The following is a 144,179-nucleotide window of genomic DNA, read 5'->3' as shown; positions in this document are numbered from 1 at the left end:
ATTCTCACTGATGGAGGAACCTCTTTTAGAAATGAACTAATTGAAGATGTGGTGCATAATCTAAAGATAAATCATAGCACATCCATGCCATACTCTCCCCAATGTAATGGCTTAGTTGAGAAAACAATGGATTGTTGTGTGATTCAAAGGGAAATATTGTAATAAATAATAACTAGTTATAAATCATGGCATGTCCATGCCATACTAGGGCCATACTATCCCCAATGTAATGGCCTGGCTGAGAAAACAAATGTATTGTTGTGTGATTTAATTGGAAAGCTTGTAGACACCAAGAAAAGATATTGGGATAGGCACTTGACAAAAGTTTTATGGGCTTCCAAAACCACATACAAGCTAGCTATCGGGTTCACATCATTCCAACTAGTATATGGGAGAGAAGCCATTTTGCCCATTGAAGTGGAGATACACGGTCTTCGCACTGTTGTTGCAAGAATAGAAGAACAAGAAGATGCCTATGCTTAATTCTTGGTACAATCAAAAGCCTTGGATGAATGCAGATTATAGGCATTACAAAACTTGGAAGCTTCTCAAAGATGGTGCAACGTCAGTTTTGACACCAAAATATGCAAGAAGAAGGATATTGCAGAAGGAGATTTGATAGCTCTTTGGATAAGTGACTAGACAAAAAAATTATAAGCCAATGGGAGGGACCATATCAAGTCAAGAAGAAGTTCGCCAATGGAACCTATCAGCTTGAGGATGTTGTTTGATATGCTCAATGCCCCACCCTCCCGGTAACCACAATAGTGGTCCAAGGTGCTCAAGATGTAAGGCCCCCATATGAGGAGAAGCCATGTGTGAGCCCGGGACACTCGATGGATCCTGACTTGCATGTTAGATGAGGTATATGAATGAGACCATTGATGGTAGAAAGGTGATTGTGTGGGAGCCCCCTATTCTTTCTAGGGCTTGGGGGGTCCCAAGGGGGCTAGCGGCCCCCCTGGTGGGGGTTCGAGGGCGAGAGCTCCCGAGGCGATGGTATAGGGAATATTCCTTGAATATTCCATGGACGACTAGTCAGTTCCACTGACTAGGTTGATTGGTCGACTTCACCGACTAGGTTGACTAGTCGGTTCCACCGACTACGTTGATCCAACTACTGCCCTCATAGCTATAAAGAGGCGACCTCCCCAGTCCATTGTACCAGATCAAATCTTCCAATAGAGATCTTCCAGCTAGTAGCACTTCACCTAGTATCTGTCTAGATCGCCATCTAAGCTCCATTGTGGGAGCGCACGGGTGGACGGAGCCATCATCTGTACTACATCAATATTGAAGGAAAATTTTGTTCCTCTCCAGTTTGCTATTTTTTGTTCCGCTGCGCCATGTAATTTAACATGGTATTAGAGCCTAGGCAACTCTAAGGATCAGAGAATAGAAGAGAGGCGAGGGCTTCAACAACATATGGAGTGATGGCAATAAGAAGCGGCTCGAGTTCAACAACTATTGCTACACCAACAATCCAGGCGTTGAGGATTCGCCCACCAGCCTTCACTGAAGGCAAGCTAGATGGTACGAACTACACTCTGTGGAAGTTTAAAATTACTGCTATTCTGGATTCATATGAGCTTCTGGAGACAATATTGGGGACACCTAGAACACAAGGAACCCCCAACCTAGCAAATCCGAGGAGTATGATACCTCTGAAAGGTCGGCGAGGTCAGAGCCGAAGATGGGGGGCTTAGTTTACACAGCGGGACTACCACCGTTTGGCCACCATCGGTAAGCAAAGCAGTTCGGGTGCGCCAGTCGATTTGACCGTTGATGACGTAGCACCAGGTTCTTCCTAGAATGATCTGTTCTTCAGTGGCTTCTGTAGGGAGAACATAAAAGCGTATATCCATAGCTTGGCAAAAAACCATTAGACTTAGATTTACATAACCCAAAGTTTGTAGAAGTTGGCCGTTTATCGCTCTTATTGAGGCAACAGTGAGGGTTTGGGTTACCTGCAGCTTTTCCCATACCTCTAGGGAGATGAAGTTGTGGCTCACTCCTAGGTCCACGAGTGCTTTGATGCGCATGCGCGGTACCTATAGCTGAACAAGAAACCTAGCTGGCTCTACTATTACCTCATCCGTTAGTTGCATCTATTCAATCGTTGCCTTAAGTAGGGTCATTTGTCTACACTGTCAGATCTTAGCATTACGGATTCAAGCTTCCTCGATGGCCTAGCGCTTCATCCTGGCCACCTCTACCTTGAGCTCTTTTTCCTTATGCACGGCTTGAAGGGTGGAGAGAGTGAGTGGTCCGTAGTATCTTTTTAGTTTGCTCCTGTTTAGGTAGCCATCCGTTTCTTTTTTTGGGGCAGAAAAAGGTTTGTGTTATATTAGAACATCATCATCATCATAAATATTTACATGTTCTTTGGCAAAGAACAGCCAACCCCCAAGGGTCTGTTCCATCAAGGGTGGCTATTCTGCACGACCCTTGAGGAGTGATCTCAATAACGTGGTAAGGACCCATACCTCGGTACTTAAGCTTACATTTGGTATTGTGCCAAATCTCCTTCCGCCAGGTCCTTGTTCTTGAGGTTGCGATCAAACCACTTTTCTCGTTGGGCCTTTTCTACTCGGAAAGAGTAGGCTGCATGCAACCTGATCTCTTCTAACTTTTTGAGGTCAACTAGCCGTTCAGCTAGTGCATTTTCTGTGAGTCTTTCTTTTACGACAAGGCGGAGGCTAGGCACTACATACTCCATTGGCATTACTGTAAGAAAACAATACAACGTCTGTGCTCAACAGATAATAAGATCTCGTATGCAAGAGAGAAAAGCAGATAGTAAGGAGAATCAAAAGCTTGATTACTGTAAAACTGATACAATAGATGGCGCTGCCTCCCAACCGTACGCTCCTGTGTGAGAAGCTTTGATGGCGTGCTGAAAACAGTAGAGGATGAATTGATACAATAGATGGTGCTGTCTCCCAACCGTGCGCTCCTGTGTGAGAAGCTTCGATGGCGTGCTGAAAACAGTAGAGGACGGAGACTAGATGCTAAGGAATCAGGGTTGCTATAGCTAGTGATGATTATGGGCTTCACGAGCTTGCTCTTATACAGCCACCAGTCATAGTCGGTTAGATCCAATTGGGAGACCGACCCAGTCGGCCCAAAATGACCGACTGGAGGTCGGTCCCGAAATAGGCCACCGACCACACGTTAGAACCGTGGCACAAAATAGAGCAACTGGCCTACGGTCGCCATTCGGCCCAGAGCCATCCGGGATCATTTGGGGCTCCAAACGGGCCTCGTAGCCCGAGAGTGGGTTGCCCTAAAAAATGCTCTGTCTACCCTCACTGCCAGTCATGGGATGCCTTTCCGCACTTGCATGTAGCCTAGTTGGCAATGTGCCAACTCTATCTGAAGCCGTCCAGCCATCAGGCTACACATGGCCCCCATCTGGTGTCCAAACCAGGACCTACCGGATAACCTAGCTACTCAAATGTCTTCTCCTCATATGGAGGGATTACAAGTAGAGTTAGCTGGTTCCCGCATAGTTACACGAGAGTGGAGCATTGATATCTAACACCCCTTCTCAATGTCCACCCGTAAGTGGACTACTTTTTCAGCCCAATGCCAAGTCGATGAAGATGCCTCTCCAACAAGTCTCTTCCAAGAGCCTTCGTGAAGATGTCCGTAGCATTCTCTATAGTCGGACAGTACACCAAGCAACCTCTCCATCCATGATGAGCTCACGTACAAAGTGATATTGAATCTCAATGTGTTTTGTGCGAGCGTGGAACAGGGGTTCTTTGCAATTGCCATGCAACTCTGATTGTCATAGGATAACTGTGTAGGCTTATTCTACACTGCACCCATGTCCCCTAAAATCCTCCTCAACCACACTGCCACACAAGAAGCAAAACATGCTGATTTGTACTCAACCTCGGTAGAGGAAAGAGAAACTGTAGGTTTCTTCTTGCTGACCCATGACACAGCTCCAGATCCAAACAGTAACCTGTCACTGATCTCCTGCTGTCCATGTCTCCTGCCCAATCCAAGTCACAGAATCTGGTCAAGATGTTGCCCTTGGTATAGGTGATGCCATAATCAAGTGTGCCTTTGATGTATTTCAGCACCCGCATCCCTGCCCTCCAATGGTTCTCCCGGGGCTTATTAGAAAACCTGCTTAGTACACCAGTCGCAAAGCTGATTGTGTTGCACAAGTAAATCAAACTGCCCACAAGCCTTCTGTACTTTGCTTCGTCCACCAGTGGTGATGAATCCTCATTTGAGAGCTTCACGTCAACCTCCATAGGAGTGTTGTTATGGATAAAATTGTCTAAGAAAAAAGGCATTAATATGTATGTGTGTTTGTATATGTGGCAATAGTATAATAAACTATGGTGTGCATAGGGCCCAACGTTGAGATGGTAGGGCATGACCATGTGCCACCCTTCCATGTAAGAGGACCCATAAGGTGTGTTGTACATAATCCATGATAGTAATATTATAAAATGCAAGGTGGCATGGCTCCTCCATGTGCCACCCCTCCACCTAGGCTGCATTTAGTGAGATATGGCTCAAAGTCCATGGGAGAAGCAATATAAAATAGGTGGAGATGGCTATTATATTGAGTTATTCCCTCCATATGGGATAGGCCCATGTGGGGGAGGTATAGAAGGTCCAAGAGAGCAAGTTAAATAATGGGGAAAGTAGGATGAGGTGGCAAGATTCCTTGTGCCAACCCTCCACTTGTCCTCCTAGAGGTTTGAACATATTATAAAATTGGAAAGAGACCAAGGGAGTATCATAGACTTGAGATATGGGGCTTGATTTATGTGGAAAATTGAGGCAAAGGGTTGTCGCACGCAATTGAGAGTGCGTAACCGCCTAGCCCACATGGGAGACTTTTCCACACACACCATGCATGTGGGAGGATACATTAATGGGGAGAGACCCCCTCTTTTGGCTATAAAAGGAAGGGGCTATTCCTTGATGAGACACGCTCATTCTTGTAAAGCCACCTAGCTAGTATTTTGATATTTCCCTCTCATCCCTTCTTTCAAATAAAGTATGGTTCTCTTCCCTTGATGTCTCCATCTCTACATTCCTCCTCCTATCATGTACATGCTTCCCTTCCCCCTCTCCTTTTCCCCTTGTGTCACAGTCTCCCTCTTTCTTCCCTCCACTTCTAATTTCTTTTTCCCTCCTATGACAACCGTTCGCCCCCATGATCTCCTTTTCTCTATGGCCCTTGAGCGTCACCATGCTTAGCCTCTAGCCTCTGGTCTCGCTTTCTTTTCCGGCTAATAGATTTGGTGTGGCTGCTGGGATACGAATCTCCACGGCTAGTGGCGAATCTTCTACTCGTACGGGTCACATCTACAAAACTATACCATCTGTGCTCTTTCTAAGCTACTGTGCGTGCATTCGATTCGCGCGTCTCCTGTGCGACAGTTTTTTTGGGCTGCTGCAACTTCTGGTTGCGGATAGTTTCCTGCGTTCACCCGCGCGATAGTTCTTTGGGTTGCTGCAACTTCTGGTTGCGGACAGTTTTCTGTGTTCACCCGCGCGATAGTTCTCTGGGCTGCTGCAGCTTCTGGTTGCGGACAGTTTTCTGCGTTCACCTGCGCGACAGTTCCGACAGTTCTCTAGACTGTTGCGGCTTCTAGTCGCGGACAGTTTTCTGAGCCCCTGCAAAACTGTAACAGCAGATCCCGCGCCCCCCTCTCTCTTCTCTCCTCCTTCTCTTTCTCTTTCTCTTCTCCTTCTCCTCTCCTCTCCTCTCTTTTTATTAAAGAGTAGGATTTGAACCCAAGACCTCCCCCTTCACAAAAGAAAGTCTTATCATTGGGCCAACAAGTTGGAAGTGGTAAAAATGTAATGATTTTTGTTCATATATTGAAATCGCGAGAACTGTAACTCTCTAACCGTAGGGAGTTTGCTCTTGCTGTAAAAAGCAAAAAATACTTCATTTTATGTGCTCTATCCACATCTCTTGCTAGATCGCCGATTCAGAACTTCTCCAAGCTCACTTCACGGATGCACGCCACACGAGGAGGGTAGACATTTATGTCACTTCTCGACGCGTTTAAGGAATTGGTGCATGTTCCTCCGCACCTTACGGCTACCAATGCACGAGATGTCTTCCTTGATCTTCATGTCGACCTTCAACGGCTAATTGTCCAGTGCATTGTTGAAGGAGATGACGGGTGGAATGATACACCGTGGATGATTCATGGTGAAGAACTACTGATACGCTGGGAGGATTTTGATTTTACTTCTACTCATTGTGCGGTGATCGAACTACTTGCTACTTTAGAGGTAATTAAAACGGTGTCCTTCATCGAAGGGTGGGATGCTCCCCAAGCTTGGGGGGAGATTTGGCGCATCTGCTTGTTGATTCCTGTGGATAAGCTCGTCCTGAATGGTTTATTCACAATCTCATTACAAAGGTTTCTAGGCCTTGGGTATGGTTGGTAATGTTTCGACCAAGGAATCCATTTGTACCTAATCAACCTTTTGTGCCTCATTTCGAGCTTCAAATTGTAATTCTTTTTGGGCTTAAGATAAACTATCAACAAAGGATTGCAAGTTTATTTGGTGCTGAACGTTTGGCTCAAGTGTTGAATTCTCCCCACCCTCTCCTCCTACCTATCTTAGACTATCGAGAAACTTGGGATGTCCGAATTTTAGTCTTGGTGTGATGACATCTTGGATTCTTCAATTTGATGGAGCTTACAAACCTTCAACCAAGGCGGCTGGTGTGGGTGTGAAGCTCACTTCACCGGGTGGTGAGGAGTATTGTTACAGCAAGTCTTCACCTGCAAGTACTTGCAATCAAGCTGAGTACTCGGCGCTCATTTTTGGGCTACAAAAGGCACAAGAACATCATGCCAAGCAACTGGAGGTGCAAGGAGATTCTCAACTAGTGTGTGAACAAGTTAGTGGAAGGTGGAAGGTGCGGAGCAAAGGCTTGGTTCCACGACATCAATAAGCATTGGAACTTTGCAACCAATTTGAAGAGGTAAAAATTCAGCATATCCCTCGAGCTCGAAATCTAGTTGCTGATTCCTTGACACGTGAAGCTTGTACTACTATCACGCATGACGCAAGTGGAACCGCCACCCCAACAAAGCCGCAAGCCACGAAGGAGGGTGATCATTTGTAAGGAATGCAAAGGTTGTGGTCATCATGAAACTAAGTATTGGGCACACTTGATACGAGTTCACCGACTTCGGAAGATCATCAGGAGGGTTCTTAAGGACATTGCTCAAAAGAAGGATGCCAGACCGCACACCCCTTGAAGAAATAGCATGGCGACTACAAGAACTGGAAGAAGCTGAAGGTGATGTGCAAGCTCTCCAACTGTTGACATTTGTCATGGCATTCTTGTTTGCCTTGATGAACAACCTCATGCAACGCCGTGCCTCTAACCCTCGCTTGTAAAGATCGATGTGATATCATGAGGGTTGGTCCTTTTAAGATTTTCTATGTGCTATTCTATGCTGAAGATTCTTCTCGTGTAGTATTTCACACTACACCAGTCACACCCTACCCTGCCTATGTGTGCTTTCTGGATGTATCTTCACCCGATTTTCAATTCAAGCTTCCTCTTACTATTGTTCGTCCATAGATAAGCCTATCTTTTCCATCTTCCAAGCATGGCTCATATTCCCGTGTTTTGTGGACGGGTGGAAGAAAATCCAAATGAGTATCTTGTGGCCTTCAAGCGCTGTTGTGTTTCTCTCAACTTTCTTACTGAAGACAGATGGCTATTGGTTCTTCCCACATTTCTAGAGGGTTTGGCTCAAGTGTGGTATGAGAAGCAAGTTGAAGACGTTCGCCAAAGCTGGCGAAGGTTGACAGCAGCGATGATTGAGTATTTCGGCAAAGAAGAGGAGCCGGAGAATGTGTACCTGCAGGTGGCAAACTTGAAGCAGTCAGAAGGGGAGACGGCACGTCGATATGTGGATCGAGCGGCCGTGCTCCTGGACCGTTTGATTGCCACATAGGAGGACAATGCCGGATTTCAAGCTGGAATGACTCAGCATGTGCTGGGCTACCTTGTAGCAGGAGCGAGTAATGAATTCTGCCTCAAGCTTAAATGGGAGAATCCAGAAACTATGGTGCTAGCACATGAGATTGCTCAAAAGTTTAATAAAGTTCAGTCTGACCCCGCTTCAAAGAAGACGATTGTCCCTCCGCAACCCCCTCAATTCCTGCAACATCAACCTGGGGCGGTCTAACTCAGGGGCATACCCCCACCCCTCATCAGGGATGTATCCACCGCCTCCACCTCAAATGTATGGTCCTCCCTTAGATGCTTACCCTCAACAAGGTGGATATCCTCACCCTCCACCTCGAAGATTTCCCCAGCCTCGCCCACGAGCCCCCCTCCTCTCTACTCCCATGGCCCCTCCAACTAAAGAAGCCCCCCCTGCAACAGAACCTGGAGTCAATGACCTAGCCAAGGCCCTGAACGATCTTCGGCTTGAGATGGTGGGCATCAAAAATCAAGCCAACTGCCCTCCAAGAGACCGTGCTAATGTTGTATGCTACGAGTGCCACCAGAAGGGTCATTATCGCACAGAATGCCCCAATATTCCAAGGGTGAATCTTCTAAGTGAGTCGGGCACTGAGGATTCTGATGTAGAGATCCTTGACCTCGGGAAAAGAAGTCGTGCCACCTCGGACCCCTCTCCAAACCGTGGACCGGGCCGCCCCAGGAAGAAGGTGTCCTTCTCAGAGCCCTCAGATGCTGAGATGGCAGACCCACCAACAGAGAAGACTAAAAGATCTCGCAGGAGTAAGTGGTCGCCCTCGGATTTTCCCATCGGCTCAAAGCAAGAGGACTATTCGGTCGTTCAGGACCTTGCTCATCGGTCTTTGAGCATCACACTCCCTCAACTAATAGCATTAAGCCCTAAGGTGAGACGTGAGCTGCAGCAAGGTCTCTCAACAAGGAAGAGCAAGAAAAAGGGAAAGGTACGAGAGGTATCTTCTATCTCTGAAGAAATTGATCGGCACCCACATACAGTAGATGTCATCATAGATAATTGCCGTGTCAAAAATGTGTGTGTTGATGGGGGAGCTGCATGTAATATCATGGTGTCCCGAATCATGAAGAAATTGAATTTGAAATGTACAAGGCGTTCCTCCACTCGAATCAAGGTAGCAAATGGTCGACGACTCGCCACCATGGGAGTCATTGAGGATTTGCCCATCGCTGTCAATGGGTTGACCACCACTGTCAATTTCTATGTAGTGGACATTGAAGATACAGGCAGAAGTTACCCAGCCATACTCGGGAGACCATGGTTGAGAAAGAGTGATGCAGTCAGCTATTGGAAGACAGGACACATGTCTTTTGGTGCTTCGAAGGAGAAGATCCCAGTGCAACCTGGTGCCATGGAACCGGAAGAAGAAGAGGAGCATGACAGTGATACTCTCTCATCCTCAGTGTCTGAGTCCATGGAAGAATCAGACGGGGGGGAGGAATTCTCAGAGGAGGAAGTTTACATAATTGGGGTGTCTCCGACCCTGCCACCTGCAGAAAAGATAACAGCTAGTCCTCAACAGCTCGAATCAATGCTTTCTCCAGACCTCACTCCAAGTGAGAAAGATAAGTTTCTCGAAATGTTCAAAGATTTCCCTGACCTCTTTGCAACTAGCTACCACCACCTTCGCCATGTGACTACCATAGAGCACAAGATAGAGCTGAAGCCTGATGCGAAGCCTGTGGCTCAGAAGTATCGGAGATTAGGGCCCCTGTAGACCGATGCTTTGCGCTCAGAGTTGCAAGTGCTTGTAGAGGCTGGGTTTATTGTTCCGGTTCACAATACTGAATGGGTTTCACCAGTGGTAGTCATCCCAAAGAAAAACAACAAGTGGCGGGTCTGCATCGACTATAAGAAGCTCAATGCTACCACCAAGAGGGATCATCATCCTCTGCCCTTTCAAGACGTCATTCTTGAGAAGGTCAGTGGTCATGACATGTATACTTTCTGTGATGGTTACTCTGGGTTTTATCAAATCAGAATTGCCGAGGAAGATGTGCTTAAAACCACATTTGCCATGCCCTGGGGGACATTTGCATTCAAAGTAATGCCATTTGGCCTCACCAATGCTCCTGCTACCTTTCAAAGATTTATGCAGATGGTGTTTGCTCCTTATTTGGGGGATTTCTTGGAGGTGTTTTTAGATGATTTCTGTATATTCTCGTCACGTAAGGAGCACATCATGAAGGTTAGATTGGCCTTCCAAAGGGTCAATGATGCAAATGGCAGTCTCAACCCTGAGAAATGCACCATTGGAGCCACTCAAGGGAGGTTATTGGGACATGTTGTCTCATCCGAGGGCATCAAGCCTGACCCCGAGAAGGTAGAAGCCATCCTCAAGCTCTCCCCACCTACAACCAAACATCAGGTACGCTCATTTGTCAATCTAGCAGGATACTATCGCCGCTTCATTGATCAATATGCTGCTTTGACACGGCCCATGACTATGCTATTAAAAGATGGGGTTGATTTCTCTTGGGATGAGGATTGTGATCATGGGTTTGCACAAATCAAGAATGCTCTGGCTTCAGAACCCATTCTACGCAATCCAGACTGGTCAAAGACCTTCTATATCAATCCTGGGTTTGGTGAGCGATTGATTTAGAGGAGTGCCTTGATGTAACCCTTGTAGCAGCCATAGAAGTTGGGGATCCTTGGTATGGTGGTATCTACAAGTTTTTGACTGCTTTCTCCTTTCCTTCAGAAAGTACTAGCTATGAGAGAAAGAAGATGCGCAGAGATAGTAGGCGCTACACCCTCCTTGATGGGGTGTTGTACCGTCAAGGCATGGATGGGGTACTCAGACGGGCCATTGATGCAGATGAAGTGCCTAAGGTATTGAAGCATTATCATGATGGATTTTGTGGAGGCCACTATGCCAGTGACTATACAGCTAAGAAGATTTTACATGCTGGATACTATTGGCCGACCTTGTTCAAGGATGTCACTTTGTATTGCAAAACCTGTGAACCATGTCAATTCTTTGGTAGGAAGGATTTGCGTCCTGGGCAACATCACCCAGTGATGTCCATCCATCCGTTTCAGAAGTGGGGAATAGATTTTGTCGGGCCCTTGCCCATGACTGCCCGCAAAAAGAAGTATCTTTTGGTAGCCACTCACTATGTCACTAAGTGGGCTGAAGCTATCGCCCTCTCTGCTGCAAATGGCAAGGCAGTTTCAAATTTCATACTTGAACGTATCTGCACAAGGTTTGGGACACCCATGGAGATAGTATCTGACCATGGGAGTCCATTCTTAAATGAAGCAGTGGAGTTACTCATGGATCGCATGGGTATTGATCATCACACTTCTAGCATCTATTATCCAGCATCCATGGGTCAAACAGAGCGGACCAATGGCCTCCTTTGTAAAACCATGGGAAAAATGGCCGCAGGGAACAGGAGCCAATGGGATCAGAAGGTCACTGAGCCGTGTGGGCTTACAACATCACTCATAAAACATCTACAGGTCACACTCCTTTTGAGTTGGTGTATGGTACTGAGGCAGTTTTACCACTAGAGATAGAGATTCCGGCCTTGAGATTGGCACAGGAACAGAGGATGACGGAAGATAAACATGTAGAGGCCAGATTGGTACAACTTGAGAAGTTAGATGAAACCCGACGCCTTGCACTACACCAAACAGATATCCAAAAGAATCGACAAAAGGCCCGGTTGGATGCTAAGATTCGCAAGGGATGGGAAAGACACTTTGCTGAGGGGGATGTTGTGCTATGCTTTGATAACAGATTGGACCACCAAATGGATAAGAAGTTTCTACCACTGTGGACTGGTCCATACAAAGTCATCAAGGAACGTAGCAATGGGTCTGTACAAGTTCAGGAGCTGCATGAACCATATGGCAAGAAGGTGATCAACAAGCGTTACCTCAAGCCTTTCTTTGTGCCAGATGGACCCAGGCATGGAAATGCTGTGCATTCCCTGCCTGGGGGGGGGAAACTGTTATGGATAAAATTGTCTAAGGAAAAAGGCATTAATATGTATGTGTGTTTGTATATGTGGCAATAGTATAATAAACTATGGTGTGCATAGGGCCCAAGGTTGAGGTGGCAGGGCATGACCATGTGCCACCCTTCCATGTAAGAGGACCCATAAGGTGTGTTGTACATAATCCATGATAGTAATATTATAAAATGCAAGGTGGCATGGCTTCTCCATGTGCCACCCCTCCACCTAGGCTGCATTTAGTGAGATATGGCTTAAAGTCCATGGGAGAAGCAATATAAAATAGGTAGAGATGGCTATTATATTGAGTTATTCCCTCCATATGGGATAGGCCCATGTGGGGGAGGTATAGAAGGTCCAAGAGAGCAAGTTAAATAATGGGGAAAGTAGGATGAGGTGGCAAGATTCCTTGTGCCAACCCTCCACTTGTCCTCCTAGAGGTTTGAACATATTATAAAATTGGAAAGAGACCAAGGGAGTATCATAGACTTGAGATATGGGGCTTGATTTATGTGGAAAATTGAGGCAAAGGGTTGTCGCACACAATTGAGAGTGCGTAACCGCCTAGCCCACATGGGAGACTTTTCCACACACACCATGCATGTGGGAGGATACTTTAATGGGGAGAGACCCCCTCTTTTGGCTATAAAAGGAAGGGGCTATTCCTTGATGAGACACGCTCATTCTTGTAAAGCCACCTAGCTAGTATTTTGATATTTCCCTCTCATCCCTTCTTTCAAATAAAGTATGGTTCTCTTCCCTTGATGTCTCCATCTCTACATTCCTCCTCCTATCATGTACATGCTTCCCTTCCCCCTCTCCTTTTCCCCTTGTGTCATAGTCTCCCTCTTCCTTCCCTCCACTTCTAATTCCTTTTTCCCTCCTATGACAACCGTTCGCCCCCATGATCTCCTTTTCTCTATGGCCCTTGAGCGTCGCCATGCTTAGCCTCTAGCCTCTGGTCTCGCTTTCTTTTCCGGCTAATAGTGCCAACTGTCTTGCACTCAGCCATGCCAAATGCCTTCAGTATCTCTCTAGCATACTTCAGCTGTGAGATGAAGATCTATTTTGGCTTTTGCCAAACTTCAATCCCCAAACAAAAATGCATCAATCCGAGGTCTGTCATTTCAAACTCTCTTCCTAGCAACTGCTTTGTCTGCGAGATCTTTTCTTCATGGTTCCCTGTTACGACAAGGTCCTCCACATAAAGAACCACGATTATACACCTGCCTCCTTCTCTGTAGATATACAAATTTGCATCAGAGGGGCTCCTCCTGAACTCATTTTGCAGAAAGTAGGCATCAATCCGCTGGTACCATGTTCGTGGGGCATGTTTCAGCCCGTAAAGTGCCTTCTTTAGTTTACAGACTTTATCTTCTGAACCGAGGATCAGATAACCTGGTGGTTGTTCCACGTATACCTCCTCCTTGAGATCTCCATTCAGAAAGGCAGATTTTACATCCATCTGAAACACGGGCCAACTTTCCTGTGCTGCTAAAGCTAAAACACTACGAATTGTGGTTAGTCGAGCTATGGGAGAAAAAGTATCCTGATAATTAAAACCATGTATCTTTGTGAATCCTTTTGCCACGAGACGAGCCTTGTACTTATCCAACGTTCTGTCGAACTTGTACTTGGTCTTGTACACCCACTTGGTGCCGATTACCTTGCGTTTTGGTGGTCGATCCACAAGGTCCCAAGTGTTGTTCTTCATTATGGAGCCATACTCCGACTACATAGCCTCCATCCACCTATCATCACCATGTGCCTCTTCAAGACACTTGGGTTCTTCAGCATGGATCACCTCTGTCATCAAAACCTAGTTGACCAAGTGTTCCTGCGCGCTTCTTTGCTCCTCTAATCTCTTGGACCGGCGGTGTTCGGATGGTTCCTCCTTAATGGCTGGAGGTTCTCTGCCGTCCAAAAGCTGCTTTACCCACTTCGAGAATGGCCGTTGCCGTTATGGTTCTGCAGGCTCTTCTTCCTCTTCTTTATCTTGAATCCTCCCAAGCACCGTTGGGGGAGTTCGGTCTGCTATTGGTGGTTGTACTGGATGGATATCCTGGTCCTTGTTGTCTGGGAAGGAAGCATCCTCCTCCAATTAATGCGGTTATTCTGAGAAGACCACATCGTGACTTACTATTACCTTCTTGGTAACAGGATTATAGAGACGGTAACCCTTCGCCTCTTCACTATAGCCCAGGAAAATACACTTTTGGCTCTTCGATTCCCATTTGGTCATGTTAGCATCAGGGATTGTTGGGGTAAAGGGCAGTGTGCCCACCCACTTGTACTGTGCCCATATATACTCATATATATATGATAGAGGAGTAAGCTGGAGTAGCTTTTGCTCCACCACTTTTGGTGTCTCCTTATCCCTTTGTGTGTGCTCTCCTCTCCCACAACTGGTATCAGAGCAAAGGAGAGCTTGGTGAGTGCTTCATCGATCGAATTGGAACTGCAGTGAAGGCAAAGAAGCGTACGATCTGATAGAGAGCTCCTGCAGGTCTGATAGAGAGCTCCTGCAAGAACCTTGAGCTACCTCTGCGATGGTAGATCAAAGCAACAAAGCTTAGCCTTCCCCTCGCATACAGCAACATCCTCTAGTCCCCGAGTGGCTCTGCATGAAATGGCCATTTGAGCTTCTTGGCAACAAACACTTGCGAGCTATGCCCACTCCCCCCTTGCAGCACAGGGAGCTTGCAGGCTTGAGACCCCCTTGCCCTTTCGGGTCCTCCGTAACTTGGGCCTTTCCTTACTTTCCCACCTTCAACAAGGACTCCACACCCTCCAGAAAGAAGCATCTCCATCCTCCAACCTGCATGTTCAATCCTCCCAACAGCCCATTAGTAGCGACATCTCCAATTCTACGTCTAGCCACAGCTCCTGGCTTTCGCCCTTGCAACAGCTCTTCCCTCAATGGCACGGTCATGGGAAGGATAAACCCGTCCTCACACCAAAGGAACAAGGCGAGGCAGAGCAGCAAGCGCTTGCGTTGGCCCTGGCGAGCAGAAAGCCTGTGACTGTTCTAGAATTTTGTTCTCCTAGGTGCACTCTGTGCTGTTCACTACTCAAAATGGTGATGGAGGTAGTGGCCCAAAATGACAAGTGGTTGAATATTGTGATGGCAGACGTGGAGAAGACGGGGCAGCCATAACTATGCTGATCTGAGCTCGAGAGCTCAAGGAGAAGAGCTTGAGGAGAGAGTTCAGTGGAGCTTCAAGGATTTTGGGCATGGAGTATCTGGATTTGGAGCTGATGTAGAAGATGCAGGATTGGAATTCATGATGTGGCATTTTTTGGATGCAATTTGATGTCGTTTTGGGCCGGTTTGGATGCTGTATGCATTGATCATGCAGTGTAGTGGATTGCAAGGCTAATGCATTTGTTTTCAGATGCTTTTGGCACTGGTTATACTACGGAATTGAGTGGTTTTGGCTAGCAAGTGGTCTTCATCGACACTCTTCTTTACGAGCACCCTGCATTCATACCATACAATCATCTCCCAGGCCTCTTTCACTCCCTCGTCATAGAGCTCGGCTCTCTCTTTCTAGTTAGTGGGTTGCATATCTTTCTTGCAGGTACATCACTTTGGCAGTGGCAGTGACACATGCTTTGATAGTGGTACATGCCTGGTTGAGATGCATTGATAGTTCGTTGGATGCATGGTTATTTGCCTATGTTGGATACATACGGTAGTATGGTGATGTATTGAGATCTTGTCAGATTAGCATTGTTTGGAGCTGTTTCAGGGCTGGTTTGTCAGCATTTTGGGGCTGATTTGTTGCCGTATTCGGGGCTGATTTTATGGCATTGTGTTTGCCATTGGTCAGGACATTACAATTGCTGCTATTGCTGTTTTTTATGACAAAACAGTCATTTTCAGGACTGAATATCTCTTTCCTGGTGCGGAATTGCACTTTGTGCCGAACTGGAAAGTTGTAGTTCAGAGAACATACTACAACTTTGCTTTTAGAAGCAAGTTGATCCAGTATAAGCTGCAGGAGTTACAGCCTCTGCAAAACCACAAAAAAAAAAAGTTGCAGTCTACTGTCTATTTGTGACCAATGTGCAGGAAGCTGTTTTTCAGGTGAGAATATCTGAGAATCCACAAGGATTTGGCTCTTGAGGTCAACTGACAAGTCGTAGGTCTTTTTACCAGCTACAACTTTGCTGTTTATAGCTTTGGCATCCGGTCTTTCGGTGAAAAGATATCACTGTTCAGAAACAAGGACAGCATGTTATCTTGCCCAAAGTGGATGTGATTTCTCTTGCACAACAGTAAATTACAAAAAGTGATTGGGATCTCACTCCAGTCCAAGGGCATTATTGGCATTTTGGCAAGTCACTTTGGCACATTTGGCAAGTGGTGAATGCTTGATTTTGTTGCCAAAGGATTGCACACTTGAGGTGATGCATTGGTGATGCAATAAATGCCATTTTGATGCATTATGGATTTGCATTGGTGGATGCCGCACTGATATTTATGGATAGTTGAGCTGGGCTCCTATTGCCATTGGTTGAGCAGGCATTGCTCATTTGGTTAAGAGCATTTCTTACTTGGATTGCCAGGTATTGGCAGGTTACTGGACTGCATATATTTTTGTTTATGCCTCTTTATGGCTGAGTGCTTTTGAGCATTGGATCAACCAGTTTATTTGGAGACCTAATTGTTCTGGACACCACTATATTTTTTGGTCATTTGGGTTGCCTATTGCACTATACTGCTCTTTGGTTGTGAGCTATTGTGCCACAGATATGGCATCTACAACTGGTAGTGCCCTCTTTGATATTGAGAGGTTGGATGGATCAAACTTTCAGTATTGGAAAGAGCAGATTTATGATATGTTAGTGCAGAAGAGGCAGCATAATCCCATTCAATGCAAAGGTGTCAAGCCTAATAGCATTAAATAGAGTGATTGGATGACATGGATGAGCAAGCATGCTCTATCATTCAGTCATCACTCTTGAAGTTAGTCTACTTGCAGGTACAAGATGGTGTACAGGGTGTAGACTGCCATGCATATGAGTTCTATACTCGTATATGCCGAATGTATGACCATGATAGTGTTATGTTACAGCATGATCGGTTGAAATGCCCTGATGTGCTAAAATATAGCCTTGATATGCACTCCAGAGGTAGATCAATTGGTAGAAACAGGTCATGTTCAAGGAGGGATTCCAAGAGCAAGTCTAGCTCTCGGACTTGTGTTAGATGTTTCTATTGTGGAAAGTATGGCCACATGAAAAAGTATTGCTGGAAATGGCTGAGAAAATACAAGAAGAAGAGCAAGGTTAAGAATGAAAGGAAGAAGGAGAAGAAGCATGTTGAGCTTCAAGGCGTGGATGCTAGGGTTTCCACTGACAGTAGCAGTGATGAAGGCATTCTTTTATCTATGTCTGACACCTCCTTCTTGGCCACTGATGTACCCATTCTCGGTGATTAGATGTTAGATCCATGTGCTTCATGTCATATGACCCCTCATAGGTCATGGTTCAGTGCATATCAGGAATGCATTGTGGAGAGTGGTTTGATGGGCATTGATCATTCTATGGATGTCTATGGTTATGGGGATATCCACCTTGTTATGCCTAGTGGCTCTATTCTTGTTCTACAGAGGGTTAGACATATACCAGGACTTGCTACGAGCAAGATCAGTACTGGACAATTGGTTGAGGCAAGTTATCATGTCTCTTTGGGTGATCATGCATGGAAGATTGCTAGAGGCAATCTGGTTATGGCTAGGGGATCACGGGTTGGATTCTCTTATGCATTGCATGTATCAGGTGTCCATGATAAGATGCTTATGATTAGTAAGCAGCCATCAGTTAGTTTATGGTATGCCAGTCTTGGACATATGTCTACTGCAGGTATGGAAGCCCTTACAACATTGAGATACATTCCTGTTATGGATGTCTCTCAAATTTTATGTCATGATTGTGATGATGGTCAGCAGTCAGGAACCTCTTTTGTGAGGAAGACAGTCAGTGAGAGGTATGTTGAGCCATTGCAGTTGGTTCATAGTGCAGTTTGTGGGCCTATGCCTACCGTTTCACTGGGTGGTTTCACTGGGTGGCGCCTCTTACTTTGTGACATTTATTGATGCTGCTACAAAGTACATATGGGTATATCCGATTCGTCAAAAGCATGATGTATATGATACATTTCAGTGTTTCTTGGGTAATGCTGAAAATCAATCAGGAAAGAAGCTATTGAGCTTGATGACTGATGGTGATGCAGAGTTTACCTCTCCTAGATTTCAGCATCTATGTGATACATTTGGTATCAGGAGGGTGTTGACCACTCCTCATCTTTCTGCTCACGATGCCTTGGAAGAAGGCATAAATCGGATTCAATTGGACAGGATTGGTAGCATGCTACGATATGCAGGTCTTACCGAATGCTATTGGGCTGAGGCATGTAAGACAGCTACATACTTGCTTAACAGGTCACCCAGGAGATCTCTGAATGGTAGAGTGCCATTTGACTTCTTGACAAGCAGGGCACCATGTTATGAGCATTTACGTGTGTTTGGTTGCGAGGCTTATGCTCATGGCTCCCGATCGAGGAGGTGTATCTTCCTTGGATACAGTGAGTCTAGTAGGGACTATGTCTATTTCAGAGAGGATGCTATGTTTAGACAGCCCAGGACTGTGGATAGCAAGAGAGTGGTGTTCCAGGAGGGTGTAAGTGCACTGATACCTCCGAATTCTTTGAAGGGGCAGCCCATATCCCTTAGAGTGGGAGGTTTTTCCCATGGTGAGCAGGTTATAAAGTTGGGACAGCCACGATTACTTCCTGATTTTGGCCAAAGACGGTCAGATGTCTCGAGTATTCCACAGGTTTATACTCCTATGGAGATTGTTGATGCATCTTCTATGGACAGTTACAGTTTACTCCCAGGATGCAGAGTGCCTCTTACAGATGAGGATGAGGCTATGCATGGTGAGGAGGATACCTTGGCTAATGATGCCCGGTATGATCCATTGGCTGGTTACGCCAGGACAGATGTGGTTTCTGCAGTTATTGACTCGGGTCATATTACGCATGGGCAGGAATCATTGATATGTTTGCTTTGTAAGTGCCTCCATGGCCAGAAGCAATCCCCTCGAGCTTGGCTTCATAGGTTTGATACCGTTATGAGAGCTCAGGATGTGATGCGCAGTGAGACAGGTTATGGTCTCAGTATTCAGGAGGTTGCTATCCTTCTGATGTTACTTGCCATATGGTTCCTTATGGACAAGGATGCTTTGTAGTGGGAGCTACATGGTCTTGATGATGTTTGTCAGATACTTGGTTGTTTCAGTATGGAGAGGGGGAAGTTACTGAGTACTCCATTGCCTGTATTGGCTCCATACTTGAAAGACAGCAGGTTTGACGATCACAGATCAGTTGAGCAGCAAGTTATGGTTGATATGGCAGCCATAGTACTTCATGCATCCATGACTGTGTTGAGACTTGGTTCTCACATGTTTGCCATTGGGGCTACACTTCCGGTTCTTGCTTCCGTTGCAGTGGGAGTTGGTAGCATGATTATGGCAGATTTTGGCAGTAGGGAAGCGGTTGTGGACATCAGGTCCTTATGCTTCCAGGAGCAGCATGCAGGTGATGCAGGTTGGGTAGACCAGCAGAGGTCTATTGTAGGGCATGTGCTTATGGTCACAGGTGGTACAGAGACATTTTCTTTGCACAGTGACAGTTCGTGGTGAGAGTTCACTCTCCCAGTGAGATCTGGCATGAGATCTTGATTGACAGGCATCTACGGCTTGTCATTTTCTATCCTGCAAACCTAATGTCTGCTAGCAGCTTATCCTCTATGCACTTTGCACATTGTATAAGTGCCGATGGGCATAGGATGACGGTCTGGTCATCTTGTTTTTCAGCCTATGGCTGATTGTACTATATGTATACTATACTCCCTTAAAGGCACACTGCCTTTAAGTGGGAGGTTGTTGGGGTAAAGGGCAGTGTGCCCACCCACTTGTACTGTGCCATGTATACTCATATATATATGATAGAGGAATAAGCTGGAGTAGCTTTTGCTCCACCACTTTTGGTATCTCCTTATCCCTTTGTGTGTGCTCTCCTCTCCCACAGGGACATGCACAAAACAGTCACATCCAAAAACTCTGAAATGTGTAGCTGAAGGTTTGTTACCAGAAAAGGCCTGCAGTGGAGTCATCCCATTCACAGCCTTCGTGTAACTACGATTCAGAATGTAAACTGCCGTGTTACATGCTTTAGCCCAGAAAGTCTTTGGCAAATCTTTCCCTTTCATCATACTCCTACCCATTTCGCAGATGACGCGCATCTTGCGCTCTGCTACTCCATTTCACTGTGGTGTATGTGGTGGGGGTTTCTGCCTCTTGATCCCATGACTTTTGCAGTAACTTTCGAATTCACTTGATGTGAACTCTCCACCTCTGTCTGATCTCAACTTCTTCACCTTCCTCCCCGTTTCTTTCTCGACCATTACATGCCATTCTTTAAACTTACTAAAAGCCTCATCTTTAGTCTTCAGGAAGTATATCCATATCCTTCTACTGTAGTCGTCGATGAGCGTCATGAAGTAGTAGGAACCACCCAAAGCTTCCGTCTCCATCTTTCTGCAGAGGTCCATGTGAACAAGCTCTAGAGGAGCCTTTGCCCTGCTGGCCTCTTTAGGAAAGGGCTGCCGATGCTGCTTGCCCTTCATGCAAGCTTCACATACATCGGACAGATTTGTAATTTCTCGTAGGTCTGCAATCATTCCACTTTTATGCATCTCCTTTAAAGAACTAAGGTTTAGATGACCAAACCTCTCATGCCACAGCTTAGTGTTGCTCACATCAGCTCGAGCACTGAAAGCTGAGAGTTCGTAGATGTTGTTGCGCCGTGTACCTTTACCAATGACCTTCCCTTGAAGATCCAAAATCTGTGCGCCATTCTTATCGAAGTTAACTTTGAGGTCCCGATCCGTGATCGCAAAAACGGACAATAAGTTCCTCTTGATATCTGGCACATAAAGAACATCGAACAACTCTTTTACAACTCCATCTGACTTGAGAGCAATCGTACCTTTTCCTTTTGCTAGGCATTTTACATCATTGCCGACTGCTACCAGGATGTCATTCCCTACCGGATGTAGAGAGGTATACCAATCCTCCCGACCGGTCATGTGGCGCGATGCACCACTGTTAATAATCCAAGGTTCATCCGCGAGTACATGAACTGCCTCCGTGCAAGTCTCCTCAATTGCTACGAATAGCTCTACCGGTACTGCTTGCGCGCTGTTGTTGGACTTTACTCCGTTCTTCTCATCTGCAATCTTCTTCTGGCACTCATTATGCTTGTGCCCTGCCTTGTTGCAATAGAAGCACTTGATCTTCTTCTTTCTCTTTTTATCATCAGAAGAAGATGGGTTACCAGAGTCCTTACCCTTACCTTTCTTTAATCCAGCCGAGAAAGCCGAATCTTCTCCAGTCCTCATCTTTTGACGCATCTCCTCCTCTAGAAGCATTGCACTGAAATCCTCAAAGTTGAGGGGTGGATTTTTGTTCTGCGTATTCAGCGCCGTAACAAGACCATCGTACTTTGGTGGGAGAATCCGTATGCACCTTCGTGCTAGATTCTCGCTGGTGATGGTGATGCCAATCGCAGTCATCTAATCGCGCAGATTCTTCACCCTGGTGATGAACTTCTCTGCCGTTTCAGACTCAGACAGTTTCTCATTCATGAGTTGAGTCTCCAAATTCTGAATCCGCGTCTGATTCGTGGTCTCGTATTGATTTTTCAAGACCGTCCATGCCTCCTCCACTGTGGTGACATGTTGAATTAACGCCATGACAGAATCACTTACACTGCAAACAATAGAACACAGCGCATCTACATTTCTTCTTGTCCACACGAGAATCTGATCCGCAGTTGGTACTATCTGTTGTCCTGCATTTAGCTAGATTCGGTCTCGCAACCGGCTTCACGGCCACCCCAGTAGCAATATCCCAAAGCTCGTATGCACTTAGGATGGTCTTCATCTTGAACTTCCAGAGTGGATAGTTAGTGCCATCCAACTTTTCGCTTTCGCCGAATGTTGGGATTCGCAGTCTTGCGGGCTGGGCCATCTCTCACAATCTGCTCGCAAACAGAAACACACTACCAAATCTTCTTGCTAGAGCCCAAGCTCTGATACCATGTAAGAAAACAATACGTCTGTGCTCAACAGATAACAGGATCTCGTATGCAAGAGAGAAAAGCAGGTAGTATGGAGAATCAAAAATTTGATTACTATAAAACTGATACAATAGATGGCGCTGCCTCCCAGCCGTGCGCTCCTATGTGAGAAGCTTCGATGGCATGCTGGAAATAGTAGAGGACAAAGGCTGGATGCTAAGGAATCAGGGTTGCTATAGCTAGCGATGATTATGGGCTTCATGGGCTTGCTCTTATATAGCCACTAGGCGCACAGTTAGGTGCCCACAAGCACAGTTAGGTGGTGGAAAAGCCACATAGGATGATTGAGTGAATCTAGGAGCAGATTGAGGAGATGATTGTGGAGCTTTGAGGTCATCAGTGATGTCAGTGACCTTGTATGAGGTGCCTACTTAAGGACCTCTTTCTTCTTCATTCTATAAGCAAGTATTCTGATTTTGTGTCAACTCTACTCTTTCCTTTCAGTGTTCCAACATGGTATCAAAGCCATTTGATCCTCCTTGAACCCATTTTTGCCACATCATCATCTTCTTCCTCTTCTTCTTCTTCACCATCTCTCCCTCTTCTTCCAAAAACTTGCTTAAGCTTGTTCTCCTCCAGTTCTCACTCATTTCCCACGCCCTTCCAGCTGAAGATCCATCTAGTTGGGGTGCACTCCTGGCTGCAAGGAATCGACGAAATATGCGCGCTGCTCGTCGCCATTGCAGGAAAATCGTCGAAGTTCTCTGCTGCAAGTTCTCTGCGCCTGCTCTGTCTTTTCCTAATTCCTTCCAGGGCAAGCTTCTCCATACCTAGAGCTACCTTGTGCTGAAATCTGAGCAGCAATGGCTGCATATTGAAGGAGAAAACAGAGAAAAACCAGTCGACTTTGTTCAAGAAGGTGAAGGCGACCTGACGCATATTTTCGCCTCTTCTTCCTAGAGGATCTACTGTGGTATAACAGCTTTCTTTTGCCTCAGAAAGCCCCCTTTCTTTTGCTTTGAAGAGTGTGATATGAGCCCTCCAAGTTCAGCTCTCTAGTTTTGACAGTTTTGACATACTTTTGAAAATGATGCTACAAAAAATGCTACTCTAGCATTTCTGGTCTTTTGAAGTTTTCAATAACTTCACTACAAGTGTTGCTTCAGTTTTGTTTTGACTTGCTAGACCTGGTTGTGATTGGAAAGTGTTTATTTCATCCACTCCTATGAAGCATGCAAAAGTAGCATCATTGTTTGAAAACTAGTCACTACTATTTGCTACATCAAGTGCCTATACTTTGGAAGTATTTCAGTTCTTTTTGCCTTGTAAGAGAGATAGACACTGCCCAATATCTGGGTTAGACCCTCTCATGGCTACCTTATATAATGTTGAGAAGTTCAATGGAAAGGGCTTCCATACATGGCAAATGAAGGTAAAATTTGCATTGATGCGGGAGAACTTATGGGGACTTGTCAAACCTACTCCTACCGCTTCTTCTACGGCCTCCAATGCTGGACAATCTTCAGCTCCGACACGACCGGCAAGGGATCCAGCAAGAGAAGAAAAAGCATATGGTATAATTGCTTTAGCTTTGGGTGATGATTACATACATCATATATCTGACTTGGAGTCTCCATCGGAAGCATGGCAGAAGCTAGATTTGATTTTTGGTGCAAGCTCTCACATATCTAAACTATCACTTAAAATCTCTTTCTTTGAATTAAAGATGGCAAGTGATACTACTTTAGCTGCTCATGTCAACTATATGCGGAGTCTTATGACTCAGTTAGCTTGACTCAGTTAGCTTCTATCAACTCTCCTATCACCCCTGATGATGCTATGGCAGTACTACTTAAGAGTATGCCTGAAAGCTTTGATCACATTGTTAGCACTTTGAAGAATCTTCCCAATCCAAACCTTGAAGGCATTATCTCAGCTCTCCAAGAAGAAGAAAGACATATGGAGTTAAGGAAAGGCAATGACACTACTTATGTTATGAAATTCCAGAAGGGCAAGTATTCTCCTTGCAATCACTGTGGAAAGACAAATCACCTTTCAAAGGACTACTTCAAAGTTAATCCATGCAAGCACTGTGGCAAAAACAACCATAGTGAGAAGTTTTGCAGAGACAAAGCAAAGACAGAAAATGCAAATCTACTGACAGTGAATTTGCCTCCACAAGATGAGGCATCCCATGAAGATTATGCATTTTAAATCATCTCTATGTATGCTCCAGATCTCTCTTTTTTATGTCAAGGTACTCAGCCTGGATAGTCCTCCAAAATGAATGAAAATAAACTATTGTGTTTTTGTGTTTTTTGTAAACACCTCTGGTCACCTTATGATGTAGGCCATGTGTATGTTTTGCTCCATGGTACCTCCTGCAGACATTGTGTGCATGTACATGCAGGGGAGATAACCATTGGAAGGTCTGTTTGTATCCCTTTCTGTTTACCTTACACCCATGGGAACCCTTGCTAGCATGAGAACCTAGCCATAGATTTATCCTTGACCACCATGAGATGGCATGAGAAACTATGAGACTAGATGTATCCTTGACATAGCCTGAGGCATTTCCTTGAGGGGGGGTTTGTTGGGATATCTCAAGGTGTATGCCTCAGGCACACCTTATGTTTCTATGTGTGAGTGCTAGATGCACAGTTAGGTGCCCACAAGCACAGTTAGGCGGTGGAAAAGCCACATAGGATGATTGAGTGAATCTAGGAGCAGATTGAGGAGATGATTGTGGAGCTTTGAGGTCATCAGTGATGTCAGTGACCTTGTATGAGGTGCCTACTTAAGGACCTCTTTCTTCTTCATTCTATAAGCAAGTATTCTGATTTTGTGTCAACTCTACTCTTTCCTTTCAATGTTCCAACATAATGTTGCTATGAGCTTATGCTGCCAGTCGGTACAACTGGCTTCTACCATTTATGTGATGATCTTACAGCATGTCTTGTTGGAGCTCTCAGCCAAGCCATTTGCCCTAGGGTAATATGGCGTTGACTTTCTATGAATAATCATAAACTCGCTGGTCAAGATTGCTATGGTTTCGTTGAGGAAGTGAGTTCCTTGGTCGCTGACTAACTCCAACGGGCATCCAAACCGCGTAATGACTTGTTCATATAAGAATTTGGCGGTGGATCTTGCATCAGCCTTTATCGTGGCTCTTCCTTCTACCCACTTAGTGAAGTAGTCGGTCGCCAGGATGATGTATCGTGCTCCGATCCCCTTGGCTGCTCGATGCCCCATTTTTTGAAGGGTTGGTCGCCAGGATTCCAGTCAGGGGCATCATGTCTGCCTTGTGCGGGATTTGGATATGCTGGCAGGGGTCACATCATTTGATGAATTCAACCACATCTCCATGGCCAGCAGAGACCAGCTTGCAGCACTTTATGTACTATAACATCAGCGGCGGCAAAATGACCTCCTGCGATTCCTAAGTAGGGTTCTTCAAGCACCTTGATGTATTCGTGTTCGCACACACATCTTCGCAGTATGTCATCCTTGCCCATGTGGTATAGTTGGCCTACAATCAACTGATAGGGTGCGGCGTCCGTAATGAATTTATGGGCCCTATCTTTCTTGAGGTCCTGGCCTAGGGGTAGTCCGTTGGCCAAGTAGTGGCCGATTTCGGTGGCCCATTTAGGAATGACATCGAGGAAGAAGAGGGAATTGGCCTGTTGGTATAAGATCTTACGATCCTGAATAGTATAGGCCTTGTAGTGAGCTGGTACCTGCCATAGGTCTTCTTTATCCTCAATCTCCTTCCCTTTTTCTACCAGAGCAGTGGACTTTTTGGCCTTAGCCTTGCCTTTGGATACAGGGGATTTGGGACCTAAAGGGGGCTCTTCCATTGTACTTATAGAGCCAACGGGGTGGTTACCCTTCTTACCCTGTTTCCCTAGTTAGAGGAGAACTCCTGGTGAGTAGTCATGGCACCTACATAGGACAACCAGTGAAGATCTGATTTTCCCCTTAGAGTTCCCTTACTTACCTCTTGGGGTTTGAGCATGTTAAACATCCCTAGGGGAACCAGCGGGGTCAAACCCTCGAGCTCTAGGGTGGTGAATCTGAAACCCTAATCTTTCTGGGACATCTATGTTGGCTAAGATGTGCATGGAGTTCTGCAAGAATTCAGGCTCGGGGAGAGGTGCATACCAGAAGTTGTCAGACTCCTTCTCATCCTCTTCCTTGTCACAGGGCTGGAATAGTTTTATGGAGGTGGTTCAAGCGGTGGTGTCGGACTCAACGGCAAAGAGGTGTCCTGACAATGGGTGGGCATTATAGGTGTGTAGGTCCACTCTCATGGTCTGCTCCTCATGCCGTAAGTAGATATTATCATTGTGCCAGTCATGCATGAGTCCGGACATTCACAAGAAGGGTCTTCCTAAGATAGCTTCATATCCTGGCTGTCAAGTGAAGTCCATGACCACGAGCCTAACGGGGTACGTGAATCCAAACACCTTAATGTTTATGCCAGTCAGCACTCCCAGGGTTTAGCGATTCCTCCATCGGCTAGCTTTACTACCAGATGGGTCTGCTCAAGTGCAGGTTTTTCCCATTTCTCCCAGCATTCCTTGGTGCAAACACTCACTCCTACTCCCCACCTTCTGGTTTTGGTAGACTATGGAGATAGAGGCGTTTGTGTCATCACCCTTAAAAAGCTAGCCTAGCTTGTTGATGGGAATCTTAGGTAGGTTTTGCCCCTGTTCTAGCGTTTATTGGTTGGGCTTAGGGCTGGTGAGGGTTGGAGGTAGGAACGACCTGTTCATCCAATTGGACAGAGCATGCCATAGGATGGGATTTTCTCTTAGCAGAGACGTGATCGGTATTTTCACCTCTGTCGATAGGAAAGCAACCAGCCCGGCACTATCGCAGGGTTCTAGTGAAGCTTCTTCCTCCATGGACAACATGTCATCGAAGCCGTATAGGTCTCCTTCGTCTTGGAGGCTATGCAACACTGGGTCTTCTTCGAACATCTTCATCAAATCCAGAGCTTCTGACCACTGCAAGCTGAGATGTTCCTCTTCCTCCACCCTTTCGGTCACCTAGAGCGATTTTGCCCCCCAGTGGCGCATCAGGTGAGCTCGATGAATAGTATCTGACCTCCTATTGGCCTTTAGTCGATGCTCGAACTTATCTTGGCAATCCCGTACCAAGTTCTTGGCATCCTTTATGTATTTCTTTTATAAGACGGGGTTAGGGTAGGTCTCCTTATAGGTGGGTGCGGGTGCCAGGCCTTGGGCGTGCACTGGTTTGTTCAGTTCTGGGATCAAGGGTACCTCGGGGTCACCCTAGGTGGAAGACTATTCGGAAGCAGAGGAGGTTGCAAGGGTAGCTATCTCCTCATCGGAACTGTCCTGGATGAGCACCTAGTCAGAACCGTCACCTACTCGAATGGCCTTCTTAGATCGAGTTAGAGGCTGTGGAGAAATCTCCGGACCGGGCAACGCGGATACCTTACTCTTCTTTTTGAGCTTCCTCATTGCCTTGCCTAGTGCCTTGGCTTGCATCCTTGTAATGACTTGCAATGGCACTGCGGCCACAAGGCCTTGTTCGATGCTGAGTAGATTTTAGGCTAGTGCTCTTTAGCCGGGTGAGTGGAGTGGTTGGTCTCCTCGTGGGACAGCAGTCTTGGAATAGATGCTCCGTTCCACATCCCGCACACAAGGGGGTGGGATTGGTTGTGGTTGGGGCGCTGGGCGTACGATCCCTGTAAGGACAATCCTTTAAGAAGTGTGGGCCCTCGCATTTGAAATAGGACACCGGAGGGTTTGAAGTGCCTCGGTAGGGGCATTCACTTGCTCTATGGGGACCCTGGCAGGTGTAACATTGGAGCGGTGGTCTCCGATCAATCGAGTTTATATCTCTTGCTCTTGCGTTTATGGGGGCAGTCTGGAATACGGGGACTTGTTGATCCTTTGGCAGGAGGTAGTGGATCAAGGTACCACTTCCCTCCTCGTAAGGGTAATAATCATGAGGTCCATGATCACAATCCTTTTCCTCCCAGTCGTTGGGCAATTCTTCAACCAACACTTGATTGACTAGGGCGATGCGAGGTAACGGGGGTTGTGGACCTAGTATGGGTGGTGGTAGCGAAGCTGGCTGAGCTCGGTACTAACTAGAGCTAGCCATAGGACCACCTTGAGAGATCTAGGTATTAGGTGGGGCTGTTAGGGCTAAGGGGGGTCGCATTTGATACACGGGTTGGGGGAGGGACCTCAGAAATCGACATTGGGAGGTATCATGATTTCCCCACCTATGGCAGTGTGCACAGTAGAGTGCCGGCCTTGCCCTCAGGCACGGGCACTCATTGGAGGGGTGGTTACCATTGCATACCCCACACCAGACATTGTCTCTTCGTGGAAATAAGTGGGGGTTGCTTGGCGCCTCCTTGGAGGTTCCTGTCCTCCATTGCTAGCCTAGCTGATCCAACAGATTGGAGGCCAGCTCACTCACATCCAAGCTTTTAGGCTCGTTAGCCTCCTTCTTGCTTGACTCCACACTCGAGGACCTAACTGATGGATCTATTTCAGAGGGAGGCGAGGCCTTGTCTGAAACCACTTTGTCCATCATGTTGTCACATATATGGATGGCCACTTTGCTGCATAGATAAAAGGAAGTGGGGTTCATCACCATGAGGTGGTTGTGCATCTTTGGGTCTGCTAATCCGATAAGGAAGTGAGGCAACAATTGTTTGTCACTCATCCGCTCATATGGCTCACACTGGGCATTGAGGTGCTTAATCCTCACTATGTAATCCCTCAGGGATTCCTTGTCGTTCTATTTTACCCCATGCAATTGTTTGATCGGGCTCCATTTATGGCCGCTGGGGGCGAATCCCACAATAGAAGCCTTTCTCAATGTCTCCCAATTGATCTTTTCTTCTGGGGTGAGAGCCCTATACCACTGGCCTGCCTTGCCATCCAGGCTAAGGCCGAATGCATTGGCCATCTCAAGGTCACCTGGCGCACCAAAGGCTTCACAAATCAGCTCGACCCGTTTCACATGGGAGATCTCCTTCCCCTAGGAACTTGGTCATTAGCTTGGAAATGGATATGGGATGGCTTCTTAAGGGATTTGCCTTCCCTGCAAGGAACACTAGGGTGGGTGGAGGTGGCGTTGCCCCCCTTCCTAGGGCATTCACCAAATTACGCATTGCCTCATCGATCAACATCGTTTGAGCGGCTGGCGGAGGTTGTGGCTGTGGGCCTCACGAGTCGCAGGGCTAGCCTTAGACCTGGCCCAGGTAGTGGTGTCAATGTAGTTCCTAATGTTGGCATTGGGACGGAAGTGGCATTGGGACAAAAGTACCCATACCTGCATTCATTAGTGCAACCGGTGTAGACGGGAAGGGACAGACTCCCGGAGGCGGTGGGTCCTGGGACATGGTAACACGAGTTCCATGTAGCGGGCGGTAGGGTGGGAACTGAGGTGCCCCATAGTTGACGAAGGCTGGTGGGGCCGGGGCTGTTAGGGGATCATAAGGCATTCCACCATGGAAGTTCCTAGTATCCCCTCAACTCGGGTCTTGTCTACGGAATTCCCTCATCCATGGATCTTCATCATCCATGTTCTCCCACTGAGGGGGTCTGGCATAGGTGAAGGGATCTGGATCAGCAAAGGTAGTTTCTGTCCCAGTCTGGGGCTCGAGAACTGTCTGCTGCTGGCCTTCCCTCCCTACAAACATGCCGGCAAAGGGGTTCTCCATGTCCGCCGACTCAATTCGTCCTAAGCGACCGAACATGTTAGAGAATGTACCTCTAAGCTTGGATGCAACCAAAGGTGCACGAGAGTTGGGAGAGGCTACACTTGTGAAGAGAGCTTCCGAGGCCCTTGGACCCGAGGGGTCTTGCATCGCTCCTTCAAGACTCTATGTTTCGTCTAAACTAGATGCAGTTTCTAGACGGGGACCTACGAACGAGTGGAGGCTCGAGATGGAGCTCCCGGACTCCCAGCTAGGATGGAAGGTGGGCTGAGCGTAGCTTGAAGTGCTTTCTTCTGGCACGGGACCCTTTGGCAAAATCCTTCCGGACTTCAAGTGCATGTGGGATGTCTGTAGCTGGGGACACCCAAGCTAAACTGAGGTTTTGGAATTTTCTTATAATTCCTTAGCTAGCCCAAAGGTATTGCACCGGTCGGCGGGATAGCTCTATAGCACCGGTCGGAGGTCTACGGGCGGTGTAATACGGTTTTGGCGGCGGGCGGCGGCGTAACCTTTAAGCGATGATGATCAACAGAATAAGAATATAGCACCGGTCGGCGGGATAGGTTTATCATGACGATCGGCGGACAATGGTTGCCACGTGGTCGACACGATAGGCGGAAGGGATATCCCCAGGGCGTAGGGATTCAGGATAACGGCGGGTGATCAGATAGGGAATCGGCGGGATCTTAATAACACATCGGTCGGCGGGATAGTATAGCGACGAGCATGGGAATCAAAATAGTGATGATTGGTGGGATACGTGTATAGTGACGACGGCGGGCTAAGTGTAAAACATCAGTCGACGGGATCAAACAGCGACGGGCGGTGTGATGGAAGTAACACGACGGGCGGAGTTGAACAATTATGACCACGGTCATGGGGGTGGATTCATTGCATCGGCGGCGGGGTAGCAAGATAGCAACAGTCGGTGGGGAACCAATACAATGCCGGTCAACGACTGTCAAATCGGTGCGGAAGTAACTCTGACACGCATTAACTCCAAGCGATGGGGTAAACCGTAGCCAAAGGTTAGGTCGATGGGAAAGCACTACGTGTTGGGGTAAAGGGCAGTGTGCCCACCCACTTGTACAGTGCCCATGTATACTCATATATATATGAAAGAGGAATAAGCTGGAGTAGCTTTTGCTCCACCACTTTTGGTGTCTCCTATCCCGTTGTGTGCTCTCCTCTCCCACAACTGGTATCAGAGCCCATGGCGTTCGATCTACGAGGAGCTCGGTGAGAGGAGAACGGGCACTGCTTCGAGAGATCTACCGGGAGCTTTGGAGAGCTTGATTCTCTCATTCACGAAGAGATTTTGGGTAGACATCATCCAAATCTATTTGCTCTGCCGGGGAGTCTTGCGTTAGGTGCTCGTTGTAGTTCCATCAATGGAGCTACTGTTGCATAGAGGCCGGCTTAGGAACCGTCATGGCGGTTGCTTTCTTGCAGCTCGTTGGAGAAGCTGAAGCCTTGGTTGCTACTCTAGGCATGTTTGCTACTACAAACTCCTTTGAGATCGACTGAGTCGCATGGGCGCTTGTTTGAAGTTTGAGGCGCTGAAGTGTCTCGGTGGCTGGGAGCCTGGCTATTGTGTTGTGACTTAGAGAGGCACTCTTATTGCTTGTTTTGTTTGGATCATCATTCGCTAGCCTGCAACTGTAGGAAGGCCGTTGAAGGAGTCATCGGATGGAGGAGGCTTGTGCTCAATGAGCTACTTGGATCATGGGACTTCGCTTGGCTTGTGAGCCCATTCGTGGCGATTGTGAGTCATGGTTGCTTTCAGGGTGCCAAAAATGAGATGGCGTTGGACGATGCAAGCTGCATGAAGAGAAGAGTTGACGATGCCGAGGAGCCATTGTAGAGCTGTTTGCTCTATTGAGTCACCGTCTTGAATGTGGCTGGGCCGAGAGGGTGCTTGGAGCATGTATTCCTGTGGAGGCTTCACATTGATGAAGCTAGAGTTGCCTCAGTCTTTGGAGATGTATGAGGCATCGAGTAGTTTCTCTCTCTCAAAGATACAAAGGACCTAGTCTTTCTCTCGCGAACTATTTTAGAATTGTTAGAATTATAGATATAATTCAGCAGTGACCAATGTAATATAATAAGCTACTTAGGGGCACTTTTCCCTTTTTTAGAGGTTTTTCCCCCTAACTGCAGTTAGTTCACTAACTATGGTTAGTGACTACTAAGGTTTTGTCACTAGGACAAAACCTTATCCTTTGTACTCTTTTCATCCTATTCAATTGCAACTACGTCTTCAGCTTCCAAGCTTCCTACTCTCTCACTCTCTCTTGCTCTCACTCACTCCCTTTCCTTCATTTGGTATCAGAGCGGGTTCAAGTCCCTCGGGCTCCCTGCTCCCTATGTGGCACCCCTAAGCCTCACGTTGTCAGCTTGCTCCAACCTGTCCGTACAGTCCGTACGGCTGTACGGAATCCTGACGTACGTCGTCCGTACAGATCTGCTCGCCGTACAGTTTCGCCTGCCGTACAGCCGGTACAGCCTACGTACTGCTTCCGTACAAGTCGACGTACCACGTCCGTACGTTTCGGAAAAGGCGTCCGTACATCTCCGTACAGGCGTCCGTGCATCTCCGTACAGGCGTCCGTGCATCTCCGTACAGGCGTCCGTACATCTCCGTACACTGACCGTACAGTGCCGTACAGGGTGTCGTGTCTGTCGCAGGAGCATCGGTACACTCCACCGTACTGCCGTACACACTGACCGTACAGTTCGTACAATCTGTCCTTGCAGATCTGCACCAGTCGCTGTCAGCCTCGGGTGTTCTTTGACAGGCTCATTCTTCAGAAAACTACAGTGTGGTGCAGTTGTTTTGGAGTAAATTTGGGGCATTTTGTAGATTGCAGACATTGCAATCATTGTGCAAGTTTGGAGCTATATCAAGAGCAAAATTGCAGATCTAGTCTGAAATTTGAGGCTTTTGTTCAGAAATTGCAGATTTGGGGTTTTTTTGTAATTTTGCCCTTCTGGCTGCAATTTCTAGCCACAAATTGGGGCTTTTGTGTTGGGAGAGCATTTTTTGGAGTATTCAGTACATACTGCCTTTCTTGGAGTGTTTGGAACACTTTTGGCAGATTTTGGAGAGTGTTTGATGCTTGGACAGATTTCTGACAGCTCAAGTACAAAAATCTAAGTTGCATATACAGCCCGTGCTTGGCTGTGTTTTTGGGAGTTGTGCATTTTATTCCCAGTAAGGGAATTAAGCTTAGTATCTGCTTCAATCTCTTTCTCAGATATGGCCCATCAAAATTAGAATGAGTTCCAGTTCGGTGGTCTTTCACAAGAAGACAAGTTGGATGGTACCAACTACTCCCTCTGGAGTTTCATGGTACGTAATATTCTGATTTCTCGCAATTTATGGGATTATGTCAATGGGGATGAAATCCGACCAGCAGATATTGCACCTGCTACCCCTCCTCAGCAAGGAGGTGGAAGAGGTCGTGCACAGGGTGCAGCTGCAGGACAAGTTGTTGGTGCAGCTACAGTCAATACTCCAGAACAGAAGAGATGGGATTCACGAGATGCCTTAGCCTTGTCATGCATCTCTCTTTCAGTGAAAAGATCAATCATTCCGCATATCCGGTCGTGTAAGACCTCCAGGGCAGCGTGGGATATTTTGGAAAGCATGTATGCAGCACGGAATGATGCCAGAGTATCTTTCTTAAAAAAAGAGTTGAGCAATACACATATGGAGGAGGGTGACTCCATGTCAGTCCACCTCACAAAGCTACAGGATCTCAGAGAGCAGTTGTTAAACATAGATGAAATTATTCCTGATTCAGAGATGATTACAACCACTCTGAATTCTCTTCCTGAGTCTTATCTCAGCTTTCACACTTCGCTGAATTTATCATTGAGGGGGGGTGCAAATCCTCTCTCTTTTCATGAGTTGATAGGACTTCTGCTTCAGGAAGAGCAGACCAGGAAAAATTTGGCTTCACGTGCAGGTGAACAAGCCATGCTCTCAAAATTTAAATAAAAAACAAAGGGACAGGCAAAGACAACAGCAAATCAGCCTTCCAGTGGGTCAGGACAGCCTTCACAAAAGGCTAAAAGTGATGCAAGTAAGCCCAAAAAGAAGGGTTTTTGTCACTACTGCAAAAAGCCAGGTCATCACATAGCAGAATGCAGGAAAAGGATTGCAAAAGAAAAGAAAAACAGCTCAGGAATGGCTGTTTCAGATTCAGCCCCTTGTGCATCTGACAGTGGGGATGCTGCAGCCAACTTTGTTGGTCAAGATTATGCCTTTTTATCTTGCATTTCTGATTCTAGGTTGGCTGTTCCAGATGCTCGGGATAGTACAGCCTCTTGCAGTGATGATACATATGCATTTTTGACTTGCAGCTTTGACTCTTCTACAGATGCATCTGCTTTCAGTGTTAATGAAACACTGAACACATGGTATTTTGACAGCGGTGCATCCAAGCACATCACTTCGAGGAAGTGTCTTTTTACTTCCTTGCATCCACCTCCTGTTGGTAAGAAAGTCACTTGTGCCAACAACTCCTCATATTCAGTACGTGGCACAGGAGAAGTTGAGCTCACTGCAATTGATGGCTCAATTTTCAGACTTTTTGATGTCTTATATGTGCCTGGCATAACCAAAAATCTCCTTTCAGTGTCCACTCTTAACAAAGGGGGATTTTAGGTCATCTTTGAGGATGACAAATGTGCTGTCCGAGACAGGGAAGCTAACTATGCCTTAATGTTATCTGGTACTCTGCTGCGTGGCCTTTTTCAGCTTGATATTTTTGAGAAAAGAGCAGCTCATGCTTTGGCAATTTCTACCCCTACAGTTGCCATGCAAAATGCAGAATTATGGCATGCCAGATATGGCCACATGCATTACAACAGCTTAATGACACTTCAGAAATTTTCAATGGTTGATGCATTGCCACCTCTTGAGATACCTCCTCCACATGCCTGTGAAGGGTGCATTTTAGGTAAAATGCATAGATTTCCCTTCAAGAAGGATGGTTCAGTTAAAGCTGTTCGCAAATTGCAGCTTATACACAGTGATGTCTGTGGTCCCATGAGGACTCCGTCATTGGGTGGTCATCTCTACTTTGTCACATTTATTGATGACTACTCCAATTTTACTTGGGTTTATGGGCTGAAAAAGAAATCTGAAGTGTTCACAGTGTTTAAACACTTTTCAGCCATGGTTGAAAATGAAACCGGGTTCAAGATACAGACATTACGCACGGATAGAGGTGGGGAATACCTATCTGCAGAATTTGATGCTTTCCTCAAACAAAAGGGTATTGTGCATCAGCTCACAGTCAGGCTGACCCCTCAGCAAAATGGCAAAGCTGAGAGGAAAAATAGAACCCTCATGGAGATGGACAAATGTATGCTGAAAAGCAAAAACATGCCTCATAAATTCTGGTTAGAGGGTTTGATGTGTGCCAATTACATTTTGAACAGGGCTCCCACTAAGGCTTTAAAAACAAAAACTCCTTTTGAGGTCTGGAATGACAGGAAGCCTTCAGTGGATCACTTCCGAGTCTTTGGATGCCTTGCCTATGCACATGTGCCAGTTGAATTTAGGCACAAATTGTCAGATAAAGCCATCAAATGCATATTTGTTGGATACAGTGCAGAAAGCAAGGGGTATCGTCTCTACAATCCTGCTACACGCAAAATCATTGTAAGTAGAGATGTGATATTTTCTGAAAATTCAGCTCACACTCAGGCTGATTTTCAAATGCCTTCATCTTCAGAGGATGTCTTTGAAGGGTTGCTACCCATTGCTTTGGGTTCCCCTGCTGATTTTTTTGATCCAAATCAGAATTTACAGCAACCTTCAAATGCTTCACTTCCGCCACAGGATGTCTTGCCTCCTCCACAGGCAGTGGAACAAGTGGTACAGCAAGAAATTGCAGACATACATGCAGCAAAAACAGTCCCAAACTGGCTGTTACAAACTCTCAGGGAGAGTAAACTTGATGCTCCGTTACCTGGCAGGACTCGCAGTGCAGCAAGGCACATGGAAGGTGCTAATTCAGTGGAATCAGCATATGCAGGTACTCTCCTTGATGAGGAGGAGCCTGCCACATTTGAAGAAGCAAAAGGTAATGTGCATTGGATGAATGCCATGCACGATGAGTTGCAGTCCATTGCAAAAAATCAGACTTGGGATGTTGTGGACTTGCCACAGGGTAAACATGCTATTGGCACACGATGGGTATTTAAAGTCAAACGGAAGCCAGATGGCTCCATTGACAGATATAAAGCCAGGCTGGTTGCCAAAGGCTATGCTCAGAAAAAGGGCATAGATTATGAGGAAACTTTTGCTCCTACATCCCGGATGACCACCATCCGATCAGTAATTGCAATGGCTGCACATTTTGAGTGGAATGTTCATCAGTTGGACATAAAAACAGCCTTCTTGAATGGGGACTTGCTGGAAGAGGTGTATGTCAAACCACCTCCGGGCTTTGAAATTACAGCAAATGCACTTCAAGTATGCAAGCTTAATAAAGCTCTATATGGGCTGAAACAGGCCCCTCGTGCATGGTATGCCAAAATACATGCCTTTTTGACCAGCAAGGGGCTGCACAATAGTCCTACTGAGAGCACCCTCTACATCAAGATGGATGGGGGGGAAATCTTAGTCATCCTTCTTTATGTTGATGACTTACTGCTCACAGGGTCCAATGAAGAAAAAATTGCAGATTTCAAAGCTGATTTGCAGACTAACTTTGACATGTCAGATTTGGGGCTGCTTCACTTTTATTTGGGGATCCAGTTCTCTCATGAGAGACGTGGCACTGTTATGTCTCAGTCCAAGTATGTTCAGAAACTCTTGGACAGATTTAACATGCAAGAGTGTAAGCCCATATCTACTCCTATGGAACCGGGGCTGAAACTCACAATGCATGATACAGGAGAATCAGTTGATGCCACACTTTACAGTCAAGTTGTTGGATGCCTCATATATCTCTGCAATACTAGGCCTGATATTCAGTTTGCAGTATCTCAGGTGAGCAGATACATGCACAGCCCCAAAACTATGCATTGGCAGGCAGTTAAGCGCATCTTCTGTTATTTGCAGGGCACCAAGTCTTTTGGCTTACTATTTCCCAGGGGGGGTGACTTGCAGATGCATGCCTACAGTGATTCAGATTGGGCTGGTGATTATGACACTAGGCAATCCACTAGTGGCAATTGTTTCTTTTTGGGAAAATCTTGCATTTCATGGCTGAGCAAGAAACAATCTACAGTGGCTACCTCATCATGTGAAGCTGAGTATAGGGCAGCTTTCACAGCAACAGTTGAATGTGTCTGGCTGAGACGTTTATTTGCTGATCTTCATCTGTCTTTGGAGGGTCCTTCTCCAATTCTCACTGATAGTCAGAGTGCCATTGCAGTGGCAAAGAATCCAGTGTTTCATGCTCGCACGAAGCACATTGAGGTTCACTATCACTACGTCAGAGAGAAGTTGCATGCAGGAGAGATCAGTATGATCTTTGTGTCCACACATGACAACGTTGCAGATATTTTCACCAAAGCGCTACCACGTGAGAAGTTTGAGGCATTTCGCAGTGCCCTGAACTTATATCCGTTTGGTGATTGATCAGCCTTGTACATGACATTGGCACTGCAGGGGGGTGTTAGAATTATAGATATAATTCAGCAGTGACCAATGTAATATAATAAGCTACTTAGGGGCACTTTTCCCTTTTTTAGAGGTTTTTTCCCCTAACTGCAGTTAGTTCACTAACTATGGTTAGTGACTACTAAGGTTTTGTCACTAGGACAAAACCTTATCCTTTGTACTCTTTTCATCCTATTCAATTGCAACTACGTCTTCAGCTTCCAAGCTTCCTACTCTCTCACTCTCTCTTGCTCTCACTCACTCCCTTTCCTTCAAGAATGAGAAACACTCAGCCTTTCTCCTATTTTAGAATGAGAAACACTCAGCCATAGCCATTCTTGGCACTTGCAGGTTCCAGTCTTGGCATAGTTCTTTGCCATTGTCTCTAGCTCATCTGGGAGCTGTTGGGGAGCCTCTGGATTGCATGTTTGATGCAGTTGTATGCTTGGGAGATAGCCGGTGTTGCATTTGAGGTTTTGGAGTTAAGCATTGGCTGATTTTGGTCTCTTTGCGGGACATTTTGTAGAAGTACGCCTTGTGAACATTAGTTGTGGATAGGCTGATTTGAGGCTGTTGCTTGGGCACTTTGCGGGACTGGTCATATGCCATTTTGCAGTCTTGCACAAGGAGCTTTCGATCTATACATCACTTTGGCAGTGGCATTGACACATGCTTTGACAGTGGTACATGCCTGGTTGAGATGCATTGACAGTTCGTTGGATGCATGGTTATTTGCCTATGTTGGATACATACGGTGGTACGGTGATGTATTGAGATCCTGTCAGATTAGCATCATTTGAAGCACATTTCGGGGCCGTTTTGCCAATGCTTTTGGGCTATTTTATTGCTGATCTGTGAGCATTCTTGGGGCTGATTTGGTTGGGCATTGTACTTGCCATTTTGCTGGTGTTGCAGTTGACATACGGGGTGATCTGCTGGATGTATTTTGACCATTTTTGGGGCTGTTTTTTGCTAGAGCAGATGAGTGCTGTAAAGGGCAACAAACATTCAAGGAAGCTGCTGTTGCTGTTTTTATGACAAAACAGTCATTTTCAGGACTGAATATCTCTTTCCTGATGTGGAATTGCACTTTGTGCCGAACTGGAAAGTTGTAGCTCACAGAACATACTACAACTTTGCTTTTGGAAGCAAGTTGATCCGGTATAAGCTGCAGGAGTTACAGCCTCTGCAAAACCACAAAAAGTTGCAGTCTACTGTCTATTTGTGACCAATGTGCAGGAAGCTGTTTTTCAGGTGAGAATATCTAAGAATCCAGAAGGCTTTGGCTCTTGAGGTCAACTGACAAGTTGTAGATCTTTCTACCAGCTACAACTTTGATGTTTACAGCTTTGGCATCCGGTCTTTCAGTGAAAAGATATCGCTGTTCAAAAACAGGGACAGCGTGTTATTTTGCCCAAAGTGGCTGTGAGGTATTGTTGTAGGAATTTCTCTTGCACAACAGTGAATTGGGAACTCACAGTAAATTACAGAAAGTGATTGGGATCTCACTTCAGTCCAAGGGCATTATTGGCATTTTGGCAAGTCACTTTGGCTTATTTGGCAAGTGGTGAATGCTTGATTTTGTTGCCAAAGGATTGCGCGCTTGAGGTGATGCATTGGTGATGCAGTAAATGCCATTTCGATGCATTATGGATTTGCATTGGTGGATGCCGCACTGATGTTTATGGACAGTTGAGCTGGGCTCCTTATTGCCATTGGTTGAGCAGGCATTGCTTATTTGGTTCAGTGCATTTCTTACTTGGATTGCCAGGTATTGGCAGGTTACTGAGCTGCATATATTCTTGTTTATTCCTCTTTATGGCTAAGTGCTTTTGAGCATTGGATCAGCCAGTTTATTTGGAGACCTGATTGGTCTGGACAACACTATATATTTGGTCATTTGGGTTGCCTATTGCACTATACTGCTCTTTGGTTGTGAGCTATTGTGGCACAAATATGGCATCTACAGCTGGTAGTGCCCTCTTTGATATTGAGAGGTTGGATGGATCAAACTTTCAGTATTGGAAAGAGCAGATTTATGATGTGTTAGTGCAGAAGAGGCAGAATAAGCCCATTCAATGCAAAGGTATCAAGCCTAATAGCATTAAACAGAGTGATTGGGATGACATGGATGAGCAAGCATGCTCTATCATTCAGGCATCACTCTCGAAGTCAGTCTACTTGCAGGTACAGGATGGTGTACAAGGTGTACTCTACCATGCATATGAGTTTTATACTCGTATATGCCGGATGTATGACCATGATAGTGTTATGTTACAGCATGATGGGCTGAAATGTATTGATGGGCTGAATTACAGCCTTGATATGCACTCCAAAGGTCGATCAATTGGTAGAAACAAGTCATGTTCAAGGGGGAATTCCAGGAGCAAGTCTAGCTCTCGGACTTGTGTTAGATGTTTCTATTGTGGAAAGTATGGCCACATGAAAAAGTATTGCTGGAAATGGCTGAGAAAATACAAGAAGAAGAGCAAGGTTAAGAATGACATGAAGAAGGAGAAGAAGCATGTTGAGCTTCAAGGCGTGGATGCCAGGGTTTCCACTGACAGTAGCAGTGATGAAGGCATTCTTTTGTCTATGTCTGACACCTCCTTCTTGGCCACTGATGTACCCATTCTCGGCGATTGGATGTTAGATCCATGTGCTTCATGTCATATGACCCCTCATAGGTCATGGTTCAGTGCATATCAGGAATGCATTGTGGAGAGTGGTTTAATGGGCATTGATCATTCTATGGATGTCTATGGTTATGGGGATATCCACCTTGTTATGCCTAGTGGCTCTATTCTTGTTCTACAGAGGGTTAGACATATACCAGGACTTGCTACGAGCAAGATCAGTACTGGACAGTTGGTTGAGGTAGGTTATCATGTCTCTTTGGGTGATCATGCATGGAAGATTGCTAAAGGCAATCTGGTTATGGCTAGGGGATCACGGGTTGGATTCTCTTATGCATTGCATGTATCAGGTGTCCAGGATAAGATGCTTATGATTAGTAAGCAGCCATCAGCTAGTTTATGGTATGCCAGACTTGGACATATGTCTAATGCAGGTATGGAAGCCCTTACAACATTGAGATACATTCCTGTTATGGATGTCTCTCAAATTTTATGTCATGATTGTGATGATGGTCAGCAGTCAGGATCCTCCTTTTGTGAGGAAGACAGTCGGTGAGAGGTATCTTGAGCCATTGCAGTTGGTTCATAGTGCAGTTTGTGGGCCTATGCCTACCGTTTCACTGGGTGGCGCCTCTTACTTTGTGACATTTATTGATGCTGCTACAAAGTACATATGGGTATATCCGATTCGGCAGAAGCATGATGTATATGATACATTTCAGCGCTTCTTGGGTAATGCTGAAAATCAGTCAGGAAAGAAGCTATTGAGCTTGATGACTGATGGTGATGCAGAGTTTACCTCTCCTAGATTTCAGCATCTATGTGATACACTTGGTATCAGGAGGGTGTTGACCACTCCTCATCTTTCTACTCATGATGCCTTGGCAGAAGGCATAAATCGGATTCTATTGGACAGGATTGGTAGCATGCTACGGTATGCAGGTCTTACCGAATGCTATTGGGCTGAGGCATGTAAGACAGCTGCATACTTGCTTAACAGGTCACCCAGGAGATCTCTGAATGGTAGAGTGCCATTTGACTTCTTGACAGGCACGGCACCATGTTATGAGCATTTACGTGTGTTTGGCTGTGAGGCTTATGCTCATGGTTCCTGATCAAGGAGGTGTATCTTCCTTGGATACAGTGAGTCCAGTAGGGACTACAAGTTATCGGATTCTTCAACTAGAGAGTTGATACGTAGCCATAATGTCTATTTCAGAGAGGATGCTATGTTTAGACAGCCCAGGACTGCGGATAGCAGGAAAGTGGTGTTCCAGGAGGGTGTAAGTGCACTGATACCTCCGAATTCTATGCAGGGACAGCCCATATCCCTTGGAGTGGGAGGTTTTTCCACGGTGAGCAGGTTATAAAGTTGGGACAGCCACGATTACTTCCTGATTTTGGTCAGAGACAATCAGATGTCTCGAGTATTCCACAGGTTTATACTCCTATGGAGATTGTTAATGCATCTTCTATGAAAAGTTACAATTTACTCCTAGGATGCAGAGTGCCTCTTGCAGATGAGGATGAGGCTATGCATGGTGAGGAGGATACCTTGGCTAATGATGCCCATTGGCTGGTTATGCCAGGACAGATGTGGTTTCTGCAGTTATTGACTCGGGTCATATTGCGCATGGGCAGAAATCATTGATGTGTTTGCTTCGTAAGTGCCTCCATGGCCAGAAGCAATCCCCTCGAGCTTGGCTTCATAGGTTTGATACCGTTATGAGAGCTCAGGATGTGATGCGCAGTGAGACAGGTTATGGTCTCAGTATTCAGGAGGTTGCTATCCTTCTGAGGTTACTTGCCATATGGTTCCTTATGGACAGGGATGCTTTGCAGTGGAAGCTGCATGGTCTTGATGATGTTTGTCAGATACTTGGTTGTTTCAGTATGGAGAGGGGGAAGTTACTGAGTACTCCATTGCCTGTATTGGCTCCATACTTGAAACACTGCAGGTTTGACGATCACAGATCAGTTGAGCAACAAGTTATGGTTGATATGGCAGCCATAGTACTCCATGCATCCATGACTGTGTTGAGACTTGGTTCTCACATGTTTGCCATTGGGGCTACACTTCCGGTTCTTGCTTCCGTTGCAGTGGGAGTTGGTAGCATGATTATGGCAGATTTTGACAGTAGGGAAGCGGTTGTGGACATCAGGTCCTTATGCTTCCAGGAGCAGCATGCAGGTGATGCAGGTTAGGTAGACCAGCAGAGGTCTATTGTAGGTTATGTGCTTATGGTCACAGGTGGTACAGAGACATTTTCTCTGCACAGTGATAGTTCGAGTGCTATGGACTTAGCACAGGAGCACGTGGTGGTGAGAGTTCACTCTCCCAGTGAGATCTGGCATGAGATCTTGGTTGACAGGCATCTACAGCTTGTCATTTTCTATCCTGCAAACCTGATGTCTGCTAGCAGCTTATTCTCTATGCACTTTGCACATTGTAAAGTGCCGATGGGCATAGGATGACGGTCTGGTCATCTTGTTTTTCAGCCTATGGCTGATTGTATTATATGTGTACTATACTCCCTTAAAGGCACACTGCCTTTAAGTGGGAGGTTGTTGGGGTAAAGGGCAGTGTGCCCACCCACTTGTACAGTGCCCATGTATACTCATATATATATGAAAGAGGAATAAGCTGGAGTAGCTTTTGCTCCACCACTTTTGGTGTCTCCTATCCCGTTGTGTGCTCTCCTCTCCCACACTACGGCACCGAGTCAACGCAAGTTGATCGGCGGGATCCGGCTAATGCATCGGTCGGTAGGGAAATTGATCGGTGCGATATAGCTACAGTGCCGACTCGGCGAGATAGTCATACACAGTTTCACCAATTGAGATTTGATGATTTTTGAGAATTTTGCAAATTCTGTTCATGATTTTTTGTGATGGGGGGATGCTACATTGCCTAAACTACCTATTCTATGAAAACAAACTTGAAAACAAACACATTTTGGAAGCCAAAATGCAAAAACTCAAAAAAGGAGAGTTATAAAACATAAAGCTACTTCAAAACTTGACAAAAATACTTACTTTGTTGTTTTTTGAGGTGATTAGACCTCACACACACCTTAGCAATCAAGCCTACTAAGTTCCTATCAATTTGAAACACCAAAAAGCATCAAAGACAAGCTTCCCTTGCTCACAAATGGCATTCCCACAAGAAAAAACAGATTCCGTCCTCTCTCTCACTCTCCACCTCTCTTCTCTCCTACAATTCCACTAACAAGGTCCAAGGTAAGGCTCAAAACCTGGAGTGGCGAGGCTTAACTTCCGTAAGACACCCCACGACAACCCTGCACCTTGCTTGAAAGCCTTTGCTTCGGAATATTTGGGGAACAAACTCCCTGAGTTTGAGTTGTACTGCTTTCATGGTTATTTTTGTGGCATGGCTATTTTTGTGGATGTGGAGCTGAAAAGTGCAAGGCACTTGCATTCCTCATGCTTCTTGGACATGGCCCAGAAGTGTGCATTTCCTTGTTCCGAGCAGTGGTAGCTGGAACATAAAACCTGTGCCTTGAATCCTTGAATCCTTGGACTTTGGAGCGGACTTTAGGTATTTGGGGATCAAACTCCCTGAGTTTGAGCTATACTCCTTCCGTGTGCACATTGCTTGTAATCACTCATCTTGGTGTATTTAGGTATCAAACTCCCTTGGGCTTGTCTATTGAAGTAGATCATTTGGCTTGGTCACCTTTACTCACTGATTACCCTGCATTTGGTGGCTGTATTTTGTGGATGTTAACATCAATAAAGAATTCTTTCTATTATGGTGTGTTTTAGAGGAGGTTAGAAAGTTGTTGCTCAAAAGGCCATTCATATATTGTGGAGATTCAGTCTTGCTTTTTTTTTGGGCATCGTTTGTTCTCGATTGATATATTTCTCTATCATGAGTTCCTTGTTTGGGTGGTTTTCTCGATCTTGTTACGATGGCTGCATGGTGCATTGGAACTCCTGGCTCTGTCGCGTCTTGGTAAAGTCTTACTAGTTCCACAATTTCATAAAACACTAGAGAGGTCTAAACAATTGTCGATCCTATTGGACAAAGTGAATGAGACACCAAGGAGAATTCTATTTAGTGATCTTTTTACAGTGAGCATGTGAGTTTTTTCCCCTTGCACCCATCGAGTGACTTCTAGTCTAGTGTGTCTTATGGATGCCACGTGTCACATTGGGAGTTATCCTATATGCATTGGTGTTCATATGTGTGTGTGTGCTCTATATAAGAGCTGTACTTGTCCAGTGTCAAATCAATCAAGTATCAAGCTAGAAGCTCTTTGGTCTACGTGTGAGTACTTTCATTTGTTCATTGCTTAGTCATTTGATTTCCATTTCATTATGTCTTTCTTTGAGTATCATTATCTCTCTCCCTAGCCCCCCCCTCCCCATTGCTCAGCCCCCCTCCCCATCGCTCAGCCCCCCTCCCCATCGCTCAGCCCCCCCCTCCCCGTCGCTTAGCCCCCCCCCTCCCCGTCGCTCAGCCCTCCCCCTCCCCGTCGCTCAGGCCCCCCCCCTCCCCGTCGTTCAGCCCTCCCCCTCCCCATCACTCAGCCCCCCCCCTCCCCGTCGCTCAGCCCTCCCCCTCCCCGTCATCCGTCGCTCAGCCCCCCCCCTCCCCCTCCCGTAGCTCCTCTCCCTCCCCCTCCCGTAGCTCTGCTCTACCCTTTGCCCTCCCGTAGCTCCGCTCTGCCCCCCCCTCCTGTAGCTCCACTCTCCCTCCCCCTCCTGTAGCTCCGCTTTGCCCTCCCGTAGCTCCGCTCTCCCCCCCCTCCTGTAGCCTTTGCGCCACCCCCCCTCTCGTAGCCTCTCCGCCCCGCTCCCCCTCTCGCAGCCGCTCCCCGCTCTCCCTCCCCCTCTCGCAGCCTCTCCCTGCTCGTGAGGCCCCCCCCTCCCGTAGCTCCGCTCTGCCCCCCCTCCCGTAGCTCCGCTCTGCCCCCCCCTTCCAGTAGTCCCGCTCTGCCCCACCCCCTCTCGCAGCCTCTCCGCCTCGCTCCCCGCTCCCCGCTCTCCCCCCCCCTCTCGCAGCCTCTCCCCACTCCCCCTCTCTCCGCTCTGCCCCCCCCCCTCCCGTAGCCTCTATGCCACCCCCCCCTCTCGTAGCCTCTCCGCCCCGCTCCCCCTCTCGCAGCCTCGGTAGGGACCTGCTGCAAGCCTTGGCTTGCCACTGGCCCTGCGCAGGCCTGCGCACCCCTACAGCAATGCTGAACAAGATCTGCCTCTGCAAGAAATCGTGCACCTGAACAAGTCCTACAATGGCCCACAAACCCAAACAGTCTCCGAAGCCAATTGTGGGAGAGATCACAAAGCGCATCTCCAGGAGTGGATTAGCAATTGACAGCCAACCAGTCCCGAAAACATCGGGTGCAATGGGCACCAATGCAGTTCTTTCTCCCGCAGCCATCATCTCTACTCCGACCACTGCCTCCCTCACCAGTGTACCACTCAGCCTGCCCCCCACAAGAGAGGGTCACAGTTCCTCACCCCCCACACAGCTCCCTTCTGTCTCCACCACTCTTATGTCCCCCCTTCCCCTCACCCAATAGCCTTTCTCCACTCCCCTGCCATATACAGCCAGCCTATCTCCCACGCCCCCTCAGCCATACGCCTTGTCCCAGTTCGCACCTCCCCGGATCCCACCTGAGACGATAGATTACATCTTCACAGAGCTACATCGACTACGGGATCATACCGTAGCACAAGATCAGCTTATTCAGAGCATGCGCCAGGAGATCACTCACCTCCGTCAGGAGGTTGTCTCTCTCACTACTACAGTCACAGCGGCCCCGCGCACTACACCAGAGGTGGAGGAGCGGATTGCTACCATCCAGACTGCTATTGCGGAGACTACCAGATGGGTGGACGTTGCGAGATGGGCACCCAAAGCAGCAGTATCAGCCACCATCGCCGAGCAGGAACAAAGGGCCAGTAAGGCTCTCAACATCCGAGTACGAGGTATCCCCCGCGCAGATTCACTCACACCCTTAGCAGACGCGACTGCTTTCGTGACCTCTACCCTTGGCCTCACCGAGCATGGGATCGAGCATGCATGGTGCACAGGACGGGACCCCACACGCCCACAGCCACTCATCATCTCACACCTATGTAGGTGGAAGAGCGGCGCACCCTGCTTCAGCAACGAGATGTAGCCCATCAGGAGGGGAAGTGGGCTGTCATCTGAGATGGCCGCCTATTAGTTGGCCCCCGCCGCCGAACCCCACTAGGTACTCCAAACACGGTAGCAGACTCCCCCCCCAAATAGGGAGACATGGTCTATGAGATTCAGACTCAGCACACAGTACCCTTGGCATGCACCATATGGAACTGTAATGGTACCCTATGGTCTGACCCTGGGAACTTCTCAGAGTCATACACTGGACGCGACATCGTTTTCTATACAGAGACACATCAGAGTCCCGAGCGCCCTCTCCCCTCGGTCAGTGGCTATACCTGGGAGTCAGTATTCCGTGAGGAGACCAGATATACTGGGGGGGTCCGAGGATCAGGCGGAGTTGCAGTACTCCTTTGTTCAGCGCTCACGAGCTTGATATCCGTGGTTAGACGGGATGTCCATGCCCATTACCTATGGCTCCGATTTCGACGCCCCTCCACACGCGACCTCTTCATTGCAGTCTGCTACTTTCCTCCTGAGACGTCAAATTTCGCACGGATGCTACGTGAGGATACGGGGGTATCCCCCTATCTAGATCTCTACTCAGACATTGTGGAGTTCTCCAGACGCAGAGAGGTCCTCCTAGTTGGGGATTTCAACGCAAGGACAAGTGCACATCAGACATCACTCCTCGACTTCCACTCAGATCCAGTCCTATTACCTGAGATGGACATAGAGGACTCGGGCTTCCCCCACTCCTCGGCTGATAGTCGCGCTCCCGTTACTGCGTATAGGCAGGCTCTTTTGGACCTTGGACGTATACATGATTTGGTCATCTACAATGGACTAGATCAGTGGCCTGCCTCCTCTGGTTTCACATGTTTCCCACATGGCAGAGGAGCCAGTGTCGTCGACTACATTCTGGGATCTCCTGCTTTAGCCCCACAGATCAGTGACTTCCGCACTGCACCCTTACCCCCAGGAGCCGACCACACTTGTTCTTTCATATCCTTGCACCCCGAGCCCCTCCCAGCCACACCCCGCACTACACTACCTATCATGATATACACTTTGATCATAACCTCTCACCTGATTACTCAGCCCACCTAGCCTCCCTCCTCAGACACATAGACACCATACCCTCTCTAGATCACCGAGCCACCCTTATCACCCACTCCCTTCACAATGCAGCCCGCCACATTTTTCCTTCCACTACTCGGTCCACCCACCCTCCACCCGCTCGCTCCACCCCTTGCAATAGCTGGTATGATGATGAGTGTAAAGCATTACGCCGCACACTCCAACTCACGACCCAGCGAAACGCTAGGGCCAACCCACATCTCACCAGGGATTATCGTCGACTAGTCCGTCGCAGGAAGCTAGCCTTCCTGCGCCAGAATGAGGATACGCTACTGAACATTCTGTTTAGTAGCAACTCCAAGGATTTCTGGAGGAAATTCCTAGAACGCTGATCCCCCTCCCCCCTCACAGACACTTCCCTCTGGCACTCCTACGCACGTACACTCTATGATATCCCTGATCAGCCTCCTCCTGACCTCTCAGCCACCCGCCGCCCCACTTCTTGCACCCTCTTCACAACCCAGGGAGTCACCCACGCAGCGCTTAAGCTTCACAACGGCCGAGCTAAGGATCATGAGGGCCTATGCACAGAGTTTGTTGCCTATGGCATCAAAACTCTAGCCCCCATCCTAGCAACGCTGTTCAATGAAGCTGTCTGCCACAGGTTCCCCAGAGCCTGGATCCTGAATACTATCACACCCATCCACAAAGCAAGAGATCCCATGGATCCAGGGAATTACAGGACCATCATGATTGGACATGTTATGTCCAAGATCTATGCATCAGTGTTAGATGGCGAGGTCAGTGCTCGCGCAGAGCTACAAGGGCTCAGGGCATCCGGACAGGCCGGCTTCAGGGCGGATCACTCGACTTACGATCACATTTTTATACTTAGAGGGATCATTGAGGAGGCCAGACACAGGAGACAAAGAGTATATTGTTGCTTTGTAAATTTCCGCAAGGCATTCGACACTGTTCCCCGCGACCGACTCGTCAGACGCCTGCAGGAGTTAGGCTACGACTCGGAGGTTATCTGGGCAGTAGTAGCTCTCTATGAGCGGGTGACGGGCCAGGTCAGGATTGGCACCAGCTAGACCCCAGAGATCACAAGCACTATCGGAGTCAAACAAGGATGTCCCTTGTCACCGACTCTATTTGGCCTCTACATCGACGAGCTCGAGACCACCATCAGGACACTCGGAGGTGCAGGCTGCTCTCTTGCGGAGGCTGTCATCCAGATTCTCCTATATATACACAGACGATGTAGTACTACTATCCTCTTCTACTACTAGTCTACTACTAGTCTTCAGCGACACCTGGATGGACTTCAGGTCTTCTGTGATACACATGACTTAAAGGTCAACCTTGGGAAAACCAAGGTGATGATCTTCAACACTTCCAGACCCGCTATGCACCGAGAGCAGTTCCTCTTCGTCGGCAACCCTGTTGAGATAGTTGACTCTTACACATACTTGGGCGTTGTCTTCTCAGGCCCGATCTTCACGATGCCATGCAGGCCAGGATCAGTCGGGGCTACGCCCCTCTTGCCAGGCTGGAGCGACAGTGCTACCACTCCCACTTCCAGGACCCGCGGACCAAGTCTCTCCTTTTTGATTCTTTGGTCTGCCCAGTAGGCATGTACAGTAGCCTGTGGTGGGGAGTCGACCTTTCAGACACAGAGTGGGCTCAAGTCGAGCGCCTATAGATACTGATGTTTGCTCGGATGATCCGCAGCAAACCATCGGTACCACACCAGATCATTCTAGCAAAGTTCGGCGCCTCACCCCTACAGCTTGATGCGGCTTTCCACGCTATCACTAATCTCCACAGAGTCAGGGATTTCAACTCCTCCGCCGACGGTCGCCTCCGCCTACCTTGGCTAGCCCTATCCTCCTCTATGGCCTTATCCGTTGATGGGGACCAGCGATGCTGGTATAGTCATCTTTCCAGTTGGTTCACCCGACTGGGCCTCGACTTAGACCGGTTGCCTCCTTTTCAGTACAGCCTCGACGCTCCACCATCTCCCCTCTCCCCCGCTGACCAGGAGGTCAACCGGCTCATTCGAGCGGATCTGCTCCAGCTCCACACCTGGCGGACATGGTTTCTTCACTCCGAGCTTCCTGTGAAGCTCGACTTCTACCGCCGACACTGCCTCCAGATCTCACAGGAGGGCTTCATCACACCTCCGGGTTACACACAGCTTCATCTACCACATGCGCTCCGGATCTCCCTCGGTCAGTTTAGGGTTTCGTCACACCGATTACGGATCGACAGCGGACGCGCAGAGGGTATCCCACGAGAGGGCCGCCTTTGCCCACTTTGCGACTTGCAGGAGATCGAGTCGGAGGAGCACTTTGCTTTCAGATGTCCTATCTATTATGCCATTCGAGGCCGGTACCACTGCCTCTTCCGCGACGGATTCGGACCCCCCCCACACATGCTGTAGTTCTCGGATTAGCGATGCCTAGCCGCTTTCTTACATGAGATGACTCGCCACCGAGATACCTCTCTCCGAGCACGACAACACGTGCAGCACCCATAGCGTGAGGACACCCAACGGCCCATCACTGATTTCTTCCAGTCACAGGATACCTCTCCTCAGTCTAGCCGACGACGCGGACGTGAGCGGGAGCCAGAGCCACGACAACTGCGCTAGTGGATAGACTCACACATCCGGGTCCATGACATCTCGTCTCTGCTCTCTGCCCGCCCCACCGGGGTTACCGTTGCCCTCATCCACAGGTCCACCCGCCGCCCCCGACGATCGAGCTCGACTAGGCCGCGTGACGTTAGAGGCCAATCATCTATCGCAGGGTTTTTTCCGGCCTCCCATTTGACGGCCCCTCTATGATTGGTCTCTGACGATCACCACCTGCACATATATATTGTATCTCCCCCCTCTGCCCCATTTTTGGTGCCCCCCCCTTCTTTTTTGTATCATCTGGAGGTTAACACATATTTTTTGCATCAGGACTAGACACACCGTCCTTCATAACCTCTTTTTTTGTAGAAACGGTTGGCTGGCCCGTTTTGAGACCGCCACCGTTATGCTCATTGTATCAGTTATCTTTAGTCTCATAGACCTTCACGGTCTCCCGAAGACTTTAATAAACTTTCTCTTTCTTTCTTTCTCCCCCTCCACCATATGCCTTCATGTGGTATCAAAGCATCCCTTCCTATTTTTCCCTTCTCCTTGCTCTACCTAGAGGATGAGAGAAGCCCACAAATGGAAGCTCCCCTCTCCTCCAAGATAGAGTTCCCTTCCACTCCTTTCTTCCCATCTTGCTTTCCTTAGCCTTCAGAGCTAATTTGGAGCTGATCTGCCACTTGATTTGCAGTTAATCTACCTTGCAACTACCCCTTCTTTAGCCCGAAATGCCTCCGAGCCAAAAGCAATGACATTAGCCTGTACAACAAGCCGTATTGCTTTCGGATTACTGCTTGCTCCTACTGCATCGTACCAGACCGTCATACAGACCATACAGTCTGTACAAGCTGTACGGACTATTCCGTACAGTACGAACAGTACCAACCTGCCCGTACCAATGTGACACATCTACAATTACTGCTCAATTTCCTCGAAATGCGTGCCATGACTACTCATTGCCAGTTATGATGTGTGCCATTGCTGCTCATTGCCTCTTCTCCTCCACATGAGCTAGTGAGCTAAGCTATCATCATTTTGCCCACCAATTGCCACTCCATCTCCCTCATGATGACATCTCTATCCTTTGCCTCTTATGCCTTCAATTCTAGCCCTCAGTTTCATCTCTTTTCCTGCCCCTAAAGTGTTGAAGACTGAAGTTGCCATTTCCCGAGGTACACAATGAGTTCTCTCTCTTCAACCTCATTGCTCGTGGACAAGTTCAAGTTGGGAAGGATTCCCTACTTGACAAACTAAGGTGTAGCTATACTGCTCATGGGAGAAAATGTATGGGATGCTATTAAGGATGACGCTCCCACAATGGATCCTCAACAACTCAAGACATGGAAGCAACACAACTCAAAATCTATTGCTATCGTCGGACTTTGCCTCGATGATACTTTGATTCATCACATCGACTTCAAATCAACGACCAAGGCGATAGGCGCACGTCCGAGAATCTTTTTGGTAACAAAATCACAAACTCCAAGGTTTTCTTGAAGTTGCAATTTTATAAATTGAAAATGGAGGATAATGATACCTTGAGCGCACATTTAGCAAAAATGCAATCTCTTGTTCAACAACTTTTCATCCTGAAGTGTTCCTTGGACGACGAGGACAAAATGGTTGTCCTCATGAAGAGTATGGAAGGAGTCCCTTGTTTTGAGCACACTGTTGAAATACTTGGGCTTGCCACAACTACCTTTGATGATATGGTGACTCGTCATCTCAAAAAAGATCACCAAAACAAAGAATCTCTCAATCTCTTCTTCAGATCCAAAGGAAGGTATCAAACTCGCAACATGCTCTATCTTAGCTTAGAATTCTAACAGCTAGCCTATTCGACCATTCATTGCAATGATCCCATTTTCATTACACTTTATTCCAAAAGCTGAGATGGACATCGTTTCTAAGTGGTTATTATGATGGAACTTCGGCCAAAATCTTACAATCCATTGACTTCTTTTTAAAATTACAAGTGAAAAATCACAAAGGAGAATCTAATTCTCCACTAGAACACTACATGTGAGGAGGCTGTGCTAGCGAACCATCGGCCTAGATTAGTGAAAAAATCCGAAACTTTCCACAAGCCCTTAGCAGAGTGATTGGATTCTATCAACACTTTATTTGACAAATGGGACACGTGGCGTTTACATAGACCCTTAGCAGAGCCTCGTGACCAAGTGATGACAAAGGGGAGATTGTTGATCAATGGTGGAGGAGGGCCACAGCAAGTAGCTTGTTTGCATTGTTATTTCTAAAGTACTTAGTACTCTATTCGTTGCCAATTTATGAGTTTGCTCATTTGAAGACATGTATATAGTACTTTTGTGTCGAAAGAATATTTTGAAACATTTTGTAGTATCACGACTATTTTGTGCTATTCGAATACGGTGAGTAGTATGAATGTTTACAATGTGAATATTGTAGAGTATTAGTACTATGACTATTATCTATTGTGTTTGTTTACACTATTATTATTACAACACTCTATTCTCATTCTACCTTTTATGAAGATCGCTTTTACTAAAATTGCCGTTTAATAGCCTAATACACTAAAAAATCATGTGATTTCTCCTTTGCATCCAAAAGTGCCCAATTTATCAAGACAATGTACCCACGCGCACTCTGGACTCTTGTTTTTCTTTTGCTTCTAGTCAAGCTAGAAAGTAGGTTAGTGTTTAATGTTTAATTGTTAGGTTAGTGTTAAGTATTAGGTTGCCTTTCTTCAGTACTACCTCAACTACTCTTTCTTTCATTAAAGGCCATTTTAGTAATTGTTGTCAATGGACTTTAATGGAATGCCTCTCTTTAGTACTACCTCAACTATTCTTTCTTTCGTAAAAAAAGGGCCATAGTTGTTTTTCCACCTTGTTGTTTTGGCAGTGCCTGCTATAGTGAGAGTTGAAATTTCCTTTTGTGAATTTCCAAGTGTAACTATTATTATTTACATAAGGTTGCTCAAGTGAAAGTATATGTCAAGATAAATGAAACCATAAGCTCTAAATTGAAGGCACAATGGAAATGAAATGACTAAGCAACGAACAAATGAAAGTACGCACATGTAGACGAAAGAGCTTGTACACTAGACAAGTACAACTCTTATATAGAGCACGCACACACACATATGAGCACCAATGCATATGCTATAACTCCCAATGTGACACGTGGCATCCATAGGACACACTAGACTAGAACTCACTAGAACACACCAAACTGACTCAACTTGGCTTCATGTTCTAACACCCCCCCATGAAGACAAGGTGAGAGACTACTGGAATCAAACCAAGGACAGAACATGACAATGACGGTATCAACTACTCTATGCAATGTTTGCTTCCATGCTAACTCAGAGGCTGAAGTCTGAGTATGGTTCAGAGGTCGGACTGAGGGTTTACGTCCCAAACATGAATCAGAGGCTCATGTCTCAGCATGGATGCATGACCAAGTCAGAGGTCTAGAAAACCAATGCACCAACATCCTAGAACTCATATGCCAAGCCTGATAACTAGACCCTATCAATGTCAATACATGGCTCCCACAGTACATTCCCCTCTTGACTCTAGGGACTAACTAGGAACGTGGAGCCACACACAAGAAAATAAACAAATGAATACATCATTTTAGGAGGACTATCCAAGACAGAGGACCTTTATTGATCCAACACACATCATTTATTTCATTCATTTTTGGGAAAAAACCCAGGGCAAAGTACCCAAATAGAACATGCTTAGAAAATGTATGGATCATCATGTCGGATTTTAGCAGTAGTAAGAGCATGAACTTGTGTTGGAGGGTCATCATCTTCATCGTCACTAGTGGCGGATGTAACCCAACTAGCATGGTCCTTAGTTTGTTGTTTGACAAGGTTCTGGTAGCATCTGTCCTCCGTATGACCAAGCTTGTTACAAAAGGTGTTGAGAGATGAGCCCTTCCTTATGGACTTTTGCCATCATGATTGCGATAAACACCTTTGCCATCACTTGGTCTTGAGGCCAGCTGGTTACACATTGACTGCCCATACTTGGGCAGATAAGGGCGTGGACTTGTGTGGTTGTCACATGTTGGCAAATGATAAGGTGTGCGAAAAAAGGGGTGCCCATGGGGCAACCACCATTCTTGCCCAAGGTCTGGCATTTCGCAAACATAGGTAAGTGCCATCCAATATATAAGCATCTACCATGAACCACGTAGGTATCTCTAGCAAATGCAATAAATGCAATCCCTTTTAGTAGCACTGCCTCCTGCCTCTGTACGGAGGCAATGCTATAGTGTGAATTTCCAGGTGTAATATTTAAAAAAATTTTGACTAAGTTGTGTGTTTTAAATTCCCATACAAAAATTGCCTTTTAATAACCCAAAATTGTATACTTTTCAAAATTCTATGCTTTTCATAAGCATTTGCTTTACCACTATATTAAGGGCCTTATGTCATGGATCGGGCCTTATGTCGAGGAAGGGAAATACGTAAGAAATAGCTATTTCTGTTATGCTATGCATATGCACCATGGGAAATAGAAGGGAAATAGTGGAAAAATAGGATGGGACCATGGGAAATAGCACTCCATGCTCTAGACCTCAATGTGCAAATGCACCATGGGAACTAGGTGGGAAATAGGGTGGGACCATGTGAAATAGCACTCCATGCTCTAGACCTCAAGGTGCTATTTCCCCCACTTTAAAGAACCATTGATGTGACATTTCCTTTATAGCATGTCTCATTTTCCCTTGGATCATTAAGTCATGCATCATAGCAAAAACATCCGAATTAGGCTCTTCCAAAGGGAAGGCATCCAAAATAGCAATCATTATTTCCCCCCTTTTTCCCCTCCATGACATAAGCCATTAAGAGGCAATGCCTATGTAGACTAGGTACACACCGCGCATCCCTTTTCTAGGCAGTAGACGGTGTGTAAGCGTGATGACTAGAGTGACTAGTAGACAAAAGTGGCACGTGGCGTTCTTAACGGTATGACTACGAATACCGTTAGGATTCCCGCCATCCATGTTTTCCTGATTCTAGTTCTAGTTATCCTATGTTTTGCTTCGATGAAGCTCCTCGACATCATCCCTTGACCAACTGATCGCGCCATCGATTGTAGCTCTCATTGCAAACTGTAATGGAAGCTCGATTCATTGATGCTGCCACCGTTCTTTTGCAGTCGTAGAGAACGCTTGCATCCAATGTCCTCACTCCCTTCATCCCTGCATCTTTTCTGTACAGCTCCTACGGCCTGTATCGCTTCACAGATTGGCTTTCTGACTCCGCCTTGTAGGGTTTCCTGCTCCTGCGTTGGGACCGAGGTGGCCAGGATCACGCGTGACGTTCAAGCTTAGATGAGCAGCGGTGCAACTTTATGTTCGTCTCGGCCTCTTACAAAGTAACCACGGAGCACACTGTCCTTGTTATCCGAGTCTACAGGGCAATGCCCAGAGAGAGCCACGTTTGGCTAAATCATATCAGAAGTTGGAACATTGGCATCACGGGACTGACTATCCGCAGAAGACGACAAAGAAGACTTTGGCTTCTGGACATCTGGAACTCGACAGGCTCAATACCATGGATAATTTGCTATCCCCGCGCTGCAAACCAAAAACCCTGGCGAAGAAAGCCACAAAAGCCCCTATACCTGTACCAGGCAATTCGTTGGTAAAGGCGGCCAGTCGAGATCTTGAAGATGCAATCGTGGAGGGTCCTTTCAATTCTACACTGACCGACTTTACTGAAACAAATGAAAGCTTGGATGTTTTAGAAAAAGCAAATGGTAACCACATCTTCCATGATGGATTTCGGAACAAATTGAGCCCGAAGGTCCTGGATATGAATACAATACAGACTGAGAAACAAGGAGTCGACAAACTGAAGGAGTCTCGTAGGAGGCTGCACAAATATCCTTCTAAAGCATCATTTCAGCACGTGTTGCAAACTGACAGAGGACATCGCCATTTGCAAAGGCCTCTTTATGACACAAGAAAGCACACTGGTACTCATGGAAACTCACGATGTTCATTGCGAGAAGAATGTTTTACTGACCCTGGAGTTTATGCCTCTAAACAGAGAAAAGTGTGCTCAAGAATGGGAAATCCCGCAGAGATTATGACAAGAAAATTGAGGATGATAGAAAGCGTGAAAGGGACACTCGGCATGCAAACCCTCCGAGATAGTACTGACAGTTCCAGCAGTTCAGATTTCTTACAAAATGAAGATAAAACCAGCTCTCAAAGAAAGGACACATCAGAAGAAGACAGTACGCTTGGAAGCATTAACGAATCCCATCTTGGGAAAGAGGAACGGTACCTCAATGAAGAGTCGGGACAACACAGGGCACCAAACCACTCAAAACAATTTTATGAAACTTACGGAAAGAGGATTGGTACCAGGGCGAATATACCCACACATGACATCAACCACCACCTTCAGGAGGATGAAGCCATGGGCATCCCTTGGACAGAGATTCCGCTGCAAGCAATCTCTGGCAAACTGCAGGGTAACAGTGCAGAAATTCAGGGCTATGTAGGAGATAAAAACTCAATAAAAGATAAGAGAATACCTTCTACGGAGGCTCATAAGTGGCTCAGGCTAAAATTGATGGAATCAAGAGCAGAGGGAACCACAAAAAAGACAAGACGGAGGAATGAACATGAGGGGGCACAGAAAGACGGAGCAGTATTGGAATCAGACAAAGATGGGTCACAAAAGGAGAGAAAATATTCTGAAAATAATCAAGCAGAGAGGAAAAGCATCTATGATTGTCAGGCAAGGACACTGGAAACACAGAATAGGCTCAATCATGAAGCAGAAAAGAAATGTGCCAGGAAAACTGAGAAACAAAAGCCCCTGAAACGAGGCAACTTTGAGAGATGGGCACAGGATGGACGTTGTGAAATGCAAGGAAGGAGCAAAATGCCAAGCAGAAATCCTTGTATGAAATTTCGAGATAGAGACAGATTTGACATAATTGAAACCATCCAAGCAGTCAATCGTAAAGAGATTCAAGTCAACCCTTGCGTTCAGAAGGAGAAACGAGATGCGATGCTATTATCTGATTCTTCACCAGCATTCACTCCTAATTGCTCCTCTGCTTCCTTTCCACTTTCTCATTACATAGAAAAACTGAGAAGACTGACCCAAGAAACCAAATTGTATCCAGTTGGACTGCCTGATTCTTCTCTTGGGCATAGCATAGAAATGCAGGCTGATGAATCACATTCCATGTTTCCGCCATTAAAGTGTCTATCAAGTCCTAGGCAAACAACTTTCTCTAATCCTGTGTTTGAATTTGAACCATCTCAGAGCAATCACTTGTCCTCTGAAAGTAAAACGACACAGCAGCTTCATGCCAACAACACAGGTAATAGACTCTGTCTATTTGCCTATGTTCTATGTTCATGTAAGAAACCCCCAGTTATCCTTATTTCCTTTAATTCTCCAGAGCTGAGTTTCTTTCAAGTAACTAATATCTGTTGGCTTGACTGAACAGATCAAGAGCTTGAAACTATGTCTGAAGTTTTTGCTGCTGTTGACACTCGACTGCCTGACTACAACCAGGGAGAGCTCCCTAGATCAAGTTCCGGCTGTCCAAGCTCAGCAAGAAGGCACTGTCATAATTCGGAAAAAATAGATGGAGGTAATTATATTACTTCTTTTCCAGCCAAAGACAACACGGGAGGTTCTACTCAACAGGTATCTGGGCTGGGAGATAACCTGCTACTCAGAAGCAGCAGAGAATCTTCCTCTCACCTTGTATCTTTACTATCAAAGAGCTCTCAGGCTTTTGACAAGCTTCGGGGCCAGGGTGAGGAGGTTGAAGAAGAGCCTTCAAGTATGATTATGCAGAAAATAGAGCAATTTGATGCTATTGAGGCTGACAGACCAAAGAACAAGCATCCGATATCCATCAAATTTAAGATGGGAAATGGGGTCCCAGAGTTTGATGCATGTTCATGTGGCAGAGAAAAGCATTTGGGGGATACCCAGGAGCACTCACAACTTGGCCAAGAGCAGCCATGTGTGATATCCAAGAAAAGTGGCAGCCAATCCATGCAGAATCTAGGCAGGTCAAGTACGCATAACCTGAATAAAAATTCAGGCACTGTAGACAAGGTGATGAACAAATCTGAAGGATCCACAGATATCATTTACTCCCGGATTAGACAAGGCAATCAAGTGTCGCAGAGTCAGACGTATGGTGGAATGGAAACCTTGAAATGGCTGAAAATGGCATTTCATGATGAGTTTCTGGGGTTCAAAAGGATTGTCAAAGAAGAATTGGATACACGATTGGGGAGTATGATTGAGGAGCTTGACAGGAAATGTGCTTGGAGTAATATGAAGCTTGAAGAGCATACATTGCAGATCAATTCTTTGAAAAGGCATGTGGATTCTTGGCTGCAAGCAGTACCGTTGGAGTCAAGCAAAAAGATTGAACACAAACCACTAGAACATCTAAGCAACCGCTATAATGCATTCCAAGATGAGTTGAACCTAGTGGACACTGATAACCGACTGTTAATCAAAGCTGAAAACCAGTTGGATTTCATTTTGGAGGAAGAGCACCAGAAACAGACTTTACACGTCCCAGATGTCTTTTCAGATAGACAAGAGAAGGCAATAATAGAGCTAAAGAAAGAAATTTACTTTCTTAAAGAAGAAGTTGAAATTCTTTTCAAAAGTAAAGATCAAGTTCAAGCTCTTCTTGAACTAGTGTCACAACTTGCAGAAGAGATGAGAAACGACCTCAATAGAGAAGAGAGTCATAATAATTTACTGCCAGACAATGAGAAAGTGGTGTCACAAGCAATACCACAATTCGATGAGTTTAGAAGTAAAATAAATTCTGAATTGAAGCACATTAAGCAAGCAATAGACATGCTGAAAAAGGGGGATGCATGTGCTGAAACAACTGTGGGTCTGGTAAGAAACACAGAGTGGAGACTAAGTTCAGAAAGTGAAAATCTGGAAATGCACGTTGCAAAAATCACAAACGATGTACTTGACAGACTTACAGAATTAGAAGCATTCAAACAAAGTAAGGATCATTTAGAAGATGAAAAAACCAGATGGAAGGTTGAAAGAGAGAGAGAAAGGGCTCAACTGATGGAAAGGGTGGAGAGCATTTCCCAAATGTACTTAGGCGGCCTTGAGGAGGTGAAACTGGATCTTGTGAATCTGAAAATCATCCATCAGAAAAAAACCAAGGAGATCGAAAAAACCCTGGAGATATTTTGGACAGATCCTGGGAGAAAAGTTTCATTTGAAGAGTCAAGCATAGAAATAAAACTAGATAGTTTGAACACTAGATTATCTCAGCTGGAAAATACTGTGGTTAGTAGGGACTCCCTGGACCATGGAAAGATAGAGGTAGATCACGTTCTCACTAATGTAGAAAGGGATAGAAAGTTGGCTGCTGTAACCCCAGATGCTTATGTGTCAGCACAATTGTTTGCAGACAGGCTGTTCAGCTCTGAGATATGTGCGAGAAGAAAAATCAGTGAACTCAAGGATGGTCTGGTTTTTAGATCCAATCCAATTTCTAATGTAAAGTTAATGAAGACAGATTTGGATAGGGAGGAAGATAAACTTATGGCAGATGTTTCAGAATTCAGGCGAAACATCCAGCACTTACGAGTGCAGCTTGAGCAAGAGATGCTTGAGTCAACATCGATTGCCATAAAGGAGCTAGATATTGTCGAGGAAGTTATGCTCGAGGTTATGGGATCAGCTGCAAAGGCCAAAGAGATACTTAGTCAGATCAAAAAGGCCGGAAAAGAAAGTGCAGACCTGGGTGAACAGATGGTATCAGAGCTCACAGACATGAAAAGAAAGAGTGCTAAGCTAGGTCAAGAACTGGTAGCAGAGATGGAAAGTGCCAAGCAGAAAAGTGTGGAACTGACAGAAGAATTGTTGATAGAAAGTGGCATCATTCAAAGGAAAAGCCTGGAGCTTCAGCAGTCCAAGGCTGCTGATGCAGTAGCTTTTTCAGTGGAGGCAGAAAAAGTTTTGGAAGACTTGGCACAAACAAATATAAAGAATCTGCATCTTCAGGATACAGCAGCCTCAGAAGCTTCTTTATGGTCAGAGAAAGCAGGAAAGGTTTTAACACGTTTGTTGGATGTAAAGAATAAGACATCATACTTTCAAGAAGCAGCAGCAACAGAAGCAACAGCTCTAGTTGAAAAGGCTGAGGATATGTTGGCAGAAATGACAAAGACTAGGAACACAGGAGTACTTGGAGAGCTCAAAGGGCTACTTAGAACATTAAATGAGGGAACGCACAGAGATGAAATCCGAAAAGCATTGGAAAGCTGGGAAAAAGCCATGGATGCTGAGGCCTTTAAAGCAAGAGCTGTCAATGAAGAAATCAAAGAAGCAAAAAGTAAAGTGTCCAGATTTCTTACTGCTGGAAGGGCTCTCAGACAAGACCTCGATCAACAGATAAAGAATACTGAGCTACAAATTGCCCAGTTCGCCCCAAATCTGAAGGAATCAGTAAATTTAAAACATCCTTCAGCTGACTGTATTGAACGCACATGCCTTTCCATAACTGAAATGCAGCAAGATACGTTGAAGGCAGATTTCAATCACTTGAACCAGAAGGTGGAAAAGATGGCTACCACGCTGGAAGCACTAAGACATGAAAGCTCAAGTTCACAGGATGAACCACCACTACCGCGTTTGGAGTGTAGTCATAAAATGGATGAACTATCTAAGAAGTTGATTACAGTGGAGAATGTATGGTTGGATATAATCCACAGGGTTGAAGAACTTTGTTTTAAAGTTAAGAGTGTCGAGGGATCTGCAGCAGCATGGGGACCAAAGTTTGAAGCAGCTGTAAAATTTCTGACCAAAGTTGAAACCAGATTGGGAGTTTTGGAGAGTTCTTTCTGGTGTATGGATAGAACAATACAGAGGAAGGAAAAGGAAAAAACCTTTGAGGAGCAGTCCATGTGTTTGTACAAAGATAAACCAGGCATACCTCAGGATGCTGGAAGACGACGATCACTAGAAAGGGGGAAATTTGCGCATGGTGTAAACTTACAGGATCTGAAGGAAGTTGGCAAGGCTCCAGAGACCAGGATAATTACACTAGAGAGCCGGATTGAGCATGTGGCATCAGCAGCATACACAAACCTACGGTATGGGAAACACACTAAATTATTTAGATGCTAACTTTAAGTCTTTAGGGATTTTGTTACTTTTTTAGGACAATAGTACTTAAAGAAAATTCGCAACAGAAGTTGCCTATGTGAGTTGGCCCACTGTTTACCTCCCAGATCCCCCTACCATTACGTTTCCTGAAAATCTGTTCCCCTGCAGGCTGCTATCCACTCCCCTGGCCCTCGACTGCTCCTCCCAGCCCCTTCCACTGCTCTCTTGGCCCCCAACTGGCATCGCCTCTCTGCTTTATGCTATTCCCCATCTACTGTAAATACTTTCACATCATTAGCACATCTAGGACAAGATGGACTTGACCTTCAGCCACCCTAATAGCAATTCATCGTCATTATCTGGACTTTGTGCTATATCTAGGAGCAAGCTCGAGAGTTCTCACAAGAAGCCTGAGTGTAAAGACAACTGAGCATCATGAATACTTGTGTAAGACTTGGCCTCCAAACATATTCTATTTTATCATAGATAGAGTCATGCATTGGTTTTATAGTCCTCCAAATTGGTGCCTTCATGGCTGCTTATGGTTCTTATAGGTAGTGAGCTGAGGAATTTGTGAAACAGCCTGCAAGGGGCTTGTCTGCATAGTACCCTAGTGGATAGCTCTCTTGTAAATCTTTTCAAATATTAATCAAGGATTCCAATTTATTTTTAATTTTATTTGAACAGAGATCCTATTTTACAAAAAGGGGAAAAAAACAGATCCATCTACAATGATTGGGGAGGGACCACAATGCAATCATAGAAATCCAAGAAAATAGATTAAACATGGTTCAAATAGAAAGAAAGACAAGATTCCATGTAAGAAGATTCCATAATGTCTAGAATAAGATCACGAAGATCATACTTATCTGTATGCCTCACTTCACAACTTCAATATCTTCTATTACTCCTTGATCCCACCAAGGAGTTTTGACGTGGCATCTCCTTCTCACGCAGGGGAGTTTATCCCCTCCTCCAGCATTAAGCAAACCTTCTACATTGGTCAGGTGGATTGCCTCCTCCTCTTTTTTCCAACTCAAGTTCATCCACCTTTTGCCTCGAATGCTCACCCTCAGCCCACCAACATGGATGATCCATTGGGTCATAGACCAATTGACTCCACCATGTAGCAAAGCTGCCTCTGAAATGTGACCCCTTGTGGCTCTTAAGGCTTCTTGTGGTAGTGCAATTATAACTCGCCCTTCCACTCATGCAATTGGGTTTCCCTTGTGAGGCCATCCCACAAGCTATGATATGTTACAAGGTTAATTTTCAATTTTAGATAGATGGGCTCTCCATCTTTGTATGCCACTTGTGCTTCAATTAGTGGACATTTTTCAATGAGATGGCACACCAGTAACACATTCACAAATGTAAGTTCCTTCATCATCTCGAATACTGCATTTCCACTAACTTTCTTATGGTTCCTACATATTTGGAGGATCACATCCCTAGGAGTATAAGGGGCACCTTGAAGAGACTTGAGCTTAACAAATTTTCTAAATCCCTTTTGGTTTTCTTACAAATAGTGTGTGCATTGGACCTCTTAGCTTTCCTACATGGCCTTGGGTGCTTTATATAGGATTATATGCCTACCTTGTTTGATAGCTTCACCTCACCTAGTCCCCAAACCCTGCAATCAACCTACTTACGTAGGTCAACCTAGACTGATCCAAGGTCAGTCTAACCCAACCAACAGGGTTGGGTCTGGTCAAGTTAATCCAACGAGGCTGGTCAATTAATCTGACCAGGTTGGGGACCTAGTTGCCTTGCAACCCAAGTGGTAACTCGGCAGGTGTATGAGCCTCCTAGGCAGGTCAAATCAGACCCTAACACCGCCGAAATCAAGCCCATACCAACCCATCTCTAACTGAACCTCTTGTTGTACTGCGGTGAAGCCTTTGGCACCCCAAACCAGCCTTGAACATGGCTGTATCCAGCATGGTATCCTCGTTGTACAAGTGGCCCCGGTATGGATCCATCCCCCTCCTGATCTAACCTCACATTCACAAAGAAGCCCTGTCTCATATTGTACACTCATAATGTACATCAGGAGATGTCAAACTCTAACACCCCCTCTCAGCTCCTAGATGTTGGATCAACCCGAATGAGCTGAGATGTTCACCAAGCAGCTACTGTGATAGAGGCTTAGTAAATAGGTATGTTGTGTTGCCCTTTGTCGGGCAAAAGGCCAACAAGATCTCCCCATCAAGTATCTTCTCATGATAATGGATCTTAATATGATTATTTTGAGTGTGGAACACTAGATCTCATGCAATTGCTATGCGTCTTTGTTGTTGCACTTGCTGACTATTGGATCCTGTGAAAACCCTACTTTCCGCCAAGAAATCGCCGAAGCCACACCACCTCACAGGTACCTAAACATGTGACCCTGGATTCCGCATCTATCGATGACAAGGCCACAGTGGGTTCCTTCTTATTGCTCCACGTGATCGCTGCTGATCGGAGGGTGAAACAATATCCTATCGTCAATCTCTGTGTATTTGGATCCCCTCCTCGATCGGAGTCACTGTATCCGAGGGAGAAACAATATCCTATCGTCGATCTCTCTGTATTTGGATCCCCTCCTCAATCGGAGTCACTGCATCCCTATAACTGGATCCTAGGCTTGACTCCGTTACCTACCACATAGAAGAGTCCTCGATCCCATGTATCCTAGATACTTGAGGATTCTCATCCCTGCTCCTAGGGGTCTTCAATGGTACCAATATTGAGAAGCGAGATCAACAACCAAATCAATTTCCGATACAATGTTGCATCCACCCAGGATCATGCTAAGACAACTTGGTGTTCGGATCCATTGGAGAGGCAATTCTACATGTAGAAGGCCTTCAATAGCTCAAGGATGTACCACTTCTGGGAATCCCTCTTTGTTTCCCAGATCTCCAACCTGAGGAAGAAATGCAGCAATCCTAAATCCGTCATCTCAAACTCCCAACCTTTGTCTCGGCTATGTGGGCCACATGGCTCCCTATCAAGATCAAATCATTGACATAGAGGATAATGAGGGTCACAAGATTCTTCTCATGGAAGATATAGAGGTTTGGATCCGCTATGGACCTCCGAAATCCCTTCCATAAGAAGAATGCATCGATCATCTCGTTCCATGCCTACGGTGCATGTTTAAAACCATACAACACCTTGTGCAACCTTTAGACCATCCCTGCTAAGTTGGAACTTCAAAGCCGGGTGGTTGCTCTACATAAACCTCATCCTTCAGGTCTCCATTGAAAAGGATGATTTCACATCCATTTGAAAGATGGGCCCCAGCTGGTGAGAAGCAACCGCCAACACTGTCTTGATTATGGCCATCCTTGAGGTGGGAGCAAAGGTATCTTCATAGTCAATCCCGAGGCATTGTGTGTATCCTTCAGCCACAAGTCTAGCTTTATGCTTATCCACAACTCCGTTCGATCTTCATGAATGTGCAAAGACCTGTAGAGAGAAACAAGGACAGCGTCTAAGCGATATTTTAAAGAAGCTTCCTGACTCTCAAAGAAGATTTGAGGTAGAGTCAAGGATAGCTACGCAGCTTACCACCCATGTAGTAAACGAATGAAAAGAGGAGAACTACCCATAAGTCCTCCCATTCTTGCCCAAATAATCCTAGTGCGTATTCACTGCCAAGGGCAATCATGGATAGACTCAATAGCATGTGAGCACCATGGGCAAGAAAGATCAGCTCCAAACATTCCCCCCATTTGTTTACAACAGTCTCTCCATGAATAGAAAGGTAAAAGAAGAAGAATGATCTTTCTATCCCTAAGGGATCTCCAAAGCCTCCTCCAGAAGCATCTTTGCAAATCTAGGGTGATATGAAACTACTTCCAATGAGTAGCTATGGCTGGAAGTATACAGTTCTTCGCTCAATTCTGATATTTCCTAGCATTACTAACAGTAATTTGAAACAAATCACATTTCTTCTCTTCCTTCATAGTCTATTTTTGTGAATGAGAGAAGCTGTGAAGCTGTAAAGCTTTGGCTATGCTTTCAATTCAGCTTTAAAATCTGCAATTTTTTCTTCATGTGACCCTGTGAGCAGCATGTGATCTACATAAAGAATGATGACTAAAATATCCCCCCCATCCTTCTTGATGTAGAGGATACTTTCAGTTGGACTGCCCCTTGTTGGTCAAAAAGGCATCAATTTCGGAGTACCATGCACGTGGGGCTTGTTTCAGCCCGTACAAAGCTTTATTCAGCTTGCAAACTTTATGTGCATTACCCAAAATTTCAAAGCCAGGAGGTTGCTTGACATAAACCTCTTCCAACAAGTCTCCATTGAGAAAGGCTATTTTTATGTCCAACTGATGAACATTCCAATCAAAATGTGCAGCCATAGCAATAACTAATCTGATCATGGTCATCTTGGAAGTAGGAGCAAATGTCTCCTCATAATTGATGCCCTTCTTCTGTGCATAGCCTTTTGCAACCAGACGTGCCTTGTACCTGTCAATGGACCCAAATGACTTTCTTTTTACTTTGAAAACCCATCTGGTGTTAGAAATTACCCAACAGAGGGTACGCACAGCGCAAGACTGATAGTAATGCCCAGGAGCTCACACAGTGTGGTGTGGGTGTGGAATCACAAACTTCTTAACTTATGTGCATAAAATAGATGTGCAGATTCATCAATAGACAATGAACCAGCCAGATAGAGAAACCACCAAAATAATATATTTCCGTCCAAAGCTATGGACACAATACAAAAGAGATAGATCCAGAGTCCCACCAATGGTGTGGTCCTCTGATCTTACCACAAGGTCCTCCTATCTGCTAGTTATCTCTAGACTCGAGCCCGCATGCTCCACCTCAAGCGTCTATAGACTTTCCGTCCAGAACGATCCTCTCCACCTTGCTGTCTGGAAACCAGCCTAGGTGGGCTGCCACTCAAGCTCAGTCTGCAGCTCCTTCAGGATCACCTTCACCTCTTGTGGATAGGCCCAAGGCTTGCCTTCTTGCTGCTCCTGTCTGCTGTCAGAGGGCTGCTCCAGAGAATTGCTTTATGAGGGCTGGAGGCCCTCCTTTTATAGGGCAAGGCCTGCCCCAAAAAACCGACCAGCAGCCTCAAACTGGCCGACCCAAACAGGACGACCAGGCTGGTATAAAACTGCCCTAAAAGGGCCCTCATAACTAGGGCCTCTAGCCCACAAAACTAGGGCTTTGGCCCTCACTTCAAGGCAGGGTCCCAGCCCCTATGCAGGCCTGCCTGGCTGTCCTATATGGGCTATAAATATGCCCTCCCAGGGTCAGTCCCTTGCAGCCCTATTTGCTGCTGCTCCTGACCTCCTGGGTGCCCATTCTCCAGCCCTGTACTGCTCCGTACAGTTGCGCGCCACCTGTCCCGGTTCTGCACACCCTCCGTACTGCTCCGGACAGTTGCGCCACCTGTCCCGGGTCTTGTCTAGATGTGCTGCCCACATGACAGCCATGATGCTGTCCATGTGGCAGCCCCTTTCTCTCTCTTTCTGTGGGGTATTGCCCTAGGTCTCCCTCCCCCTTGCTCTCCTCATATGGGGGCTTACAGATGGGGAGGTGACCATTCCAACACCCCCTCTCACCAACACATCCAGGCCCAATGCCAACACGTCGATGACTATGCTCCAGTAACTCCCTAGTCGTAGTCCTCTGGAACTTTTCGATGTCGAAATCTTTTCTTGGCTTTTCATCCAATGGCTCCTGCTCCACCAGGTCTGGTTCCGCTTCCGCACACCATCCTGGTACACAGGTCCATCTTTGGTAGCACCTCCTGGCACCACCAACTTCAGTCACGTTCCTGCCTTCAAACTCGAGCAATCCAGCCATCATGATCTTCCAGTTGTCCCCCTCATAATGAGTGAACAACCTGGAGTCTTCCAGGCACCATGCTCTAAGGGTCTGTTTCAACCCGTCCATCCTTTGGAAAGGTATGCAACCAATGAATATTTCCAGATAACCTGGACCATGAACTCTCGCTGAGTTCTGAAGCAGATACTCTTCTAGCTTCAATACTTTTTGTCCATCACCTTCTAGCAATCTGCGTCCGAGATTTGAAGAAGCACCAATACTTCCCCTTCTGCCTTCGAAGAAGGCTAATTCCTTCCAATCTCGTATCTCCTTAGAAAAATGAAGAGCAGAGTCTCTCCACAGCATGAGCAAACCCTGTACCTCATCAAGGCACGCACCAAGAGCTTGTATAATCCTGTACTGTCCCCTTCTGAAGTACAGCATCCATCTGACCATGAGACCTCAGGGCCCTCCATGGAATCCACCCTTATGTTAGTGTCAACAGCCTCACACCTGGAAGGTACCAAGCGCTCCATGCTGTCCTTCACCTTCACAAAGGCATCTGACTCCTCGTCGACCCACATCTCTATGTCAAACATCCTTACTGTGATTCCTTGGTCAACATATCTGACCTCGGTAACACTTAGTGATGTCACCAGGAACAACTCTTTGATTACCACATTTGCTTTGGCATCTCCCTCTAAATCTGAATCGAACTCCTTTTTGTTTTTCTGATCCGCCTTTTTCTTCCTGCAATCCTTTGCAAAGAGTCCTGGCGTATCACGGTAGATGCACTTCTTCTTCTGTTTCCTTTTTGAAGTCTCCTCGTTATCAGAGTCGTCTTTCTTGGACTTGCCACTGTTAGGCTTGCCCTTTCCTTTGCCAGTGTAATCCTTCGCCAGCATCGCCTTGTCGTCTTTGTCCTCGTTGTAGAGCTTCTCCCAAGCTTCCTCCTGTAGCAGTAACGGACCCAACTCCTCAAACGTCAGAGGTTTGGTCCTCTGTCCTGTTGTCACAGTCGTAACAAAGCTCTTGAAACTCCGAGGTAGTCTCCTCAGTACCATCAAGGCCAAATGGCATGAGTCTGTCTTCTAACCAACTGCTACCAGCTGATCCCTCACCACCTTGACCTTTGTCAAGTGGCTATGTACCGTATCTCCTTCTTCCATATCAAGATTGTAGAGTTGATGCTGAAGAAGCAAAATCTGGGAGGTGTTGTCCGTCTCGTATAGATCCTTGAGAGTGACCCACACCTCTATTGACGTCTCAGCCATTTGGATATGTGGAAGAACAGAGTCCGCCGTACTCCCTATGATTAATGCCAAGGCATGGGCATCTCTGTCTTCCCAAGCTTCAAGCTCCTCTCTATCTACTGCCATGACTATCTCCCCTTGCCTGTCCTCCGGCTTCACCTCCACTCCCATGGTCAGCTTCCACAACTTCCGAGCCACTAAATGACTCCGGATCTTCACTTTCAGATCGGGTAGTTGGTCCCGTTCAGTTTCCCAGACTCTCCAAAGCCAAAGTTAGAGATAGTGAATGAGACAAAACTGGGGGAGGAGGAAGGGAGAGCAAGGGCTGAAGAGGCTGTTGAGGTCGACATCTCTGCTGTTTATACCACACAACAAAGTCAACCAAACTCAATTTCAATAGACTAGAACTCTGAACGCACTTGAATGAACCTGCGTCACCCTCCTCGTAAGGGCACAATCCTCCAATCGTGGAAGTCGATTCCCTAGAGCTTTTGAATCAAGGTCATCCTTCAACAAGGTCCTTTCCTTCAGGCTCCCACACCTGTGAGCCTCCTACTTGGGCTCTGATACCATGTTAGAAATTACCCAATAGAGGGTACGCATAGCGGAAAACTTATAGTAATGCCCAGGAGCTCACACAGTGTGGTGTGGGTGTGGAATCACAAACTTCTTAACTTATGTGCATAAAATAGATGTGCAGACTCATCAATAGACAATGAACCAGCCAGATAGAGAAACCACCAAAATAATATATTTTCATCCAAAGCTATGGACACAATACAAAAGAGATAGATCCAGAGTCCCACCAATGGTGTGGTCCTCTGATCTTACCACAAGGTCCTTCTCCTATCTGCCAGTTATCTCTAGACTCGAGCCCGCGTGCTCCACCTCGAGCGTCTGTAGACTTTCCGTCCAGAACGATCCTCCCCACCTTGCTGTCTAGAAACCAGCCTAGGTGGGCTGCCACTCAAGCTCAGTCTACAGCTCCATCAGGGTCACCTTTGTAAGAAAATAATACAACGTCTGTGCTCAACAAATAACATGATCTCATACGCAAGAGAGAAAACAAGATAGTATGGAGAATCAAAAATTTGATTACTGTAGAACTGATACAATAGATGGCGCTGCCTCCCAACCGTGCGCTCCTGTGAAAGAAACAGTAGAAGACGGAGGCTGGATGCTAAGGAATCAGGGTTGCTGTAGCCAGTGATGAAATGGGCTTCACGGGCTTGCTCTTATATAGCCACCAGTCGTAGTCAGTTAGGCTCAATTGGGCGTCCGACCCAGTCCGCCCAAAACGGTCGACTCGGGTCGGTCCCAAAATAGGCCACCGACCATACGATAGAACCGGTGCGCAACTAACCTACGGTTTTCGTTCGGCCCAGAGCCATCCGGGATTATCTGAGGCTCCAAACGGGCCCCGCAACCCGAGAGTGGGCTGCCCCAGGAAATGCTCCGTCTACCCTCAGTGCGGTCAGTCAAGGGATGTCTTCCCGCACTTGCATGTAGCCTAGTTGGCAGTGTGCCAACTCTATCTGAAGCCGTCCAGCCATCAGGCCACACATGGCCCCCATCTGGTGTCCAAACCAGGACCTACCGGATAACCGAGCTACTCAAATTCCTTCTCCTCATATGGGGGGCTTACAAGTAGAGTTAGCTGGTTCCCGCATAGTTACACGAGAGTGGAGCATTGATATCTAACAACCTTCACCTCTTGTGGATAGGCCCAAGGCTTGCCTTCTTGCTGCTCCTGTCTGTTGTCAGAGGGCTGCTCCAGAGAATTGCTTTATGAGGGCTGAAGGCCCTCCTTTTATAGGGCACAAGGCCTGCCCCAAAAAACCGACCAGCAGCCTCAAACTGGCCGACCCAAACAGGACGACCAGGCTGGTATAAAACTGCCCTAAAAGGGCCCTCATAACTAGGGCCTCTAGCCCACAAAACTAGGGCTTTGGCCCTCACTTCAAGGCAGGGTCCCAGCCCCTATGCAGGCCTGCCTGGCTGTCCTATATGGGCTATAAATATGCCCTCCCAGGGTCAGTCCCTTGCAGCCCTATTTGCTGCTGCTCCTGACCTCCTGGGTCCCATTCTCCAGCCCCGTACTGCTCCGTAAAGTTGCGCGCCACCTGTCCCGGGTCTGCACACCCTCCGTATTGCTCCGTACAGTTGTGCCACCTACTATCCCAGGTCTTGTCTAGATGTGCTGCCCACATGACAGCCATGATGCTGTCCATGTGGCAGCCCCTTTCTCTCTTTTTCTGTGGGGTATTGCCCTAGGTCTCCCTCCCCCATGCTCTCCTCATATGGAGGCTTACAGATAAGGAGGTGACCATTCCAACATCTCGTACCTATGGCATTCTTTCCTGGTGGCAGATCCACAAGATTCCAGGTCTGATTTTTCTCAACAAAGTGCAACTTATCTTGCATGGCATGCATCCAATGCACATTGTCTTTGGCTTCTTCAAAAGTATCAGGATCTTCCTCATCAAGAAGAGTACTTGCATAAGCTAATTCCACAGAAAGAGCCCCCCCTTCGTGCCTTGCTCCACTACTAGTTCTGCCAGTCAAAGAAGCATCAAGCCTACTCTCCCTGAGAGTTGGGAGCAGCCAATTCGGAACAGTTTTGACTATGTGTATTTATGTAATCTCTTGCCTGACAACATCTTCCACTGCCTGTGGAGGAACTAAATCAGCTGGTGGCTGAATCGGGCATGTGGAACAGGAGGAACTTGTTGTAAATACTGTTTTTCAGCAGGGATTTTAGATGCGGAACCCAAAGCAATGGGTAGTAATCCCTCAAAAAAATCATTTGATGTGGAAGAAGCTGGCACATAAAATTCAGCTTGGGTATGTGCTGAATTTTCTGAAAAGACTACATCTCTGCTGACAAAAATCTTGCATGTAGCAGGATTATAGAGACGGTAACCTTTGGTCTCTGCACTATACCCAACAAATATGCATTTTACGTGCCTTGTCTGACAGTTTATGTTGAAACTCAACAGGCACATGGGCATATGCAACACATCCAAAGACAAGAAAATGTTCCACTGAAGGTTTTCTCCCATGCCAAACTTCATAAGGAGTCTTTGTTTTCAAAGCCTTAGTGGGAGCCCAATTCAAAACATAGTTGGCACACATGAGACCCTCAAGCCAAAACCTGTGAGACAACTTTTTGCTTGTGAGTGCATCTATCCATCTCCATAAGAGTTCTATTCTTTCGCTGAGCTTTGCCATTTTACTAAGGGATGAGCCTCACTATAAGTTGATGTGTGATGCCTTTCTCTTTCAAATAAGCCTCAAATTCGTGAGACATATACTCCCCCCCTCTATCTGTGCGTAGAATCTGCACCTTGAGTCCTGTTTCATTCTCAACCTTTGCCACAAAGTGCCAAAAATGCTTAAACACATCCAATTTTTTCTTTAAACCATAGACCCAAGTGTAGTTTTAGTAGTCGTCAATAAATGTGACATAATAGAGATAACTAGCCAATGCAGGAGTCCTCATGGGACCGCATAGATCACTACGAATGAGTTGTAATTTTCGAACAACTCTTACTACACCATCCTTTTTTAAGGGAAACCTGTGCATCTTCCCAAGTATGCACCCTTCACAGGCATGAGGGTGAGGTAACTCCAAGGGAGACAAAGCATCACCCATAGCATGTTTTTGAAGTGTCATCAAGCTGCCATAACTCATATGCCCATATCTGGCAGGCCATAACTCCGCATTCTGCATAGCAACAATGGGAGTAGAACTGAAATTTGTGTCATCCGTGGCTGTAAGTATAATCTCACCAATACCACGAACTGAATAAGAAGAATCATTTGCACAAGACACCCTTTTTCCAGCGGGTGATGGATGCAGAGAATCAAACATCATTGAAAGTGCATGCATCCTTAGAAGGATCACAACTAAAAGTCAAAAAAGCATAAGAGTGTTCCTCAGATGTGGCTGTAGTATCCGGAGCAGCCACCCGAAAATCAGAAATGCAAGTCAAAAAGGCATAGTCTTCTTCCACTAAGTTGGTTGAAGCATTACCATCATCATGTGCATGAGAAGCTGAATCTATGATAGCCATACTTAAATCCTTTTTCTTTTCCTTGGCAATTCTTTTCTTGCATTCTCTTCTTGCAATAATGACAAATGTCCTTTCTCTTGGGCTTCTCTGCATCATTCTTAGCCTTGTGAGAAGGCTGCCCAGAATCAGCTTTATGCTTATGTATAGGCTGATTTGCATGCTGCTTATGCTGCCCCTTTCCTTTGGGATTAAATTTCGAAAGTATGGCATGCTCACCAGCCCGTGAAGCCATGTTCTTCCTGGTTTGCTCTTCCTGCAACAAAAGTCCTATCAGCTCATGAAAAGTGAGAGGGTTGCCACCCCCCCTCAATGACAAATTCAGCCAGGTGGGAAATCCAAGATATGACTCAGGAAGAGAATTTAGAGTAGTGGTTATCATCTTTGAATCAGGAATAATCTCATCTATATTCAACAATTGCTCTCTCAAGTCCTGAAGCTTGGTGAGGTGATCAAACATTGAGTCACCTCATCCATGTGAGTATGCCATAACTCTTTCTTCAAGAAAGAGACCCTGGCATCATTGCGGGCTGCAAACATACTCTCCAAAATATCCCAAGCTGCCTTTGAGGTCTTGCATGACCAAATGTGCGGAATAATAAACCTTTTGACAGAAAGAGAGATTACTGAAAGTGCTTGTGCATCACGTGAATCCCGCCTTTTTTGTTCTTGTGTGGGAGGCACAACTACAAATTGGAGGTCCATTTTACACATGTAGAGCTCTTGAAGGACCTCCCAATGCTATGGTACCAAGGACACCACCTTCTCTTGACAATATTGGGACCTTATAGGATCCACCTATTGTTCCACAAGATCTTTGATTCAAGATCAATTCCCTCATTCCTCTCTCAAGGGCGGATTTGCCTAATCGTCAAGGTGGGGATAGGTCCAACAATCACCACTAGAGACCAATTATCCTCTTTGATACAGCATGTCCAAGCTCTTAATCTTGTGGCTGTGTGTCCCTTCTCCTAGACATCATTCAAAGGTACAAACTAACTTAGACAATACTTACTTTTTAGGGTCCATTAATTGGGCTCACCAAGAGTACCATCTTTTACGATCGTTCTCTTTGGAATTGCCTAATCCTCAAGGAGGGATCGGTCCAACAATTGTTGTTGGAGATCGATTACCCTCTTGCATAGAGCATAAAGATCTTGGCCAAGTTCTTAAGCTTGTGGCTCTATGTCCTTTCTCCCAAACATCTTTCTAAGGTAGACAAGGGACAAACCATCTTGGATGATACTTCACCTTTTTAGGAGGCCATTGATTGAGCTTGACAAGAGTCGCATCTCTTGCCATCCTCCTCCTCTTGGACTTTGAGAAAGCATTCCGCAAGGCGGTTTGGGCCTTTCCAGAAGGCAATATTCAACAAATGGGTAATTCAACATGGTAGATCAACAGAGCCTCAACTTTGTAGCTCCACTGAGCTCCTCATTGCAGGCCATATAGAAGAAGCCTTTTTCCCTGAACAGTACAATAGGGCTTTCCCTTGGGTCCCTTTCTGTTTTTCTTCATTTACATAGGAGGCTGGACTGGTGAGGATACACCTCCCAATCTGATAGGAGACAAGCTTTTGGACTCAATTTGTGGACAACATGGCCCTATTTGTGGAGGAGACAATGGATTCTCTCAATAGGTTGAGATGTATATAAGGTTTTTATTGTGTAGCTTATGGGTCCAGGATCAATTGGAACAACTCAATAGGATTCCTCACAGGTAGAGAGGGCTCTATGTCTTGAGGAGATACTCTTGGTTTCTCATGGGTCCCCCAAGGTGAGACAACAAGAAACCTTGGTTGTCAAGTTGAAATTGACGTATTGGTAGAGCAGTAGGTGACTTTGGCTCTGAGTGTGGGCGTCTGAAGCTTTGGTGTTTTCACAAAAATCTTTTTTTAAAATCTTGTTGGCCCAGATTCTTTGAGTATTTGGCCAAGCAATGGTGAGATGAACAATGCAGTTCATCTCTTAGTTTGCAGTACTAGCTGGAGAGTATGTCAATTCCAAGAAAACTCTCAAAGACGCATGCAAGATACATGCAAATATAATATTACTGATCAGTTGAAATAATTTTGGATTTCCTAATTATTATCACACCTTCTCATCAAACATGTAGATTTTGTGGATGTGTATGGTGATTCTCACTTTTTATAAGGGATATGATGGTCTTTTCATTGGTAAAATCAGCACCACCTCTTCCCCCTTTATGCCATTTTAATTGTTCTAATAAGGTGCATATCACATTTTGGAATCTGGCACTTTTCAATAAATTAACTCTGGACCTCATACCTCTCCTACTGCAGTATGCTGGATGCTAAAGTGGAGCACATTAGCCTTGGCATACAAAGAGCCTTAGAAGGTGCTGCAATGGCAGCAAGCAAGTGTAATGCTCTTGGTGCAGAACTCGTCAAAGTATTCCGCGTCCTAGCAAAATCCAGTAAAAAATGTCATTCTAAATCATCTGATGGGACAAAGATTAAGGAAACAAATAGTAGATATTATGTCATAAGGGATCAAAATCCAGGAATTCTAGAAAAGAGAGGGAGAGCCTCTTCTGGGGCATCCTTTCACTGTTGCAAGAAACAGTCTGTAAGAGATTTAATTAGAAATCCAAAAAATGACCCAACATAAAAACTGTTCCTCCAGGATGAATAGTTCATCTAACATATCAGAGATCCAGCATCTGGGACATCTTACTGTTGACACTGATTTTCCAGAATTTGCAAGAAGACTGCATACACCTTGGTCTGATGAGCCGTTTGACAACCAACATGAAAAGAAGTTGGATTCTCACTTTGTATCAAGGAATTCTTGTGATAGGGGTCACGGGCACCATGATGATTTGGGAAGCAACTGTTATATATTGAGGGGCCTTTCTTGCAGCCAGGCAAAAGGGGAAAACCCCAGAAAAAACCTGAAGGAAAAGGTGGGTCAAGAGACTTGGAATCATAATAACACTGACAGTGCTGACATGAATAACAAAAGACATGACCAAAATGAGGTGGCAGTAGCAGCTCCGTATCATGGTGGGTGTCAACAGAAGAAAAACAAGCATGTGAAATTTACATGCTATTCAAGTCCAGCCAAGGCTTCTCAAAACAGAAGCGTGAAGGTAGAATCTGTATGTGCAGTAGGGAGTGTAGATCTCTAGTCACATACACGAAGGGACATGGACTACACAAAGAAGGAAAATCTTATATTTTCCTTATCCCAAAAGTAAGCAGGCCCCAGATCAAGCAATCACTCAATCAGTTATCGGTGATATCTACAACTGTGCATTTTTCCAGATCCTTGATCAAGTTTTCAGAAGTTGAAGGCCGCACAAAGCACATCCATTTAGCCATAAAATGAAGATTCCAAGGCTCTCAACAGGTAAAATCCTTATAAAGTGCCCCTGACCACCTGACCCTTGTGAAAACAAACTCACCACTTCCATTTCTGTTTATACATATAGCTTCATCAACAACTGATGTCTGAAGTAAAAAAGTCAAAGTCCAAGTTTCTTAAGAACTAAATCCTAACAATGTCTTTATCAGAACGATACAGTGTTTAATGTATTTCATTCTTCTCTATAAGGTATGGTAGAAATTTTCATTCTTGTTCTTATAGATCTCCTCATGGCTGTGTTCATACTAGATGAAATTAGATTAGGTGTGGCTGGATTCATTAGGGCTCCAAGCTTTTCATGCTGAGTATATGTAGTCCTTGTGTATGCAATGCAAAAACTAGCAGATTGACAACGTAACAAATACAAAAAGAAGATCTATGTGAGCCCTATTGTCCTTCCACTTCCTATAAGATCCTACATTCTTGGCATCTTGCTTAGTTCAGCTCTGCTATGTGTGGCCCTCCCATCGGTCTTTCTCTCTTCCTTTTGTCTTCCCCATGTGTCTCTTGTCGGGATTGGTGATTACATGTGACAAGGCTTGGAGGTTCTACCACTTTCTATAAGGGCCGTCTCCAGATTCTATCTCTACATTATATGCATTAAGCCTTTTTGCATGACCTCTTGGTTAGACAGTGGTCTCAAGGTTCATATTGTGCAGCGTGTCTAGGCAATCAATCATTTGGTGAATTGGCACAACAAGTCACTTTTGTTCACCATCGACAAAGCAGCAAATAGTTGAGTGTGACCTATGTCCAACCATTAACATATGATTTGCAAATTACTTGCAAGAGGAATTTGATAGTAAAAATGCCAACCTTGCAAATAGATTGTGAAGTGGTCACCATGGGTCTTGAAGCCCGACAAGAAACTATCGGACAACCACCGCCACCGACCTCTGAAGATCTAAGGTAGCAATAACAACTAGCAACAACACTGTGGAGGAAGCGAGCCACAGCAGCGATTTGCTATGCGTAGAGTTAGCAAACCCACACTTGAAGAAATGTAATTGTCTACAATAGATCCCTACATGAAGACCTACAGCAATTACAACACATCTATAAGTGAGTTCCATAGCAGGCCTGTGTAGGTAAAAGAAAAAATAAGTATCGACGCAAAAGCAATCGAACTGCATCAGCGCATCCTTAATAAACAGTCATAACATCAAAGTTTCTACAAAATGGCTATGATTGAAGTGTAGGAGGATGAGGCTATGCTAAAAAGCGCAAAAAGATGGATATTTTTGTTACGTCAACCATAAAAGCGGGGGCCTTGCGGCTTGGTTATGTCGGGTTGGCTCAACAGTGCGTGGCACAGGAGGTGCATTGGGTAGCCCAAGAGAGGGCTCAAAGGAAGGGGTCCATTTGTGGAACACTGCCAAATTAATAAACCAAGCTCACAACTACTGTGAAGCAGCCTCCCTAGCTGGCAACGTGCACTGAGAGCATACAAAGAGAACCGAGGTAGATTGGACGTCAAGGAAGAGCTCTGCGCATCACGTTAGGCGATCTGTAGAGTAAACAGAGGATAGAGCCACGTCATCAAAGGTCTTTAGGCCTTAGGAAGAGAAAAGCCACGTCCGCAAGTTATTTTACCCCTCTCCAAAGCTCCTCTCTTTCCAAAGGTTGTAAAGCCTCTTCATCCTTTTGTTCATTCCTCTCTCCAAGACTCGAAGTTCTCACCCTTCATAATCTTCACCCTCGCCAAATTCCAAGAAGAGGATCAAAAATCGGGATCGAGGAAGTTCGAATTCTTTTTGGACTAAGGCAAAAAGCAGGACTAAAAGGCGAGGTCGTGGATCCAAAGAGCAAGTCAATACAAATCCAAGACCATCAAATAAACACCATGGAAGTGGGCACCGCATTTGTCTTTATAATATCTAGATTTCCTTTTTATTTTTTTGAATGACTAGTATAGAAAGAGATGAAATAATTAGGGAGAGCGAGGAAAGGACTAGAAAAGGTAAGGCTATAGTCGAGAAGAAATACAGGAAGAAACTCATAAGGATACTATGGAAATGGAGGATATAAATTACGGTGATTACAGAATTCTATGTTTGGAATTCCTTAAACTAGAAAACTAGGTTGCAGTAGGCCGCCTAAGGGGAATGAATGAAGAGAGTAATTATAATATGTTGATTATAAATTAACGATGAAGAAAAAATGACAAGTCGGTGTTTTAAAAATACCTGACTACTATAAACTAAGCTGACAATAGCAGGCCCAAGCAAATGGCTTATGTGTTTAAGCGTTCCCTTCTTGCGAACACCTCGGCACACAAATAGAAAAAGAAGAATTTAGAATATGCAAAAGCAAAAGAAAACACAGAACTTGAAATGGAAAACATATATATATAGATATGTATGTATTTTATATAACCACACATAGTGTGGACGGGAAGGCGGCGCGCTTCTTTTCCCAAATAGTTATAATCCGAAGGAACGGGCCCTTCTCCGTGCACTGAGGTTGTAATCGCCGAGAATATTAGCACCGAGATTGAGTATCACCAATATGTAAGAGAATGATATATTACCTAAATCTCAATGAGTGTATATGTATTCCAACTCGAGCATCGACCAAATTCTTGTCATGATTTCTTCCGTCATTTGCAATGGAAATCTTGTCTCTACCTCCGAAGCAGTTTCTCGATGTGAGCGATGTTGGAGAGAGAGGATGGCAGTGTCATCCTGCTTGGTTGCTTTCCAACACTTGAACCTGTTGAGTGATGTTTGACAAGAGAGCACTCAACTCATGCAGGTTAGGAGGAGGGTCAGGTCCATTGGCTGCCATGATGACAAGATGACTCAATGAAGGAGAGACTCAACAAGAGAAAGCATAGAGTACAGGACCACTGCCTAAGCTCTGATACCAATGTAAACTACTCGGTGCTTTCTTTCACTTCAGCCAATGGATTTTGCATAGGCATTTGAATGAAATGATTGCAAGTTGCCAAACACATATATTTGAACCTAAGAGATTGCAATCAAGCTGGAATTAAGACTTATACAGCTTAAACACAAAGTGACATCATTGGGAATTGCAATATGATTGAGGGGCCAAGACGCCCCCCCCCCTTATCCAGGCTCACTTTATTCTTGAAAATGGCGATACATGACCAAGGTGCAATGCACCTTCCAAACTGATGAACTCAGTGAAAGCCTAGGACCTAGATACAAGACTCAAGAGCATATGTACAAGGTAGACAACAAAAAGGAGGACTCCAAGCTCAGGTTTCAACTCTTGGCTTGCCCAATCCACAAGGAAGAAGCCTGCAACAATCACCACTTACATCCAACATTAGAAGCAAGCACTAGTTTCTAGAAAGATAGTAGAAACAACATGAAATAGTGCTGTAAATGAGATAAACTTGACAATACAGACTCCCTTCGTGACTTGACCCTTTTGTAGATGAAGTCATTGATGCCTGTGAAGCTACCTTGGGTGAGGAGAGTGTGGAAATGGGGCTGGAATGAAAACAGCTTAGAAAAAACAGCTTGTAGGCTAGAGAGAGAAAGCCTTTATGGAGTGATTGCTATAGAGAGAGGGTGCCAATGCTGATCCCAAGGGAGGGGATGTAAGAGAGGAGCTGCTGCTGTTCTAGAGGTGCAGAGAAAGGTAGATTTTTGCAAGGGGAAGGGGCTAGAACAGTAGAGAGAGAAATTCTACAGTAGAGAGGGAAAGACTACAGCAGGAGAGAGAAAGGGGCTGTGGCTGCTCCAGGCTAGGAGAAGGAGATAGGATGATGCTGCTGTTCCAAAAGATCTGAGAGGGGGCATATTTCTGGAGAGGTGGGGTTGGAACTGTAGAGAGAGAGTGTGCTGTTGTAGAGAGAAAAAGTGCTGTTGAGGTGAGAGAATGGCCTGGGGAGAAGCTGGCTGCACCTAAGGAGCTAGAGAGGTTTTGTTGCGTCAATCAAAAGGAGGGAGAAGAAAAGTGACAAATTTTTCATGTAGGGAATGAAGGGGAGAGGCCTTCTTTTATAGGCTCAGCCCCCCCCCCTAGGCTTAGAGTGGAAGGTGGACACTTTTCCTAGATTTTTGGTGGGTTGCAGTCCCAAAGGGGACAGCCCATAACCTGCCCCAAATCTGCCAGATTTGGGGCCAGACACTTAACCTGCATGCCCTGCCACTTGCCATGTATGCTGCCACATGTGTGGGACAGGTGGACTGACCTACCAGCTTAGACTCCATGTGGCAGTCTGCCACGTGTCACTCCCAAAAACCTGAAAATTTTAAAGTTGTCAAAATTCAATTCTGATCGCACCCACGGGTTCCTAACAGCTTGGACTATCTATTGATGTACTCTAAGGTCATAATTGAGCCATACTGAGCTCATCTGTTTGTCTTCTTATCTTGTATCTCCATTACTCTTGGCATGCTACCAGGCCCACACCCAAAGCTCAGTGAACATTCTCTTGAATGGTTCCTAGGTCAGTATGCAATCTGTGCATTTGATTGGTCCCATGTTTGGGTACTCAGGTGGGGTGTGGTTTCCAGATGTCCCTCTCAAAGAGAGGCCATCACCCTTGTGGGTCACTAATGCCCATAACCCCAAGCAAGGGGGTCCACCCTCAAATGCTAGACCTAGTCCCCATTGTCCGTAACTGAACAGTAGGAAAACATTTCATTTCTTAATAAGCATACTATTGAAAAACAAAAAGAAATAGTACCAAGCAAGTGGATACATGTTGAAGCACGATGACATTCCCTCCGTCTTTCATTCAGTGGTCCTCAACTGAAATGCTTCCTCATAAGCATCCAGGATTTCAAGACACTCCTGAAATGTAGCTCTGTCCACCCATTGGGCATTGGTGGATGGGAGCCCTCTGAACTTCAAAAGGTACATTTTGCGAGTCGTGCCTCGACGTCCCATAGTGAAGTTATGCAGAATAATTTGCTCTAGGATCAACAATGTCTCAATGTGCTCTACTTCAGGTGCATCACCCAGTGTGGGCTCTTGAGGTGGTTCCCCAAGGAAGGGTTTCACCAAGCTTACGTGGAAGACATCGTGGATCTTTCAATGCTCTGGAAGTCTCAATCGGACTGAGACATCATTTAGTACCTGCAACACCTGAAAAGGACCATAATATCAAAAGGATAGCTTGAAGTAGATGCACTTTTTGCCCACGTTGGTTTGTAACCGGGCTTTCTCAAATTTCAATAAGACCCATTGGCCTTCGTTCACTGCAAACGCCCTCCGTCTTTTATTTGCAGCTGCTCTTTGTTTCTCTTGTGCGTTTGGCATAAGCAGAGTCATAATCCTCCACGAATTGATCAGTGGCAAAGATTTTCTCTTTTGTTTGCATGAGTGGAGTTGGTAAAAATCTACCATATACAATTTCGAAAGGAGCTTTTCCAGTGGAGGAAGGAAGTGTGTTGTTATAAGCAAACTCCACAAGAGGAAGGAATTTCTCCCAAAAGGTTTGCTGGTCATGCACATAAAATTTCAGCAAATCCAAGAGTGTACTATTCGTAACTTCAATTTGGCCATCCGTTTGAGGATGAAAAGCTAAGGAGAAACTTAGAAGAGTTCCAAGGTTCTCAAACAAAGCCTGCCAGAAGTTACAAGTGAACTTTGAGCCTCTATCTGATACTATAGACTTGGGCATGCCGTGGTGCCTAAAGATGTGTCTAATAAATAAATGGGCACAATTCCTTCGTCTTGTGGAGTTTTCTTATAACAACACAATTCATTCCTCCACTGGAAAAGCTCCTTTCGAAATTGTATATGGTAGATCTTTACCAACTCCACTCATGCAAACAAAAGAGAAAATTTTTGCCGCTGATCAATTCGTGGAGGATTATGACTCTGCTTATGCCACGGTTCGAGCAGCCATTCAAAAGCCACAGGAGAAACGAAGAGTAGCTGCAAATAACAGACGGATGGCGTTTGCAGTGAAAGAAGTCCAATGGGTCTTATTTGAATTTGAGAAAGCCCGGTTAAAAACCAAAGTGGGCAAAAAGCGCATCTACTTCAAGCTATCCTTTCAATATTATGGTCCTTTTCAGGTGTTGCAGGTACTAAATGATGTCTCAGTCCGATTGAGACTTCTAGAGCATTGGAAGATCCATGATGTCTTCCACGTAAGCTTGGTGAAACCCTTCATTGGGGAACCACCTCAAGAGCCCACACTAGATGATGCACCTGAAGTAGAGGACACTGAGATCTTGTTGATCCCAGAGCAAATTATTCTGCATAACTTCACTACGGGACGTCGAGGCACGACTCGCAAGATGTACCTTTTGAAGTTCAGAGGGCTCCCATCCACCGATGCCCAATGGGTGGACAGAGCTACATTTAAGGAGTGTCTTGAAATCCTGGATGCTTATGAGGAAGCATTTCAGTTGAGGACCACCGAATGAAAGATGGAGGGAATGTCAACCTGCTTCAATATGTATCCACTTGCTTGGTACTATTTCTTTTTGTTTTTCAATAGTATGCTTATTAAGAAATGAAATATTTTCCTACTATTCAGTTACAGACAATGGGGACTAGGTCTAGCATTTGAAGGTGGACCCCCTTGCTTGGGGTTATGGGCATTAGTGACCCACAAGAGTGATGGCCTCTCTTTGAGAGGGACATCTGGAAACCACACCCCACCTGAGTACCCAAACATGGGACCAATCAAATGCACAGATTGCATACTGACCTAGGAACCATTCAAGAGAATGTTCCCTGAGCTTTGGGTGTGGGCCTAGCAGCATGCCAAGAGTAATGGAGATACAAGATTAGACGACAAACAAATGTTTGAAATTTTAGGGTTTTTGGGAGTGACATGTGGCAGACTACCACATGGAATCTGAGCTGGCACGTCCGTCCACCTACCCCACACATGTGGCAGCATGCATGGCAAGTGGCGGGGCATGCAGGCCAAGTGTCTAGCCCCAAATTTGGTAGATTTGGGGCAGGTTGTGGGCTGTCCTCTTTGGGACTGCAACCCGCCAAAAATCTAGGACAAGTGTCCACTTTCCACTCTAAGCCTTGGGGGGGGGGGCTAAGCCTATAAAAGAAGGCCTCTCTCCTTCATTCCCTACATGAAAAATTCTTCACTTTTCTTCTCCCTCCTTTTGATTGATGCAGCAGAACCTCTCTAGCTCCTTGGGTGCAGCCAGCTTCTCCCCAGGCCATTCTCTCACCTCAGCAGCACTTTCTCTCTCTACATCAACACACTCTCTCTCTACCGTTCCAGCCCCACCTCTCCAGAAATCTGCCCCCTCTCAGAGTCTGGAACAGCAACATCATCCTCTCTTCTTCTCCTAGCCTGGAGCAGCCACAGCGCCTTTCTCTCTCCTGTTGCAGTCTTTCCCTCTCTACTGCAAAATTTCTCTCTCTACTATTCCAGCCCCTTCCCCTTGCAAAAATCTGCCTTTCTCTACACCTCTGGAATAGCAGCAGCTCCTCTCTTACATCGCCTCCCTTGGGATCAGCATTGGCACTCTCTCTCTATAGCTATCACTCCATAAAGGCTTTCTCTCTCTAGTCTACAGGCTGTTTTTTCTAACCTGTTTTCATTCCAGCCCCATTTCCACACTCTCCTCACCCAAGGTAGCTTCAGAGGCATCAAGGACTTCATCTAAAAAAGGGTCAAGTCACGAAGGGAGTCTGTATTGTCAAGTTTTTCTCATTTACAGCACTATTTCATGTTGTTTCTACTATCTTTCTAGAAACTAGTACTTGCCTCTAATGTTGGATGTAAGTGGTGATTGTTGCAGGCTTCTTCCTTGTGGATTGGGCAACCCAAGAGTTGAAACCTGAGCTTGGAGTCCTCCTTTTTGTTGTCTACCTTGTACATATGCTCTTGAGTCTTGTATCTAGGTCCTAGGCTTTCACTGAGTTCATCAGTTTGGAAGGTGCATTGCACCTTGGTCTTGTATCTCCATTTTTAAGAATATAGTGAGCTTGGATAAGGGGGGGGGGGGGGGGGGGGGGCGTCTTGGCCCCTCAATCATATTGCAATTCCCAATGATGTCACTTAGTGTTTAAGCTGTATAAGTCTTAATTCCAGCTTAGTTGCAATCTCTTAAGTTCAAATATATGTGTTTGGCAACTCGCAATCATTTCATTCAAACGCCTCTGCAAAATCCGTTGGCTGAAGTGATAGAAAGAATCGAGTAGTTTACATTGGTATCATTGAAAATAGAGATATTGGACCAAGGTGCAATGCACCTTCCAAACTGATGAACTCAGTGAAAGCCTAGGACCTAGATACAAGTTTCAAGAGCATATGTACAAGGTAGACAACAAAAAGGAGGACTCTAAGCTCAGGTTTCAACTCTTGGCTTGCCCAATCCACAAGGAAGAAGCCTGCAACAATCACCACTTACATCCAACATTAGAGGCAAGCACTAGTTTCTAGAAAGATGTGGGACAGGTGGACTGACCTACCAGCTCAGATTCCATGGGGTAGGTTGCTCACTCCCAAAAACCTGAAAATTTCAAAGTTGTCAGAATTCAATTCTGATCGCACCCACGGGTTCCTAACAGCTTGGACTATCTATTGACCTACTCTAAGGTCATAATTGAGCCATACTGGGCTCATTTGTTTGTTGTCTTATCTTGTATCTCCATGACTCTTGGCATACTGCCAGGCCCACACCCAAAGCTCAGGGAACATTCTCTTGAATGGGTCCTAGGTCAATATGCAATCTGTGCAGTTGATTGGTCCCATGTTTGGGTACTCAAGTGTGGGTGTGGTTTCCAGATGTCCCTCTCAAAGAGAGGCCATCACTCTTGTGGGTCACTAATGCCCCTAACCCCAAGCAAGGGGGTTCACTCTCAAATGCTAGACCTAGTCCCCATTGTCCGTAACTGAACAGTAGGAAAACATTTCATTTCTTAATAAGCATACTATTGAAAAACAAAAAGAAATATTACTAAGCAAGTGGATACATGTTGAAGTAGGATGACATTCCCTCCGTCTTTCATTCGGTTGTCCTCAACTGAAATGCTTCCTCATAAGCATCCAAGATTTCAGGACACTCTTGAAATGTAGCTCTGTCCACCCATTGGCCATCGGTGGATGGGAGCCCTCTGAACTTCAAAAGGTACATCTTGCGAGTTGTGCCTCAACGTCCCGTAGTGAAGTTATGTAGAATAATTTGCTCTGGGATCAACAAGATCTCAGTTTCCTCTACTTCAAGTGCATCGTCCAGTGTGGGCTCTTGAGGTGGTTCCCCAATGAAGGGTTTCACTAGGGGGGCCGTCTTGGCCCCTCAATCATATTGCAATTCCCAATGATGTCACTTTGTGTTTAAATTGTATAAGTCTTAATTCCAGCTTAATTGCAATCTCTTAAGTTCAAATATATGTGTTTGGCAACTCGCAATCATTTCATTCAAACGCCTCTGCAAAATCCGTTGGCTGAAGTGATAGAAAGCACCGAGTAGTTTACAGGCAGAGCCTGTGGGAAAATGTTTGCTGTCACAACCATCTAGACATGTGTGTAGGGGCCAAACATCAGCCTATACATAGCTAAAAAACATGATTACGAAGCTTGTGCATGATCTAACACACACAACTGCCTCTCTCGCGTCCTTCCATTTCTTCATTCCTTCCTCCTCCTCCTCCCCGTGCTCCCTCCTTCCTCCCCTGCCCTCTCCTTCTCTCTCCCTCCGCCTCTCCGCTTTGTCCCTTTTTCATTTGCCTCCCTGCAACGGGAGCACTCGTGTTTGTTATAGTGAAAGAAAATCTTGGTGGTGACCTTTGGTCTGGCCAAAGGGGCTCTATGGCAGCACCCTTGACTCCCACAGCCGTCCCCAGCTGACAAGCAACATGTACAGCAGGTAGTCCAATCCCTCCAGGACAAGGCGCTTGTGGGCGGGCCTCACGCCCAGGTGCGAGAGGATCCAGGCGAGCTTGACATTAGAGGGCGACCACATCTAGGAGGTCACCATCTATGGACGAGGTGTTTTCCTCATCCAGTTGAGCTCCCCTGACACCACCTCGACACTTGTGGAGCAGAGCCCCATTCTCCTTGGCCCGCACCTTGTCTATCTCTTTCCTTGGTATCATGGATTCACAGTGGAGGACATGCATACGACACACCATGTTCCACGGTTTTTGGTTACACTCTGCTTCCCAGGGCTCCCCAAGGAGTATCGAGCCATCCTCCCTTCCATTGGCCGGGCATTTGGCACAGTGCTCGAGTCCCCACCAGAGATAACCGCCTCCATCCTAGCAGATGATGGAGTCCCCAGGATTAGATTGGTGGTGGAGAGCCCGAAGTCCCTCCCAGAGCTGATCCTTCTCAAGACCCTGGAAGGGGGCACACTTCGCCAGAGGGTGGAGATCTCTAGGCTACCAGGCCAGTGTCTTCGTTGCAGACAGATGGGTCACCTCGCTAGAGATTTCCCCCACGGCCACCCTCGTGCACCTCCCCCCCCCCTTCCACAGAGTAGGTAGAGTCAGCAGGCCCGAGTTCAACGCCCTCTCAGGCAGGAGCAGCAGGAGTCTCAGACCCCATGGGTTACCCCCTCAGAAGGGAATTGGAAACAGGTTAAAAGAAAAAAACCAAGCAAGTAGGCGCTCGCAGGCAGAGGGACAGGGTTGACCGAGAGGCCTCGAAAGAGGAACAACAGGAGTCACCTCCCCCAGCAGTAGAGGCCACTGTCCATCCAGTCGATCCTCCAACTTCGAAAGTTCAGCCTCCGTACCCACCCTTGCAGCAACAGAGAGCCCCAGGAGCTCCAGATGTGGCAATGGCAGAAGCCACAGACGCTAGCCCGACGAGGGCCGTGAAGGAGCCGATCTAGAGCTTCGATGAGCCTGATTAGTAGGGGGGCCTGTGGTCGCCCTTTTCCCTCCTCCTCCCCCTCCCCCCCCCTCCCCCAGACCCCTCCCCCTCCTCTTCACTTCCCCCTCCCTCCCTAGGGTTCCCCCCGCCCCCTCCCCCCCTTAGCTCCACCTTCTATGGTCACCCTCATTACCTGCCCCCCGCCCTCTGTCCCCCACGTCCCTACCTCTCACTCTCCCGCCGCCCCCCTCTCCGCTTCGGTAGCAGTCTCTTCCACTTCGACACCCTTGCCATCAGGCAAGGAAACGATGACGCCCCCTTCTGCTTCCTCATCGGTCCAGAGGAGTGGTCTCCCACAGTAGGATGCAGCAGAGGGGTCTGCATCTCAGTCTCACAGACTTTGGCTTCAGATGTCTACGATCAGGGCGAGCTCATTCCACGGGCAGTTTGGATGGGAGTTCGGACGGGAGAGTCCAGGATTGGAATCCTGAATGTGTATGCCCTAGCGTGTAGACAGCATCACCCGGCCTTTTGGAGGAGGCTATCAGAGTGTCTTCCGAATGTTGATTCCTGGATTGTTGGAGGGGACTTCAACAACCTGGAGTTTGGGGAAGACAAGCAGGGCGGCGCCTCATTCTCAGAGATGCCAGTAGTAGAGTGTAGCACCTGGGAGCAGTTCATTTTCATGATCAGTGGCAGAGACCCGTGGAGAGCGCCAGAGTTTAGAAGGACTCCTGGCAGCCTTCTCTTCTCCTTTGGACAGAGGAGACACGATGGATTGCTCGAGAGATTAGACCGCTTCTATGTTGGGGACTGGGCATTACACAAGGCGGTTCTACCGGGATTCTGACGGGTACCACGATGTCCGACCACTCTACAGTGATACTTCACTTGGATCAGCCCCGCCGAGGTCTCCCCCAGAAGGGGGTCCGCATTCCAGGGGACCTCTTGCAAGACGAGGAGATTCAGCAGGTTATGGCAGATATCTGGGATCACTCAGAGATGGCACTGAGTGAGGGCTGGGCTGTGTGGGTGGCCAATGCGATTCAGAGGAGCACTGTGGAGCTACAGGCTCATGCCCTTAGGCGGAGGAGGACTCTTCAGGAGCAAGAGCGCGAGCTTTGAGGATAGACCTCGCCTCCATCGAGAGGCTCAGGGAGTAGTACTCAGTTTCTCAGTGGCTTAGTGACAGATTGGAGAGCGCTTGTCTCGAGCTTCAGGACACAGAACTGCAACGGACTGAGTTCTCCTACCACTCCTCCCGGGCCCGATGGGTACAGCAGGGGGACAGGATGACGAAGCAGTTCTTTCAAACCACTGGGCCCCGATCGACCGGCACACAACTACATCGTCTTCGGGACTCACAGGGCATCATGCACATTGACCCACAGGAGATTCTTGACACGACCACTGAATTTTATAGCCAGCTCTTTCAGACATAGCGGATGACTCCAACTGGTCTTGTGACCCGAGATCTAGTTTGGGATCATGTTCCGACAGTAGTCTCGCGGGACTTATGCAGCAGACTTGAGGAGCCTTTCACAGATGAGAAGCTCTGGGAAGCCCTCAAGGGTCTCCCGACCCAGAAGTGCCCGGGGGAGGATGGCTTGACTCCGGCCTTCTTCTGAAATTTCTGGGAGATTATCTCTATCCCCTTCCATTTAGCTTGCTAGGAGATTTTCGACACAAGCCTTCTCCCTCAGTCCTTGTGCAGGGGGTGGATCTATTTGATCCCAAAAGGGGGAGATACGTCAAATATTCGACAGTGGAGGCTGATCACTCTCTACTTGATATTGCATACAAGATCCTCGCCAAGGTCTTGAGTTTGCAGTTACGGCCTCATCTTACCGACATCATCCATGACACACAGACTGGGTTTGTCCAAGAGCACAACATCCTGGACAACATCTTCACATTTTGGGAGGCAATGGATTGGTCCAGGGAGGAGTCACAGCCACTGGCCATCCTTCTCTTGGGAAGGCCTACGACAAGGTGGAGTGGTCTTTCTTGGAGGGCACTATGAGGAGATTGGGTTTCTCAGACAGATGGGTCAGAGGAGTTTCAACGCTATACGCAGAGAGCTCTAGTCAGATGATTATCGAAGGACACACAAGCGAGGCCTTTCCTCTCTCTCGCTCGGTTTGACAGGGCTGCCCACTAGCTCCCTTCCTCTTCCTATTTGTAGCAGAGGCTCTAGGCTACTATTTGAGATCACAAGTGGCGGGTCTCACAGGGTTGAGGCTCCCAATCAGGCAAGAGGAGGAGCTCCTTGTTGACTCAGAGTTTGCAGATGACACGGCCTTGTATGTTGAGGGCACCACAGAAAGTCTAGAGAGAGTCAGAGGCGCCTTGGCTATCTATTGTGAGGCCTCGGGGGCACGGATCAACTGGGTGAAATCCATAGGCTTCTTCATGGGCTTTGAGGAGACACAGGAGATCCGTAAGTGGGGGAGTAACTTTGGTTTCAGATGGATACCGCGGGGCTAGACAGTGACATACCTCAGATGCCAGGTGGGTATTGACATTACAGCAGAGTAGCAAATTGTCTGGTTCTTGAGAGTGTTCGGCGCAAGCTTCTCTATTGGAGCTCGGCCAAACTCTCCCTCGCAGGTCGCGCCTTAGTGGCAAACCAGGTCCTTCTTGCCACTACCTGGTATATTGCCTCCTATTGGTGCTTTCACAGAGGATGCATTGGGTAGCTCCGACGGTTGGTACGGAACTTCCTCTGGGCAGGTTCAGACAGCACGAGGAACACTAGGGCCCGAGTAGCTTAGCAGACGGTGATCAGGCCGCAAGAACTAGGAGGCTTGGGTATCATTGATCCGGAGATGCAAAGCAGGGCCTTGCTAGGCAAGCTGGTGGTTCATGGCCTCACCCCAGTGCCGAGCCTTGGAAGCTCCTCTTACAGAGAGGGCTTTTGAGGAACACCCCACGCACTGGGGGACAATGGCAGCCTTCACATAGATGGATCTTCTCAGAGGCCCCCTTACGAGGAAGGGCTCCCTCCTGATGAGGAGTCTTTACAGGGTTTGGTAGAGACTAGCAAGGGGTCTCATCCATGCTCTGCCCAGATGCAGAGAGGAGTTCGAGCGTCAGCCCCTTATGTGGCACCCAGAGGTCAGAGATCAGGAGGGACATATGCTTGGGCAGCGGACTCACATTGGTTGGGCACAGTGGGACAGTGGTCTAGCAGGGTCTTTTGGTCGCTGGAGCAAACTACCTATGGAGGCAGAGGCGAGGCTTGACGCCCTAGCACATCTGAGAGGGGCAGGGCAGTGAATGGGTGAGATTGACTTAGCCATTCCTGAGTCCTGGTGGGAAGGACTTCACATTTGGAGAGACAGCAGATGGCTGGAGCAGTTTTCCCGTATTGGTGTCCCCTTGAGGATTTTGATGCAGCACGGTAGCACGCACCCCGGCTTCTTCCATGTAGGACTTGGAGACCTACTGCAGCCCCTCACTAGGAGTGACCCTGAGATGGATGGGAGTCTTGATGGGATACACTGGCAGATGATCAGAGTGGTAGGATGCTTGGGGAAGAAGTGGCACATCAATCCTCCCAGTATCTCAGAGCAGGACGCCTCTAGATGGCGCCTCTGGCTATGGGAGGGTAGACCCTTGAGGGAGGTCCAGTGGGACCCGAGGGAGTGGTTCTGGCCCTCGAGGGGCAGCCTAGCTGAGATGATAGATGAGGTGCCTTTCTTTTCCTACACCACACAGATTGGCAGGAGCCTTCAAATGGACTCATCGAGATGGACTCCCTCGAGGGAGAGACACTGGGAGACCCAGAGAGTGCCCTGGGATGTTCGCTCCAAGTTTTGGACGCGGTTGTGGTCCAGCTTGCGGCCAAGGAAGATTTCTTACTTTTTCTGGCTGGCAGCCCACGGAGGCTTGCCCATCGGCCCGTGGTTGGAGCAGATGCGAGTGGAGGGGCAGTGCCATTGCTGCTCAGATGGTGTCCTGGAGACTATCCCAGACTGCCTATGGAGCAAGGAAATTGTATTTTATTGAGTACCGAAGTTACAGCACGCAATCGGACGGTCCAAGATCACAGCCAAGGAGTTCGGTGTGTTTGGTAGGACTAGAAGTGAAATTCCACTGGTATACATAAAGACACTGAGGCATTCGTATTGGATTGAGAGGGCCTGTTGTTAGACGATACCACCCTTGAGAGCATCTCGGGTGTGTTCGTGAGCTGCATAAACGAAGCCATGGATGCAAAAACCATGGAATGGATGAGCAATTTCACGACAAGGCCCGACAGAAGCACTGGAATCACAACCTCGAGCTGCAGCAGGAGCTACTCAATGATCAATCAGACAAGAATTGTGCAATGGAATAACAGATTCACGAGACAGTCCCCGAAAAAGCAATGGAATTGCTTTCTCAATGACAAGAATTGCTCCTTGGAGCTTTCTCAATGATTGATGTATGAAATCTCAACAAAAACCATGGCATGAATGAACAATTTCACAACAAAGCCCGACAAAAGCAACCGAATCAACCATCAATCGGACGAACCGTGCAAAGGAATAACAAATTGGCGACATCTCTGAGACAAAACTCCCCAAAAAAGCGACAGAATTGCTTTCTCAACAACAGGAATTGCACCCTAGAGCTTTCTCCAAGCGATCGGTTTGGACAAGAATCATCGTCGAAACGATTGTCGATTGCACACGATGAACGTGAATCAAGGGAGGAGATTACAGCATCTTCGTGGCGTGAAGGGGTGCTGGGTGCCGGAGAAGAATCCCAGGGCAAATCGCATCATGTCAAGCTATAGAGTTCGTGCACCATATCTTAATTCTCATCCCACCATACTAATACCATGGCTGAGAGAGCACATCTCCTTATTCAGAAATGAAAAGCCTTGGACAAGCAAGAAAAGCGCGCAAGCTTTCAAACATAGAGTTTTTCCTTGAAAGCATGATTTTGTGGACACATCAGATTATCTAGATCTAGATCAATGGGTTATATTCACGACACATGGCTCAAGGAGGCCTCAAGAAACCCAAAAATCCCTTAAGGCTGCCTACCGTAATCAAACACAAAATATAGAAAAAAAAAAAGGGTCTATTAATGATACATGAAGACCCTAATTGAAGCCATATCCAAGTTATCTGATTCTCAATGGGCGGTTACTCCCATGGCAAAATCACCGACTCCTCCAAGTCAAGTTGAGAGATCTACCTGTCGACTTAAAGAAACCTCTAACATTCCTTACTTCGTAAGAACTTTAAACCACCAATTTTCAATGGGGAAGAGAGAATGAAACAAGCATGTGATAAATATGTTCTTGCAAAGATTTTGCAATAGCTAGAGTGAGTACCTTCCGAGGGCTAGGCTTCCCTGGGTGGCAGATGCGATTCAGAGGAGCAGCGAGAAGTTGCAGTCTCATGCCCTTAGCCCGAGGAGGGCTCTTCAGGAGCATGAGCATGCATTGCGACGAGACCTCACCTCCATAGAGAGGTTGAGGGAACAGGACCCAAGATCCTAGTGGCTTAGTGATAGATTTGAGAGTGTGCGCCTTGAGCTCCAGGACACAGAGGTTCAGCGGGCTGAGTTTTCCTACCACTTCACCCGGGCCCACTAGGTTTAGCAATGTGATAGGACGATGAAGCAGTTTTTTCAGACCATTGGGCCTCGATCGGTAGGCACGCAGCTACAGTGATTATGGGATCTACACAGTATCTTGCACATTGATCCACATGAGATTTTAGAGCTAACCATGGATTTCAATAGCTAGTTCTTTCACGTGGAGAGGGTGACCCTAGCTTGCCTTGTGGCCTGTGAGTTAGTTTGGGACCATGTTTTGACAGTAATCTCGAGGGAGTTGTGCAGGAGACTAGAGGAGCCTTTCATGGATGAGAAGCTTCTTTGGACCCAGAAGTATCCTTCTTCGGACCCAGAAGTATCCTCACGAATTCGGTTTGACTCCGACCTTTCGTAACTTCTGGGAGATCATTGCCAGCCCTTTCCGCTCAGCTTGCCAGGAGATTTTCGACCTGGGTTCCCTTCCCCAATCCCTGAGTAGGAGGTGGATTTATTTGATCCTGAAAGGGGGAGATAGGTCAGACATCTAGCAGTGGAGACCAATCACCCTGTTGGACACCGCATACAAGATCCTAGCTAAGGTCTTGAGTTTGTGGTTGTGGTCTCATCTCACCGACATCATCCATGATACACAAACTGGCCTTGTACAGGAGCGCAGCATCCTGGACAACATTTTCACGTTCTGGAAGGCAATGGATTGGACCAAAGAGGAGTCACTGCCTTTGGCCATCCTTCTCTTGGATTTATGAGAAGGCTTATGACAGGGTGGAGTGGTCTTTCCTAGAGGGCACTATGCAGAGGTTGGGTTTCTCAGATAGATAGATTAGAGGAGTCTCGATGCTCTATACAGGGAGCTCTAGCTAGATGCTTATAGGTGAACACACGGGCGAGGCCTTCTCTCTCGTGCTCAGTCTGCCAAGGCTGTTCCCTAGCTCCCTTTCTCTTCCTTTTTGTGGGGGAGGCATTGGGTACTACTTGAGATCACAGGTGGCGGGCCTCACAAGGTTGAGGCTCCCAATCAGACAGAAGGAGTTGTTGGATTCCGAGTTTACAGATGTGTATGTAGAGGGCACCACAATGAGCTTGGAGAGAGTCCGACGAGCCCTGACTATTTATTGTGAGGCCTCCAGTGCACGGATCAACTAGAAAAAATCCATCAGTTTCTTCATAGTCTCTGAGGAGACACAAGAGATTCGAGAGTGTCTTTGGCATCTGCTGGACAAACAGCAAGCTACCTTGGGTGCTATGTGGGTATTAATATTACAACAGAGCAGCAGATCACCCTGGTTCTTGAGAATGTTCAACGCAAGCTTCTCTATTGGACCTCGGCCAAAGTCTCCCTAGCAGGCCGTGCATTAGTAGCAAACCAGGTCCTTCTTGCCACGGCCTAGTACATTGCCTCCTGCTGGTGCTTTCACAAACGGTGCATTGGACAGCTCCGACACTTGGTTCAAAATTTCCTTTGGGCAAGTTCGAACGGCACTAGGAACACCCCGAGGTTGGTAGACGGTGATTATGCCACAAGCATTGGGAGGCTTGGGTATCATTGATACGAAGATGCAGAGCAGAACCCTCTTGGGCAAGTTGGTGGTGCACGGCCTCACCCATGGTACAGAGCCCAAGAAGCTTTTCTTACAGCGAGTCACCCATGATGAGAAGCCTCCATAGGGTCTAGTAGAGATTAGCAGGGGGCCTCATCCGTCCTCAGCCCCGTTGTAGAGAGAGTTCGAGTGTCAGCCTCTCATTTGGCACCCGAAGATCAGGGATCAGGATAGCCGTATGCTCGAACTCACATTGGATGGGCACAGTGGGACAGCGGCCCGGCCTGGTCCTTTGGCAGATGGAGTAGATTACCCATGGAGGAAGAGGCGAGGCTTGGAATATGCGAGGGGCAGGGCAACGGATGAGGGCGATTGACCCAATCATCCCTCAGTCTTGGTGGGAGGGACACTGCATGTGGATGGAACATCAGTTGGTTGGGTCAGTTTCCTCGGACTAGGGTCCCCTAGATGGCGCCTCTGGCTTTGGGAAGGAAGGCCCTTGAGGGAGGTCCAATGGGATCCGAGAGAGTGGTTTTGGCCTTCCAGGATCGGCCTCACCCAGCAAGTGGACGAGGTGCCCTTCTTTTCCTATACCACTCCGATTGGCAAGAGGCTCTAGATAGAGTCTTCAACATGGACCCCTTTGAGAGAGGCATTCGATGGCCCAGAGGGTGCCGCAGGAGGTCCGTTCTAGGTTTTGGACATGCCTATGGTCCAATTTGCGGCCGAGGAAGATCTCCTACTTCTTATGGTTGGCCACCCATAGAGGCTTGCCCAAGGCCCATGGTTGGAGCAGATGAGGATGGAGGGGCGGTGTCACTGTTGCTCTACTTGTGTTCTACAGACGATCCCTCATTGTCTTTGGAGCTGTTGTAGCACAGAGAGGATCTGGATGGGAGCCCTCAGGATAATGACACGCATGCATTGCCTTCACAGAGACTACATCTGGGGGATGGTGGCCTGGTTGACTGAGGAGGTCATCCATTCCAGATTGATGAGGTCTCTCTAGCTCACTGGATACAGGGTCAAAGCATTCATAGGATAGATAGAGCTCCATGAGGCAGTCCCTCCTGATCGTCGGGATCCTCATTCCCCTTCGGAGGATAGCGTGTGGGAGGTGGTAGCCAATATCACAGCGTGGAACATTTGGGTTGCTCGTTGTAGTCTGGTGATGGGTGAGCATCCGGTTCCACCCGCGACTACCTTCATCGCCATCTAGCAAGATATCATCTACACCTTGCACTCCATTTGGGAGTGTGGGACCTCGGGCTCTAGGACGACTATTGCGAGGCGCGCATGCTTCTGCAAGGCTTAGCTTACATGAATTTTCTACATATTCAATCCGCGAGGGATTCGCTACTTGTATAGTCCCCCACTTGGCTGATAGCCCTTGTACTAGAGATTCCCTAGGCAGTGAGCTGGGTTTCTTTGGAACAGGATGGTTTTTCTTCTTTCAGCCTTTATTGGTTTTCTCCATACTCAGCACCTTTGGGGCTGCTGTTTTGTATGAAGTTTTTCAAGCATTAATAGAAGGTTTCTTTCTTTGCTTTTTCAACCATTAATAAAAGGTTTCTTTCTTTGCTTTTTTTAAAAAAATGTTCTTGCAAAAATCGCAAGACTTCCATCGACTCAAGAACTATTAGGAAATGGAGTCAATTTGAGTGACTTTTAGTGTGTTCTAGAGTAGTACTATACTACTTTATATCCTAGAGTGCCACATGTCACTATGGGACTTATCCCATATACACTTGACACTTAGAGTGTGTGTGCCTATCCTATAAAGACATTGTACTTTCTCATGTCAAATCATTAAGCCTCAAGCCTTTCTTGATCATGTAAGTACTTTGCTTGGTTGTACATTTCTTTCTAGCATTCTTTCATTTCCATTATGTTTGCCTAGTCTTGCTTTTCTACTTTCCTTTCCATTCCATGTCTTGCATCTTCATGTGGTATTAGAGCTAGGCTATCTTCCAAGAGGTTGAGGTAAGAGATTGAGGACATTGAAGCCTCTCTCCCTCATTCCCCTTGAAGGAATGCCTTCTCCAATTCCCCATCTTGAGCTCCCTCTCTTTCTTCCACCTTGAACCTCATCATTGGAGCGCTTCATCCACAAAGAGATCGTACTTCAGCTCGTGATTCAGCTTGTGCTTTAGCTCGACATTCAGCCTGCTTCAACTTGCCATACAGCCCTCTACTCAGCCCGTACCAACCGTACAACTGTACGGATAGTTGCACCATATAGCAGGCCTCCTGACTGCCTGTATACCCAATGCTAACTGCCCATACAGCCTGCCCATACTGATCTGCCCTGCTGACTGCCCATACAGCCTGCCCGTACTGATTTGCCCTCTCTTCTCTGCTCGCTACTGTTCTATCTGCCAACTACAGCTCCATTGTGTCCATCATCTCTTTCTCTTCTCTCGCTTGTACCTGCCATCATCTACTCTTTTTCTACTATAGCAGCTCTATGGGTTCGATCTCCACCAACTCTCTTCTTGTGGACAAATTCAAGGGGGACGGATTCCCCACATGGCAAACAAAAGTGCAACTCCTTCTCATGAAGGAGAATGTTTGGGATGCCATTGAAGATGATGAAGCACTTGAGGCATCAACAGAGCCTCAAACACAGAAGATTTGAAAGCAACACAATTCCAGGGCCATCGCAATCATCGGGCTTTGCCTAGATGATTCATTGATTCATCACATCGACTTCAAGTCCAAGGCAAAGGAGATTTAGGCACGCCTCGAGAATATATTTGGTAACAAGATCACCAACTCCAAGGTATTTCTGAAAATGCAATTTTATAAGTTGAAAATGGAAGAGTCTAATACATTGAGTGCACATATAGCAAAAATTCAGTCTTTAGTTCAACAACTCTCCAACTTGAAATGTTGCCCGGATGACGAGGACAAAATGGCTGTCCTCATGACAAGTATGGAATTGATTTCTCGCTTTGAGAATGCCCTTGAAGTACTTCGCATTGCATCGACTACATTCGAAGATATGGTGTCTCTTCTGCTTGAAAAGGATCACCGCAACAAAGATTCTCCATCTTACTCGTCAGATATACTACACAAGCTCTTGCCTCTACCAGCAAATGGAAACCTAGGCCATCGACTCCACCAGCACGAGGAAAGACATTCAAGCCATTCAAGTGCACATATTGCAACAAGCTCGGTCATACGGAGGACAAGTTCTACCAGAAGCTTGCTCAACAACAATCGAAGGATCATGCCAGTTGGGTGGCATCCGCCACTAGTGATGATGCAGATGAAGATGACCAGCCGACATAGGATCGCGCGTTTGTCTCCAGCATTTAGACGATGATGGAGATCATGATTTTTCTTTCTAAGCATGATATATTTGGGTACTCTACCCTGGGGGTGTTTCCCAAAAATGAATGCAATAAATGATGTGTGTTGAATCAATAAAGGTACTCTGCCTTGGACAGTCCTCCTAAAATGATGTATTTCTTTTCCATTTTTGGGGTGTGGGCTCCATGTTCCTCATTAGTCTTTGGAGCCAGGAGGGGATGTACTGTGGGAGCCATATGTTTTGGCTTTGATAGGTCTATTTGTTTGTGTATTGGTCTCCTAGACCTCTGAGTTGATCATACATCCATGCATGATGAGCCTTTGAGCCATGCTGACTTGCCTCTGAGATTGTGTGGGAGCCATGTCTAGTTCTAGACCGGCATACAGAGTTTTTTTATGACCGTCATGTTTTGTTCTTGGTTCCATTCCAGTAGTCCCTCACCTGTCCTCCATGGGGGGGTGTTAGGAAACGGAGTCAAGTTGAGTGACTTTTAGTGTGTTCTAGAGTAGTACTATACTACGTTATATCCTAGAGTGCCACGTGTCACTATGGGACTTATCCCATATACACTTGACACTTAGAGTGTGTGTGCCTATCCTATAAATGCATTGTACTTTCTCATGTCAAATCATCAAGCCTCAAGCCTTTTTTGATCATGTAAGTACTTTGCTTGGTTGTACATTTCTTTCTATTATGTTTGCCTAGTCTTGCTTTTCTACTTTCCTTTCCATTCCATGTCTTGCATCTTCAGGAACACCCTGCCCGAAAATCAAGTAGTGCAAGTGATTTATTCCATTAGAAATAAGGCTTATAAATGGTGGATGAGCCTCAAAGAAAATGATAGGATCCCTAGGTATTGGGTAGAGTTTGAACAAGTTTTCTTAAAAGAGTATTTACCTGCAAATGAGCTAGAAATTACTTGGGAAGCTTGGGACAATTATAGCACGGGTAAGAACACTTTAGTCCAGTACATAGCGAGCTATAGGGCGGCAGGCAACAGTCCTTAAGTTGAAGGGAATCTACAAATTCCAAAATATAAGGGATTCCATAAGAGGTCTGAAAGACACCTACAAGGTTGAGGTGAGAATAAATTCTCCCAACACCTTTGAGGAATCTATTTTAAATGCCCAATATGTGACGACACTACGGGAAAATCAAAAGCTGAAACTTCAGGAAAAATTGGTTTTGTTCCTAAGTCCAATCTTAAAAGAAAGGGGCATTTCAAGAAGGAGGCTTCTCAGGCACCGCCCAGGAAACCTCAAAGACAAAGATATTCTCTCTTGAAAAAAGAGGATTATGAAAAGAACAAGTTAAAAAAACTTTGTTTTAAATGTTTACTGCCCTAAAAATAAACAAGCGGGAGCTAAATCCCTCTACAAAAACAAATACATGCGGTGCAAGTGTTACCGCTTAAAGGCACTAAAAAGTACATTGAAGTAGAGGGTTATCATAAGGACATATGTGTTGTCTGTCATCAGTAACATGGCAGCCCACTTTTGGTCCTCATGATTTAATGAGGATCCATGGAAGAATTAAGGGCAAAAAGTAAGAGTTATGATCGATGATAGTGCAACACATAATTTCTTAAACTATTGATAAGTTAAGAAATTGAAGTTACAAGAGAGTCCACGTGGCCATAAATATGTGATCTCTTTAGCAAAGGGCAGTGATAAGAAGGTTTAGGACACCACGATTCATGGTGTAGAGGTGGACATTCAAGGCTATCAGGATGTCTTGGCTTTCCAAATTGTGCATCTCGATAGGAAAAGATGTTGTTCATGGTCAAGAATTGTTGTATAGTCTTCGCATAGCTTACACCGTGCCCAACTCTTCCCTTATTTGTTCGATGGAATTGGAATGACTTCTACAACAATAAGAAGGCGAGGTATATCTCTATGAACTTACTTTTATTGATGATTTTAATTCTGCTACATCGAAAAAGATTAAATTTTCTCTTGATTTTGTTAAAAATATTAATATTGTTTTAATGATTTAATGGTTTAATTTAAAAATATTTTCCCATCTAATTTTCCTAATGGTTTATTCCTTGAGCGAGATGTACCTTGTTTTTAAACCATCATATAGACATAATTCATGGATCTACCCCTATTTGTAAACCACCATATAGACTTAGTCAAGTGGAAGAGCGTGAGGTTGAAAGACATTTAATTGAATAACTTATGAAGGGTCAAATTCAGCCTAGTAAGTCACCTTGGTCTTATCCTCAATGAGTTAACCCCATCAGGTCATCTAAATGTAGGAGTTGTGCCTCCCCTCTAACAACCAGGCCACCATCCTTCTAACGAATCCTCTCTACCCTAGACAAGATCCAAAGCGAGCCCAACCAAATCCTCTACACGGCTCCACAAACAATGTGCTATCGTCTCTAGATCCCCTGCTAAGCATGACAATATTATCTCTCTACATCTTCATAGCCATGGCCAAATGGGTAGGGCTCCATGAGCCAACAACCAACTAGAATCTAATGATGACCTCTACAGGGATCTATTGCTCTACCTAGTGGATCTCTCTGGATGAACTCCACACTAAGGCCTCCAATTGGAGTCATCTATCGATTCGAATGGTGTGTGGAAAGAAAAAATATGATACTATGCTCTTATGCATAGATTAATGAGCCTTAAATAAAATCACAATAAGAGAAGAGGATGTCCCTAAGCCATCATTTCGTACTAGATACGGGCATTATCAGTTTAGAGTAATGCCATTTGGTTTACAAAATGCTCCACTAACTTTCATGAAACTTATGAATAGTGTCTTGAGGCCATATTTAGGAAAATTTGCTGTAGTATTCTTAGATGATATCCTCATCTATATTAAAATGAAGAAAAAGCATTTAAAATATTTGAGAAAAATATTCCAATTGCTTAGAGATACTCTCTTTTTGCAAAAAAATCCAAGTGCGAATTCTTTGCAAAAGAAGTGAAGTACTTGGGACATATATTATCCAAAGAAGGTTTGTATGGATCCTAAGAAGATAATGTCCATATTGGAATGGCCACATATTACAAAGCTACAAGAATTGAAGAGATTCTTAGGTTTGTCTGGGTTTTATAGGAGATTCATCCAAGACTATGCTAAAACTGCTGTTTTGATGACGGACCAGCTTAAGGGAAAGGTAAGTACCTTCATATGGGATAAACCTCAACCAAATAGCTTTGAGAAGTTAAAGGTAGCTATAGTATCTGCTTTTGTCTTAAAGGTATTGGATCCCAATGAATCATTCGTGGTTGAAACAGATGCAAGTGATTTTGCTATTGAGGCGGTACTTTTACAAAAGGGTCGACTAGTGACTTTTGAAAGCAAAAAAGTCCCAATGAAATTATGAGAAGAAACTATATGCTATAGTCTATGCTTTGAAGAAATGGAGGCACAATTTGTATGGTGTCAAATTTGAGATCATTTTTTATGAGGAAAGCATGAAATGGATCTACAATCAGCTAGAGCTTAAAGGAAGAAAAGCTAGGTGGGCTGCAATAGTGCAAGAGTTTGATATCCAATTGACATATCAAAAGGGGAAGTTCAATGTAGTAGCAGACTCCCTAAGCCGAATGCCAATTGTTAATGAATTGAGTTTTACTAAATTTTAGAATGATTTCCTAGAGTCCTTGAAATAAAAGTGAGAGTTTGATTCTCACTTTTCTGAAATAGGTTGGTGAAAACGGACTCAAGTGGAAAAAATATACAAGTGAGGATGGCTACCTGCTCTATAAGGGTAGAGTATGTGTTCTGGATAATTATGGCATTAGGTGCCAATTTCTTTTTGAGTGTCTTGATAGTCCGAGTGCTCGACACCCGTAAGTTCGCAAGACATATGCACTTCTGAAGAGGTGATTCTTTTGGCCTGGAATAGATAAGGACATCCAAGATTATGTATTAAAGTGCCAAAAATGCAAGGTCAATAAGGTTGAATGCCTTAAGGCATGAGGTTTTCTACACCCATTGGACATTCCATCCGACATATAGGAAAGCATCTCCATAGATTTTATTGTTGGACTACTTAGGACACAGAGGGGGCACGACTTTGAGTGGGTAATTGTGGATCGATTGACTAGGATGGCTCACTTTATTCTAACTAATGAAGAGGTTAAAACTCTGAAATTAGTTGGGCTATTTGTGGAGCATATTTATAAATTGTATGGGCTACCAGCCGGTATTGTTCATGATGATATATGGATTTCAACCTAGAGCCCCAATTGTAGTGGGACTCAAAAAAGAGAAGGTTCAAGCGGCCAAATACTTTCTCGAGGATATGAATTAAATGTTAAGTTAGCTAAAGCTAGCATCAAAAGGGCTTAAGATAGAGTAGGAAGTTATGCAAACCCCCACCGTAGAAGGTTGGAGTTTGAAGAAAGTGAGAAAGTCTATCTCAAGGTATCTCAATCTCCAGAATCCCTAAAGACTGGTAAATGTCCAAAGTTGTCTCAAAAGTATTGTGGACCATTTATAATACTTAAGAGAATTGGAGAACTTGCTTACAAATTAGCCGTACCAGAGGGATGTAGAGTACACCTAGTTTTTCATGTAAGGTAAAAAGAAAGTTAGGAGATGATGATAATCTCATTGGAAATAAAGTCCCAGTTGACCTCATTGAACCTACTACTTTACCACATGAACCAAAAAATTTTTTAGACAAATAAGGAAAAAAAACACGACATACAAAATGGCAAGAATATCTAGTTAAGTGGAAAGATATACCTGAAGAGAGTTCAACATGGGAAAGGGTAAGCAGTCTCCAGAGGAGGTTTCACAATTTTGTTTTCCAGCTTCTCACAGCTCGTACATGAGCAGCAAGCACCCATTCGTGGATATTGTTCCCTTTCAAAACTCGTTCATGAGCTACAAGCACTAGTACATGGATATTGTTCCTCCAACACTAGGGCAAATTGTTGTGAAGGAGAGATCCCCATACCAAACCTGGCAGCCCAAATATCTGACAGAAACACCCCTTTGAATCCAAATGAAACCGAAGTCAGTCCCCCAATCTAGAGGGTCTTGGTCACTAATCAAAAAGTCATTGGATTAATTTCAAGTGATTTGTGCACCTACTTCCAAACAAAATAAAACCAAGGCTGCCCTAAAAGAAGTGAGGTTCTGTGGAGTGGCATCCAAAAAAACAGCAGTATATTTGTTAGAAAGGTAGCATGAGCAAGTGAGCAAATGGGAGCAATTGCAAGTCTTATTTCATTCATGGGTAGAGTTACATATAGTGGAATGCCCCTGCGTAGGTGGCTCTAGATCCATGATTATCTCCTTGATTGTCTCCATTAGTAACACCCCCAAGTCCTCCATCAAACTGGCCACGAAGTCCCTAACTTATCTCAATCACACCTAGATGGGTGACACCTAACTGATGAGTCACCTGACAAACCTACCATGGTGCTCACTAGCACTCACACCATGTCCTACACAAGCACTAACACACTGGCACACACACACCACATGACCATGTCCATAAGTGTGTCCCCTAAACATCAATTTATCCAACATACCCCCCCTTAAATTGATGACCTTCTACCCTGGTAGTAGACAATAGGATACTACATGGTTTTCATGCTCTCGACCTTGTTCTCACTCCAGTTGCATCGGTAGTAGACTCATGTGGACACCCTAGCTCCACCATGATCTCACTCCAAATCAGGTTACCTCGGTTTACGATAAGAGAATCCACCTAGAATATGTGTCTTTGGGTATCACCATAGGACATATAACTCAAAGCAGGCAAACATGACTAACTAAAATGGAAATGACATATCATTTTAGGATGGACTATCCATGGCAAAGCACCTTATTGACTCGATCACACAACATAAAACTAGGTGATAGGGTCAATGCCCCCTGGATGAAATCTCCCGTATTGATGACAATCATATCATCACAGTAGACTTCATACTTCTTGTTGCTTGGATCCTTTTCCCATAAGGTCTTGTCCTTCATGACATCTTCTTGCTCTTCTTTAGGGCAAAACAAATCTCCTTCTCCATACGTGTGTAGATTGCTTGCCATAAATTCAGAGAAGCCTAATTGCTTAGCATAATAATAGCTAGTGGGTTTCTCCCACAGCCACTTTGGTGGTGTCTTCTTGATGACCTTGTACTTGGGCTTTTCTTCCTTCACCTTTGAAGGATCCATAATGAGTAGGTCTTACTTTCAATAGAAAGCAGTGTCTAAACTCTTACAAGATTTGATTATCTTTTTGAGGAGTTTGGAGAATCAAACCAAAAACAATCATAACATTAAGTGCGAGGTAGATACTGAATGCATTAGAACACACCATGCCCTACACAAGCACTAGCACACTAGCACACACACACCACATGACCATGTCCATAAGTGTGTCCCCTACACATCAATTTATCCAACAGTATCATCAGCGAACTCACTATCCAAGATCTCCTCATCTTGTCTGAGGGGAAGTATCAACCTAATATCATCTGCCTGAGATCTCAAAAATATGTTCATTGCTTCAGCCACAAATAAATACAAGAGAGGGGAAAGAGGGCATCCCTGCAAACTGATCTAAAAATCTGAAACCTTTCTCCCCTTTCTCCTCTGATAAGTACCTGGCTATGGGCTGATTGATGTGTACAAGGAGGAAACTATTCTAATCTAAGCATCTGAGAACCCAAAGCATAGAAGAGTACCCTCCAAAAAACACTAATCTACTTTGCCGTAAGATTTCTCGAAATCCAAGAGTAGAAAGGCAAGCCTTTGGCCAGTTCAATACTCATTGCACCAAGGGTTTCCACCTCAGATCATCTTCTCGTGGTTATGGTGATTTTTAACTCACTTGAGACATTACTCTACCAATATCAGGATTTTAGATGCATTGTATGTAGAGGAGGGTCTCATGAAGGATGTGTTATAGATTCGGGGTCTCATTTGCACGGTGGAGTGGGTCTCTTGGGCACAGATTTTGGCCAAAGCTATTAGTCTGTACTTGTAGCTGTACTTGTAGCCCATCCTTCCAGACCTCATCTATGATATGCAAATGGGCATTGTTCATGGCTGAAGCATCTTTGATAATATATTCTCATTTAGGAGGCTTCACCTTTGGGTTATGCAAAGTACCTCTATCTAGTGCATAATCATCAACATAGAATTTATCTATCACTGCATGGATGGGCATCTGCAACCTCCTGTTCAACAAAGAGAAAAGGAGCGATTGCGGCAAAGTATGAAAGGCACGATCTATCCAAGCATCTCTGCCATTGTCCTAAAAGTGAAGGCATCCCAAGCTTCCCTCTCCAGTGAATGAATGCCACCTTCTCTCCACATCTTTTTGTCTAAAGGCAACTCTACCATGTTGAAGTCACCTTCCAACTCCATGATTGTTGTAATGGGGGCCCAAGAGAGAAAATCCTTCCAGAGAGGACACGGTCTCCTCTATCGTTGGGGGCATAAAGGTTGAGAAGACCAACCTTACATCCCTCAATCAACAAATGATCCATTGTGCTATGGAGGGTATAATGGTACCATGTCCGACCATGAGGGGAAGAAAAGAATCTAACACTGAAATGCATGTTTTTTCGTGGTGCCCAAAGTAGGAGACCAAAAAGTATGACCTGATAGAAGTTTACTTGACTTTGGACAATCTCTCACATCCAATTTGTGTTCTCGAATAAAAAGAATGCCAATGGATGTCTTAGTGACACCTCGATGAAGCTGATTTCGAATCAACTGCCTATGATGGTGGTGAGGCACACCATCAAGACTTGCGTGTTCCAGCTAACAATCCTCATCAATGGGAGGAAGTAGGATGGAACACCTTACCCAAGTAGAAGATCTCCTGGAATAATGTAGAGGAGGGAAATCCACAGGGAAAAGAGCTTCAATGCATGTGGAGGATGATGTCATATCCATAAGAATACCAATAACATCACCATCAGTAGAGGGTACAAACTCCATCTCTCCAAGATCAATAAGGGGAGAAAAAGAGTTCCTCTAAGCCAAGAATGGTGTGGAGTGCCTAAAGTCCCTATCTGAAAGGATGAAGAAGAGACAAGGACTACCTCCTTCCTTGATCAATGAGGGGAGACTGAAGAGTCGAAGTGGAAGGGAGCTGCTCAGACAAAGGACTAGGGCCTAGGAGAGGAACTGCATCAATGGCCTCTGTCAAGACTAAGCCTAGGACATCAATGGCTGCGACACGAGCAGGCTAGGATAACACTAGCCCCGTAGTTGTAGGGTCCGAGGTAAGAGAAGTGCTCATGCTTTGTAGGTAGAGGAGGAGAAATAACTCTAATTGCAATCCACCGTAGGGCGGCTAATGCAATATAAGCAGCTGGTATAGTAGGTAGTGGATGCACCGCACGTACCAAATGTGTAGAAGGTGTGATAGGGGCTTTCTGTCGAGGATGAGGGTCCGCACCAAAAGCTTTCTTAGGCCTTTTCTTCTTCTTTGGAAAATATCTAGCAAAATGCCCAAAGGTCCTACAAATATGGCATTGATCCTATTTGCCCGCTATCTTGACTCTCTACCAAAAAAGAGAGCCATTTGGGTGTTGGAGCATAATGTGGTCATTTCGGATGTTAAGATAAAAAACAATGACCCAACTCTAGGAGCCCCCCATCAGACCTGATCGCCTCTACGAGGAAGAAGGCAGATCATGGGGGGGGGATCTCTATGACTTGCCCAAAGAATGCTCGAGCCCAAGGTAGTCACTCCATGGTTTTTGCATCAGAGGCATATGCTTTGATGATAAGGGAATCAAATGCATTTTTTGTTGGTTATAGTACTAAGAGCAAGGGTTTTACTCTAGAATCCTAGGATTAAAAAACTCATCATTAGCAGGGTTGTCACATTCAATGAGACTAAGAGCATGATGCTTGAGATACTTGGGATGCCACTTGATGATGATACTCTTTTGGATGCAACTGAGTTTGAGCCTAATGAGTTGCCTACATCATGAGATAGATCCTTCTATCTCTCAAGTGCTTGAAGACTTGCCTCCTACTTCAAATGCTTCTAGTGAGCTGCCACATTATGAGTTAGATCCTCCTACCTCACATGTTTCATATATGCATCCGACTATTGGAGATGGACAACCCATCAATGCATAATTGACCAAGCATGAGCTTGGCTTGTGCTTGCCCTTGTCCTTCCTAAAGAAGGCTGTGTTGGAGTTCATCTCCTATCTCCTTGAGTGAGGGCCTTAGTTGTGGGTCTCCCTACCCATGTGAGGGAGTGTCAGGGCCATTGTTGTGGTCTTGCCTGCTCCAGAGAGGCAAAGGGAGTTCACCATGGATGCCTATATGTTCCTGTTTCAAGGTCACGGATGGGCCGCCATCTGTTCGGAGCAATGTGGGGTTCTACAGGCCTATCTCGGGCCTGCTAGAGGCATGCAGCGAGGTGCGTACAACTCGCCTTGGGGGCTGCCACCAGGCCGCACGTATGCGCTTACCTATCTTTCCCCCCTCAGTTGGTTGGTTGGGGAAGGGGGTGACCCTGTAAATAGGCCCCCTCCCTCCCTTGTTTTCCATCTCAGCTCACACTTGTCGCAGTCACCAGTGGAGGTTTTTCCTCCAACAGTAGAGGAGGTTTTTCCTGAGATCGTGTGTAGAAAGGTCATTACTGGCGGAAGTGCCTATATCGAGCTAACAACAAAGGATCCGGTTCTTCCAAAGGGCCAGGTTCTTCCTCTGCTACTATCACTCCCACTTTTGTGCACATTGAAATGATTGATTCTCTTGCATCCTCTCTTGAAGAGGGGGTTATGTCTCTCCAAGCCAAAGACGTCCGGACCTGGATCATTGATAGCAGGGCATCCCTGAATATGAGTCCTTCTTTAGCTAGGTTGAAGGATTTTGTGATCTCCAGTGGTGATGTCTGTATTGGTGATAGCTCGACCATCAAAGTTCGTGGTGAAGGCAACCTCGACATCATTCCCAGTGGAAAAGAAGGGATGCACTCTCAATGCACTCCTCTCGAATTCTGTTTGTTCCCTCTCTCGGATTCAATCTGTTGTCTATCTGTGAGACTTGCCGACTTGGAACCATAGTATTGTTTGATGAAAACTTTGTGGAAGTTCGAGATAAGGCTACCAATCAGGTGATATAGACTGGTACAGTGAGTCGTGGCATTTACACCTTGTTAGCACTTTGCACAATCACGTGGTCTCTTCAAGGAGCTCTCTGGCATTTTCGGTTTGGTCACTTGAATGTTGATGCTATCCGGTGTATTGCTTGAGAACAAATGGTCCTCGGACTACCGGACGTGGGCAACAAGCACGGATAGTGCCGGTCATGTATTCAAGGCAAGCAACACCGAGATGCGTTCCCGAAGCAGGCTTCACGGTGGGCTTCCTTCCCATTAGAGCTGGTCCATGTTGATCTCTATAGACCCATGTCTGTTGCTAGTCTTGGCGGGGCTCTGTACTTCATGCTCCTGGTTGATGACTTCAGCAGGTTTGTATGGATATACTTCTTGGCTCAAAAATCTTTGGTGTATTCTCACTTTCGGGAATGCTGTGCCTTAGTTGAGAATGAATCTAACTTTCATGTCAAAGCTCTTTGGTCTGCCAAAGGCGGTGACTTTTGTTCTTATCCATTTGAGGAGTTTTGTGTGACGAAAGGCATTTGACGGGATTTTGCTAACACCAGCACTGTTTCTGAAGCAGGAGTTGTTGAGCGCAAGAATCAAACCGTGGTAGAGATGTCCCGGTCCATGCTCATTCATCGGGAAGTTCCTCAGCTTCTCTGGGCTGAAGCCAATGCCACGGCAGTTCATATCCTGAATCGCTCTCCAACCTCTACTGTTCTGAAGGCCACTCCTTTTGAGGCCTATTTCGGCAAGAAGCCTGATGTTTCCTATTTCCGCATGTTTGGATGTCATTGTATGACCCTTCTGGGAAGGAGATTATCCTCAGCAGGGATGTTATTTTTTATGAGCAACTTTATTCTTCTGTCATGGATTTAATCCCACCCGTTCTTCTAGCGCGCGTGGATGATGACAGTAGTGATGAATCTGTGCCCTCAGTGCCCCCCGTTCTAGCAGTTCCCGAACCTTCTCCAAAGAGTGACCCTTGACAGTGATCCAAATGATTCCCCACCTCGTTCGACTGTCGGGGACAGTTTAATCGGGTCAGGCTCTCTGAAGGTACCTCGTTGATTGATTGAGACTCTTTGTGACTCAGGTGTCAATGATATTCCTTCCTTATGGCACTCAGGAGGAGGATGGACCCTGGCGATCCCATCACAATAAGGAAAAGGTTCTTGAGGTAGTTCCACTTCAGGTCAACTATTCCTTGATGACCCGCCTCCTCAAAGACAAAGAGCCTTCGAATGTCTAGGAAGCCATCTCTCAGACCCACTGGAAGCAGGCCATGGAGCTGGAGTTGGATTCCATTGAGCGGAATGGGACCTGGGGGTTTGTACTTTGCCCACAACGAGGTTCCGTCATTGGTGTCAAATGGGTTTACAAGACCAAGTATTCCGACAGTACTGGCAGTTGCAGCTCATGAGCAACGGCCTGTCTATCAGATAAATGTTAAATTTGCATTTCTCAATGGTGATTTGAAGGAAGAGGTCTATGTGGAGCAACCGCCTGGGTTTACCAAGTCATTTGGTATGGTTTACAGGCTATAGAAAGCTCTATATGGGCTTAAGCAAGCTCCTCGAGCATGGAATCAGACGGTTGATGAGTTCTTTGTTCGCAAGTACATCCACAGATCTCGGGCTGATCCCAACTTGTACATTTACCATCAAGGAAGACTTCTGTCCCTTATTATCCTGTATGTTGATGATTTGTTCATTACAGAAAGTCATGCCGCCCATATTGCCAAGACCAAGTCGGCTCTTTCTCAGGCCTTTGAGATGACAGATCTTGTGACAGATCTTGGTCTTCTACACTTCTTCCTAGGTCTGGAGATTTCACAGGGACCGGAGGGTTACTTTGTGTCCCAGAAACGTTATACTCAAGAGCTTCTAGAGGCTTTTCATATGTCCGATTTGGTTGATTCTCCCTTAGGGAAAAATGTCGTAATCTATAAGAGTAAGTACCATTCTAATTGCATAGCGGAGAAATACAAGCATGTGCTAGGCGTCTCTTGCAGGAATTCAAGATGGATAACATGGCTGATGATAGTAGTATGAATTAACCACATGACTAGGTTGTAGGAGCTTGCAGTAGAGGGGTTTGTGTAGGAGTGGTGGTATGCTAGGAAGAGGTAGAGGTGGCTTTGATGAGGTAATAGATATAGAGGTAGGGTGTGAAAGTGCTTGCATAGTGGTGCTCAATGTCACTCTTTGGATTAAACAAGAAGAGGTTATCCTATTGGAACCTTTGGAAAAAGCTTTCTCAACCCCTTGAGATACCTGCACTCTGAAGCATCATGTCCATCAATCTCACAAAATGTAAAAATGGAAGCAGAGCTTAATAGGTATTCCCAGTGGCCATGTCGAGAACTTGGTGCACTGAAGACAACTCTTTACTTGATCTTAGAAAGGCGATGTCCCATCGGTCCTTGACTTTTTTAGTCAGAGGGAGAGAAAGAGGTGCAAAACGGAGAACAAGTGAAGAAGCAAGGCAAGGAGGGCAAAACTTCATCCAAAGCTTCTGAGGGTCAAGAGTACACTGTCTTTATCAACAACCAATTCTTGATGGTTATTCATAACTTCAATACCAGATTCAACATTCATAACTCGTGTGGTTGCTACATCGCCTGCGGCCTACAACTCTAGGTTCTTGTCACGTGCAACTTCTACACCCACCATACTCCTCAGTCCTCTTTTTGCAATGGCTCTTGCCTCCATCATGAGTTCTACACCATCCATGTCTTCTTTCACATTCATTATGCCTTTTGCACCACCCTTGTCTTTTTTTTTTCTTTCGTGTAATACATTACTGTTGCCCTATCCACGTCTACGGTACTATTTTGGCACCGTCGGTGACTTCTACACCCTCCATGTCTTTCCTATCAACCTTTGCTTCAGTTGTGACTTCTACACCAGTGTGTTCTTCCCAATGGTCTTTGCCTTAATTTTGGTGTCCGCACCATCTTTCCCCATAGGATCGGTACCAACATCTACTCCGTCAGGGACTTCAACCACTAGACCCAAATTGGGGTCAAGTGCTTTGGGTGGAGGCATTGTGTTAATTATGGCACCTCAGGATTCCACAAAGAGGAGACAACTTGTCGCACTACTTGATAAAGTCCATGTGAAGAAAGGGTCAGTTACATGAGGATGTAGAAGCACACATGAGGAAGTTCCTAATGGCTTGCAATGCTAAGGGGTTGAAAAATGAGCTTACCTTCTTGCCAACTTTTCCATTGTCCTTGTAAGATGTTGTAGATGTATGGTACAATAGATTCCCTTTGAGTCATTTCCATATCTTGTACAACTTGAAGGATGACTTTTCATAGCTTTTTAGATGGGGAAGCTTCAGCACATGATAGGCCAATAGTTGTAAACCATTACGATAAAGCTAAGGGGAGTATATCTAAGATGTACAACATGAAGGTGCTACTGCCAAGATGTCTATCACGCTTAATGATGTGTTCATGAAGGATGGTTCTTGAGAACCCTATCTTCCTCCATTGCAATTCATAAGTTACTAGAGCATACCACTTTACAAGACTTTTTGAAGACGCCATAAAGATGGAAAGACCTCAACTTGGATTTTAACCACCTAGACTTGCACATTCTGTATCTCCAACATGGAGTTAAATCTTCAGAATGATATTGACTCAAGGAGGGGTTCAGCTTTTTTCCGACTACCATTGCTCTTGGTGGTCCAAGTCTTCAAGATCCTCGATGAGGTCGGCAGCTCTAACTAATTCCCGGATTGGTTCACTTTGCGGTCTTAGAGGACTTCTAATTGCTTCAATCTTAGGTATGCCTTTTGTACCTCTAATTGGTTCATTTTGTAGTGTATTAGAGGACTTCCTAATTGCTTCCATTTTAGGTCTACTTTGTGGTCTATTAGAGGACTTCCTAATTGCTTCCATCTTAGGTATGCTTTTTTTACCTCTAATTGGTTCACTTTGCAGTCTATTAGAGGATTCCTAATTGCTTCCATCTTAGGTATACATTTTGTACCTCGTTTTGGTCTGTATGGAGCTCCTTCTCCAATCTCCTGAAGTACCTTCTTGTTCTTTCACTTGCTCTCTCTCTTCCAACCAGTAACTCCATGTACAAGCTTACTTTGGCAGCTGTCTTCATGCACACCTTGTATGATTATGCCAAGCTTTTTTGTGATGATTTCAAGAGAGCAGTCTGAAAATGCAAAGGAAAGCATGAGTGCACATCTGTACTTCTGGATCTTCTCCAAGCCCCTCATCATCTTACAAGTAACACAAGTAGACATATCTATGCAGCAGCATTCTCTTGACTATGGGTTACTAATCACCAATTGGAGTCATGAGTTTCTATGTGGAGCTCAATTTTTGTTCTAAACAAATCCATTGCACCTTAGCACAATAAGTAGGCTATTCGACAACGGTTTACAGATTTTATAATTCATGTGGAATTGTGCACCGTTTTTCTATGCACAATGCACATATCTCAATCATGTGATTTGGAAAATCTGTCATAGATTATCAAGACGTACTTTTGAACATGTTCATTTTCATCGTCCCTGCTAATAGATCCATGATGCATCAGAATATTAGTTGCCGAGATAACTTTCTAATGCCTATGTGATGATGGACCGATATGTGGTTAGAAGAAAAAAAAAATTCAACACCAACAGAAGCAAGAGGCAGCACCAATGCAAGCAGGAGTGAGTAACAATAGAAGTAGGAGGTAGTACCAATGAAAGCACGAGTTCATACCGATGGAACCAAGAGTACCAAGGGAAGAACATGTACTGCCAGCGGAAGTGGTATCAATGGAAGGACAAGTTAGTGTCAATGGAAGTGCTGATAAAGTATGATACAGTCCTGCAAAAGTACACAATCTCTGGTACCAACTGGCAGGTTGTGAGCCATAATGTTGATAGCTACTTCTACTACAATAACTGTTTCCATGCGCAATAGAAATATTTTTCTTTGGGAGGGGGAAGAACGTACAACGCCATATCATGCTATTCTTGAGAGTAGATTTTGAAGATAGAGCACAGATCCCAATGGATCGATGATGGCAGTGGCGCTTGATGAATGACAATTCATTGCGGACATCTTATAGAATAAAGGTTCAAATGATGGTCTTTAAGTGATAAAACTGAAATCACGGATGTTTCTGTCTTAAGTCTGCAGCTTGAAAACTTCAAGTTTCCGCTTTTCAAACTTGGTGCTGAAGAAGTTTTTAAAGTTGTCAAGTGTCCTGTTTCTTCCTATCCTATATCCTCCGGATTCTTGATATCGTGCTATTCTTGAGAGTAGATTTATAAGAATGAAGATAGAGCACAGATCCCAACCTCCGGATCGGCCTTATAACATATTGATTCATAAATGATAGTGCAGATTTTCGTTTTAACTGTTAAAATACAAATCATGGATGTTTCTGTCTTAATTTGGCAGCTTGAAAAATCCAAGTCTCTGATTATCAAATTTGGTGCTGGAAGAGCTGTTGAAAGTTGTCAGTGAGTAGTGTTTCTTCCTATCCTACAAGGTACTAGCAGCTATTGAGTCGTTTGATGACATCGCAATACACGACACATGGTAGGATGCAGTCTTTATCAACAAGTATGCAATCTCTGATGCCAGGTACATCGTAACAACACTTACAATTTTCACAGATATGACATTTGCTTTATACATTGCTCATCATTGTGGTGCTTATACAGTTGTCCAGAGCTACAGATGATGGACAGCATATAAGTAAGGTCAGCTCCAAGCAGCAGCAAGAACAGAAAGCCCAGCCCACCCACAAGACAAAAAACTCAAAATTTGTCTTATCGAGTCTCAATCATGTAAGGCATAGGATTCTTCTAGGCTTTGTTTATGCTATTAAATTATAACACATGGATTTCGATTCAAACTGTGTTTGTCCTATACTTTGCCAGTATATTGTGTTCAGTAATCATGCTCAAATGGCTCGTCAGCTTTTCTGATTGTTTGCAATGGCCAGATAATCCCAGGCTAGAGAGAAAGATCAGATGTTGTATCTTTGGTAATATTTGGTTTGATATATGTGGAATCAAGAGCCTCAATCCTTGACTCGAGGTGTTGTATGATGGCTCTCCTCTATGATTTATGACATGTCATTGCCGAAACAGATCGCTATGTACATGCGTTGCAAGAGGAAGTATCTTTGAAATTCAGTAGTTCTCTTTGGTTTCGTCATGTAAAGCACTCTTGTAGATACTTTGTAGGTACATGTATCTAGCCAAATGGGAAGATCTTGTGAAAAAAGATTCCAAAAAATCTTAGATCAAGGAAATCTAGCCCTTTATGGGTGGCTGCAAGTCTATGTAACAGAAACATATCCTATAATGTCTTTGGCGTTTATAGTTTATTCTATTTTAATACAAATAAGACAATGTCTTTGGAGTTTATAGTTCAGCATGCAATTTGTGGCTAAATTGCAAACTTGAATATCAAGCTAAAGTTATGATTCCAAGTATGCAAGAATTCTTAGAATTGTACAATTAACAAGTTTTTTTAAAGAATCTCTTTGCTAATCGGATACATATGGAGGAATGCTTACACGTATACATGTGTATGATGATCATATTAACTTAGCTCTAATAAAAAGGTACCCCTCTGTGCACTAACATGCTATGTTACATGTTTACAATCGACCCCCTGGGCATCCAACAAGCACTAAACCCCATGTTTGGATTATTGCTTGAAACTCTTCCTTCTCAGCTCTCAATCTAGCATTATCCATAGCTTCACTTAGCTCCTTGTACAAGTTCAACCTATAATTCTCATTCTTAGTGGCATATACATCATGAAATCCTACACTAAACCCCATAGATTGAACAAACATCCAACAAGATCATTATGAAGCAAGCACTAGATCCCATGTTTGGATCATTGCTTTTGACACATACTAGCTCTCAACCTTCATTATCCATAGTTTCTCTTAGCTCCTTGTGCAAGTTCAACCTAGCATTAGGGAAACTTTGGACTTAAAGAGGGACTCAAAATGGTTTGATTAAGGAAATGGTGAATCCTCTAATCGGCCCTTCTTGAGTCCAAAATTCCTCTAATGAAGGTTCATGATTTGTGATATATACATCATGAACTCCTACACCAAATCCCATAGTTTGATATTCAACCAACAAGCTCATTATTAAGAAGCATTAAATCCCATGTTTGAATTATTGCTTGAGAAACTTTCTTCTCAGCTCTTAACCTCTCATTATGCATAGTGACTCTTAGCTCCTTGTGCACATTCAACTTAGAATCTTCATTATTTGTATATACATCATGAACTCCTACACTAAATCCCCTATTTTGTGGTATATACATCATGAACTATGAGCTCCTTGTGCAAGCCTTCATTGTGGTATATACATCATGAGCTCCTACACTACATTAGATGATGCATACATATGTTATTACTGGAGTATCCAGATTGTTTGAAGTTTTGTTATGTCTTAATTAGAACAAATTTAAAGTTATGAAAAGCTACTTAACTTTAAGCTTTTTTTAAACAAGAGGGTAGGTTGCAAACTCTTCAAACTACATATTTGATTTGTTACCTACAATATGCATCACTGCTTTATTAGCTCTATGAAAGATGCAACATTTCCTCTTCTACAAAATACTTAAATAAAGACAGAAGGACTATTTAGCCATGGTTTGATAATGAACATAAAACAAAGAATCAGATGACCACCTACTACTTACATGCTCATGATAAAATGTAAAAATGAAAGAATAGTGGTCTTTTTAATGCATACTTGCTCGTATGTGCTATATGAAATTTACGTAGAGCGACCCCCCCGGGGTTGGTGGATAGCTATCAAACATGGGATTTAGTATAGGGTTCATGATGTGGCAAAGGCAGTCACTCTATAAATATGTAAGATAGTAGGTTCATTCATGGAAGGGGATTATTCAATTTGGGGGCTTATGGGCCATTTATGAACAATAGGGGTTTGGAAAAATACTTATCTAATATAATTATGATATGTAAATGTAAGGAGGGGACCTTTAAATTCAAAATTACAGCATGTATACTGATGGAAGAGGGGTAAACAATTATGAATAAAAACATAAAAATTTAAATTTAGGGGTATTTTAAATATGTGCTTGCTCGCACGTGTTTTATGGGTTTTTACATACTGACCACCCCAAGATGATGTGTATGCCACAAGTTATGAATATTCTAGGCTAATATTTCACAAGGAGCTAAAAGAAAATATGGACAATGAAAGATTAAGAGCTAAGAAAAAAGTGGCATAGAATGAGGGAAATATAGACTAGGTTTCAAAATACATTACAATTGATAAAAATTGGCAGCTTTTCATAATCTTCCATATGCACAGTTATATTAGAAAAGCCTAAGGATGCCCCATAAAAGTTTTCCATTATCATGGAATGAACATCGGGGGGAATACAATAAACCACTTTGTGTCCCTTCACCTTGTGAGTTGCTTGTGGCATTGGAAAGTTAACCGCCACTACTACAGTGTCTATTAGTATAATGGCCTTTGGTCCATCCTGCAAGAGGGCATAAGTGACTTTGGCTAAAGGGATTTTTTGGTAATAAATTACAATAACGATTTCCTCCCAAATGGCAAAGACATTACCCCATCCATGTATCAATACCTCTTATAGCTTATGCGTGGGCTTCTCACACATCTTCACATAGTGTTCTAAATTTTTTGCATTATACTGAGCTGCATGAGCTCTAAAATTATCTCCCACATTTATAGCATCAAAAAGCATGGCCGTTTGTTAACATCCACAGAGTACAACTGCCAAAATGCAGGGTAATCAGTGAGTAAAGGTGACCAGACCGAATGATCTACTTCAACGGACAAGCTCAAGGGAGTTTGATACCCAAATACACCAAGGCCAGTGATTACAAGCAATGTGCACATGGAAGGAGTATAGCTCAAACTCAGGGAGTTTGATCCCCAAATACCCAAAGTCCAAGGATTAAGGATTCCAGGCATAGGTTGTATGTTCCAGCTACCACCGCCAAGAACAAGGAGATGCACACTTCAGGTCCACGCCCATGGAAGTGCAAGGAGTGCAAGCAACGTGCACTTTTTAGCTCCACATCCACGAAAATAGCCACGCCAACGAAAATAGCCATGAAAGGAGTATAGCTCAAACTCAGGGAGTTTGATCCCCAAATATTCTGAAGCAAAGGCTTCCAGGCAACGTGCAAGGTTGTTGTGGGGTGTCTTGCAGAAGTTAAGCCTTGCCACTCTAGGTTTTGAGCCTAGTTCACGGGGTTTGGACCACAAATAGGTGAAGGTGTGAGGGTACTCAGGGAGTTTGAGCCCCAAATCACCTAAGCCTAGGAGGCGCGAGGCTAACACAAGCGCTATTTGGGAGCTAGTTGGGAATAGCTCCTAACGCCAGGCTTGTCCCAGGTGCTTTAATATGGTTAACACAAGTGCTATTTCTGCTAGTAGGGAGAGATGGTAAGAATAGCAATATGCCTTAGCACCCTACGGGCCTAAGAGCCCTTGGTTGTAAAGAGAGGGAGAGTGCTAAAAAGGAAAAGGGTTGGCCCTCCCTTCAAAAGGTGACTTGTATAAAAGACCAAATGGTTGACTTTGGTCTTCATTGTTGTTTGCACCAAGTTGAATACAAGCTCCCTCTTTTCTTCCAAGAGAGTGTTTTGGGTGTTCTCTTGTTTCCTTCCTAGTGCCCTTGTGGTTGTCACTCTATCTCCCTTCACTCCCCTCTCCCCCTTCTCCTCTCCCTCTCTTCTCCCTTCCTTGTCCCTCTTCCCTCTTCCTCTTCCCTCTTGCTCGTGTGAAACCACATTGCAACAATCCGGAGGCCGCTTACATGACACTTGCAGACGACTCGTGCTATGCATTGCTCCCACAAGGAGTAGCTAGGAGTGGAGACTCCGTCAGCATATCTTCAACAACCTCACGACACATGAGTCACTGCTGAGACCCACTACATTTTTGGAGCCGCTATCGGGGAGAAAAGGTATGCTTTTGCATTTGCATTTGCACTGCTCTTCCTTCGATATATTCCCATTGCACAAGTCTTCAAGATTACCTTGGAGCTTGTTAGAGGAGTTGTAGGAGCGAAGAGAGGTGGAAGGTGAAAGAGAGGACAAAAATCTGTTTTTTCTTGTAGGAAAGCCATTTGTGAGCATGAGAAGCTTGTCTTTGATGCTTTTTGGTATTTCAAGTTAATAGGAACTTAGTAGGCTTGATTGTTAAGGGGTGTGTGAGGTTTAAACACCTCAAAAAACAAAAAAAATGAGGATTCTTGTCAAGTTTTGAAGAGTTTTATGTCTTAGAATTCACCTTTTCTGAGTTTTTGCATTTTGGCTTTCAAAAAGTGTTTTTTTTCATTGAGTAGGTAGATTAGGTAGTGTAGCATCCCCCCATCACAAAAAATCATGAGCAGAAACAGCAAAATCTTCAGAACTCATCAAATCTCAGTCGGCCACACTATGTGTGACTATCCCGCCGAGTTGACGCTGTAGCCTTATTGGACCGACTAGATACCTTGCCGATCGGCGCGTTAGCAATATCCTACCGGTCAACCTACGTTGACCCAGTGTTGTAGCGCTTCTCTGTTGACCTAAACTCTGTTTACGTTTACCCCGTCGCCCCAAGTTAATGCAAGTCAGAGTTACTTCCGCACCGATCTGATAGCCGTTGACTGGTGCTGCAGTGTTACCCCATCAACCGTTGCTATCCTACTACCCCGCCCTCGGTGTGGTGAACCCACCCCCACACTCGTGGTCATAATCGGTCCCCTCCGCCCATCGCGTTACTTCCATCATGCCGACCATCGCTGTGTTGATCCTGCCGTCCAATGTACACTTACCCCGCCCTCATTGCAATACGCTTATCCTGCCACCCGTTGCTATTTCGTATCCCTACGCCCGTGGGGATAGCCCTTGCAACCGTTCGCGTTGACCACGTGGCAATCATTATCCCACTGATCGTCGTGATACATCTATCACACCGACCGGTGCTATATCCTTATTCCGCTAATCATCGTCGCTGAAAGTTTACGTTGTCGCCCGTCACCAAAACCATATTACACTGCCCATTGCTATACCCGTGGCCCGCCGATCAGTGCTATAGAGCTATCCCGTTGACCGGTGCAATACCTTTGGTGTAGCCAAAGAATTAAAAGAAAATTCCAAAACCTTAGTTTAGCTTGAGTGTCCCCAGCCAGAGGCATCCCACATGCACTTGAGGATCAAAAGGATTTTGCCGAGGGATGCTTCGAGCTACGCTCAGCAGTCCACCCTACGTCCTAGTTGGGAATCCGAAAGCTCAATCCTGAGCCTCCCACTCATTCATAGGTCCCCGTTTGAAAACTCTATCTAGTTCAAACGAAACAGAGAGTCTTGAAGAAGTGATGCAAGACCCCTCGGGTCCAAGGGCCTCGGAAGCTCCATTCACAAGTGTAGCCTCTCCCAACTCTCTTGCACCTTTGGTTGCATCCAAGCTTAAAGGTACGTTCTCTAACATGTTTGGCCACTTAGGACGAATAGAGTCGGTGAACATGGAGAACCCCTTTGCCGGCATGTCTTCAGGAAGGGAAGGCCAGTAGCAGGCAGTTCCCGCGGACCAGCGAGACAGAAACTACCTTCGCCAATCTAGGTCCCTCCGCCTTGCCAGACCTCCCTAGTGGGAGAATAGGGATGATGAAAATCCATGGATGAGGGAATTCCGTAGACAAGACTCGAGTCGAGGGGATACTAGGAACTTCCAAGGTGGAATGCCTTATGACCCTCTAGCAGCCCAGTGCCACCAGCCTTTATCAACTATGGGGCACCACAGTTCCCACCCTACCACCCACTACATGGGACCAAAGTTACCATTCCCCAGGACCCACCACCTCTGGGAGTCCGCCCCTTCCCGTCTATACCGATTGCACCAATGAATGCAGCCATGGGTACCTCCGTCCCAATGCCGGCACTAGCAACTACATGGACACCACCACTTGGGCCAGGCCTAAGGCTAGTCTTGCGACCTGTCAAGCCCACAACACCATCACCTCCACTAGCCGCTCAAACGGTGTTGACTGATGAGGCAATGCATATTTTGGTGAACGCCCTAAGAAGGGGGGCAACACCACCTCCACCCGCCCCAATGTTCCTTGCAGGGATGGTGAATCCCTCAAGAAGCTGTCCCATAGCCATTTCCAAGCTAATGACCAAGTTCTTAGGAGAAGGAGACCCAGTTTCCCATGTTGAACGGTTCAAACAGATTTGTGAAGCCTTTGGTGCACCTGGTGACCTCGAAATGGCCAATGCATTCAACCTCAGCCGGGTGGCAAGGCAGGCCAATGGTATAGGGCTCTCACCCCAGAAGAAAAGATCAACTCGGAGACATTGAGGAGGCTTTTATTGTTGGGTTCGCCCCCAATGGCCATAAATGGAGCCCGATCAACTGATTGTATGGGGTAAAACAAAATGACAAGGAATCCATGAGGGATTACATTGCGAGGATTAAGCACCTCAATGCTCGTTGTTGTGAACCATATGAGCGGATGAGTGACGAACGACTGTTACCTCACTTCCTTATCGGATTAGCAGACCCAAAGCTACACGACCACCTCATGGTGATGAACCCACCTCCTTTGATCTATGCGGTAAGGTGGCCATCCGTATATGTGACAACATGATGGACAAAGTGGATTTGGACAAGGCCTCGGACCCCTCCAAAATAGCTCCATCGGTTAGGTCCTCAAGTGTAGAGTCAAGCAAGAAGGAGGCTAACGAGCTAAAACCTTGGATGTGAGTGAGCTAGCCTCCAATTTGTTGGATCAGCTAGGCCAGCAATGGAGGACAAGAACTTCCAAGGAGGCGCCGAGCAACCCCCACTTGTGTCCATGGAGAGACAATGTCTGGTGTGGGGTATGCAATGGCAACCACCCCTCCAATGAGTGCCCGCGCCTAAGGGCAAGGCCGGCACTCTACTGTGCACACTGCTATAGGTGGGGAAACCATGATACCTCCCAATGCCGATTTCCGAGGTCCCTTCCCCAACCCATGTATCAAATGCGACCCCCATTGGCCCTAACAAACCCACCTAACCCCCAGATCTCTCAAGGTGGTTTTGTGGCTAGCTCTAGTCAAAGTATCGGGCTCAGCTAGCTCCGCTACCACCACCCATACTAGGTCCGCAACCCCTGCTACCTCGCATCGCCCGAGTCAATCAAGTGTTGGTGGAAGAATCACCCAATGACTAGGAGGAAACGGATCTTGATCATGGACCTAATGATTACTACCCCTACGAGGAGGGAAGTGGTACCCTGATTCACTACCTCCCGCCAGAGGATCAACAAGTCCCCGTATTCGAGACTGCCCCCATAAACGCAAGGGCAAGAGATCTAAACTCAATTGCTCAGAGACCCTCGCTCCAATGTTACACTCGCCAGGGTACCCATAGAGCAAGTGAATGCCCCTATCAAGGCACTTCAAACCCACCGGTGTTCTGTTTCAAATGCCAAGGCCCACACTTCTTAAAGGACTGTCCATACAGGGATCGTACGCCCACCGCCCCAACCGCAACCAATCCCACCTCTTTGTGTGCGGGATGTGGAATGGAGCACCTATTCTAGGACTGTCCCATGAGGAGACCAACCACTCCACTCACCCCACCAAAGAGCACCAGACTCAATCTACTTAGCATCGAACAAGGCTAAGTATCCCCATTGCTCGGTCCCGAGATTCCCCCATAGCCTCTAAGTCGATCCAAGAAGGACATTCGAGTAGGTGGTGGTTCCAACCAGGTGCTCATCTAGGATGGTTCTGATGAGGAAACAGCTAGCCTTGCCACCTCCTTTGCTTTCGAACAGTCTTGCACATAGAGTGACCCTGAGGTACGCCTGATCCTAGTGTCCTATGTAGGCACCACGATAGAGTGACCCTGAGGTACGCCTGATCCTAGTGTCCTACGTAGGCACCACGATTGCTCACCATGAGTTCTCCTCTAACTAGGGAAATGGGGTAAGTAGGGTAACCACTCCCGTTGGCTCTATAAGTACAATGGAAGAGCCCCCTTCACGTCTCAAATCCCGTGTATCCAAAGGTGGCTAAGGCAAAAAGGTCCACTACTCCGACAGAAAAAGAGGAAGAGATGGAGGATAAAGAAGACCTACGGCAAGTACTAGCCCACTACAAGCCCTATACTATTCAGGATTGTTAGATCTTATACCAACAGACCAAAAGATCTCGAGAGGACGGTTGTTCTCAAGGGTATGATGGGCCAGTTTTGATCAAAGAGGTAAACCTAGCCCTAGAAGGGCAAGACCCACAACCTGTATTTGTCATCGATGACCTCAACCCCAATGAGGAGAATGCCTTAATAGCTCTCCTATGGGAATATAAGGACTGCATAGCCTAGAAATACACGAACATGAAAGGGGTACTTGTTGCAGTAGTGCATCATACAATCCCCATGATGGATGATGCCAGGCCAGTACAGCAACGCCCCTACCCTATGAATCGTAAATACACACTCATAGTGAGGGAAGAAATCCAGAAACTCATAAATGCAGGATTCATCTATGAGATCGAACATACGGACTGGGTATCACCCATTGTGATAGTCCTGAAGAAAAATGGAAAAATTAGAGTATGCATGGATTTGAAAAAGGTTAATGCTACCACGAGGCATGACCACTATTCCCTGCCATTCACGGAACATGTTCTAGAAAGGGTAGCCGGAAAGGAAGCATATAGCTTCCTAGATGGATTTTCAAGTTACATGAAGTATCAATTGCCCCCCAAGATCAACAAAAAACTGCCTTCGCAGCAACCGAATGGGCTATATATGCAGCCATGGTGATGATATTCGGATTAACCAATGCCCCTGCTACCTTCCAACGTATGATGATTACAGTATTCAAGGAATATCTAAGGGACATTGTGGAAGACTTCTTGGATGATATCTGCATGAACTCAAAATGGGATGACCACCTAGAGTATCTTAGGCTCATCCTCGAGAAGTGCTGCTTGTACCGCATATCCCTCAACCCCCTTAAGTGCCAGTTTTGGGTCAAACATGGTGTCATCCTAGGCCACATAATGTCCTGGAATGGAATCTCTAGGGACCACAATAAAATCAAACTCATCTTGGAGTTACCGCCCCCCACCAATGCTAACGGAGTCCAACAATTTACTAGCCATATGGGCTATTACCAGAGATTCATCTTGTTCTATGCGAACATAGCCCGCCCATTATACAAACTGCTAGTATCCTTTGAGTGGACCAAAGAATGCCAAACATCCTTTGAAACCCTCAAGCTAGCTCTAGCTACCACACTAGTGTTGAGGTCTTCTGACTGGAATTTAATATTCCATGTCCACATTGATGCCTCTAACTTTGCCATTGGATGTGTGTTAGCCCAACCTGGGGAGCATGATTTGGATTACCCGGTATACTTTGCGAGCTATCAACTAAATGAGGCCGAGGTTAACTACACTACCACCGAGAGAGAGGGTCTCGCCATGGTCTATGCAGTAAAGAAGTTCAGGCACTACTTGTTAGCTAACAAGTTTGTCTTCTTCATGGACCATCAAGCATTGCTATACTTGGTCAATAAACCCTGCATGACAAGACACATCACTATGTGGATGCTGATCTTGTTAGAATTCGACTTCACAATCGCTATGTGTAAGGGCAAAACCCATGTTCTAGTCGACCACCTATCGAGGATCCCGAACGGTCAAGCTCCAACGGGAGTAGAAGATGATCTCCTCGATGCTTCTCTCTTCTTCCTCGACGTCATTCCTGAATGGGCCGCCAAAATCGACCACTAGTTGGCCAACGTACTACCCCTAGGGTGGACCTTAAGAAGGATAGAGCCCATAAACTCATTAAGGACACCGCCATATCAGCTGATAGTAGGCCCACTATACCGCATGGGCAAGTATGGCATACTGCAAAGATGCGTGTGCAAACACGAATACATCGAGGTGCTTGAAGAAGCCCACTCAAGAATCACAGGTCATTTTGTTGGATCATGTTACAACACGTAAAGTGCTGCAAGCTGGTCTCTGGTGGCCAAGACTCTTCGGAGACACGGCCAAATTCATCAAACGATGTGACCCCTACCAGCATATCCAAATCCGCACAGGGCAGACATGATGCCCCTAACCGAAATCCTGGCTGGCCAACCCTTCAAAATATGGGGCATTGATTTCATTGGCTCCATAAGCCCAATGGCTAAGGGGACCAAGGCACGATACATAATCTTGGCCTACTTCACTAAGTGGGTAGAAGGAAGAGCCACAGTAAGGGCTGATGCAAGATCCACCACCAAACTCTTATATGAACAAGTCATTACACGGTTTGGGTGCCCATTGGAGTTAGTCAACGAGTGAGTTTATGATCATTCATAGGAAGTCAACTCCATATTACCCCAGAGCAAATGTCTTGGCCGAAAGCTCCAACAAAACATGCTGTAAGATCATCACATGTATGGTAGAAGCCAGTCGTACCGACTGGGAGCATAAGCTCATAGCAACATTATGGGCATACAGGACCTCCTACAAAGTGGCAACACATTGTACCAGCTTCAAGTTAGCCTTTGGGGTGGAGGCGGTAATGCCAATGGACTACCTAGTGCCTAGCCTCCATCTTGCTGTAAAAGAAAGACTCATAGAAAACGCGCTAGCTGAACGGCTAGTTGACCTCGAAAAGTTAGAAGAGACAAGGTTGCATGTAGCCTACTCTCTCTAGGTAGAAAAGGCCCGATGTAAAAAGTGGTTCAACCACAACCTCAAGAACAAGGACCTAGCAGAAGGAGATTTGGCACTCCTATATAGTGTTCGCAATACCAAACATAAACTTAAGTACCAAGGTATGGGTCCTTACTACATAGTTGAGATCTCTCCTCAGGGATCGTGTCGAATAGCCCCCCTGGAGGGAACAGAAATGGATGGCTACCTAAACGGAAGCAAACTAAAAAGATACAATGGACCTCTCGCCACCCTTTAAGCCATACATAGAGAAAAAGAATGCAGGGTAGAGGTGGCCAGGATGAAGTGCCAGTCCATCGAGGAGGCCAGAATCCGTAATGCTAAGATCCGATAGCATACACAAATGACCCTGCTTAAGGCAACATTTGAACATATGCAACTAACAGATGAGCTAATAGTAGAGCCAACCAGGTTGCTTGTTCAATTACAGGTTCCGCGCATGCGCATCAAAGCACTCATAGACCCAGGAGCGACGAGCCACAACTTCATCTCCCGAGAGGTATGGGAAAAGCTACAGGTACCCCTAACCCTCACCGTTGCCTCAATAAGAGCTATAAACGGCCAACTTCTACAAACTTTGGGTTATGTAAGTCTAAGTCTAATGGTTGTTCGCCAAGCTGTGGATATACGCTTTTATGTTCTCCCTACAAAAGCCACCGAAGAACATATTATTCTAGGAAGAACCTGGTGCTATGCCCTCAACTATCAAATCAACTTGTGCACCCAAACTACTTTGCTTACCAATGGTGGCCAAACGGTGGTAGTCCCCTTGTGCGGACCAAGCCCCCCCTCTTCGGCCCTGACCTCGTTGATCCACGACAATGAAGCAATGAAGCAAGGTCAACCGAAAGCCCTTTCCTCCACTAGCACCCCACTTAATAGCCCAGCTCGAAAAGAGAAGAAAGCTCACCACAGTGGTAAACCAATGCCATTACCGGCTCGACCGATGCACCATCCTCCACCCAAGAAATTCGGGAGCTGCAAAAGTACAAGATGCTATCCTTTGCGCCCAATGTCTCTTCGATCGAAACCGACGCCTAGAGAATGGTAAAGTAGCAACAACAGCTCAATCGGCCCAAGACAGCTTCCTCCGAACCCCTCCACTACCTGAAGAAAGCCACTGCACGTCCCCACCTCATCCACCACCATACATCACCAACAAATCGAGCAACACCACCCACTTGGGTGACCAAGGCAAGAAAGTTGCCTGGGTCCAAAAATCGACAGTGCAAACCTTGAAGGCATCAAAGGTAGCACCACAAGAACTTGTGTCTTCCTAAGATATAGCACCACAAGAACTTGCCAATGACCCGAACATAGTAGGCTAGCCTCAAGGTACCGAATACATAATGGTGCCACGGGTGTGGTCTGCTGTTGGCTGGATTGGTAATTGCTATCAACTAATAGTGTTCAAGTGGTTTTTCCCAATCTGGAATTCACGAATGATTTTTAGGATGGGATTTCAATTATTAGATATGTTGTTCGTGTACAAAGAACTATTTTGAGTTCTAGCATGTGCACCTATTCGTTTTTCATTAAACTCAATCCAAGCGATGTTTGGTGTAGTGGTGGTGTTTGAATCTCTAAATATTACGCCCGCACCATTGGCAATGCCATCAGCAATGTCAAGGTTTCTAGAGCAAATCTCCACTATCATGCCTGGTCTCAGGTGCAATTCATTGTGCAGACCAGTAGTATTTTGGGATCGGTTGGTATGCTTATCTTCTTACTGCACGTCTTGTGTCTAACATCTTTTGTGATGAGGACATGTGGATTGGTTTTAAGTGAGGAAAAGACGTACTCATTGTGTTTGTCTTTTGAGTCGTTGGTGTAGAAAAGGTGTGGAATAGTGTCCTTATGCAGAGGGGCTCAAACGTACATTTTGTTTAGCATTTCTAGGTCATCAATTGTCTTGGAGCCCACCCGGATCTTATTGAGTAAATCGATGAAGAGTTTATTGTCTTGGCGCATAGGTTTTTTGAGCTCGTAGTATTGTAGATTCGCCTATCAGAAAGAATTTATGTTAGCAAAAGATACTGAATGTTGAAGGAAAATCCAAGAGTCTTTTGTTGGGCTTGCTTGGCACAAGTCTCTGCAAAAGAGAACAGCGACACCACCAAAAGGTTCTGAGTGGTTGTCTTTGATTTCTTGCATTCTCATGTCCATTGTTGGAATGAACATGTTCAAACCAACCAAGGATATTTCATCGATGACGATCAGTTCAACGTCCTTATATAGGGCAGATAGTGTTTGATGTTTTTTTGTGGTGGATAGTGATGTGTATGAAGATGTCATCAATAGCAAATGAAGTGCTACATGAATTGTTGTTCCTCCAATATTTTGTGCAGCTTTATGCCAAGAGAAGGACCCTAGGCAAGCTCACATCTGTGTTTTATCGGTGTGAGTAGTTACGGAGCGATGCTTGAACCATTAATAATAATGTGAAAGTCTTTCCTATGCCTGCATTACCTGAGAAAAACAGGTAGAATTGGTCGTTTGGATCAAGACATTTTTTAACATTATGTCTTCCAAGATGATGCACTGTTCTGAGTTCATTTTTCAGAGGTTGGCATAGATATTTCGTTGGGCATAATGTTACATGTGGATTGTTGTTGTTTATCATGTGTTTTTTTTGTATTGTTTAAGTGCATTTCTGTTGCAAGTCTGAACTCATTATTAGGTGGCATGCAATTTGTATTGCTTGCGTCTAATAATGTGATGGACTTGCTTCACATTGATATGCTTGGAAATGAAGCTAGTTTGTTGAATTGTTGTTGATTATTTTCAATAATGTCTTTGTGTTCATTGCACATGTCATGCCAAGTTGTTAGTTCTTCAGTCAATGAATGCTCCGTGGAATGAAATGGAAGGTATGGTAAACAAAGCTCTCAGTAATGGTTCTCTGGATCCTTTGCCTTGTTGTAGTTGTTGAATCTTATTATTTTTTGTCTGTTTCTTGCTCGTGTTTGTGTCTTCGGTATTGATTATTGGCTAGCAAATGTTGCAAGGCATAACTGATGCAATACGGGTTTGTGTTTCAAGTACTTTATAATGTCATCGAAGAAGATGTATGCACTTGTTGGTTCTAGTTTTTCCAATTGGACACGTCATTTCAATAGCAATGTGCGATCCTATGGTTTGTTTGTGTTGATGTAAATGAAATCCCTTGTTGAGCTTATTAGTGGAATTGATAAGCAAAGGTAAACTGCTTGTTGTGCACTAATGTATTGTGTGTTTAAAATTGCATTCCCTACTTTTTGTATGCGTTCGCTAACTGGAACATTTCAATGCACACTACTGATCAGGGCCTGTATTATTGCATCATTGGTTTCTTTATCAATCTTTGTTATGTATGATGTGCAATATGAGGCACACCATGGGGGTTCAAAACGAATTGAGCATCAGTATTATCTCCCCATAGCTTTGTCAAAAATGGGTTGAAGTGTTTGTGTATACATCTTTCGGTTGTCTCTTCAAAAAAATTGTGGGTTGTGAGAGACTACAACGTAGGGCTAGTATTTAGTCTTCATTTGACATGCCAATCTTGTTGAACAAGCCTTCAAACGATGATGATGTTGTGGTGTGTTCTGCCAATAAATTACCAAATTTTTTATACTTTTGTATGTACGGTTTTGGATCCATGGCAGGCGGTAATGGCTCCAAAATCCTAGTGCTCCTCATTGGTGGCTGTGGAAATCCAAACCTGCATACCTTTCCTCATCTTCTACATGTTTTTCTATGCTTATGGGTTTAGAAATCATGTTTTTGGAGGTCAATCTACAAGGAATATGTTGTGATGTGGTTATCGAATACATATGGGTTCAGATAACACACCTCGAAGGTTGTTTTTTGACGGTTGTGCGTGACACTAGGTGAAAAACATGGTAAAATGTGTGATCAACCATGCGAACCCTATACAATGGGCATGATACCTTACACATGCCTCAACATAGGTGGGATAGAGGTGCATGCAAAGCATCATGTCCATCGGATACATGCGGGTTCCCTTAACACACCTGAAAGGGTGTTTTTGATGGTTATGCATGACACCATGTGAAAAATATGGTATAATGCATTATCGACCATGTAAACCATATCTAATGGGCACGATGCTTTGCACTTGCCCCAACATAGGTGGGATAGATGCGAGTATGAAGTGGCATACCCATCGGATACATGCGGGTTTGAATAACACACCTTGAAGGGTGTTTTCTGACAGTTGTGCATGACAGTAGGCAAAAAACATGGCATAATGCGTGATTGGCCATGTAAACCAAATACGATGGGAACAATACTTTTCAAACACCTAACAATATCTAGGATAGGCATGCATGCAAAGTGGCATGTGGATCAGATACATGCCTGTTTGGATAGCACACCTCGAAGGGTGTTTTTTGACAGTGGTGGATGACAGTACGTGAAAAACATGGTATAATATGTGATCGGCCATGTAAACCATATACGATGGGCACGATAATTTTTAGGTGCCATAGGATACATGGGATATATGCACTTGCAAAGTGCTATGCCCATCGGATACATGCAGGTTCCCATAACACACCTAAAAGGGTGTTTTTTGACGGTTATGTATGACACCATGTGAAAAACATGGCATAATGCATGATCGATAGTGCGAACCATATCTGATGGGCACGATACTCTACATGCAACTCAACATAGGTAGGATAGACATGAATGCAAAGTGGATTTCCCATATGATACATGCAAGTTCGGATAACACACGTGAAAGTGTGTGTTTTGATGGTTTATGCATGACACTAGGTGAAAAAGATGGTATAATGAGTGATCGGGTTTTGAACGATATCCGATGGGCACGATACTTTTCATGCACCTTAAGATAGGTTGTATTGATGTGCATAAAAAGTTGTCATGCCCATCGGATACATGCGGGTTTGAATAACATACCTCGAAGGTTTTTTACAGTTGTGTATGACACTAGGTGAAAAAAATGGTTTAATGTGTGATCGACCATGCGATCCATATCTGATGGCAAAAATACTTTGCACATGCCTCAAAATAGGTGGGATAGACACACGTGCAAAGTGTCATTTCCATCGGATACACGTAGGTTCCCATAACACACCTAAAAAGTGTGTTTTAACACACTTGGAAGAGTGTTTTTTGACAGTTGTGCATGCCACTAGGTGAAAAACATGGTATAATGCGTGATCAACCATGGGAACCATATTTGATGGGAAATATACTTTGCACGTGCCTCAACATAGGTTGGATAGGTGTATGGGCAAAGTGGCATGCTCATCGTATACATGCGGGTTCAAATAACACACCTCGAAGGGTGTTTTTTGACGGTTATGCATCACACACGGTGAAAAACATGGTATAATGCGTGATCGGCCATGTAAACCATATCCAAGGCACGATACTTTGCATGTGAATCAACATAGGTACGATATACATGCGTGCAAAGTGGAGTTCCCATAAGATACATGTAGGTTCGGATAACATACCTGAAAGGGTGTTTTTTGACGATTATGCATGACACTAGGCTAAAAACATGATATAATGCGTGATTGGGCATGTAAACCATATCTGATGGACATGGTACTTTGCAATCGTTTCAACATAGGTGGGGTTGATGCTTGTGAAAAGTGGTATGCCCATCAGATACATGTGGGATTGGATCGCACATCTCGAAGGGTGTTTTTTGACAGTTGTGTGTGACACCTCAACATAGGTGGAATAGATGCATGTACAAAGTGGTATACCCATCGGATACATGCAGGTTGCCATAACACACCTAAAATCGTGTTTTTTGAAGGTGGTGCATGACAGTAGGTGAAAAACATGTTATAATGTGTGATCGACCATGTAAACCATATCCGATGGGCATGAAAATTTATACATACCTCAAGACACGTGGGATATATGGACGTGCAAAGTGGTGTTCCCATAGAATACATGCAGGTTCCCATAACACACCTTGAAGGGTGTCTTTTGATGGTTATGCATGACACCATGTAAAAACCATGGTATAATGCGTGATTGACTAAGCGCACCATATCCGATGGGCACGATACATTTCATGTGCCTTAACATAGATGGGGTTGATGCATGTGAAAAGTGGCATGCCCATCGGATACATGCGGATTCGGATAACACACCTCGAAGGGTGCTTTTTTTTACGGTTGTGTGTGACACTGGGTGAAAAAAATGGTGTAATGCGTGATCGACCATGCGACCCATATCTAATGGGCACGATACTTTGCACGTGCCTCAAAATGTGGTAGAGACACGTGCAAAGTGGCATGCCCATCGGATACATGCGGATTCGGATAAGACACCTCGAAGGGTGTTTTTTGACAGTTATGCATAAAACCAGGTGTAAAACATGGTATAATGCGTTATCGTCCATGTAAACCATATCCAATGGGAATGATACTTTGTACATGCCTCAACGTAGGTGGGATGGATATGCGTGCAAAGGGTGTGTCCACTTTAGTGATTGTCAATAGAAATGGAAGCATCTTCATGGAGCAATCTTTAGTTTACAAGAATTTACCAAATTCTTGTTTCCTTTGTGGGTTATCCTCCCACACATTCAAAACTGCCCTTTGAAAAGAAATAAAGCCAAGACCCCATAGGAGCCTCCTCAGCAACCTTCTAACCAGCCCTCCAAACCCAAGTGGTTTGTCAAAGAAAATAAAAAACCCCAGATACAGGAAAAGGTTGCTGAGAAAAGGAATAGCAATGTCCTAGCTTAAGGGTCAAATTAAGAAGCACGTGGTGGATGACAGAGTCACTTTTCCTTTGGCCACAAACATTGCTTATGAGGCCCTGATAGAACATGAAATTGAACAGTGGATTCAGAAGGCCAAAATAGAAGAAGATGAGGTGAGACTTGGCTGGTGGTCTAAGGAATTTGAGGATGATGTCAATCATCAAGATGCAAGTATGAGTGACTCTGAGTTGGATGACTCTGAGGAGGAACTTCCCTTGGTTAAAAAACAGGAAAAGAGTACTATGGTGCCAACTAAACCTCAAGCTACAGTTCAAAACAAGAGAAGAATTTCCTGGGTTAAAGGTCAGGGTGTCCCTCCCAAAAGCCCTGCCCCCAAGGCAAAAAAGGGGAAAAACAAAAATGGTTAAGTAGCCCTTTTTCTTTCCTCACATTAAATGTGTGTGGATTGACCGATCCTTTGAGGAGTTAGGAATTAGCCAATTGGCTGAGAGGAAACTCTCTTTCCCCTACTAGTCTTGCCTTGCAAGAACTTAAGGACACAAATGAGGTTTTGGTGAATAGACTTAAAACCATTGATAATAGAAGAGTGTAGTTTTTTTCTTCTCATGAAGAGGGTAGAGGTGGGATTGTAATAGGGGTTATCTCACTACAAAGATTGTGTGTCCAACTTTCAGCAAGATTTAAACCACAGATGGATTTCCATTAAATGCAAATTGAAAAAAATGGCTTTCACTGTGGTTTCAGTTTATGCTCCTATAGATTCTATGGCTAGAAGAGCCACGTGGGATTCTCTAATAGATGAATGCAGTGACTGTGTGATATTAGGGGACTTTAATATGGTTGAGGGGTCACACGATAGATGGTTACAGAAAGGCTCTGTTCTTAGAGGTCCTGAGTTTCAAATCTGGGAAGACCTCAAGGAAAACTTACAACTTGTGGAAATTGGCTCTTCTGGCATTTTTACATGGTGCAACAGACATATACGAGAACTGAGAAGAGAGGCAAGGCTGGACATAATTTATATTTCTCAATCCCTCCTAGATCAATCCCTGGAAGCTAAACAAAAGACTTTCTCTTCCCTCACTTTATCAAATCATAAACCTATCTCTGCTTGGCTAGATATGGTAAATGGGAGGAAAGGTAGCTCATGGTTTAAAGCTTATCCTTCTTTATTTAAGCTTCATTTTGTTTAGAAGCAAGTCATTGAAAATTGGAATATAGCCTTGAATCTTGCTCTCAGGGGTGGCAAAATGTTGTTTTAAGTGTTCAAACAATCCGAAAAGATGCCAGAAAAGGCAGAGTTGCCATCAGGGCTAGGAGAATGGACAAACTGAAGGAGGATTGGAAGAACTAGAACAAAAGGCAAGGTTACAAGACACCCAGCAACAACTTCTAGCCAAAAGAAAAGAAATCAGAATTCAAGAATTGATCAAAATACAGAATGCTAAGATTTACTTCAAAGATTGGTGGGCAGGCAAGGTTGACAAGCCATCCAAGGAAAACTTTAAACTGATTAGAAAAAAGAAAAACTAGGAAGAAATCCTTGTGTTACAAAAGGAAAATGGGTCATATGCCAAGTCAGATGAAGAAAACATGGAGGTCATTGTTGGTCATTTCTAGAAACTACTCAGCACAGTAGACTCAGCTGATGAGCAGACACTATGATGCCAGGAAGAGATGCCAGCAGCAAGTTAGGTAGAGCATGATGTCAAGCTTGGATAGGATGCAGTTGGAAAATGAATTTTCTATCCTTCACCTACAGCTTCCCTCATAGCCTCCTTTCTCTATATCTAGCCTCGTCATTTTCATCGTGATGGCGGATCGTCAGGTTTGACGAAAGAGGAAATGCAACTCTCACGTCTCTTCTCTGTATCCTATCAAAGATTTCTCTAGCAATGTTCTCATTGGCATCTTGGCATCAAACTAGCTCTTGGAGTTTGCTCAACTACCATGGAAAGATGTTTATGATGAGGATTTGGCCGAAGAGATCCTAGAATCCTATGAACAAGGAAGACCATATCCTTGTCATCAACAAAACGCACTCTCGGATCACCTCCAAGCTGTTGAAGAAGGTGTTTTGATTGAAGCAACATTCCAATCCCAAGAAGCTAGCAGACACCAAACATTGCAATGCATTCTTCAAAGGGGGGAGCTATTCATCATCGCAAGGATATCTCATTAACAAGGTAGGAGATGAAGGGTTGAAGGAAACTTGTAGGTTCTTGTCCGAGCTCATCAGATATAAGAAGAGCATGGAATATATCTCCCAACAATATGTGGCCTAAGTAGTCATCGTGGTGGAGGACCAGCTACTTGTTGATTGATTTTTGATTTCTGAGATGGCATTTGAAAACTAGCTACGAGCCATTAACAGGGGTAAAGCAACATTGTAAGCTCAGTCCTCATCTCTGCATACTCTATCATCACTTAATGTCTTGGTGGGTACCTTGGCCGGGCACACTACCATCTGGAGAAGGGCCATTAGGTGCAGGCGGATAGGAGGAGGAGCAGGAGCAGCAGGACAAAGAGCAAAAACATGAAGAGAAGTAGGATAGGGAACAACATGATGAACATGGAGAAGGGGCATAAGAAGAAGAGCAGGAGCAACATGATAAGAAGGACAAGGGCCATGAGTAGGAGTAGGAGCAGCAGGATGGCCATGCACATGAGAAATAGGATGACGAGAAGCCAGAGGGGAATAACGGCGAGGGAATCTTTGAGAATGAAAATCAAGGGCAGAACAATAAGTAGGGAACCCCCAAGGAACATGAGAAATATGAGGGGAATCTTTGAGCATGAAAATCAAGGGGGGAACAATAAGTAGGGAACCCCCAAGGAACATGAGAAATATGAGGGGAATAGCCAAAAGGGCACCTCCAATGCAAAGGAAACAGTGGATCAAGAAGCACCAAAAGAGTAGGAAGCCAAGCTCATGCACAAAGCCAAGCAACAGGGGTTGGTCAATCCTCTTACTTTGGCACCACTTCTTGCACCCCTCTAGAGCTTGGGACCCATAGAGCCATTTCCTCTTAACTCACTACACACTGTGGATGAGCATAAGGACTGCACTGTCACGAAAAGTTAGTGGTAGGGGTTGAGAGAGAACATGATCTATCCAATGTAGTCTTTGAAGTATTTGGCCAACCATTGGATTCTCCCACAGGTACTAGATCATAATTTATTCTTGTAGGCTAAGTACCGAGAGGAGGTAACATATGGAATTTATGTAAGGATCCAACGATCAAGTGGCAAGAGTGAGTCAGCTAGGTGTAGTGGTATTATACTAATTTTGAAACACTAGGCATCAACCTTGCACCTAAAGATGCAATCGTCAAAGCCTGCTGGCTTGCTAAACCAAAAATCTCGAAAAAAGACTGAAGGTGGAAATCGACACAAGGCCAAAATCGATTATTACAATGAGTTTGAACGGCTACAACAAAGCATTGTCGAATTGTATATGACAAAGCCCGCACCCTCAACAAAAGAGCCACAACCTCTCAACTGGACACCATAAGGTCTAGAAGGAGTGTGTGCGGCAAAAGAGCCATTACTTCAGAACACTTTCACAATGAAAATCCATCTCACAGTTCTCAACATAAAAGGTTTTGAAAATTCAAGCCACATGTGAAAATGAAGAAGGATACTACCCAAGTCCTCAAAGAAGACACAGAGCTCCCCAAGGATCATACCACTTGTTGGGACAACTCAACCCAATTTGAAGAAGATCTTCCTATTGTTTCGGATTACTTCAAGAACTACACAAGGGGAAGTGTCCCCATAGCAATGCCAAGACCATTAAGAGAATTTGAAATCAAAGAAACATATAGTGTTGGAGAAAATCCAATGTATGAGGGGCCAACAAAAACCAAATCCATCAACCTTTCCCTAGAAGGGGAAGAGAAAAAACTTGTATTCATTGGGAATTAGCTCACACAAGAAGAGGAATCAAAACTCCATACACTCCTGATGGAGTACATGGACTGCTTAGCCCGGTCTTACAAAGAAATGAAGGGAATTTCCCCAGAGGTAGTAGTACATACCATACCTATAAGGGAAGGTGCTCGCCCTAAGGTATATGGACCATACCAAACAAATCCTAAATATGGCACCATAGTGTATGATGAACTTGAGAAACTCTTGGATGCAGGATTCAACTATGAGATAGAGCACACCGATTGGGTTTCCCCCATCGTCATTGTACCTAAACACAACAAGAAGCTCAGGATATGTGTCAATTCAAAAATGTAAATGCTGCCACAATCTGGGATCACTACCCTCTCCCCTTAACAGAAACGATATTAGAAAAGGTGGCCGGATAAAAAATTTATAGCTTTTTAGGTGGCTTCAGTGGCCAGACACAATCAAGTGCAAATTGCCTTTGAAGATCAATCCAAAACAGCATTTGCAATAGAGTGGGGAATCCTTCCAAAGAGTCATGTTCACGGCATTCAAGTCACTTGCTCAACAAATTTCTACAAGTTTTCCTAGATGACTTGTGCATCCACTCAACCAAAGAAAACCATTTGCAATGCCTAGAAGCTATTTAGATCAAATGTAGGGAGTATGGTATCCCCCTAAATCCCACAAAATGCCAGTTCATGGTGGTAACCCATGAAGTTATTTTGGGACACATCATCTCACAACATGATATTGCAACAACTAACATGGACAAAATCAAAGTCATTATGGAATTACCACCTCCGCTAAATGCAAAAGGTGTGTAGGTCTTTATGGGACATGCTGGGTAACTATAGAAGATTCATCTTGCGGTATGCCATGATCTCATGGCCTCTCTACAAACTATTGGTGGAATTCCTATGGACAGAAGAGTGTGAAAATGCCTTTGAAATTATGAAGTGGCACCTAATCACAGCTCCCGTCCTCATAGCACCCAATTGGGACATTGATTTTCATGTCCATACCGATGGATGAAAATATGCAATTGGTAGTGTCCTTTGCCAACCTAGAGAACACAAAAAAGACTACTCGGTCTGTTTCACAAGCCGACAACTCAATGATGCAGAAATCAACTACACCACCACTAGAAGAGAAGCCCTTGCAATGGTATACAATGTTAAGAAATTTTGGCACTATCTCTTGGCAACTCGTTTTTTCTTCTACACCGACGATCAAGCATTGCTATAGCTTGTGAATCGTCCGTGTATGATAGGAAGATTAACCATCATGGCTCCTCTTGCTTCAAGAATTCAACTTCAAAATAGTGGTTCGTGAGGGTGCTCAGCACTACATTGCCGATCATTTTTCCGACATCAAAACAAATGAAGAACGCACTGGAGTAGAAGATGACTTACCAGATGCGTCACTATTTCAAATCGATGCTGTTCCTGGACTGGTGTGCCAACATCATTGGATACTTAATGGTAGTAAGTCCACCCCCTGAGATGAGACTCGTAGATGCACGAAAATTGATTCTCAAAGCTGTTCCATACCAACTGATTGCAGGACAACTGTACAAGATGGGAAAATATCAAATTCTAAGACGATGTGCCATGCCACGTGAAATCATACCTATCATCAAAGAAGTCCATGATGGCATAGCAGGAGAAAAATTTGCTAGAGAAACCATAGCTAGGAAAATTCTTTTAACAGGATATTGGTGACCAACATGGAGGTCAGATGCCTATGAATATACCAAAAGATGTGATGTATGTCAAAGAAGCATAAAACCTCAAGACAAGGATTTCAACCGCTTGACACCAATCATCGCACAACACCCATTTGAAAAGTGGGGAATCGATTTTGTGGGACCAATACATCCAGCTGCAAGAGGCACACAGGCACGCTACATCATTGTGGCCACATACTACTTCACCAAGTGGGTTGAAGCCAAAGTAGTACGAAAAGCAAATGCCAAAAGTAAAACCAGATTCTTGTATGAAAATGTCATTACCAGGTTTGTATGCCCCATAGAAATTGTGTCTGATCGAGGCACACACTTCATCAATGAAGTAATCCAAGAACTCTTAAGTGACTTCATGGTCATACATAGAAGAAGCACACCCTACTATCTCGAGGGAAATGGCCTCATTGAATCCACAAACAAAATCCTATGCAACATCCTCACAAGAACAGTAGAACCAAAGCGTTTTGATTGGGTAGAAAAGCTAAATGTAGCCTTATGGGCTTATCGTACCACCCTCAAGCTTTACGCCTTTTCAGTTGGTGTACAGACTTGAAGTTGTGGTCCCACTAGAATTTGTAATCCCAAGCCTATGTATAGCAATCCAAGAAAAAATGGGAGATTAGGAATCTCTTGAAGAAAGGCTCTGCCAGTTGGAAAAGCATACAGAAACAAGGTTGATAGCTTACCATGCCATGATAACAAAAAAACGAAGACGCAATGCATGGTTTGATAGAAACCTTAAAGATAAAGAAATCCATGAAGGAAACCTAGTTTTTCTCGTCAATGCAAAGCTCCACAAGGGCAAACTCAAATATCAAGGTCAAGGACCTTATCGGGTCAAGAAGATGAATCTGAATGGAGTTGTACTTCTAGAAGCACTGGATGGGGGAGTGCAATTCACCTCAATGATCAACGGGAGCCGACTCAAGCACTACTACGACAACTTGTAACTAATCATCAACAACTTCCTCGATGCAGCTGAAGACTTGGGAGACACAAACATCCCCTAGATAGCATTAGATTGTATCACGAGCACTCACTTGCATATGTACATAGTCACTATAGGTAGGCTCAATCGTTCCTGGGACCCCAGAAGTGATGCCTGGATCTTGGATGCCCTATGAACTTCCTACAATAAACAACATATAGGAGGATGCCCACCTCAATAGTCATGCATAGACCACCCACACATTTTCGAGCACTACAACTCCTCATCAACATCAATAAAACCACCTGCAACAATTTTCCAACCTCTCACACATGGCACAAAAAAAAAAGGTATATCTCTCAATTCACTCACATTGCACAATTCTCACACTTTCATATAGACTGAACTGTAATGTTCCATGATTACGGAAAAATCAATAACTATGGCAGCCAATCAAGGTGAAGCAATGCCAAGGCTGAAAAGAATTCGACTCAAGAGCCCCTTGCCTCATCAACAAGACCACCCCTCAAGTGTAACCCTGTCGACATCTACTCACCCACCACCACCACCACACATTCGTGGTGAGTGATGATAGTTCTGAAGAAGAGTCAACCAGTCCTTGTAATGGCACCTTGGAGCCAAGAGAAGTGCCAGTGCAACCACACTCATCATTGCTACACATCCCTTACTGTCAGTAAGCCCTTGGCACTAGTCTGGCCATCCATCACAACATATGCACTTTTAGAGTGATGGATGGCAAAAAGGGAAAACACCCCTCACTTCCACTCTGAACATTTGTTCTTTGAGTAGGAAACTCAAACAAGATTAATCCCAACATTTGGCACTTTTGATCACAAAGAAATTGGGACTATCATCCTGCCAAATGATTAATATTCCCCACCTATTGGCAGTCATCATCAATGCAGAGGTACAGAAGCAGGAAATGGCTCTGCCAATGTCCCCACAACCTCTTGAGGATCTAAACCTACTCCTCTCACCCATTTGGGAGCCCCAGCATTCGTCTCATCTCGACACACTCCCGCACAAGGCTGCCCAGTGGATCATCTACCACTATAAGCGGAAGCATTTGTTGACGTACAACAGGAAATACTACATCTACGGAGCACAACTACACTCCCATGCCATCCCAACAAATGATGCACTAGAAGAAGTATCTGTGCAAGAAGACCACTCCATCACAATGGAAGCTAAAGCAATGCCAAGCATATAAGTGCCAGCATAACTAACCGAAAGATGTATTGAGGAGACAACACCAAGAATTGAGACACCGCAAGCAAAAAACTTAGATTCAACCACTTGGATGCATGGGCAGCAACTTTATCAGTAGTTATGACAATCTTCCCTGTCATCTGCTATCTTTGAATACCAAGCCAACTAGATGCAACAAATGTCAGAAATCTTCACTAGCCTAGCTAAAGAGGCCTTTGCTCATGAAATAGAATGCCATCTCACCATGGAAATCCAGATACAATTCCAAGGCATCCAAACGGAGGTCAATAACCTTCACGAGCAAATATCAAAAAAAGATATTGAAGAGGTGCGCTTGAGTTAGCTTGTCCAAGCTAAGGAGAAAGTGATCCTTGAGGCCAATATGACACTTCAACAGGTTCAAGTCCAGTTTGGAGATCTTCAATAGGCTCAAGCAGTACTCCAAACCTCCAATTAGAACCTGACCTCATTATGCACTCACCAAAATGAGGAAATCACACAACTTCAAGTCAGACTGGTCCATAGAGAAGAGAAACTTTAGGATCATCAAGACAAGCTTGCCAAGATGGAGACTAGTTTGACAAACTGGAACTCCCGCAAACTAGGAACTCACTTAAGGGAAGACCTGTTGCTTAGGAGCAACTAACCACTACCTTACAGGCAACCATTGCTCAAGCCCAAGTCTTGGAGCAATGGTCGAGTACTAATGAGCATATTCCTCTTCAAGAAAAGATTAGCCACCAGCTCAACAGCCTTAAGGGAGCCTATACCTCCATATACAATAAATATAAGGAGAAGTGCACGAAGTTGCAAACACAAAAAGCCACAAACTCCAAACTTGAACTTCAACTGCTCACACAAGCCGAGGCCCTCAATCAACCGATGGGTGAAGTTCTCCTGCACAACACTACGACACTTTGTTAGGATCTTGTTGTTCTCCTACAGGCTGAGGACCATCCTAAAGGACGTGCATAAGTATAGTGGAAGCAGCTCCAACTAAAAATCCTCTCTTCTCAGCCAACGATTCAATGGGAACGCTAACTGGGAATAAAGCTCTTACGCCGTCTATGCCATGACCTAACGAAAGATGAAAAGAATCTCTTTTGTCTTTCCATTCCTACAGGGTTTTCTACCATCATGCCTCATGGGTAGTCCTCCACTCAGGGTCATTGGTGGTCTCTTGCCAATACTCCAAAAGCCATCACTCCTATCCACCAAGCAAAATATCACGCACATACCCACTTTGCAGCTGATGGTATCATTGCACATAGAAAAAGATGTGTATGGGGATTACACCACATTCCTTAGTTCTAACCTATTGTATCTCACTACATGCTATGACGCTATCCTCACCTCACTCCCTAGTGCCACCACTATCCTCCTTACCTTTCTAGGAACCCACACTAATCTATTTTCCCTTCAGTACATCTTTGCTCATGCCTCTTGCCATTTCCAACTGATTAAAACATCAGAGGCTTACCATCCCATAATCCTAGCTACTTCCCCAACCTTGGTAATCTTACCTCTGAGGATTACCAACTTGCTCTTACCATTTGCTCAAATCTCCCACCTCTCCCTCTCTGTAATCATTCCATTAACGACCCCCTTCCTCACTGCTCACCCATCTCCCTAGCGCCTCTCCGCAACCTCCTTACCTTTCCAGAAACCCATACTAATCTATTTTCCCTTCACTACCTCTTTGCTCATACCTCTCGCCATTTCCAACAACTGATTAAAACATCAGAGGCTTGCCATCCCATAACTCCTAGCTACTTCCCCAACCTTGGTAATCTTACCTCTGAGGATTACCAACTTGCTCTTACCATTTGCTCAAATCTCTCGCCTCTCCCTCTTTGTAATCATTCCATTAATGACCCCCTTCCTCAGCTCACCCATCTCTCTCCACAACCCATCATCACCTCCGACTGTGCTTGCGTTACCATCAACAGTCGAGGAAATGGAGTTTGATTTTGAAAATGATCAAGATCCTGATGATTTAAGTCGCACACCCATGCCAAGCTACACAAAAGACAATGAGCAGTTTGAGGTAATTCCGATCCCCACAGATCCAATCAAAACATTCTGGATTGCCTATCCTGATATGGTAGTAAGAGGGAGATAGACAATTACAGGCTTTCTAGTGAACCGTCAAAAAAATCAAATCACGGAATCTTGGATTTGCAAACTAGATCTGCAACCCGAATGGAGACATATAAAGATATTTTAAGAGTCTTGAATATGGCCTTCCTCATTTGGGGGAGAGCCCATTATTCATAGAGATCCTTTGCGAGAATGTTGACTCCTACCCCACCATCCACTATTGCTAGGTATTGACCGAAGGCTTTGTGCTCCAATGGGATGGTTACATTTTTTATGTCATCCCGAGCCCCAAATGTCATGGATATAGCCTTTTCTTCCTCTTCTAGTAGTGGGAAATCTTGTGTGGATTCTATCCATCCCTTAAACTCTCCCAGATTGTAGGAAAATTTTCTCAATAAGATCCCTTTTGGCATCATGACTGGGCAGCTGATTAAGCTAGCTAGGGTTGTTCCATCCATTTGGGGAGGAGTTTCATGTAGATCCATTACCCTTGGGTGGGCGTTGGTTTCAATCAGTGTGTCGATACTATGCAGTGTCGGTTCCCTGCCCTGTGCTGTTGCTCTTTGGTCTGCCTCAAATTTTCCTTATTCATGTCTTACCCATTCCATCAAGGCTTGATACCGAGCCTTCTCCATCTTAGCGTTGGAGTAGATTTCATTTTCTTCTTGCAAAGCACTAGATGCACTTGGCATCACCAAACTTTGTTCTAGGGCTGGCAAGTCTTGTGTGATTTTTGGGCTTTTTGCTTTCTAAGCAGAAATTAGGTTTTGTCGTGCGGCTTTCTTCACTTTCTTGTAATTACTAGTATCGGTTGGGATGCAACACTCTGTGTTGCCACCACACTTTGACTTTCAATGCCAATCATGGTACATTCGGCATGTTTTTCACATGGTGTCATGCATAACTGTCAAAAAACACACTTTCAGGTGTGTTATGGGAACATGCATGTATTTGATGGGCATGCCACTTTTCACACAGGTATATTCCATGTATCTTGATGCACATGCAAATTATCATTCCCATTGGATATGTTTTACATGGCCGATCACACATTATACCATGTTTTTCACCTACTGTAATGCACCATCGTAAAAAAACACCCTTCAAGGTGTGTAATCCGAACACGCATGTATTTTATGGAGATGCCACTCTGCACATATGCCTATCCCACATATCTTGAGGTGTGTGCAAAGTATCGTGCCCATCCGATATGGTTTACATCGCCGATCATGCATTATACCATGTTTTTTGCCTAGTGTCATGCACAACTGTCAAAAAACACCCTTCGAGGTGTGTTATCGAAACCCGCATGTATCCGATGGACATGACACTTTGTACGTGTGTCTATCCCACTTATGTTGAGTCACGTGCAAAGTATCATGCCCTTCGACAGATATGGTTTACATGGCCGATCACACATTATAACATGTTTTTCACCTACTGTCATGCACCACTATCAAAAAACACACATCGAGGTGTGTTATCCGAACCCGCATGTTGTCACTGAAATATCTCTTCTCTAAGTTCAAGGGTGTTGGCCACCTATAATGTGTTGTTACTCATCATAGCATAGATGTGCACAAATGTAGCATAGGTCCTTGGGTTGTTTCCGGTGAGAGGTGTAGGCTAAAGCATGGAAGGCAAGACTCATGTGTACTCAGGTGAGAAAGAGAATTGGATCACAATGAGGGATGGAGGGTCTCACCTCCATGGGAGTTCATGGGTTTAGAAGGGGTTTGTAGGGTTCAGAAGGAGGACTGAGTTGAGAAAGCTAACCAGGGTGCCACGGTTTAGAAGGGGTTCCAGGGTTAAGACAGGGTTGCCGAGTTTAGGAGGAGTTCAAGGGTGAGGAGTGGAGAGGTAGTCTCCTTCGCAACTTCATGGGGTCAAGGGTTGAGGAGGAGGGACAAGGGAGGAGGAAAGGAAGAAGAGGAAGAGGAGAGGAGGAAGAAGGGGATGAGAGTAAGGACTACAAGGTAGGGGGTGCAAGGGTAAGGGCATGCTAGCACAAGGGAGCATGGATGCAATGGAGATCAATCACATGAACACAATAGTGAACTTGAACACTGAACCGCAAAGAGTGGGACCTCCTTTGTTCCATCCTTATGTAATAGTGTAAGTGCAAGGACTTCTTCTTACACAAAAGTGTAAGGGATTCTTCTTAAATAAAAGTGTAGGGGCTTCTTCTTACACAAAAGTGTAAGGACTTCTTCTTACACAAAAGTGTAAGGACTAGAAAGACCTCTTACACAAAAGTGTAAGGACTTCTCTCTCTACCTAAAATGTAAGTTTTAGTTTTTTCTCTCTAGATCATGATTTTGCAAGTATGACTAGATATTTTCTAGAGAGGATTTTGGATATCCTCATCTCACTAGATTCAATAGACTTTGTTTGAAGCTCCAGATATTACAAGCGGAGCTTTTTCGCTACTCCATACATATACTGATTGGCCCTTGTCACCACAGAGGTAACACCGCATGTATTCGATGGGCACACCACTTTGGACATGCACCTATCCCACCTATTCTGAGGCACGTGAAAAGTGTCATGCCCATCGGATATGGTTTAGATGGCCGATCATGCATTATACCATGTTTTTCACCTAGTGTCACGCACAACTATCAAAAGACACCCTTCGAGGTGTGTTATCCGAACCTGCATGTCTCCGATGGGCATGCCACTTTGCACGCATGTCTGACGCGTTTATGTTAAGACACATACAAAGTATCATGCCCATCGGATATGGTTCGCATGGTCGATCATGCATTGTACCATGTCTTTCGCATAGCATAATTGGAATAAAAAACTCACAACACCATTTGAACTACTCGAAATTGATCAATAGATATACAGAAGAAGTGATATCGATTTCAGAATGCAAAATTCTTAAATAGTAGATTCAAAAACTCTCTCCACCCTCATAATCTCGGAACATCACGTTCTGACTTTCTTACATTTCCAAGTGTGGATTGAAGAGGTACACCTAATAGATGGTGACCCTTCGTATCTGTAAGTATTAAGCTATGCTAAAATATACCTAAAATACTATCTGAATAATATCGTTTATCACTGGCACACCCGGTGGATAGGAATTTGGAACAAATTCCTAGACTTGAACCCAACAATCCAAGACTATGCTGGATAGAGTAAAGAGCCTAGTGCAGTACCAAGATTTACACCACCCCTACACATAGACATAGTATACAAAAAAAAATTATGGACCCTGTTTCATTCTATTTGATAGGAAAAATTAAAACTATATATGAAATATAAACATCAATGTATATCTGTTTTTGTGTTGAAAAATACAGCTGGTTTTCGTTTGGTAAAGATGTTGCTATGTTAAAAAACATAGTTGGTAATGATTTTGGAAGAAGAAGATATAGAATGATCTTTAAAAGATCAGTTTGGGTGAAATTCTAGGTGCTCAACCTTGTTTCAAACTTAAATTTAAAACAACAAGAAAATGAGCCTGTTATTCCACAGTCACAGAATCTGGTACCAGTATCCAGATTACCAAGATTTGGCCCTCAACAGAATCCGACGAGCTCGATGGCGAGTGCAGGTACGCCGCCAGTTATATTAAACATGAATCCTAATCCTGCTAGTTTGAAATGCAAGTTTCCAGAGTATAAGGGTCGCAAGAATGAAGACCCATACAGCCATGTGACCCAGTTCGAAACTGTTGGCGTGCCAGTGGGTTCGACAACATGTTTGGCAATCCAGAGAACCTCCAACAATTCACAGGTACACTTGCGGGAAAAGCCATGGGTTGGTTCAGCCCGTATGGCGTGGGCCGTTTCCCCACTTTTGCGGAGTTGTGGGTGGCTTTCCTCCAGCGATTTCAAAAAAGAAAAGACACCTAACGACATACGAAAGAAATTACAAGAGCGGGACCAGATTCAGGGAGACTCCCGGGCTGGTCAGGAGAAGCGGAGACGCTTCCTCCAGGCTTGGGACACACACAGCCTCTTCTTCGAGCAGACTACGCAGGGCCTTCGGTGGCACTACGCACCACCCCGATGGCTGTTCATTCACACTC

Source organism: Dipteris shenzhenensis, chromosome 31 (assembly GCF_047967505.1).
Source record: "Dipteris shenzhenensis isolate YYH24624 ecotype China chromosome 31, Dip_SZ_1.0, whole genome shotgun sequence".
Lineage (NCBI taxonomy): Eukaryota > Viridiplantae > Streptophyta > Polypodiopsida > Gleicheniales > Dipteridaceae > Dipteris > Dipteris shenzhenensis.
The sequence above is the reverse complement of the archived record's forward strand: the minus strand, read 5'-3'. Positions refer to the sequence as shown.